Source organism: Fukomys damarensis, unplaced genomic scaffold (assembly GCF_012274545.1).
Source record: "Fukomys damarensis isolate Sample0158 unplaced genomic scaffold, DMR_v1.0_HiC HiC_scaffold_18, whole genome shotgun sequence".
Taxonomy (NCBI): Eukaryota; Metazoa; Chordata; class Mammalia; order Rodentia; family Bathyergidae; genus Fukomys; species Fukomys damarensis.
Window position 1 is genome coordinate 22,802,266 of NW_022900930.1, and position 144,179 is coordinate 22,946,444.

The 144,179-nt window shown below is 37.3% G+C and overlaps 2 protein-coding genes and 2 non-coding genes across 7 annotated transcripts; 1 reads left to right on the forward strand and 3 right to left on the reverse strand.

Moving 5' to 3' along the window:
• Window positions 1–31,284: 31,284 nt before the first annotated feature.
• Trappc11 (trafficking protein particle complex 11) lies at window positions 31,285–76,714 on the reverse strand. The gene is made up of 30 exons (XM_010641061.3): window positions 76,562–76,714; window positions 74,179–74,404; window positions 73,159–73,328; window positions 72,162–72,232; window positions 71,177–71,291; window positions 66,446–66,545; window positions 66,019–66,092; window positions 64,144–64,240; window positions 60,350–60,483; window positions 59,594–59,741; window positions 57,900–57,993; window positions 57,142–57,221; window positions 56,964–57,042; window positions 56,825–56,879; window positions 56,373–56,518; window positions 56,069–56,130; window positions 55,811–55,943; window positions 55,120–55,250; window positions 52,121–52,276; window positions 49,915–50,102; window positions 49,523–49,671; window positions 49,243–49,364; window positions 47,830–47,949; window positions 46,483–46,548; window positions 46,214–46,370; window positions 43,190–43,301; window positions 39,652–39,743; window positions 37,954–38,087; window positions 36,069–36,236; window positions 31,285–32,055 (listed from the first exon to the last, which is right to left on the reverse strand). Exons 2-30 carry the CDS (start codon window positions 74,380–74,382, stop codon window positions 32,011–32,013), a joined length of 3,402 nt encoding a protein of 1,133 aa, XP_010639363.1. The 5' UTR covers window positions 74,383–74,404; window positions 76,562–76,714; the 3' UTR covers window positions 31,285–32,010.
• Window positions 38,635–38,736, reverse strand: LOC117286819. Its single transcript, XR_004517919.1, has one exon. It is a non-coding gene; the product is annotated as a U6 spliceosomal RNA (small nuclear RNA).
• Window positions 76,715–76,870: 156 nt separating the features above from the next.
• Window positions 76,871–98,010, forward strand: Rwdd4 (RWD domain containing 4). 4 transcript variants are annotated; one of them, XR_004517871.1, is made up of 9 exons: window positions 76,871–77,177; window positions 79,907–79,987; window positions 83,670–83,779; window positions 83,869–84,016; window positions 85,383–85,497; window positions 88,993–89,042; window positions 89,178–89,180; window positions 91,949–92,512; window positions 93,752–93,902. XR_004517871.1 is itself a non-coding variant. In XM_010641059.3 (9 exons), exons 1-8 carry the CDS (start codon window positions 77,154–77,156, stop codon window positions 91,979–91,981), a joined length of 564 nt encoding a protein of 187 aa, XP_010639361.1. In that variant the 5' UTR covers window positions 76,871–77,153; the 3' UTR covers window positions 91,982–92,021; window positions 97,777–98,010. The 4 variants fall into 4 exon arrangements, 3 of the variants coding, with proteins under 3 accessions (XP_010639361.1, XP_010639360.1, XP_019065681.1); XM_010641059.3 differs by lacking the exon at window positions 93,752–93,902 and adding an exon at window positions 97,777–98,010 and having other exon boundaries at window positions 91,949–92,021; XM_010641058.3 differs by lacking the exon at window positions 93,752–93,902 and having other exon boundaries at window positions 91,949–92,556.
• Window positions 98,011–110,849: 12,839 nt separating this feature from the next.
• Window positions 110,850–110,953, reverse strand: LOC117286822. The gene has a single exon (XR_004517922.1). It is a non-coding gene; the product is annotated as a U6 spliceosomal RNA (small nuclear RNA).
• Window positions 110,954–144,179: the final 33,226 nt, after the last annotated feature.

A 144,179-nucleotide genomic window follows, 5' to 3' on the forward strand; every position in this document is an offset into this window, starting at 1 on the left:
CAGGTGTTCTTTGTCATGGAAGTGTCTTATTTCCCCATCCATTTTGAAAGAGTTTTGCAGGATACATCAGTCTAGGTTGGAGGTTTTTCTCTTTTAGTACTTAAAATATCTCATTCCAGGCTCTCCTTGCCTTAAGGGTTTGTGTTGAAAAGGCTGCTGTGATTCTGATGGGCTTTCCTTTGCATGTGATTTGTTTCTTTTCTCTTACTGCTTGTAGTATTTTGTTCTTCTGTTGGGTTTCTGGGATCTTGATTATTATATGTCTAGGTGTAGATTTCTTTGTATTGTGGCTAGTTGGGGTCCTATATGCCTCAGTTATCTGAATGTCAAATTCTTCCCCTCTGTTTGGGAAGTTTTCTGTCATTAATTGTTTGAACAGCTTTTTAAAGTCATTTGTATTTTCTCCTGCTACTTCATGTATTCCTATCAGTCTTATGTTATTCTTCTTTGCATCATCTAGGAGTTGTTGGATCGATTTCTCATGGTCCCCTACTGTTTTTAAGAGACCTCTCTTTTCACAGTCACTGACTGCAATCTTATCTTCTATATCTGAGAGTCTATCTTCGCATTCTTTTATTCTGTTGTGCACACTTTCTATGGAGTGTTTAATCTCCTGGATATCTGCTTGAAACTGTTTTATGGATTCCATTTCTTTCCTATGTTGGGGGTTTATTGTTTCCATTTCTTTCTTATGCTGGGACTTCATGGCTTCTATCATGGTCCTGAGGTCATCTATTTTTTTGTCAGTTTCTGCTCTAGAGTCTCGAATCACGACTTCCATTTTGCTCACTATCTCTATGGTTATCTGGGAAATTAGTTCTGTTTTGAATTTTTCTAGAGCCTGATTGATCTGTTTTGTTACTTCCTGTGCTTTGAGTTCAGGGTGTCCTGGTGGTTCACTATCAGCCTTTTCATCCTCATTTGCCCTACTGTTTGCCATTGGTGAACTGGAAGTCTGTCCTTGTGTCTTGCTTAAGTGTTTTCTCATTTTTATTTTTGTTGTTGGACTGTCCTTGGTTTAATCTCTGGGTTATCACCCAAATCTTCCTGATATAGTTGTGCCCTAGCTTCTGTGTCTCTAACGACCCACAGACATTCTCATCTTCATAACATCAGAGAAAACAGCTCATCAAATCAATGGCAATGCTTTATCCCAACTGATATAATCAGCAACACATTAAGATCAAGCACAACTTGGACACTGACCACCTGTGGTAGTCACTAGTCTATCACCCTTAAATCATTTGAATTAAATTGAAATCAAGAAGCAGTCCAGAACATGTCTGCTGTGAACAAAATTTCAATATAGTATATTTGCCATTTAATGGCTCAGACAGAGCGAGGACGCAAGACCCCTGGTCTCAGTTAGCTGATGGCTGAACCCCATGATGCAGACTGACCTCAGGCTGCAAGGCCCAGATTGAGTTCCCCAACCTTCTGAATGGTTGAACTCCACACTGTTCTACTACACGTTTCCCATGCCCTTTCTTTAAAGATGTTCAAAGTTGGAAATTCAGAAAAATACCCTTTATGACCACCTCTACCTCTGCAGAGTGGGTCCAAAGACTGGCACAATCAGGAGGTCTGAGAGTGCACAGTGGGGCTGAGGAAGGTAAGGGGAGTTATAGGGATTCAGGGGCGCCTGTGTGGCTACCTTCCTGGCACTGGAGCGATGGTGGCTGGGGCAGGAGAAGGCGTGGCTCTCTGCTCTGTACATTTTTTAATATTTAAAAATGATTAGCACACAAAAAACAAAAAAAGAAAAACTAAACTAAATGTAAATAATAATGTTATACATAATGAAATGAACATAGGATATATGTCTATTTCTGTTATCATGGAAAGAGGTTCAAATGAAGTTATAATAGGTTTGATCTATTTGGTGTCATGATTTTCCTATAAGTGTGTGTTTGTGTTACAAGGTGAAAAATCTTTTTTAAGTTCCTAAAAATGGAGTTCATCACCAAGTATAGACTTAGGAAAAAAAAGAAAACTTTAAAATAAATGTTGAGAAATAAAGAATTAAAAATTGCATTTAAATTATATTGTATTGTACTGTTTACTCTGAAAAAATTGTTCCACAAAGATACATTTACTAGTGAAGCATCAACATTTAGGTACATTTAAGTGCAATGTTCTTCCAAAAATGATGTTTGTTTAAAATATATGCTTATGTTGAAAATAATGCAGCAGTGTTTCCAATATTAAAATTATGTTTTATCCATAATTTTAAAACCTTGGTTATGATTGACTATAATATTAAATCCATGATTTTATATTGCTAAGCTTTTTTAAAAAAATGAACCTTAGGAATGCATGTCAACAACAAATTTTTTTATTTATGATATGAAAGTATTATGAAATACTCATTCTCTAACCAAAATTAGAAGCAACCTAGATGTCCATTAGTGGTCAAGTGGCCAAATAAAATATATTCACACAATGAAATGGTATATAACAGCAAAAGAAAAAAAATATTAGATGTATGTGTATCATTAGGAATACATCTAAAAACATGAGTAAAAACAGCTAATTCTATAATGGAATAATGTGCCATTTATGAAAAGCAAAGCCCATAAACAATAAAGTTTTTTTCTTGTTTGTGTTTTGACAAACATCTATTTGGTTCTCCTAAAGACGTAGGCACTATTCCAAGCACTTATCAGATATTAATTCCTATAATTTTCAAAGGCATCTGCTAGGGAGGTGCTAAAATTACACAATTCTTACACATGAGGCCCAGGAACACACAGTATGTAGAAGAAACCACTTACATGCTAATGAAGGTAGGCAGACTTCATAGTCTCTGTTCTTAACTGCACTTCCTCCATGATTCTGGAAAAGCTGGAGGTATTCTACAAGGTTTAAAGCAAAGGAGAAATAGTCCATGACATGGTAGTCAGGAAGCGGAGAGAGATATCAGTGGACTAACCCACTGATAAGTATCACACTCCTATGATCCAAAAGCCCCACCTATGAGCACATGATGCTTCTTGGGGGGGGGCATCTAGATATAAACCATAACAGCTGGTATCCTCCAAAACTCATATATGGAAATCCTGGCCCCCAAGTTGATGGTATTAAGAAGTAGGACCTTTGGGAGGTAATTAGGTTGTGATGGATGGGCTCTCACAAATATGATTAGTATCCTTATAAAGAATCCTGGAAGTCATTTGTGAACATAGCTAAATAAATTACAGCCATCTACAAACCAGAAAGTGGCCCTAACCAGACAGCAAAGCTGCAATGCCTTGATTTTGTACTCCCAGCCTCCAGAACTGTGAAAAATAAATTTACATTGTTTATGAACTATCTAGTCTATGATATGATATGATTATAGCAGCCCACACAAAGTAAGACACTGAATCTTGAAGGATATGGACAGAAGTGTGGAAAAGGTAAGGCACTTTGAATGAAGGAAACGCAGTAAGTTGGAACTGAGATTGTAGCTGGATGGATGAGGAGATGAGGTGATAGTGTTGGAGACAAACACTCTGCCCTGTATCTACATCCCATTTGCCAGCTCTTGGCGGTTTACAGCTCTTAGCTAACATTCTGAAATACAACTCAAGCCAGGAATTCCATTGGAGCTACTCGACAGAAGTCCTTGAAAGCCAGTCAGAAAACCTAGATTTGATTTTAAGGAGAATAAATAAATAATCAGCTGAAGATAGATGATGTTCTACAAGTACAAATTGGTGGTAAGGCAGTCCACAACATGTCCACGAGACAGAAAGGACAGGAACATTTCAGGTATCTGTCATTATAAAAGGAATTGCCTCTCCAATGGGTTATATACAAGTGGGAAGGGACAAGGAGTCCATGGTAGACAGTGGTCAAAGCAGCCAAAATGAAAGCTTTTGCACATTCTCTTGTGAATGTTAGAAAATCTTCAGGCCATGTGTCATATTCATGAATGAGCAGAAACAAGTTGCTGTCCATGTTCAGAGAATTACCAGAATATTCACCTCATATGAATATTCCTTTGGTGGAAAGAACATATTGTTTTAAATTTTGAAGATCCTCCTTTATTAGAGAAATACACTACATTTTTGGATCAGTTTGATGAGAAATTATCAATTATTATAAAGTTGTACACTGTATTGGTTTCACATCACTAAAATAAACCACTTGACATAGGCTCCCTATGAAGTAAATAAGGTTTGTTTGAGCTCATGGTCTTTAAGTTTCAAAGATATTGGGGTCTTGTATCTCTAGACCCCTGGCAAGGTGGCACATCTTGACAGAGTGTACATTAGAGTGAGTGCTCACACCTTGAGACAGGGTGCAAAGAGAGGGCCAGAGCCCCACAGTCTCCCCTCAGGGTGCACATCCGCTGATCTAAAACTAGGCACCACCTCCTGAAAGTTCACGAATCTCCCAATACCACTGCTGTGAGGGCAAAGTCTTTACCTATCGACCTTTGGGGGACTCTCATCAAAATGATAGCATACACCAATTCACCTGCCTTTAACATGATCACTATAATAATGTAATTTTATATAAAATATGTACCAGTCTGTTGTCTTTTCATGTTACTACCCAATTTTTCTATCACTCTGTACAGTGAAACTGTGCATGGGGAGCAGTGGTGTGAACCTGTGGCACACATGCCACAGCCAGCTATTTGCTGTCATTGAAAGCTCTGAAAGGTTTTTCAGCACTGACCTGGACAATCTCTTTGAAATGCATTTCCTGCTTGACACATTTGCAAAACCACCAGTATCTCTTCTGAATTAGCCGGAGGTAGTGTAAGACCACTGTGACTCAGGTGACGGCACTCTCACCTCCTCAGGTGCTGGAAGTTCTTACCAGCATCTCTTTGCCCCATGGGAACTGAACACAAAGCCTGTGTGCATCCCCTCCTCATTATGCTCACATTTCCCACGCACCTGTCTAACACAAGGCACCTTGTCAGTCGATGCCCTAATTACAAGTCCCCGAGCACAGTGCTCTTCCAAAATTTAAGAGAACAAATGGCAGAGGCTCAGGTACTATAAATAGTTTTATCTTAGGCAGAACAAGCTCACCTGCTTAAGAGCTCCAAAGCCATAATAGTGCTTTACTGATGCTTTTGCTTTGTCTAATCAGCAATTTATATTTTAATCAAAAGCACAAGAATAAGCCAACCTTTGGACTTCAGAATTCAGCTAAAAGCTTAACTTGAATCCATTATAAGTCTGGCTGTATTTAATTGGATTTGAAGACCAATTTATGCAATGCATTTAGTTTTGCAGACTCTTGACTAGTGCTTAGTTGGAAGCTGGTCTAGTCTGCTCTCTAATAGCCCAGTGAACTTAAACTAAGCTGCTTTTTGGTTCTGGTTTCCAAGCTAGTAAAATTTCACCCACAAGTTCCCTCATTCTCACAAGTATACAAGTATTTTCCTACCTTCTCCAATTTTCATTTTTTTCCCTTTATATTTTGCTGTCAGAGCTCAGATTTTACTTAACGAACATACCTTCTTCCTAATATTCATGAGATTCAAATGTGTTTCCAAAATTAGACCAAAATGTGTAAACTGACCAAATCTAACAGTATTGAGCTCCTCCCAGTCAAGACAGTCCTACTTTATATATCATAGCCATAACCAAAAGCATGAAATGCACACACACATGCATGCTCCACAAACACTAGTGTACAAAATGTGTAATGTGGCTGTGTAGTATATTCACCCCTATTTTAAGAACACATGATATTATTGAGGAAGCAAAGTAAAATTTCCTAAGCATTTGTAGCAGGTTTATATCCCATATATTTTTTTTCTTGCACACTAAGATATATAACAAGTGTCACTATTTATTCATTCATCCACTTATTCATCTTTGACTGACTATTAAACCCTAGGCCTCACACATGGTAGGCAAGAGCTCTACCACTGAGCTATACCCTCAGCCCAGTGATGTTATTTTTTTAAACTCACATTTTATTTCCCAAGCCACTATTATACTATTGTCAATACATCAGTGTCAGAAGCAACTCTACACAACTTTGGGGCAAAATCATTTGATCAGGCCTAATTCTCCTGCCTACAGGCCAGCTATGGCATTTCAAGGCATGGCTCCATTTTGGCCTCAGATCACAGCTAAACTTTCAATGGTCCAGTGATGCTGTGATGCTCCGGGACAAGACTGCACCAGCTGAAGACATCCCGGGAGGAGCAAAACCTTCATCTGCATAGTTCCTCATTGTCCTAGGATTTCTTCTGCCCCCTCCAACCCCAGTCATCTGTTATATTTGCTGAACTCTCTGTCCTGAGTCATCTATTACATTTGTATTCCAGCTTTTGTCTTTGCCGCCCAGAGCAGCATTAATGGAGCCCAAGCTCAGCATCTTCTCAAAGTCTCGTTTTTTTCTACCTTTTTTTTTTTTTTGTATAATAAGTTAATTCGCCTTGTGTTGTCATGGCTCACAGGAGACCAGGACTTACTGCAGAGGTTCTAGTGACCTCCCCCTTCCCTGTTCCCTACACATCAGGGTGGTAGAAAAAAAAATATCATTCAATCTTTAAATGAGGATGTATCTAGGTCTTCTGTTGAGGTAAAGGGGTTAAGTAAAATTTGCAAAAGGGGCAGTATCCACTAGGCCCTTGCTGTCACCTGTCCATACGGGCATCAGTGTTGTGCTGCCCAGTCTTTGTCTTTGGCCTACACAGTCACCACAGAGGGAATTCTCTTCCAATCCATTTGCCCCTTTAAGATTTGAATGTTACTCCTAGGTGCATAGGACATGGATGGTCAGAATTTGTCACATTTTTAAGCCTGGACTTACTCCTTAGGCAAAGGGAGAAATGAATATATCTAGGGGTAGCCCTTGGCTATTAAAAAGACTAAAAAGCCACACTAAAAAGACAAGTTAGAACTTTTAGGAACTTAAGCCTTTTTCTTTCAAGCCTGGAAGAGGCCTGATCAGTCTGCACATACAGTCCTCACTCAGTGGCTGATTCCTAGACAGTGCTGCGGCCAAGCCCATATTTTTTCTTTTGCCCCTGGTGATTCCCTCTACCTGCTTTCTTGTACTATCTGCCCATGCTGGCAATGTCACAGAGCAGAGCTTAATAAACTCTTTGTTTGAAAAAATTCCATACTCTCCGTTCCTAAGACTGGGACATTAGCTGTGCAAATATTCCCTTGGGCTGCTTCCAATCTGCTTAAGCCTCTGCCTTAACTACACTGAAGTCTGTTTCTTCTCCTCAATACTTGTCAGACTCTTTCACTTGCATTTCACCCTTGGAAAACAAAAACCAAAACAAAATAAAAATAAACTCCACTATATTTTATTACATGTGCATTGAAACCCTAACTACATTAAATTAAAGTTCAAATATTTGTAAATTCATGGTTTCTGGTCATTTGTTCCACAAATATTATTACATTAATAAATGGCAAAGATTGAGTTTAGTACTGGGAAAATATCAAAGCTGTGAAGGTATGGTTTCAGGCATGAGAAGTCTGTGGTCCACTGGGGAAACCACCAAGCAAGTAGGAAATTGCAACCCAGAGTGAAAAGTACAATTACAGGAGTGAGAACTGAGTGGGGTGGGGATGCAGAGGCCCAGGGGTGGAGTTGGGGCATCCAACTCTGTTGGAAAGATGGGGAAAATAATTTTCCAGAGCAGAGGGAGGAGGCTGAAGCAGGCCAGCATCAAGGTTCTAGCCTAGGGGTGAGAGAGTAGGAAATGTGGCTGCTAAAAGCAGTGTTGCACTTGTGTCCTTGAAGTGCTTGGCTCTTCATAAGAGAAGCAACTCCTTATGTTGTCAACTGCAGCTCCTTGGAAACTCTCTGCCTTCAGGTCACACCATGTCCTGTGTTCTCTCTACTTCTCTATTATTCATCCTCTTTTCTGAACAGTAGGTAGAATGACATTGAAATAATACGCATTATGTGAAAGCCACCTGCACATTCAGAAATGCAATAGAAATGTTGAATATATCTTATCAAAATTAACAAAAATATTTGTTCTACAATGGAAGCAGTGAAGCATAGACTGAGATCTCAGGAACATTAGGTCTAGTCCCCTTTTCTGATTTTGCAACTTGGAGTAAATTCTAAATTTCTTTGTATTATATCTTGTCACTTTTCCCTATACAGTACTTGTATCCTTTATAGAAATGCTTGACTCACTATGAAACAGGCATACATGTATGTGGATACACACACACACACACACACACACGTATCTAGATTAGACCATGCAAATATAGGGATATCTTTAAAATTTTTGAATATAAATGGTAGGTATCAGGATAACCAGTACACCATTTTTATCTAATGTTTTAAACTAACATAATAGTTGTACTAATTTATGGGGTATGATATGGTATTTCAATGCATGTATGCAATAGAACTGTTCTTTTAATTTCTGTGTATGTCTGAAACATTTCATAATAACAAGTTAAAAGACAAAATTCCCATAAGGGTGCCTTTCTGGGTCATGTGCAATTTCACACCACCTCTTCCTCCAGTGTGAAAAATGGCTCAGATATGACACCTTAGTTACTTTTCTTGTTGTGGAGACAAAATGCCCAAGAACCAAAGTAAAAGGAGGAAAGTTTTATTTCAGCTCCAAGACTGTAGATGTTCTAAAGCAGGGCGGCATAGTAGAGGGACATCACAGAAGAGAAACAATCTATAGCATGGCAAGCAGAAGGCAGTGAGCAGTAAGCAGCAGCAGCAAGCCTGCTTTCTTTCTGTCCCTCTATATTCATCCATGATATAAGCCTATTGATTGGTGTCACCCACACCAAAGTCAGAGCTTTCATTATCCACACCCAGAACTATGCTAAGTCAATACACTCTTAATTCCAGTATCACACACCCTAGATCCAGCTGACTCAGAAAAACCCCACCTATAAGTGCATGCTGCTTTGGAAGAACACCTAAATACAAGCCACAACATATGCTACCCATTATCACATCTCCTGGGCTTTGGGTAGGTTTATGTCACCTCTTACTTTCTTGAAAAGAAGTTTATCTATAAATGTGGTATAAAGGCTTTGTGTCTTTGTAAATATATTTCAAGATGAACAAATAAGGGAAAAATAGCAGGATTACGGATGTCTTTCCAGAGCCCCATAAAGCATATCATAGATATGATGTCTCTGTTGACATCTAATTTGGACAGCAGAGTGTCCCTCTTTAAGCCATGTATCTCAAATGAGTTTCACTTTAAATTGGCTACTGTTCAGAATCCTGTTCCTGTACAGACCACCAACTGTGCATTGATGAAATAAAGCCACTGTACCAGCCGTTACTGACCAGCTCACCTGGGCTGCATATTAGCATATGGGTGCCTGCAGCCCTCCTCCTAGTTCACCTGATCCAGAAGACAATAGACACGGAACTGGGTGATCTTAGGGCTGCTTTGAGCTACGATGCTCCATAACTTCATGACCAAACCGCACAGGGTGTGTCTCAGGCCCTGTTATTTCAAAGAAAGTAGCTCTCCTGGATTCTGTCAACTCCTGAGTTTAAAGTAAGAGAAATCAAAAGAAAGTGGAGTTGAAGCAGATACTCTTGAATCCAGAAGTTTTTTAAAAGCCCTTTTTGAAAATGAAACCAAATTGTGCATTTCTTTCTCATTACATTAAAATATACATTATAAGGTAAATTACCTTAACTATTGCTTAGGATGTATTTTCTGTTATTCAGAATGCTCTTTTGTAAATGTATTTTCTGAGAAAAGCTTTGTAAAAGCATATATCTGTCTAAAAATATAAATACCTTCCTTTAGGAAGTCACCACTCCCTTCCCTTCACATGTTTGAGGAAATACTGCAGACCTAGCTGTAATGATGTTTAAAAAAAAAAGGAAAGCTCAGTCACCCAACCATGAAGCAAATATCCTCCCAATGTTTTCACAGGAACCAATAACAGCAAATGCCAAGATGGTGTAAGGTGGGTGGGGTCCTCTTTCCTCAATGTCATATACAACCTTCTGTTTTCTGTGGGTTGAATGTTACTAAATCTAAACGAAAGTCAACAAACTCCTTTTCATTCTGAGAGCTTACAAAAATGCAGAATTTAGGCCTAAAGTTTCAGTCTCTTCTACCTTCCATTGGCTGAATGAACTCCAGGAATTCACTTAATAATCCTTTGGAATGGTCCTTCTTTGAAGCAAATCTAAACATGGACACCACTTGGCCAGCTTTGGAGGTGACCCCCCTATCCTCCCTGGCTGGCCTCTTGCCCTGACTTGTCTGGATTATGTGATTAGCATGGACCAGCACTCAGGTGAATTCTTGAAGGAGCTTTGACTACTTTTCAAAGACTTGGCAGAAGAATTTGTAAAAAGATCTTTCAGACTTGGTGCTGCTTGGCCAGAAGGACACACACCTGTGAGTACACTCACCTAGCTCTGGCTGTCACAGGCATTGTTAAGTCAACACCAAAAGAATGTACAAGGTGCTGGCTGAATGGACAACACTCTTAGCAGCTGAAGTGAATACATAAAATGATGATATTGCCTATTACAATTTTATATCCAGTTTGGTAGCCTCATTATCAATAAGTACAACACAATTGAAGGATAAAAATGTACAAATGAAACAAACTACTAAAATCTGTGTTATCACCTGAAAGATGTATTCAGATTGAGTGTTTGGGGAAGGCTTCACATTGAATAAACAAAATAAAAGATTAGTCGATGCCATGGGCTTTGATTGCAAACTGCCTTGGTTCAGAGTTGGGCTCCAGCACTTCTTAGCTGCATTACTTAGGACAAAATACTTAATTTCTGCCTTAGTTTCCTCTTCTATAAAATGGGAGTGATGCAAATATTTATCTCAGAAGGTTGTTTTAAGGAACACACACATACAGATGCTTTTTTATGTTATATCATGTGAGCTCTATTTTTTCTTCAGTTTTTATTTCTTATTAGTACATGTTTGTAGTACATAATTCTTTATGGGGAGTTGGTATTGTTTGTTTTCTTATGAGAAGTACATTCCAGACTTCAGCATAGAGCAACAGAGGAGCCCAGCTGCCCAGGTGGCAACACAGAGGTGTCTGTACCCCTTCCCCCTGCAAACAAGAGAAAGAGGGCCTCTCCGAGGCTCCTTGATGAAAACTGAAGCCCGCTGGCAAAGTAAAGAAAATCTCTGCAATAAAGGCACACCACACCACCATAGTTGGTAAGTTGGAGGGACCAGTACCTCACATCAGAACCTGGTCTAACTTCAGGGGAAGGACGGCTGGAATCTACAGTAGAACCTTGCAAAGTTCAATCCAGCAGGAGGTCAGAGATCTCAACTTGGGCCTTTCAGCCAGAAATCAGCCTGAACCTCAAGGGCAACTGCTGGCTTGCTGAGACTACTTAATTTAGATCTGCACACCCCTACCCATGCTGTCTATTGTGTCAACAGAGGCATACACTGAAGGAGGCCCTCTATTTGTATTTTTTATTTTCAAAGTAATATTTTTTCTTATCTTTAATCATTTTAAAATTTTATCTTTTTCTTTTCTCAAAATTTTTCCTTTTTTATCTTCCTTTTCTTATCTTCTTTCTCCCCTCTCTCTTCCTCTCCTGCCTTGTTCTTCATTTCTCTCCCTTTTTGTGCCTGTTCTTGTCCTAATAAAAATTTCTTATTTTCTTTTCTTCTTTTATTCCTTCTCTTGATGGCTATCAGTTTTAAAAGAAAGTTATTACTCCCTATTGCTGTTAGTTTGTTCTTTTCTTGTGTATATTTTGTTCTGTCTTCTCTTCTCTTCAACAGCTTCCTAGAGTTTGTGTGATCTTCCTGTGTCCTCTGGCCTCACTTCTAAACTTTCTCTTATCCCTCCCTCCCCAACTCCTTCTAAATCCCCATCCTGAAGGGTAAAGTTGCTATACTGAAGAGTTTACTTGCTATAAACATATTTTGGGATGGTCCTTGATTTTGATTTAATTCACACAGTTAAAGGTGATAGATTAATAACTACCACAAATTGTCATTTTCTAAGCTGTGCTTGATGCTGTTGTGTTACTAATTGTATCACTTGGGCTAAGTTGTTGTGATTGATCTAATCAGTTGTCCTTCCTGATATAATGAAAATGAGATTGCCTCAGAGTCATTAGAGACTCAAAACCTAAAGACCAGCTATATCTGGAAGATCAAAGTATTAACCCAGGAATTAAACCAAGGACAGTACCAACAACAAAAATAAAAATGAGAAGACATTTAAACAAGGCACAAACACAGACTTCCAGCTCACCAAAGGTAAACTCTGGGGAAAATGAAGTGGAAAACTTGGACAGTCAACCATCTGGATATCCCAAACTGATAGCACAGGAAGTAACAAAATAAATAAATGAAGCCCTAGAAAAATTGAAAACACAAATAATTTCCCACATAACCACAGAGATGGTGAAAAGAATGAAAGATGTGATTAGAGAATCTAGAACAGAAATAGATTTTTTAAAAAAATAGATGAGCTCAGGACCATGATGGAAACCATGAATGCTCAACATAGGAAAGAAATGGAATCCATGAAAAAGATTCACAGATATCCAGGAGATTAAAAACTCTATTGATAATAAGGGAAAGAAAAAAATAGGAGAAAATGAAAAATTGGAAATAAAATGTTTGTAAATTAGGAGAGGAGGAGGGGGTGAAGGAAGAGCAGGGAAAAGGGGAAAAAATGAGAACCAAGAGATCTGTCATGTAAAGGAACAAGATCCCAATAATGAATGTAACTGTACTGTATACCAAAAATACACCAATAAACTCAATGAGGAAAAAAAAAACTCTATTGAAAACATTCGCAGCAGAATGAGTGAATGTGAAAGTAGAATTTCAGATATAGAAGATAGGATTATGGTCAGTTACCATAAAAAGAGACATCTCTTACAAACATTAAGGGATCATGAGAAATTGATCCAACAACTCCTGGACGATGGAAAGAAGAATAATATAAGACTGATAGGAATCCAAGAAGTAGCAAGAAAAAGTACAAATGACATTTAAAAAACTGCTCACAAAATTAATGACAGAAAACTTCCCAAACAGAGGGGAAGAATTTGACATATAAATAAGTGAGGCATATAGGACTCCAAATAGCTATGTTAAAAAAAATCTACACCTAGACATATAATAATCAAGATCCCAGAAACCCATCCGAAGAACAAAATACTACAAGCAGTTAAAGAAAAGAAACAAATCACATCCAAAGGAAAATCCATCAGAATCACAGCAGACTTTTCAACACAACCCCTCAAGTGTCAAGGACAGCCTGGAGTGAGGTATTTCAAATCTTACAAGAAAACAAACTCCAAACCATCTTTGAAAAATGATGGGGAAATAAGATACTTCCAAGACAAAGATCACCTGAGAAATTTCATGAACACCAAACCAACACTCCAAACACTTCTAAACAATATCCTGGAAAAAGAAAGTGAAGGGCACAAATCCATAAGGACCAACAGAATAAATATACCAGGCAAGGCAAGAAATTAAAGGGAGAGAGGGGAAAAATTTTTTAAAAATACAAGAACCAACAACAGGAAAATAACATGACAATGAAAAGTGAATACATAGCATCAATGTTAATAGCTTCAATTCACCAATCAAAAGAAATAGCCTGGCAGAATGAATTAAGAAGCAAAATCTAACAACATGCTGCGTACAAAAAAACCCACTTAATCTACAAATAAATTCATAGATTGAGAGTAAAAGGATGGAAAAACAGTTCTGCATGTGACAGAAGCCCAGAAAAAAGTGGGGGTAGCTATCTTATTTGAAGACAGAGTAGATTTCAAACCAAAAATAACATACCTGTAGATAATTTGTAATCAAATGTTTATAGAAAGCAAGGCTTTGGGTGGCAAAATAGTTTCTGCTACAGAATATATATGTAAAATACAAAATATATAATATATATTATTTGTGTGTATATAGGCTATACACACACACACACATATTACACACATACACATATGGGGGCTCTTTGGGTTGGTCCTAGGAATTCTAGGGTACTTGGGGCAAAGCAAACAATGAGCTCAGGGCTTTAAACAAGGTCTGGCAAAAGGACTAGAGTCTTCTATGACTGCCCCCTTCAAGCTACCTCTCCCCATTTTTGTAGTTACAGAGCCAAAATATCTGAAATTCAAACCCAAAGTTTTACTCTCTTGGTTTAGATAGGGCAAGTTATGTGACTAGTCCTGAAAAGGTGTTGCCTACTAAGGGAATTGAGAGGTTAGTTCACCATCCCTCTGCCTTGTGTGACAGGATGCTTTGTGCATGCCTGACAGAATCCAGGACACTATCCCTCACCCTGCCCTCAACTTTTAAAATACATATTTTGAACTAGACATAGCTTTCAGCTCAAGCTTTCATCATAGCTGTGACAGGCATCAAGAGCTGCCCCAGAGGGCCTCTCCTTAGTACTTCTCTCTCTCACAGAGAAGAGGACTCTGCTCTCACCCCATAGTACTGGATCAAATGGCAGAGTGGATTCTTGTTTCTTCTTTCTCCTTCTCCTTCTCCTTCTTCTTCCTCTTCCTCTCTGCTGCCTCCTCTTCCTCTTCTTCTTTATCTTCTTCTCTTATTTATTTATTTGTTTGTTTGTTTATTTATTTATTTATTTTTGTACTGGGGATTGAACTCCGGTCCTTGTGCTTTGGAGGCAGTTGATGGAACCACTGAGCTAAATCCCCAGTCCCAGAGTGGATTGTTAACATATGAAAAGAAGGGCGGGGTGGGGGGAGGAGAGAGGGAGAAACAACTACTAACCATTGTTTTTCACAAACCCTTCCAGAAAGGTCACTTTAAATGAAGCATTTATCAAATGCCTTTCCAAGGAGCCAGAGCTGGCTAACTTGTTCTCTAACCTTAGTTTCTTAAGGTATTTATTTTTAGAGTCCAATCCAGTTCAAACACCAAATGAGTATGGTTCCCATACGTCACAGCATGGCAGCCTTGGGGCAACCACCTTGCCTGCAGAATTCTAGTGGGAGAGGAAATAGTGATAAATAATGTCCTCTGTGTGAAGTGGTGCCGTGGGAACAATATCCATAAGCCATACTCTTGGCATCAGGAAAGCCTCAGGGTCCTTCAGAAAAACACCATCAACCCAATATGTTGCTCCAGTCCCTAAGCTCCTCTGCTTTTTACTCAGATTCCCAAGTTAAATAAGAAAGATGCTAGCATCTTACTGGATTTCATCATGTTCACTAATTACCAACTGAAAAATATTCTAGGTCTAATGCTTACTGTGTGTGTAAAAACTTCTTAAAAATCTTAAAAGTGAGAAATGAAACACAAAGATATTGAATGATCCAGATTTGTTCTATTCCCAAATATGTATGTGTATATACATGTATATATCCGTACATATACCAGTTATAATTTCTGAATATATTATACTTAGCTCATATATGTAATGATACCAGTAATTTCTGAGTGGATTTTCCTCACAAGGCTCTTGCAAAGCACAATTACTACTTATTTTGCCAATCTACCCATTAATCACTATATGTGGAACACACCTACAGGATGTAGAGCACTATTAAACTGTTATCAAAATTAAAAGTATGGAACACATCTGTTTGGAAGAGCATAGGCTTCTAAAGTATCTCAAAATAAAAACTGTTAGCTAAATAATATTAAAATTTCAAGATTTTATAGAGATTTGTGGCCTCATAAATAAACAGTGAATGCTCATGGTAAAAATTCCTGAAAAAGATAACGGCTCACTAATCCCTCCTACTTTGTACAATGCTGTGTCTTGGGCTCAGCTCAGTGCACCAAAGAGATAAGACACTTTCAGCTGTGTATCATTTCCTGGGCAGGTCTTGGGAGGGAGTAGAGCTCTGATACAGAGTGATGGGGGACAACTTCCCCCAAAATACCTCTGCTCCATGGTATACAGATACTGAGTGTGCACATGAACATATATGTGTGTTTGTATCTATACACATATATACCCACACACGTATCTGTATACGTATATCCGTATTCCACCTGTCACTAAAATTACCCAGCTACTTTCTCTGTAGAGTCCTCTCAGCTTGGTAATTCCCATATTCTGTGTTGAGCTAGTCAGTGTCCAGCTTGATTGTGAAGGAACATAACGCAGAAAGGCAACCAAAAATACATTCAACCACAACAGTATCTTTTGAACCTCTTAGAAAAAAAAATGATGGCTAGTTACAGTGTTTGAGCATTCGTCTGAATGCCTAGAAGAATCTGCATTTACACAATTGATTTTCTTCCTCACTGAGAGTTAAACTTTTGACTTCTCCTTTGTTGAGTTCTGGTAGAAAAGGGGCCAGAGGTTAACGGACTTGGGAATTCAAGGCTCAGTAATATAAGAACTGTACATTCCATTATCATTTGAGGTTCTATGTGTTATCAGACTAAGTAAATAAGGTAACATCCCACTCATTTACAGCTCAACTACACAGCAAATGCATACTTGGGAGTCAAGAGAACAGAAAAAGGGCCTCGTGATGGTACAGAAATTACAGGTACTAGAAAAAGTTATTGCTTGGGTTAGAGAGAAGAACAGAGAAACAATCAGACAGAGCTGCAGAATTAAGTAGCCTTTCCTATCAACCCACAAAGCAAGCAGTCCACATATTGTTGAGTATATTGAAGGGAAGCAAAACCTTCCTAAAGATTCAATTAATGAAGCCTATGTACTTTCATACTTCGTTTTTAACCAGAGCATTGAGCTGTCTGTAGAGAGCATAGCCTTGAAGGAAAACAAAGGACTCAGTGTTACAAAAAAAGAACCAGTCTCATGGGGAAAATACAAGAAGGAAGGCACTCAGGACCCCAGCATAGGTGCTGTGCCCTTAGCTGCAGGGCTGCAACATTACAGCTGATCCCTAATCGCAGATTAGGAAGGCAGTACCAATCAATATACAGAACTGTTTGCACTACATCCTTAAGAAGCTATATACTGTCTCACTGAGATCAAGCTTTTCCCACAAACTCCAAGTTAGTAAACCTTTACAATTCTGCCTTATTTCTCTGTGGGCTACATGCAACATTTGCTTTAAGTATATGAAGTGATCAAAAGATACAGTGAAATTTTAAATTTAAAAAACTTATTACAGTAAAAGACACATTGCTAAGAAGGATGATATAAGTATGTCTGAAGCAAGTGGGAGTATTTTAAGGGAGAAGGTTAGTGTCAATGTCTTTTACTATAATAAAATTTTAATATTACCATATTTTATGATCACCTCTAAGTAATCAAACATTTACAGCAATTTCTTTCAAAAGATAATATTTCATTGCATCCTTACCCACCTTATTCACTGGCTTGGCGCCATGTGACTTCTGGCTCTTCCCCACAGTCAAAATAACCACGTAAGGTAAACATTTTGAATGGATCTGAGACATCGAGGTGGCCACAACAGTGTAACTAAAAACCTTCTCAAAAACGACTTCTAGAACTGCTTCAGAAAGTGGTAAGAACAATGGGATAAGTGTGTTCCAAGCAAGGAAAAATATTTTGAGAAGAATTAAGGGCAATATTTTTTTACTGTAATACATTTTTTTAAATGGTAAGCATTCACCTCATATTTTGATCATATATTGTACTTTACTCTGTTCATGGGAATCCTTTTTGATCTGTTATAAAGACCAATATTAACTTCTTTCCTCATACCAAATTTGGATATCTGGCTTCTAACTCACAGAAATTAAAAGGGAAAGAGGATCTACCAAACACAAAAGCTCACATGAGCAAAAAGGGAAAGGTAATAACAAGAAGAGAAAAGAAAACAGTCTGATGTATGAGAGCTCAGAGCACTCAGTCCTCATCAAATCTACTAAGAGTAAAGTGACAGGTCTTGGATGGCCTAGGCCCACAAAGCCAGGGCAACTGGAATCGGTATACTCAAGTTTTGAAAAGTTGAAAAGTGAACCAAAACAAGTTGCATAAACTGGAGTTAAAATTTTGGATTAAATAAAAATAATCTGTGTCTTCTAGATAACTTCCTATCTAGAGCAAGTTGTCAAAGGACGTGGAATTGAAGTGTCTCCCCTCCACGCCCAAATTCATGTCCATTCGCCATTTCATTATGGTCTCATTTGAAATAGGGTTATGAAGATATAGTGGAGACTATACTGCATTAATGGGTTCTGATCCAGTGATTTGTGTCATTATAATAAAAGGAAATTTGGAAGGAAGAGGCTCATGTGAAAATGATCACAGTCATACTGCCAAAAGCCGCGGAACACCAAGCACTGCCAGAAACGACTAGGAGCTGGAGGAAAGAAAGGATCCTCCCTGAGAAGCTTACAAGAGAGAAAAGCCCTGCAGACACCTTGATTTTAGGCTTCCAGCTTCCAGAACTGTTACAGAATGATTTTCTTTGTTTCATTCCACCCAGTTCATGCCACTTAGTTTTGACCGTACATGCTTGGAAACTGACCCAAGTTCCTATTCTGCTCAGTCATTCAATTAATTCAGACAGTAGCTTCTGAAATAGATTTTGTTTGTTGAATGATTAACATTTTCCAGGCACCATTCTAAGCACTTTTCATGGGTCAACTCACTTCGTCCTTATACTACCCTCTGAATTGGTATTATAATCAGATGAGAAAATTTCATGCATTTTGATGCTGTTATTTCAGAAAACAAAAGGAGGCAGAAAAAAATTCAGGACTTTGCTCAACTTCACTTAGCTGGAGAGTGTTGGGATTAGAAATCATATCAGGCAGACTGACTCCAGAATCATGTTCTACTGTCCAGATGACACACTCTGCAGCCTAAGTCACCCGATTCAATTGTTTTCATAGATAATTCACTTAGCTTTCTTTCAGGTCAACGGTTAGCATAACAAAATGTAGTGAATTTAATGGCTCGTTAGTGATTCTCTGCCACTTATCTCTTACTCTGGCAATATGGTCCTTGTCATTCATTCACTGGCCATGATATACCTCTCACTTACTGGTTCTTTGAAATAGTTATCTCACATCCTACAGTGTTCTTCCTGGCCTTGACATTTTAAAACTTGCATCTTTTCTTACAAGTCGCAACCTACACAAAACGATGTAGTTAAAAGCATATGCATCTAACTGCAAAGCTTCAAAATCTAGGAAACAAAAACTGATAGAACGTCAAAGATATCTGACTAAATTCACAATTTAGTTGGAGATTTTAACACTTATCCCTCAGTACAGAAAACAAGTAATAGACAAAACATCGACAAGAATTTAGAAGATTTGAACAATATGATCAATCAATAAGACTGAACTGATAATTATAGCACACTACAGCCAACAATAAAATACACATTCTTTTCAACTCCACAGGCAACATTTATCAAAACAGACCATACCCTAGTTCACTAAATAAACCCTTATACTTTAAAAAATTGAAACCATACAAAATATGTTCTTGGGACATAATGGAATTAAGTTAGAAATCAGTACAGGAGTCCTTATCTAAAATGCTTGGGACCCAAAGTGTTCATATTTCTGATTTTTTTTCAGATTTTTGGAATATATGCATTACATAATGAGAATAACCTTGGAATGTGGTCCACATAAATACAAAATTTGTTAATGTATCATGATACTTTATTTTCTAGGGTGTTTTAAACAATTTATTTAATTGAAATTCCATTTCTTTCGATACATCTTTTCCCCGTGGCTATTTAGAGGATCTTCAAGCCAATATAAATATTTCATAAACATTGGGCCATTTGGGAATATACCTACACAATATCTCACAATATAAAAAGAATGCTTTTTCCTCTTTTTGCTTCAATTTGAATGAGTTCTTTCCATTTGAATTAGCTGGTCATCTGGCAGTTAAACCTACCAAAACCTGCTAAAATTTTAGATGTGTATTGTTCAATCCTAGGAGATACATTTGATTCTTTTCAAAAATCTACTGGCAGGCACTAGAGTACAACCTCCACGAGAACATTTTTTCCATTGTTATCTCCTTTCCCTAAAGTTGGTAGCAAATTTGTTCATGGACAAACATATGATCCCTGATTATGGGTGAGGAAAAGACCAGTATATGTTTGGGAATAAATGAGGCATGTTCACTCCACTGTCTAATGATCTCAAAGTCTGCTGATCCATGTCCTGACAAGCATTGTCTAGAATGTTCCTGATTTCCTTAGTTTGGATTTCAGTGAAGCAGACCCTGAGAATCCTGAGACTGAGATTCAAGCGTAGGTAGTTTATTTTGGAAAATATCCCAAGAAATATCTATAGATAAGTAGGGGACTAACACAGGGAAAAGAAAGCTTTCAATTAAAAGTCGGTTATCAAGAGCATCAGGAAGTGGACAACCAGAGTCTAATCCAAATGGAGCATTCTGGGAGTCTATGTGTTGTTGTCCCACAGAATGGGCAAAGGAGCTGTGGCTTTTACACATTATTCCCATCAGTCAATCAATGGCTGAGGGATGCTGACATTGGAATGGAGGAGTAAATTATCCCCTGCTTTTAGTCTGCAAATTAGTATTCTTAGAGGAAAGAAGGTTTGGGGGGGGTGTCAAAGAAAAACCTCAGTCATAAAGAATGAGAAACTAGAGACATTTATAGCTAACTGGATGCACACTGAGGCCATACTCTTAAGTGAAATAAATGCGACACACATGTATAAATACCGAATAGTTTCTCTGGTGCAAGAAACTGAAAGTGTAAATAAGGATCAAAATATATAATGGATAATATTCTAGATACTTATTCTTAAAGTAAATCAGTGTGGCACTTGATGAAGGTGCCTCACTCCCATGTCCTTCTGTTTTCCCACTGCAGTGTACCCCTTTCCATATACTCATAGCAATAGGACAGCAACAGAAAATGGCTTGAAGATGATATTCTCAATAAAATTAGATGACAACTTTCCCCAGGAACCCCAGAGTAACTGAGTAGGACCAAATTACCAGTATCAACAAAACTAGCTCAAAGCTTTGCAGGTTAGCAGCTAGTTGAAAACCTAAGGGAAGGGGAATGAAAATCCTAACAAAGTTAAGAACCAGTGATACTCTGATAAATCAGCTCTTCAAAACAAAAGCAACCTTTACTCCTGGTGTTTGCTGGGTTTTTATGGCATAAATACTCCCGACATTGGTAATGCTACTACTGCAGACTTATACTTTGGCAAATTTTGCAAGCCAAAGTCAACTGAGCACTTTAAAATCAGACTTAAAGCCATTGTTGGAACCTGAAGAACACAGGCCTTACCAAAAAAAATTCACCCCCACAAAAATCCCTTTGAGCTCATTTTATATTAGTATACATCTTGTATTTGCATTGTGTCCATGATTTTTTTGTACTGGGGATCGAACTCAGAACTTTGCGCTTGCAAGGAAGGTGGCAGCACCACTGAACTAAATCCCTGGCTTGCTTACTTATTGATTGATGCAATATTTAATTCATTTCCCTTAAGGACCATCTTCCTTGATACCTTCTCTCTTTTACCCTATTGCCAGAGTTCTTATTTGTTTTGTTCTATTTTTGTTTTTTCTTTTAGGATAGGCCATTTTCCTCCTATAAGACAGTTTAGGATGAGTATGTCTTCCGAGGTCCTTGAGGTCCCACATCCCCTTAGTTTTTCTTGGAGTAGAGCCTTTTTGTGGTTCAGCCACTCTGGAAAATAATTTGGCAGCTTACTACAGAACCAGAAATGCAATTACCTTATGATCCAGTAATTGCACTCTTGGGAATTTCTTTTAGAGAATGAAAACTATGTTCACATAAAAAAATCTGTACAGAATCTTGTATTTGTAATATCCATAAACTGGAAGCAACCTAGATCCAGGAATGGCTAAACAAGATGTGGTATTCACCACAGGGAGTGAATGGCTAAAAAATGGTGGGACAGCTCCCGTGCAATAGTACTCAGTAACAAAAAGGAGCAGACTATTGATACACACAGCAGTTTGCATAGATCACCGGGGAGTTACACTGAACGAAAAATGCTAACCTTTAAGAGTCGCATTTACAAAACATCCTTGAAATAACAAAATTATAGGATTGGAGAACAGATTCCTTGTCGCCAGAGGTTAAGGAATCCTGTGAGGGCTGGGAGGTAGATGTGGTTATGAAAGAGCCACGTGAGGAATCCTTGTGGTGATGGATCTGTTCTGTAGAGTTGGATCATTGTGGTGGTGGATACATGAGCCTACACAGTTGATGTAACTATGAAAAACTAAAAGCACGCATGCACGCGCTGCCGGGAAATCAGAATAAGATTGGTGGATTATGTCTATCAATGTCCCCTTGCAGTCTTGTATTCTAGCTTTGTAAGACGTCACCACTGAGGAAAAGTGGGTAAAAGGTACAGAAGATCTCTCTGAAATAGTTCTTACAAATGCATGTGAATTTATAATTATCTCAAAAGAAAAATGTAATTTAAAAAATGCACTGTTCTGGGCTAATCAGTGTTTTTAAATCAATATTCAACATAGGAGAAATTTCACAGATGCTGATAAAGACGATAGCGTGGTGATGGTTTAATGCGCCACCTACGGAGCTTTCACTATGGGCTCTATGAGAATGGAGACTGTGTTATTCGCTACCGTATTCCACTGGCTACCGCCTATTAAACATATACTTGTTGGATAGTTGATATCGAGCAAATACCTATTGAAATAATAACTGAACAGTTCTGCAAAATGCCTATAATTATTTTCATATTTCAGACTAAACAGGTAATTCATGAAGTCTAAGTAACAAAGATCAAACCAACTTAGAAAAGCCGGGATTGGCTAATGACCAAATCTTTGATACATCGCAGTCTCTCAAAATGCTAGCATCCCTCCCAATAAACCAACTTGAATATTCTTTATTTTAGCAATAATCACTTTAGCTGCCTAGCATCTCTCAGCTGAACCTCATGACAGTTCTTACTTTTGTTCTTATTTTGGTAATGTATCATCAGCTCTCCTCCCAGGCCTTACTGTTCTCAGAACATCATTGTGAGAGATTATTATTAGAGCCACTGTGTATGAAGGGAAATGGAGGAATAGCAGCTGCACATGTGTTCAGAAAAACTACCAATGCCTCAAGCATTATTGAAGCTTGTGAGGCACATTGGGAATTTCCATTAATTTTAGAGAATACCCTATGGATTGGATTATTCCAGTGTAAACTGGCCACACAAAAATCCACAAATAAGTCTACTGTTCGGCATGAGAAACAGTTTGAAAATAATAAATCCAGTTCTTTTGGGGAAAGATTAGAAAAATGCTTGTGAGCTAGAGATAAAGCTCAGTGATAAGAGTATTTTCCCAGCACACAAAAGGCCAAGTGTTTGATCTCTAGCATCACTAAAAAAAAAAAAAAAAGTGGTGTGTGTGTGTGTGTTTGTGTGTGTGTGTGCAAAGAGAATAAGAGCTGGAAAGAAATTTTCTACCTTAAGGACAGCCAGTGCTTGCCCTCTTTGAAAAACACAGTTTACAAGGAATTTTCAATTTTAAGGATAAAATCAACAAGAGGACTTCTGCAAACACAAATTTCATCCACCACACACCGAAAGTATTAGCTTGTGGCTGTTGTCAATGATTACCTTGTGAAATCAGTGCAAACCTTGACACGGAAGGACTAATAAATATATTTGTGTTAATTCTTTTGAAAAGGAGTAGTCCCTGTACAACAGAGCTTCCACCACACACCAGCGCTAACAATACACACAACTATTTCTTGCAATACTGTATTTTAGAAGGATCAGTCTTCCTGTTCTGCTGAGTACCAGTGTTTGCTGTTGTTATAGTCAACCTTGCCTGAGCCTGCTAACTGGGTGAGCTGGACCTTTCTGACTGTTGCCTCCCTTTCACTCATAGAAAATTAAACTAACTTGACCTCTTTGGAGAGGTTTGCTGCATACTGCTCAAGCTCTTTTGCACACACAAAAAATGAACACTCAGTCTCACTAGCTGGGATGACAGGGATGACTGATTCCAAGTTAGTGGGGCATATTGAAATTTCTGAAGTGGTTCAACAGGCTGGGTGACTTCAGAACAATAAGCTTTTATGATATAAAATAGGAACCTCGCTGTGACTAAGGAAGAGGTTTTCTTGTACTTGGCAAAAAAAAAGAAAGCAAACTAGTGTGTGTTGGGTGAGGGGGTGCCCTGCTGTGGCTGCCCAGGGTTTATTTTCTCTCAGCCCCACATTATGGGTCTGTAGGACCCTGGAGCCATTGCCCCTGGGCTTTAATGTCAGGCCAGTGGGGCTGCCAGGGTGTAGCTGGGGTGATATCTTCCCCTTCCCCAAGCACCTTTGCCCTGGGGATAGTGCTGGTGCTCACTTGCACCTTCAAGTTGGTGCAGCAACTTCCTGGGAGCAGGCGCAGCTACAGGAGCAGAGAGCCCTGACCCCTGGCCTTTAGAAATTTAATGCAAGAATGTCTTGAAGGGTTTTTGGAAAGCTGCTGTAGGAGTTGCTGTAGTTTGGATCTGGAAGTCCCTCACAGGGCTTTGTGCATGGCTCGGTTCCCAACTGTGTTGCTACTGGGAGATGGTAGAGCCTTAAGGAAGTAGCACTTAGCAGGAGGAAGTTAGGTCATGGACGCTTGACCCTGGGGGAGAAATTAAGACCACAGTTCCCTCCTGTGTTTCTCAGTGCACCTTGGTTGCCTGAGGTGATGTTGAGCAGCTTCCCTGCCATGCACTCCCACCATGATGTACTGTGCCACAGACAACAAGACCAAGCCACTGGGCACTGAATCTGCAAACCCAAGGAAGCCTTTAAGAAAAGGCTGATTATCTCAGGTACATTTGTTAGAGTGATGGAAAGCTAACATGGGTGAGGAGTGCGCTACATTTTCTTTCCAGGAGAAAGGACATATTCAGCCCTCCCTACCATTCAATGGTGCCTGGGGATGCTCTGGCCCCTCCACCTACTTTCCCTCAACACCACCCAACCCTCCCCCATTCCTCAAATTTACATGCCCAGTCAAAGAAGAGAAACTGCTTTCCAGAGTTGCCTATTGGATGACAACTAAAACCACAAGCCTTGGCCACAGTAATACCTGGAAGTTTCTAAGTCCCATGAGAGCAAAGTCTTGAAGCACAAATGACTCCTAGTGCACCCTTTATCCTTATTACCAGTTCCTTACTTGGGATGTGCTTTAAGATACCAAATGATTTCTGTCCAAAAGTGAGCATGAAAAATTATTCAGGCATCTCAGGTAGATAGACCTGTGTTATTGTGTAATTCAGACTCCAAGGGGTGACTAATCCCATTTCCCTTTGCAACAATCCTTTTATCTTTTACAGAACTGTTTTTACCTCCTGCAGGCCAATAAAAACTCCTGCTGAAATCTCTTCTCCAGGCAGTAGAAAATAGTGACTTGGAGGGCTCTTCCGGTGAGATGAGGATGGTACAGGCAATATTTTGCTCTCTGGGAACTTTTCCCAAAATTTTGATAGCATTTTCATTGATCAGAAAAATGGGAATTGAGTCACTTAAGGCCTAAAGCTCCTGAACTGTTGTAGTACAGGCTGAACAGATACAAAGGAGGACTTGAGGTTTTTAACTCTCAGTGCACTGGTAAGTGCTGGATGTAGAAAACGGGATACACAAACACCTGGGGGAAGCCATTGGCCAAATCCAGAACATGGGATATTTTATAACAGATCCCAATTCTTCAATACAGACTGCTCTGTATTAAATAGAGGACACAACTATAAAGGACACAGACTGTTCTATATTAAGTGAAACTTAGGGCTTTGGATATAGCTAAATATAATGACTCAAGCAAATCAGCTGTAGACTACTTAGTTACTCAGGGAGAACTGTATATATGTATATAATGGTTCTTTTGTCTGTGAATGAAATGTGTAGGAGAGGGATGAACAGTACTCAGCAAAGTATTAATGGCTGCAGGTGAGTAAAAGCATGGAAGTTTGTTACAGTGTCCATTTCTGTGTATATTTGGAATTTTTAACAATAAAATAGTAAAATGAAGGATGGCAATCAGAAATGGGGAAAATACCCACTGAAGGGGGCTGAGGCAGGAGGATTCAAAAATCAAGTCCCTTGTAGGAAACTTAGCAAGACCATGTCTCAAATAATTAAAAAAAAAAAAAAAAAAAAAGATCTAGGTAGCACATTCTGGATTTAATCCCCAGTATGGGGTTGGGGACGGGATACTGTACCTCACTGGTGATCTCAGACACCTCAGATAACGCGCACTCGGTCATCTAATTGAAAAAGACTTATCAGGGAACTTCTGCCATCCTGTCTCAAACAGATATCCATCTTGAACAGAGAGCTGCTCGTTTGCTCCTGCTAGAACCGGCATGAGGACTCAGCCCTTTGTTGAGATAATAGTGGTTGAATTATCACCAGCAATCAGACATTTTTCAAATTATAATTCTTTGATCTATGAATTATCAAAACGAAGATAAACTTCACCCCAGAATCCTAGAATTCCGCGAGAAAAACCCTGCTCTCCAGAAGGAGTGAGTGTTGACAGCAGCAAGCACTCTGGGGTTTGAGTCTCCTCCATTCCCTCCCTGCCCCATGGCATTCTCAGACCAGGGAGTGTGCACCTGTAAGGACACCACACCAGCTTTACTCAAACTGTGTCGGCAGTAGCTGGCAGGCCACATGTGCACGGGGGTGGTTGCTAGCATGCCCTTCATCACCTGACAATTCTTTGCTTTGTTTTACAAACTTACATGTTCTTCAACATTTGGCTCGCATAATAATACTATCTGTTCATGGATGATGCAAATGCCTTTCTGTACAACAAAAGACAGAGTAATTTTACTCTGAACATGAAAACAAAGACAACTCTCAGTCCTTGCCTAAGCCCTCACTTCCTGAAGCTTCTTTCCTCAAATTCTGTAAAGGGAATCACTTTCCCTGGGCCCCCTTGCTACCTTGGATCTTTTGTTATTTTTGAGGGGGAATTTTCAGACATATCCAGAAGAAAAAAATATAGTGTAATGTTCTTCACCTATCTTATTATCACACTTTTCCAAATCAATTTCATCCATTTTTCCTTCACCTAGTTCATCCATCCCCCCTCCCCACCCCCCCACGCTTCTATTGTTGTTGAGACCAGATTGCCTAGTTGGCTAAGTTGACCAGGCTCAGACTTGCATTCTCCTGCCTCAGCCTCCTACACTGCTGAAATTACGGCATGTGCTGCCACATCAAACTTCTGGAGTATTTTAAGCAAATCCTAGACACCTCATCCATTCAGCAGTCTTGTGTAAACATCTATGCATTTATCACATATTAGAATTTTGTTACATGGCAGTTTATCCTACTGGATGGTGGTCTTTTGGAACAGGGGATTCCTTTATGGCTTTAACAAAGAGCAGAGAAACTGGCCCAGAGTAGGGCCATAAATATACAAAGCAAAGGATTTGTCTCCCAGTAGACTTAAGCACAGATCTTAACCCATACAATGCAGTGTTTCAGGGATCAAATACATATTCAGCCAGACTCTTTTATTTAGGACTGACTGTGGGATGCATCAGAATGGTTGCTGGGTAGGGTAGTTGTTAAGCCCAAGGTAGTGCGCTACATTAGAAGCCCTGCTCTGGCAGCACTTATCTCTAGGTGTGGTAGATTGTATTTTCCAAAGATGGTGCAATAATATCCATCACCTGTCCCATACCTCCTCAGATGAGGAAGTTTATAGCTGTTGTTCCCTCCCCTTGCATCTGAATGGACTTGTGACTGTAGAAGAAGGGACCAATGGTAGTAGAAGCAAGGTCAAAAACAGGCAATGAAGTTTCCTACTGGCTGGCTTATTCTCACTGCACTGCCATGCTGTGAGGAAGCCCAATAGACATGTGGAAAAGGCCTAAGACTAAGAAGGAAGAAATGCCTGGCTGTCCCAAGGCCTGTCAGCTCCCTGTGATGCTCAGTCCCCACCTGACTAACCTAGCTGACTACAACGGCATGAATGACCCCAGCCAAGCATGAACCGCCCAGCCAAGCCCAGTGCACTGAAATGGCCTGTTTGACAATAAGATAACTGGAACACTAGGCAAGTTTTTAAAACTTTTTGTGCCACAATTTCCACAAGGTTAAAATTGGCATAAGAGTACCTATACCACATTGGCTTTTTAAAAAGTATTAAATAAGAACCTACATGTCTGGCTCATTGTAGGCTCAGTAAACATTAACAGCTATCACTTGAGAAAGTAAGCCATGGTTTAGAAATCCTGACCAACCCAACAAAGACAGTATTTGCAAGTCCCAATTTGTTATGCATACTGATGCATTTTGTGATAGGATATGTTCTATAACTAAAATATCAACCCCAAGTTCTTTAAGAGTTTTACATTCTTTCAGTGATGGGGAAAAAACAGTTTTAAAAATTGCTCAGGGTATAATTTGCATGGTGCACATACCCTGAAATGCAGGCCAGCTTGGCAGCTCTGACTTTGCTCTTCCCCCTCTGGCAAAACATGCTTCGGGAAGCAGAAACAATAATGTCTTGTGATCTTTTGCTTTTGTTCTCAGGCTTAAGTAAATTGAGTGGAAGGGAAAGTTTCTCATAAATTTGGCCTCTGAGGAGAACTGAATATAACTAAACATATTTTTATTTTTCATAAAAACATGGGATTGTGTACTCAGTGAACTTTATGGAGTTTTTTAGTAGCCGTCTTTAGAATGGGAGTTTGCTAAAAGGGTAAGGTGGTAATAGGGCTTACTAAAGGGTGTCACTCTAGAAATGGTTCGAGTGGCTAAGCGTTGACTTAATCTGTAGTTAAAAGTTAGTTAGGAACATTAGAACAATAAAAGAAAGCATGATTTCTTTCCCTTATCTATCTTACTGCCCAGGGTTAGTGGTTTTTACTTGGCAGCCATTCATAATGCATCAGCTGATGATTTAGCCCTGCAGGGGAAACCACACCGCATGAATACGTGGAAAGAAGATAAAGCACACGGCCTGGGGTGCAGCTCATTGGTAGAGACCTTGCTTAGCATGTGAAAGGCCCTGGGTTTGATCCCCAGCATCACAAGGGGGACAAAAAAGATTATGTATTCATCTCTAATTGGCGTCATACGTTCATCTCTAACAGCACACATGCCTGTTCTTGAAAATTAGTCATTATGATTTACCATTAAAAAATACAACTTACTGCTAAGTCATCTTTAAACTAGGAGTTGGGAAACTTTGGGTGTCTTTTCCGGATTGTGAGGCTCAGGGGAATTTCAAAAAGGCGTTCTCCTGGACCACAAGATGACCACCTTTTACAAAGGAGTTTAACTTTACCACTTACTATGTTTTTGCCTTAAAAGCTCTCCCATTGCAATGCCTGCATGGAAATGACAGTTGTTTTTTTTTTGGTACCGGGAATCAAAGTCAGGACCCTGTGCTTGTGAAGCAGGCAGTGGCACCAGAGCTAAATCCCTGGCCCCTACAGCTCAGATTCTTAATAGCTATTCTTAAGACTATTAATTGAAGACTTTATATTCTGGGTAGAGATAACACGGGCCAGAAAAGAAATGAATTAAAAGAAAAATAATCTTTCCTTCAGGTAATTAAACGCTCTTAATCTTTTGAGGCCTTCAAAGATAACAAATCTAAGACTTTTATTAGAAAAGCCAGGTTGAGGGGATTATGTTTGCAAGTTGGTTTAGGATGATAAAAACTACAAAATTTATTAAGGGTTTTTTGCCCCTCCCAAAGATATTATTTTCATTCTCCTCTTGGTAACTAACACTTGGATTATCCACTAGTACTTATCTTATGTACAGGAATCAAATTTTTATACTAACACCCCAATTTATACTACCTTATTTAAAAATTTGTATCCCTGAACAGTGTGTGGTGGTAGAGCAATGTTAAAAGCCGAATAGTAACTGAACACAAAGAGAGCCAGTAGACACTTTTCACAAGGGACAAATGAACAGGGTTGATGGTACAGAGGCAGCGGAGAAAGACTGAGGTCCTTCTTGACATTTAACGCGTTAATAAATCTAAAGTTCTAAAGTCCCTGCATTGTCATGATGGTTTTGACTTATGAACCCAAGGTAGATCACAATTTTAAATATTTCTGAATTAAAAATTTCAGTTTCAAAACATAAGCAAAACCGTTTCACGGTAGAATGTACAATATGGGAGAATTCCAGGTTGGGAAAAATTATTCATCACCAACTCTTAAGAAAGATCAAGGAAAAACATGGACTTGTTTATTTGGTATATTTACAGTAGAAGACACAGTTAAACAAATCACACTGAAATCAAATTAATTTTAAAGTAGTATCATTGACTCATTTATAACACATACTTCAAGCTTGACAATGGCAGTGCTAACATTTTACTTTTATTACATTTGCACTGCATCAAAGCCTCTTAGAATTCAAACAGACCTTAAAGATCTTTGTCCAGTATTTTTCAAATTGCTGTTTACATCCTATCAGTAGGTTGCAAAATCAATTTAGCAAGTTATAAGGGAAATATTTTTAATAAAACAGAGGACACAAATGTGGTATACAGATTTCATAAAACTGCTGAGTTTATATAATTACACGTGTAGCACACTTATGTACTGCATTACATATATGTACTGCATTATGGAAAATGTATTAGTAAATTCTGATAACATGGCCTCTCTGGAAGATGCATGAGTATCTCCTTCAGCCTTCCTATCAAAAATAGTAACAAAGGCAACCCTGACTGGACATGAACTTTGGGCCAGGCACTGCTTCACTCTTCTCATGTGTTAATCTACCATCCTCCTCACAAGCCTGTGAAGTAGGCCGTATATCACTTACTTCTTCTATGTGAAAACCCCGAGATAAGAGAGCGTGAGTCATCTGAACAAGGCCCTAGCCAGTGGAGGTGGGATTTGATTCTTGAGTCAATTCCAGAGTTACACTCCCAAAGCTCGTACCTAAAAAGCTGTGGTGTAACAGGAACTCGTGTCCTCCCAAGAGTTTATTCCATCACAGATTAGCAGCAGCAGTCACAGAACAGACACCGTATCTCAATCCTATTCCTTTTCATGTGTGAATGGGGGAGTGCTGGTACTGGGGACTGAACACACTGAGTGATATTCTCAGATCTTTTTATTTTGAGACAGGATCTTGCAAAATCACCAAGTCGCACAGACTTGTGATCCTCCTACCTTAGTCGCCCTTGGGTGCTGGGATTACAGGCATGCACCACTGTGTCTGGCTTCTCGATCCTATCCTCTTCAGTTTATCTCATGTAACTATGTTCTTGGTAATAACTGCTTTGAGAAGCTTAAATGAAACATGCTCAAAATAATTAAAATATATATACAAATATATTTAAAAGGTATTTATTTACATCACTGTTTCTTTTTTACAACACTTTTTACAACACTTTTTAAATAGAAAAATGTCCGATAAATTGGGAAATTTTAAATTAAGACATTTTAACAAAAATTTCACCCTATGATTTGTATTTATATTAATTTTCAAGAGTTTTAGATAGTTCTTTTGAAACTGCATAATTGAGAGCTCATTTTACAGAACTTTTATTTAGAAAATTATGCTAATAATAAGATTCTCACATTTCTACCCTTTCAAAAATACAAACCTGGTTCATAAATGATCCACATTCACACTTTCTGAGAGCAAACAAAAACATTCAGACACTTTCTAACTAAATCCTTTTCATTACAACTTTCTGGGGGTTTTCAACATCAGGCACACATCTGGGTATGCACACATCTGGGTGTGCCCCAGCATGTGGATTCTGAACACACACGGATAGGTTGTCCCCAGTTGGGCCATCTCTGTAGGAGACTTGGAAGGGATTCAGAACTTCACCTGTGCAGAGACTGGTGCTTTCTCCTCTCTCGGTCCAGAAATATTTGGGATGCTTAATTTCCCTCTGCTACTTACATACAAATCACTATTATTGATTATTCAGAAAATGACTTTCAATAGTAACAATGGTCTGACATACTTTCATGCTGCACTGATAGGTTTCAAATCTTTATTAGAGAAATTACAGGAGAGGATGATTTTCATAATATTTTAGCATAAACTCCTCTGAATAGTTGGCATGACATCCGTTCAAAATAGAAAGCTACACGACACAATGAAACACTTATAAAAGCTCTGCCTTGCTCCTCTGTAAGAATAGTCAAGAGCTGGCCTTGAACATCACGCAGCAGCAATAGAGGTATCATCTGCCAGTCGACCCTGTGGCTTTAAAGTGGAAAAAGCAAAATTGGATTACAAAGTAAATAGTGACAAGAAAATCTCCATCAATTGAAAGGATTCTGAAATTCCTAAAACTATTTTAAAAGAACAGAATAAATGTATACAACATCCAGGTAAAAACTGTTATTCTCTTTTTTACCCCATCTTCTTTCTTAATTTGAACCCAGAGTGGTAACTGCAAAGGCCGGCACTGCCCCAGAGGCAGAGGCAGACATCACCAGCCAACCGTGGGTTCCCACACTGGATTCACTGCAGATGAGGCTTCCTTCCCGCCTGTGTTCCAGCAGCTCCTGCCAATCCTCACTGATGGCAAAAACACACGGAACCTGGTTACCACTCTTGCCTGAGAAAGCTTTATTCTCTCTCTTGCGCAGGGCCCTCCTTCATCTGAAGTTTGAGTAGGGCCAAAACCTAAGCTGACAGACAAGCTTCTTTGGGGGATTCTAGATCTTCTAATATCCTGTTTGAGAAAAAACTGATTTGCAATGACCACTAGAGTGCATACTGTAAGGACAGAAGCAGCAGAAAAAAAATAAAAATTCCCCTTTCTTTGTGGCTGCTGGCTGTACAAAATTCAGATCATCACCTCAGGAAAGTCAATGCTAAAATCTATTGTGACTTTTTTTCAACCAATAGGGACTGATGGAACTGTTTTTGGCTGTAATATTTCTTTCTGATAGGTTAACAAGATCTCAGAGAGTTATCTTGTAACCAAGAGAATTTTTGCAAGTAATTGTATCATACAGATATACAATAGCAGACCTGTACAGGGAAAAGCAGGAGAGATAGTAACCAGGAAATGCAACTGAACACTGTCATAACTTTAACATCACAAGCCAGCCAGTGTGGTGGCACACACCTGTAATTTCAGCACTTGGCCAGCCGAGGTAGGAAGATTGCCATGGGTTCAAGGCCAGCCTGGGATACATACTGAGTTCAAAGCCAGACTGAACTACATAGCAAGACCCTGTCTCAAAAAAAAAGAAAAAGCCATTTGTTTTGCTTGAGACACAGTTCCCAAAGGATGCCCAAAGGCAGTGAGTACATGTACGTACGTATGCATATGTGTATGTACAGATGACATGTACACACAGGTATAGCACTCTAACATTCCAAGTGGGAAGGGAATAAGCAGAAGAACAGGTTCTTAGTCTTTACTTTTATTCTTCACATAATCTTTTTTACTGATAGAAGTTGCTCAGTTTTAGAAACAAAATAATGGCTCCCCCTGGTTAAATCCTTGCCATAGGTTTACAAGCAGGGACAGAAGATAAGCACATCATAGAATTAGAATTATTCAAAGGAAGAAAATATTGATCTATGCTTGCTGTAGGACAATGATGGTGATCCTTTTAGAGCTTTCAATGACACAAACTTCCTGCTGAGGCACACTGCCATAGGTTTGGCACCTTTGCTCTAGGATAACACTAATATGGCAGCCACCGATCACACTGAGTTACTAAGCACATGAACTGTGGCTAACACAACCAAGTGATTTTTCTATTCAATTCAATTTCAACTAATTTTAATTTCAATCTCAATAGTGGCTACGGGCTACTACATTGGAGAGAACAATTCGAAAGTTACACAAAGGTGTTCAAGGATGTAAAATTTTAGTCAGTGATTGTTTAGTAAGAAAGGGTAATCTTCAGTCACTGTAGTATGACAGGTTGATTTCTTTTTTAAGTTGACAAAACATTTCTTTTATACAATGTGTTTTGCAATATGTATATACTACGGAATGATAAGTTTTTTTTTTTTAAGTTTTCGCAAGTTACAAAAATAAGCTCTGAGGACTCCAGTCCATATTTTTGGCAGCAAAATGATGGTGGAGTTGTATTTGAGATCGTGTAAGTTAGAAAATAGTATGTTACTTATGCTAAAACTTATATATGTATTTTCTGGTACCTTTCCTTATAAATTTAAACATTACCCCCAAAGAAGAGTACCCTGAGAGAAAATACAAAAACTGAAATGGCATGCATTAACTGAGATTCGATTTGGGTGGACTAAGTACTTTAGAGAATGAAAGAGATTAAATGATGGAACCAAAATCTATTTCTCAGTATAATTAATTTTAGTGTCTCAAGCTATCCCAGTAAAACTAGAACATGATCACGTCTGGGTGATAATTAACAGTTCCACAATGACTAAACTATTATGTCTGAGTTGAGGAATATCAAACTTCAAAAGTCAAATAGCTGAAAGGAATGAGAGACCAATCTTCCACTGCCTCCCTCCCATTTGGCCACAGGACCTTGCTCCTGCAGAGGGACATGCACGTAAGTGAGGAAGAGATAGAGGTGTCTTTACAACATGATCAGGTCAGTGTTTAAAATGCTACTGCTTAACAGCTGAATCTTGGAAACAGCCCAAATACCCATCAACTGACAAATGGATAAAGAAGATGTGGTTTTTTTACACAATGGAGCACTACTCTGCCATAAAGAAGAATGAGCTTCAAACATTTATAGCTAAATGGGTAGATCTTGAGAATATACTCCTTAGTAAAATAAACTAGACACAGATGCTTAAATACCACATTGTTTTACCTGTATGAGAAACCAAAGGTGGAAATAAGGGCTAAAATGTATAAAAGATATTGGGAAGAAAATGTTCAAATGGGAAGAGAAACAAGAGAGGAGGGAGGGAGAAAGGAAGGAAGGGATAAGAAAAAAAAAGTGAAAATAGAAGAAAAAAATGAAAACAAAGCTTTTGTACATAGGGAGGGGAGGATGGGGCATGGGAAAAAAGGGGCGGGCTACACCACGTACAGTGCAAATTCCCCATGAGTGTTATCATCATGTGTGCCTAAAATGTACCAACAAATGCTTTGCTATATTTAAAAAAATAAAATGCTACTGCTGAAATCTGAGGACATCCAAAATAGAGACTTTTCTTTCACAACTTCAAAGTGTGTGTGACAAGAGCTTGGAAGGATTAATAAAGCAATTTTGTTTGGTAGGTGAAAAAGTACTATATAAGTCTGGAAAGATAAAAGCAAGGAAGAGGGTGGTGAATATATAAACACAGATTAACTTTTAGTTTACCAAATCCTGGATTATATAAATAAGAAAAGTTCCCTAAAACTCAAATAAGACTCAGAAAAGGAAGCAGCAAGTACTGCAATCATTCTAAAAGAGGGTATTAAAAAAAGAAGCCAGGGCTAGGGATTTAGCTCAGTGGTTCTGCCGCATGCCTCACAAGCACAAGGTCCCCAGTTTAATTCCCAGCACACAAAAAAAGAAGCCACATAGAGTCGTATAAATGCGGTCACAGAGGAAAATCAGATGTGATGACAAGCTCAGTTAAACACTTGTCTGCCCAATACTCTCTCTCTCATACTTGACTAGGACCATCCTACATACTCTTTTATTGCAGGAACCTAGAAATTGTAGAATTCTTTAGAAGTCAAAAAACTAAACCAGAGTATAGTTTCTGACCATCATGTCATGAGAGACCCAAATCCAGTATGAAAAAGTTAACCCGTTTAATTAAAAACTAGTTACATTCTACAATTCATTCTTTTGGTGGCTTGGGGGTGTGTGTGTGATACTAGGGACTGAACCCAGGGCCTCTGTGCTGAGCTCCATCTTTAGCCCTCTTTTTATTTTTTTATTTGGACATTGGGTCTCAGGGAGTCGCTTAAGCTGAGTTTGAACTTGCAATCTTCCTGCTTCAGTCTTGCAGAGTTCTAGGGTTATATTCACCACACCTAGCTTAATATTCTACAATTTTAAAACATATTATTACTATACTAAAAAGAAAGCATATTCAAGGATACCCTACGGATAAACCATTAATTATCTTCGAAATAAGAGTCTATAAAATAATAGTAATTTATGGGAATGAACAGCAATATTGCCAAGTTAATATAATAAAAGTCAAACTATCATTACTAGCCTCAAAATACTGCTCAATGAAATTCACATGAAAAAAAGTCTTTCCGTGTGCTTTTAAGACAGTGAATTTAAAAGCAGAAAATTTCTAAATCTTACCTTTACAAAAATACTGGTGGGTATAAAATGCCTCAGCAGCTGGTTTGTGAAGTTAGGAAACCTAAGCAAGTTGATGTTGAGAGAGGGCAGTGGCTGGTATCCGGCCATTAGAGGATAGAAATTATATAACATTTCCTGTTCAGTGCCAGGTAGAATACGTAGTCGAATCTATTCATAAAAAAATACAGAGAAAGAGAATCAAATACACATACTTGCAGTACTCATAAGTTGCTACCCCTCCATCCTTTACAAAAGACAGACCACCAGATCTTCCTCTTCCATCCTCCAAGACAGAATTAGAGCTGAAGAATTAGTCTGAGGATAGGGCAAGACAGACAGGGAGTAGAGAAAGAATATATGCATGATTTCTCAGTTTCAACCAAGATCTGAAAGGCAGCTTATCCCCGGCTGAAGAATGAGAACACCAGTCAGGTTACCATTTTCTGTGGTCTAAGGACCAGGCAGATTTCATGCTCACAGCATGTTAGAGAATAATTTCTTTAGAAGTGTCTATTTGTAGATACCATGCCAACATAATACAAACTAGTTGTTTCTAGTATTTCCTTTTTAGGAATTTTACTATTCTGTTAAGGTAAATAACTTCAAGGGGAAAAGAAAAGCATGTTTGAAATTCTTTAAGAAAGAAAAGGATACAAGCATCTAAGATTTTGGTGTCTTTATATTTGCTATTTTTATGTAAATACTTGGAAAGATCATGACATTCAAGAAAAGCTTATGCATTTGTAAATGAGAAATCAGTACATATATGTACAGGATGTATCAGGAATAATATAGATGTAACAATATTCTATAGCTGGTAAGATTAATACTATGTCATGAATTTAAAATAGTATTCTATAAGCACAATTCATATATAATTCTATTTTGTATATAACACAGAACTCAGAAAAAGCAGAGAAAAGCTGATTAGTCAGGGTGGATACTCTAGATGTTAAGACATGTTTGTTCCTGTAATTATAACTATGCCCTTATTAACAAAAGGCATTAAGAGACAATTGAGGGGTGTGTCATCACTCTGACAGTAGAAGACAGGACTCTCACTAGAGTAGGATTTTGCTTGTTACATTTACTCATCTCAAAACCTGATAAAATTTTCCACTTAATTTGACTGAAGAACACATTAAAAAAAAGAAAACTGGATACTTTATCTTTAAATGTAACAAAACTGTATCTAAATGTACACAGGAAAAAATGGAAACTAAGTCTTTGTAAATAGGGAAGGGTGAAGGGGGTGAAGGGAAGGGAGGGCAGGGGTGTGGAGAAAAAACAAGAATCAAGACATACCACTTAAAGGTGCAAGATCCCAATGATAAATGTAACTGTATTGTTTGCTTTAAATGTACCAATGAACTTAATGGGAAAAATAAATAAATCAACGAATCAAACAAGTCTAAGTAAGATCAAAATTTCCAAATTATATCTAAACACACCAAACAAGTAAGATTAAAATTTCTATGTGATTTCATGGACAGCTCAGAAGAAAAACAAGTTTTTAATGTTGGTTTAGTCCAGCGTCCTAGCCTTAAATCAAAACATACATACAAATTAAGCAGAAATTTAAGTTTTTCAAGAATTCTAACAATATAGTTCAAGGAAATGTGAACTTTTGTTCTACATGGAGAAAGAATTTGCCTCATTCTGATAATGTAAAAAGGGGAACCCGCACCTCTATAAGAAGTTGAACTTAAACCTTTACAAGTGCTTAAAAGTTCACTATTATCAAATATAGATTCACTTTTTTCAAACATTAGGGCCCACTGTCTGGCTTAAACAGTTCATTTATAAAAACGAAATGTGCAGCTCTCCATTTCCTAGGCACACGTTTGTGTCCACACAAGCAACACCAGGAAAGAGGGACCTGTACCTGTTTAAGGCCTGAAAACATGAAGGCATCACTGGGTTCCACAGAAACTTCCACATCCTGAACTAAGTTAGTCTTATTCTGTAGGTGATACTTGACAGGCAGTGATTCTCTCACCCGGCCAAACGATGGCAGATCTATAGTAGAAATATAACACATTGCTCTTCATTAAACAAACGGGGCTTGTTTATATTTATGTGGTTTTTTTAAGTGAGTCTTAAATGAATGCTATCACTGTTTTCTTGCCAGGTAAGAAAAACTTTTGACTGGAGAATAGCTACAGGACAATGATGAAGCAGGCTAAGAAAATAAGTCTTCTAAAAAAAGATTCACTTAGGGTTTGGCTATCCGGAACTGAATTATAATTTACAAATATTTTTTTTTAAATCTACAAATAATTTCCCAAATATTAGTCATGTTTCCTACCACTGCAATAATTAAAAACTGTGTTTTAGTAAAACCATAAACTTTCATTCATCTGTCCATTTACACACAGAGGTTGTTTGTGGGTATGTTTTTTACGGTTCTGCCATTTTACTTTTCCTGGGATACAAAAACATGGAATGTTGGGCTGGGGATTTAGCTCAGTAGTGCCACACCTGCCTCGCAAGTGCAAGGTCCTGAGTTTGATCCCCAGTACCACACACACACACACACACACACACACGCACACACACACAAAATCAAAACATGGAATGCTTCAGGATACGTGTGTTATCCTTGTACAGGGGCCATGCTAATTTTCTCCATGTCTTTCCAATTTAAGCATATCTGCTACTGAAGCAAATACGATATACTGTACACAGTTCTTCTAGGTATCAGGGTAACCAAGCAGTTGATAAAGGAAAGGCCTGACACACAGGTAGTAATAACATGCTTCCCAGTGGGAACTCATTCCATAAACTATGATGTATTCTTGCCAAAACCTTAGACCTGACTCTGACCAGGCCTGCAGATTATTGATTTAATGGGCAGACTATTTATTTAAAAATATATCATGCAAAAATCAAGCTGTGGGAAGCTCTACTGGACAAATGACTTGGCTTCTTCAACAATCAAGGAAGAGAGGGAGAAAGGGAAAAAAGAAAAAAACAAAGAAGTGGTAGAGAAAGTAATACTGGAGAAGGGGGGTAAACAATGGAAGGAAGAGGAGGGTTAAAGGAGAGGCAATCACCTATGATATAGATGGATAGCATGAGAATTAGTCATAAGTTACAATATAAAGACCCTACAATGAAAAACATTTGAGTTAACTAAAAAATTTTCAACAATAAAATCTAATATTAAGAATTTATTGCTAACTTTTAAGATTATAATAATGGCATTATAATTATAATTATATTGATAAAAAGCGATTATTTGGGCCAGGCATTTGGCTCAGTGGTTCTGCCACATGCATCACAAGTGCAAAGGCCCGAGTTCGATCCCTGGTACAAAAAAAAAAAACCACCAAAAACCAAAAAGCCATTATTTATAAAGAAGCAAACTACAATTTTTATGAATAAAATGACCCCTGTTATTTGTTTCAAAATAATAGGGGAAAAACGAACATGTAGAGATAGAGACTAAACAAGACTGGTCATAATCTACTTATAAATGTTGGAAATATTTTGCAGTAGAAATGTTTACTAAAATCTTGGGAGCTATAACATGCATTATTCCTGAATTTTTTAAATCAGGTTAAACTGGAATTCCTGCTACCTGCATTCACGTGGAGAGGGATATTTTCTGCAATCACATGTGGCAGTGTGATGACTGTACTGATGACAGGGAGGATTTCCATGGCTGAAGTCCTAAGGCAGAAAAGGTCATCTCATAAATTGACATTTGATGTACAGTGAATTGATCAAATACAGGGAATATATATGTTTACCATATAGTTTGAAAGGAAATACAAATTATTCATCCATCTTCAAAACTTCCTTAATGAAAGTAGTTTTGTGCAGCAAGAGCTTTTAGAATCCCAATTTTGTTTTGAGTGTTTTTTATGAACAAATGTTACAACTCAGGGCTGTGGTCTGTTGCCAGTGGGGAGAGGCAGGAGTCATGTCAGACTGTTAATCGCAAAGCATGCTCAGGCCTTGCTCTGTCCAGGAAGCAGTGTGGTGATTACACCACTACACAAACTCTTCATCTCACGCAGGAGGCTTCACAGAAGGCCTCATACCCCTTCAGAGGGCACTGCTCTAACGACAAGTACAGAGTGGAAACCGAAGAATTAAAGAGATTTTATTACCAGAAAAAAGACTGGTATTCTCCTATTTACTGAAATAAAGTAACATTATGAAACTGTTCAATATTTATATTCAGGGTGGAAACACAGGGGTGGCTGGCAGCTATCTAATTCCTTAGGAGAACTCTTCATCTAGAGGGTGAAGAGCTGACATTCTGTGCAAACCACTACTGAGCAAAAGTATCTACAGACCAAGTATCTAAGCCCTTATCAATAATAAATAAGCATATCTTCATAATGTTATGGTAGCATGATGGGATAATTAAGCAGTTCCTTTGAAATGATGCTTTAACTCATAAGTATATACATGAAACTAAACAGGAGTATAATAAATTCAGAAATAGGAAAAAGAAAAATTGGATTTTTAAATTTCTTAATAAAATTACATATTTCTCTATTATCAGTTTTTAAAAATTCAGCTTTACATTCTGATATGGTTAACACATACAGCTCCTGAGGGTACTCAATGATTTTTCAAAGCATACAGGTCTGAGGCCACAAAGTTTAGAGCTGCTAATTTATAGCTTTCTTTTTATCTCTGATCTTTGTCAGTCCTTAGCATCAGAGTTTTTCATTAAAAGAGCCAGGAGAGGGGCCGGGGATATGGCCCAGGAGTTTTGCCGCCTGCATTGCAAGTGCAAGGGCCCAAGTTTGATCCCTGGCCAAGAGCCACTAGAGAACTAGCCTTCACGCTCCATGTTTTACATACAGTTCATAAAATGACAATAATAGTGAACAATGTAAGGGAATTACATCTACTAAACATTTTTTGAAGGCTTGAAAGGGGACTTTCTGAACTTACTTTGAAGTTTCTGATATTTTTTTAGGCTTAAAAGTTTATGATTCAGTTTGGATAATTCATAACCTTTCCATGACAGCGACTACTTTCATTACTCTAAACTGTATAAAACTCTCATTACTCTGAATTGTATAAAACATATCCTTATGATGACTCCTACTCCAGTACCTTTTCACTTGAGCAATATTTTATTCAATTGTAAAACTTGTGAAAATAATTGAGCCATACAAAAGAGGAACACATGAAATATCTATCCCTCAGTTTAAAAAAGAAAATATTAAAGTATAGTTGAATCTTCCTGCACAGCATTTTCTGCTAGCATTTTTCTACCCTCACCACTAGAGATAACAACCACTATCCTGAATTTGGAATCTACTATTCCCACTCAAGCCTTCACACTTTTCAAATTATGTATGTAATCTAAAGAAATATATAGTACGTCTTATGTGTTCTTCAGTGTTTTATAAATGCAACTTCTTCCTATTTTCATCTGTAGCTCTCTTTGTTCATTTTTACATTAAGATGTTGGCAGGCATAAAGTAGTTCATTCTTTCTCACTGAAAATTGTATTACAGTGTATGAATGTGCCATGATCTGTCTATTTTCCTGTTGAAAGGTGTGTAATTTTCTTTTCTGCTATTGTAATCATTGTTGCTATAAACATTCATACCCTTTGTATACGTGTTTGAGACTTCTAGGTCAGCAGGACTACAGGCATCCTCAGTTTTATCCAGCACTGCTTCATGTATTTAATCCAAACCATTTGTTCTAATTTATATTTCACATTTTTTACAAACTTGGTATTGTTAAATCTTTTCCTCTTTCCACACTGGCAGGGTGTGAATCTCAAGTGTGATTTTGTCCTTCTCCAATTACTAATAAGCTTGTCACTCTCCACATGTTTACTGGTAACCTGGTTTCCTCTATTTAAGCTGCCTACTTAGGTATTCTGCTCAACTTTCTGATACGTAACTTGTCTTTATGATTTTTAGTTGAAATGACTATTAATCTTTTTCATTTACACATGTTGCAAACATCTTTTCCAAGTTTGCATTTTGATTTTATGGTATGTTTTAGTGAAATAAAAAACTCAATAAACCAAATTAGTCAATTTGAAAGATTTGTATTTTGTGTGCCTTTAGAAATTCTTCCCTACTCCAAAGTCATAAAGCAACTATTTTATATTTCATACTAAAAGTAATAAAGTTTTGCCTTTTACAATTAGATCTTCAAATACACCTGGAATGAATTTTTATATATAATATACAATAGAGATTCAATTTTCTTCACAAATGGATAGCCAATTGACTGTCACTGGTGACAGAACAGTTCATCCTTTTTCTACTGATCAGCAATGCTACTACTGTAAAATATCAGTTTAATGTATGTGTGGATCTACAAATCTATTTCTAGACTCTCTTTTATCATGTTAGCTTGTTTATATATCACTGAGCCAATACTGTAGTGCTGACTACTACAGTTTTACAATAAGTCTTGCACTCTAAAGAACAAGTATGATTTGCCTATTTTTTCTGGAATGTCTTCACAATTTCAGATTTTGTGGCTTTTCATATGAATTGAGTATCAGGTTACACAAAAATGAAAAAGGAATTTCTATTAAAGGAACTTCATCCAACTTATAGAATAATTTAAATCTTACACAAACAAGACCATTGTGCATTTTTCCTATCTATTTAGGTCTCCTTTAATGTTTTAAAGTTTTATAATTTTCTTCATAAAGGCAATGTAAGTCTTCTATTAGGAATATTTCTAGATACCTCAAACTGTAGCTGGTATCTAAATAATACCTACTTTAAAAGTACATTGTCTAGGGGCTTATTTCTGACGTACAGAAATGCAATTGATTTTGGTATACTGATGTGCTATCCACCAAACTTGCCAAAATTCTTGATGCCCTTGGGTTTTCTAGGTAGACAATTCTATTGACTACAAATGAGGAACAGTTTCACTTCATGTTTATCGAGAGTCCTAGCTTCAGATTCAGTTCAGCTAAACTTCATTAGCATATAAGTCATTAGTTGTGACAAATACAAGCTACGTTTTCCTTTTTATCTTTGTGTTTCTATACCTCATCAGTCATATTCATGCGATTTCTGCTCTTCAGAAAGATAAATGACTGTGGCAAGTGATAAGGTATGCATCAGAACAACAAAGGCACTGAAAAAGAGGGTTGATATAACTGTTACCTCTTCCATGAGATAATATAATGTCCAGTTGCTACACCACCTTCAACATTTCCACCAGATGGGCACTGAAGACAAAAGCATTCACTTGCACTCTCTCCAGTCTGTAAGACAACTACAAGAAGAATCTTTATAATCTTATGTAATCATTTCATATTGTGTATTTCATATTGAAGTACTGTGACAAAGAAGGACTACCTACCAATTAAATATTTATAAGGACTTGAAAGTAAGGCTTGGAGATGTTACATGACTTTTCAAAGTCAGAAAGTCCAGTATTGTGGCAATCTCAATATACCATTATAATAAAAACCAGGGAGGCATTTGTGTGTCTGTGACAAAGTCCCACTAAAACTAATGAGTAAGAAGAGCCTGGATATAGAATATTTTATGATGACTCTTTTTCTTTTTCCAAATTATTTCATGTCTCTAAAGAAAACATTTTCGGGTAGAAAAAAGAAAATTTCAGTTACTGTTGTTTGATTTGTTTTGTTTTATGGTACTGGGGATTGAATGAGCTGCCTGCCAGTCTTTTCATATTTTGAGGCAGGGTCTTGCTAAGTAGCTAAGTAGCACAAGCTGGGTTGACCTTACAATCCCCCTACCTCGGCCTCTCTTTAGTTACTCTTCAAGCACTCAAATGTGATTCCATGTTCTGGCTATTTCTGAGTAAATGCATACTACTGACACCACCCAAATGGAAATACCATCATCGTGCATTATTACCAAATATGGCTATTCTCTGCTTTGCAAGAAAGCTTTCCTTTTTATCAAATTTACAGTAAACTCCTAGATGACAAGGTGAGTACTCACTGAACCAGTCATCTCTGTCTTTCAAGCCCTCACAACCCACACTGTCACCCCTTTAAATGTAATGGGGCAATGCTGCCTATCTAAAGCTAATTTTAGCAAATCCGAGTGAAACTGAGATAACAACAACATCCCTAAACATTATGCTGTTATTCTGAGGGTTTTCCAGTGAAACGGATTGGTCAATGGAGGTTTTAATGTGGATAGATAACAATCCACAGGAAAAAGGAAAAAAAAATCAATTTGCAAAGAAAAAAAAAAAAAAAAAAAAGCCACCGGTACACCCACTGCCAGCTGAGGTGGGGCAAGGTGACACTATGCTTTCCTCTTTCAGCTCTTATGTATGAAAATGTTTTTTGCTATTTCAGACCATGTTGTTCACATTTTTATGCTTTGTGCCTGTGATTTTTGTTTCAACTGGTCCCCAAGGGTAACTTTAAGTGCTGCCTGATGTTCCCAAGTATGTTTCTAAAAAATGACACTGTTGCTCAGAAATTTAAAAATGCATCAAACCTTTGGAGACAGCTTTTTTAAAAAACCTGAACCATTCATAAATTCTACCACTGTCCTCTTTATATTCTAAGTTAATCAAAATGATCATAATGTGCAGAAGGCCATAATATTGATTATGCCCAAAGCAGGCTGTAAAGAGTTAATCCCACAATGGGCTTGTTTTGTGAAATAAGTCTGGCTGAAGACTATGTGCCAAGGTCTGAGTAACTCACACCCAAATTCTGTTCCCACAACTAAAACCTCCTGACTAGAAGGACAGTGTTCTAATTACAACCACATATTATGTCTATTCCGCTCTTAATTCAAGAATGCTTTGTTTTGTCCTTTATGAGAGTAGTTTACATTAATTTCCATAGAAACAACGTGTAGCTTGCTTTTAACCCAATTGATTGCTAGTAAAAGTCAGGGCCTGGGACTGGTCAGCCAGTGTGCCTTTATCAGTTGCACCAGCATTGGTTGTCCTGGTACCCTGCTTTCTCTCCTAGTTTCATCTCAATACACTAATGGTTCAAATTAGAGATTATTCCTCAATATAATAAACATCTGTTAGGTGATGCTGACAAAATCAGGATGATTCCAGACAGCTCTGGTTCTAAAGGACCAAAGCCTATTAAAGGAGTCATATTTGTAAGTAAATACAAGTAAATAAAATAGAGCAAGTGTTACACTAGAAGAACATATAAAACACCATGGCCCAATCAAAAAATGGGCAACAGAAAGGAATACTTTTCAGAAGACATGAAAATAGTCTATAAATACATGAAGTGTTCAACATCTCTGGCATTAAAGGAATGCAAATTAAAACAACACTGAGATTCCAACTTATCAGAAAGAATGGCTATCATCAAGAAATCAAATAGTAACAAATGCTGGAGAGGTTGTGGGGGGAAAAAAGACCTTATTACATTTTGTTGATGTGAATGTAAACTGGTAGAATCACTATAATCAGTACAGATTCCTCACAAAACTAAAACTAAAAATTCCATTTGACCAGCTATTTTCCTTCTAAGTACCTTCCATAAAGATGCGAAGACATCATATCATCGTGATACATGCATATCTATGTTTTTCAGCACAATTCATAATAGCTACATTTTAGAAGCCTGTATGTCCATTAACAAATAAATGGATAAAGAAAATCTGGTATTTACACACAACAGAGTAGTACTGTGTCATAAAGAAGGATACACGAGTTATTTGCAGGAAAATGGATGTACCTTCAAACAGTAACTTTAAGTCAGATACACAAGCTTAAATATCACATTATTTCTCTTATATGAGAAATCCAAATTATAAATAAAAGCAAAATAAAGGATAGCTAATAGGAAGTAGGAAGAAAGGTCTTTCTTATGGAAAGGGCATCAAGAGATAAGAGTGGAGGGTGGGAGATGAGAAGAGAATTATAATATGCACATGTACCAACTCCTCACAAGGAATGTCACCAATATGTACTGCAAACATGTACTAAGAAAAAATAAATTTAAATGCATTAAACTTTTTAAAATTAATAAGGTATACTGCAGCAAACAGTAAAGGATAGTTATTCAACTTTAATTTTAAATATATTTGCTTTTATGAATATAACTCCCAACTTCCTTTTAGTAAAAAGTTAACTCTTACACTGTTAGCTCACACACACACACACACACACACACACACACACACTCTTTCCACTATGTACGTGGGGATGACCCAAAGTGTCACCTTTGTCCAACTGTGACTCCAGCTGATCCACCGCCACCATGGACGAAGCGAGCTGCAGCTCACTAGACACGATGGTGAGGGCCCACGGTGAGGCGCTCAGCAGGTCAGTCATCAGCAGAAAGGGGATATCAGCATAGACCCTTTCCAGATGCTCAAACTGTCACCAAGGGAGAGACAAGGTCTGTCAGGAATTGTGTTGATCCACTTCACGTTTCCTGTTGTTTTCTAGAACATACTGGTGATTGCCAGTATGCATCACAGGAACATACCTTTGTAGAAACAAATTTGACTGCAACATCAAATGGAAAGACAGTTTCTATTGTCACCGTTTCATCCTGCCAGAAAACATAAAGGGCACGTCTAATGGATTTTCTAAATCTTTTCTTATATAAATAGTTTTAAAAAGAAGGCATACAAAATACAATCTGTAAGTAACCAGTAAGTTCTATAATTAGAAGCAAAGGTTTTTCTCTTAGGTAATATTTAGAAAGTCTATGGAGACAGGCCTATTATTTCTAATAAATCACCTATGTTTCATAACAATTCAACCTGAAAAGTGCTTTTTTCCACCTTCATTATTGCAGGAACTTATAAAGAGGGCAGGGCAGAAAACATCACCACTTTACAGGAGAGCCACCAAGTGTTAAGCAAAATAAAGTGACTTGCCTAAGGCCACAAGGCTGATGGTGCCAAGCCTGGATCTGGGCTTTCCTCTTGTGCAAGTTCCTTACCTCACCTTGACTCAAGATGACTAAAATAATTGTAAAAAAAATAACAATAAAAAGGTAATGTGACAGACAGGCAGTGTTATAATCACTGTCTGTGTGTTATTTAATGGTCATAATCACTCAAGGAAACAGGTGCTAGTATGACTGTCACTTTAAGGTGAGGAGGTCACATGGCTAAAGTAAGTGAAACAAGCAGAAACTTTATTGAATCTGGAATTCTACCTGTAACCAACATGCTACACCTCCTCTCTCTCTCTCTAAAAGAGCCTACTGAAAAACATGGGGTTATTATAGCTTTCAAAACATAAACACACACTGTTGATGAGAAACCCTGAAGAAGATTACAATGGATAAAAGCTCAGGCTGTGTTGCCAGAAAGCCAGTCTCTGACCCCAGCTGGGACAAGCAGTGTGACCTCCAACACTGCAATAGCACTGTGACTTAGGGGAATCATGCGGACTCTTTAAATCTCAGTTTCAAGACCCTCATAGGGTTGACATGAGCATTAAATGAGATAACACATAAATGTGCTGAGACTGCAGTCTTATCTCCTAATTCATTATCTTGGTCCTGTATTATAACAGGCTACGTAAAATTTTTGATAGTAAAAAAATGTGTCTCTCTCTCAGTTGGAAAATACTGCTTACTGTTTGGCATTTTTTTCTATCTCAATGACTTATAAACAGCCGATGGCCCACAATCTGTACAATAACCACAGAATAAAATCCCAAGTTGCTAGTTGGCCTTTTTCTCTACTGGGCTTTGGACAATTCCTAAGAAAATCCTGAGACAACACTACTGTCACAACCAAGAAGATATTAAATAAAATATAAAACAGAGGAATGTGCCAGACATGATGGTTCATGAAGTAGCTACAAAAAAAACTACCTTGTGGCATCTGCAAATAATTTCTTTTTCTTCAACAGTGGTATTGATCAGATAAGAAACATACACAAGAAACATTCTTGAGCCCACGGTTCCACAGCGAACATATATTTTTTTTTCCAGCTGTAACAAAGTGAAGTGTTATAATTTTACATTCATTCCCCCTGATATGTACTCTAAGACAAGGTCCCCAACTTTTACAGTTTACCACACCAACTTTATAGGCTTTTACAGTGTAACTAATCTAACGCAGGCTCCCACCATGGAGAACCTGAACACACTGCCAAGGCGTAAGAGAGGGGTCACCGCTAATCTGTCTTCCCCCGCACTGGGGGGTGAAGCCAGGCTCCTGCGCACCCTAGCAAAAAGTCATACCGCTGAGCTGTACGTTCCTAGCCCTAATCTATCTTTCTTTAATCATTACCCTCAACTTCCCAAGAATTTTTGTACTCGGTTTGGAAATAGAAATTGGGAGGTTTATGTGCTAAGTTATGGATAATAGCTATTTCATGCAGCAATTAATTCCCATATTAGGTTCATTTGTTCCAAAGTCTCTTGTAGAGAAACCGGCTAGGAGGGCTGGTGATATTGTTCAGTAGTACAGTGCTGAACAATATGTATGAGGCCCTCTGTTAATCCCCAACACTGGGGAAAAATATTTAAATAATGGATTAAAATAAAATGTTCATGAGTTAAATTGCATTTTTTCAGTTTTCTTTTTTTATTCATATATGTCTGTAGTACATAATGAATACGTTTTCTGATTCTTTGTTCATCCCCTTCCTCTATTCTTCGTCCCATCTCTTGGTCCCTTTCCCTCTTGCAAAAGATGTATCTCCTTTTTTCCTATTATCTGTTTTTTATTTTGCTCTTTATGGATGCACCTTGAGACTATAATGGTAAGTGAAATAGATAATTGTTCAGTTACAGTGCTGAACAATATGTATGAGGCCCTCTGTTAATCCCCAACACTGGGGAAAAATATTTAAATAATGGATTAAAATAAAATGTTCATGAGTTAAATTGCATTTTTTCAGTTTTCTTTTTTTATTCATATATGTCTGTAGTACATAATGAATACGTTTTCTGATTCTTTCTTCATCCCCTTCCTCTATTCTTCGTCCCATCTCTTGGTCCCTTTCCCTCTTGCAAAAGATGTATCTCCTTTTTTCCTATTATCTGTTTTTTATTTTGCTCTTTATGGATGCACCTTGAGACTATAATGGTAAGTGAAATAGATCAAGACACACAAGTGTAAATATTGCAGTTTCCCTTATATGAGACAGCAAAATATAAATAAAGCTGTCACTTTTTAAGTCCTACGATGTGCTGATAAAATGCTCTTAAATAAAAATGCCACACATTTGAAACTACAAACAACTGATTTCCTCTCTAATCCCAGTTGGCCAAGTTCACCTGGTCCCCTGGACATAAGTCTCCGACAGGAATATCAGTGAGTAAAGCTGGGTAGGATTCGTCGCATAGTTCTGTCCCGTGAAGGGTCACATGAGTTTTTTGAGTTAAATTGGCATCCTGTCCTGCAAGGGTCAAAATTAACATTTTAAGACATCAGAATCCAAACATCATCATAACAATCAACACCATAAGAAGAACATTATATCGTACTATCTTTTAAAGGAACTCCGTACTGCCAACACCACAGCACACTGATCAAACTTTAAAAACAAATGCTTACCTGGTTTTAAACCAGCTGTGAGCTTCACATCTCTGATATGGGTTTTCTCATGAGATTGAACAGTCACAACCAAACAATACATTTCATTTGTTAGGGCAGGTGGCTCATGGTGCAGATGCACAGAAATATTTGGAACTCTGGAAATGATCCTTGAAAAGAAACCTTAGTTAAGTAACTGATTTTTTTTTCCCCAACCCTTGTTATTTTGAGACAGAGCTTTGCCAAGCTGCCCAGGCTGGCCTTCAACTCACAATCCTCCTGCCTCAGTTTCCCAAGTGGCTAGGACTAGAGGAAAACACCACTGTCCCTGGACAAATAACTGATTAAGGTATTGTTAAAAAAAAAAAAAAAAGGATAAATCTTTCACAATCTGCCCCACAAAATAGACTCACATTGTGCTTGACTGAATTATGATACTGTCCCAGTGAACTTCACTGTCAGGGAGCTTAGGTCGTCTTTTGAAAGACCTCGCAGCCTGCAGGGCTTCCTGGGAGGAAGCAGCATCTCCTCCTCCTCCCTGCCAGCTCAAAACCATACACCGGCCCATCTCACTGCCCAGAACCAGATCCACAGAAGTAATCTGAAAGAGAAAGACTGTCAGAAATGCCATCTCACACATCCTTGTCATCATCCCCACTCGACAAAACCACACCAAGGACTGCTAGCATTGAAAGTTCATCTAGGGGCCAGGGATTTAGCTCAGTGGCACAGCGCCTGCCTTGCAAGTGCAAGGTCCTGAGTTCAATCCCTGATACCCTCCAAAGCAAGCGAACAAACAAACAAAAAACCTTATTGGGTTTTTTTTTTTTTTTTTCAAAAACTCTTATTGAATAAAGTTCATCTAGAGGTCCAGAGTAGAAGTTAGTTTTCTGGCTGGGACACTGATCACTGGGCTTTAACTTCTTCGGTTTTAAAACAGAGATCAGGGGCCGGGGATTTAGCTCAGCGGTTCGGTGGCCTGCCTTGCAAGTGCAAGGACCCGAGTTCAATCCCCGGTACCCCCCAAAAAAAACCCAAAAAACCCAGAGATCACTCTACCTAAGAGACCGTACAGTACAGTAATGATGTTAGCATCTGACACGGTAGTTATAACAGATGCTCAATTAGTGGATGCTGAAGGAAATGCATATTTTGATGACCACTGATATATTTATAACCTGATTTCTAATTCTAAAATTTTTAACTGAAAATATATGAAATGAAATGTTCTATTAATTGAATAAATCTGGCTTTCCACCTAAATAAAAGAACTCAAAATAGGATTACTAAATATGATTTATGTCTAGTAGGTTTCCTCAAGTACCATGTAAAAAATAAAATACAGGGGCCAGGGATTTAGCTCAGTGGTATAACCGCCTGCCTTGCAAGTGCAAGGGACCAAGTTCGATCCCTGGTACCAAAAAAAAAAACCCACATTATTAGATTTGTTCAAATCATGAAAGGCTTTCTTAAAATGAGTAACAGCCAGACATGGTGGTGTGTGTTTGTGGTACAGCATTGTGAGAGGCTAAGGCAGGAAGATCCCAAGATCCCCCAGGCTCAGCAAATTAGTGACTTACCAAGAACCAGTCTCAAAAATGTTTCAAAGGCTGGGGATGTAGCTCAATGCAAAGGCCCTGGGTTCAAACCCCAGTATTGCAGACAAAACAAAACACTTGTTTATAGGCTAATAAAGTTAACTATCACAGAAATTATGGAACTACTAATATTACTTTATGTACCATGCACCTTCATAACAGTCCCAAGTTTAAAATATCTAACCATTTTCAAGTCACTGAAACAGCTCTGAATGCTTACTGTGTGCTAATCACTATAAGCAATTTATACTAACTGATTTAATCCTGATAAAACCCTATGGTGCAAGTACTATTACTATCCCATTTTACAGATGAATACACTCAGACATGAAGTGGTAACTGCTCAGGTCACAAGCTAGTGTATGCTAAAGAATGGGAATTTAAGCTCACATAGTTTGGCTCTAGAGTTTATGCTCAAATAAAATACTACTTTTATCATATGCTTCTCAAAGGCTTTTTAATTATATGTGTTAAATTAGTCTTTTAAAATATTTACCTTCATTTTTCTTCAAACATATGCAATCAGCAATGTTCAAACACTAAAAAGATATTTATACAAAATAAATTTGCTATACTACATAGTATTTATCATTTAAAACTCCTTAAGATGTGTTATGTACATAAATCTATTCCCCAGCATGAATGTTACCATTAGGTACTACAAACATGCACTAAAAAAAAAAACAAAAAAAAAAAAACTCAACTGATTATCTAATTAAAAATGAGTTTGGTCTTATGTACTAACAAGAAATGATGTCTATGTCTAATATATATTATAAAATGCAAAAAAGCCAGCTACGGAGTATTATGTATAATATATTCCAAATTTTTTATTTGAAAACAAAATTTTAAATTAAAAATATGCTTACAGAAAAATGTGGAAGGAAATCTACCAAGTTACTAGGAACAGTTTCTTCCAGGTGGAAGATTTTCATTTTTTACCTAACTCCTATCTTAATTTTTTATGTAAACATGCCATTTTTGTAACTAAAAATATTTTTAAACAAATTTCACCACTAACCTCTATTTTCTTTCCCACATCTTCAGTTTTTGCAACAAATTTAAATAACAATTTTCTTGTTTTGCCAGGAACTAAGCACATGTTTCCTTGAGTCGAGTTTTCTAAAACTTCACTTGCTTTGGATGCTTCTTCTATTACACAGAACTGGTTGTACTCCTAAAAAGAAAGGTGAAGGAAGATCAGTTTACCAACATTGAATGCCAGCTGTTTTTGCCAACATTAACGCTAAGTGACTTGGAGATTACTGATTACAAAGTTCATTAACAAAACAAAAGGTCTGGATGCCAAATTCAGACACATCTCTGTTGCAAAATGAAAAAACAAGAGTTCACTAAGCACAGTCTGACTTCAGAAAACATTTCTTTTGTAGAGCGAGAAATAAGTTTCTTCTTTGTTGCACTGGATATGCCTATCATATCCTTTTCTTTTTTTGTTTTGTTTTTTTGTTTTGAGACAAGGTCTCACTTTGTAATATATGTTAGCCTTAAATTCACTATGTAGCCCACGCTGGCCTTGAATTCACAGCAATCCTCCTGCTTCAGCCTCCCAAGTGCTGGGACATCTTTTCTTAAAGAGTTTTTGTTTTTTTCAACACGGTTTCTGTGACACTATCTCTTAATTCTCGTCTCCTTGGTTAATTCCTGGTTGTCCCTCAAAGGCTTCTTTTCTTCATCTTATCCCTTTAATTCAGGGGTGCCAAACATTTCAATCTTTGATTTTCTGTTTTTTTCTTGTTTCCTCTTTATATTCTCTTCATGGGCAAGTTTATATACTACCATATATTCCGCACCTTTGTACTAAAATCTCTCTCTCTCTCTCTCTCTCTCTCTCTCTCTCTCACACACACACACACACACACACACACACAATTATCCTAGTCTATCCTCTTTGCTTATCTTATCCTTCTCTAGTACAAATCCATTACCATCTCAAATTCAGCAGGCCCTAAACCAAATGTATATCTACCTTCCTAGAGCCACATACTCCTCCTTGCAGATGAATAAATGGAAGTTTCTTTCATGTATGTCCAAGAAATCACTGTTCTCATCTGATTGGTAACTATCAAGAGCCTTCCAAGCACCATTTTCTGTCACAGCAAATGATTTGCCTTCACAGAAAATTCGTGTATAAAATTCAAGTTTTATACAGTCCCTCTAATTTTCACTTTTAGTTCATGCTTATAAAACAGAAGCATTCTTTCTTTCTTATAATTTGTACCTTAAATTTTAATAAGACATATTCAGAATATAATCGAATCTTTAAAACTAACGCTTTTCATTTACTGTAGCTTTTTTTAATTAGTTTTTAACCACAGTAGTAGTTTTTATGGTAATACATGGAAGTAGTTTATGATTCTTCAAAGAAAAGAAAAAAGAAAAGGAAAGAAATTGAACAGCAGCATAGTAAGGGAAAATTAAAGTCCCTGTCTTGACACTCTAATTCTTAGCCTTGCTAGGTCAATCAGTCCTGTGAGTCTGAGAAGACTTCTGTTAGGTTTAGATCTAAACTTGCCATCTAGGGCCGGGGATTTAGCTCAGTGGTTCTGCCACCAGCCTCAAAAATGGTCCCGAGTTTGATCCTTGATACCAAAATAGATAGATAGATGGATAAAACAAACAAACAAACAAATAAATAAAATTGCCCTCTAAAGACTCATGTGTTTCGAAGGTGACCGGATTATGGGAATGTTACAGCTGACTACCTGTGAGGAGGCCTGGTCTGGTCAGAAGAGGCAAGTCACTGTGGGAATGATCTGGAAGGGACTATTTCCCCACACTGGCTCCTCCCTTTACTCACTGCTTCATGGCCACCTGTCCGAAGGAGCTTTCCTCCGGGGCAGGCCCTCCCATCCCATCCCTCACCCTCCTGCCTCAGAGCCAACCACACAAGGACTGAAACTTCTAAACTGTGAGCAAAAATGAACCTCTCCTCTTTTAAATTGTGGGTGTCAGGTATTTTGTCCCAGTGATGAGGAAAGTGACTAAGACAGCTTCCCTGAGGAAACAATGTTTTTAAGTAATAAAAGACTGTAAGGAATTAACTAGTAAAGGAGGCTGGGAAACCAACTTGTGCAGAGAAAACAGCACAAACAAATCTACTGTCCTTCATTCATCTGATCTCCATTCCTTATACCTCCTATTCACTAAACAATCCAGATTTATCTATTTTAGGGGTTTTTTTTGTACCAGAGATCAAACTTGGGACCTTGCTGTGTGAGGCAGGCAGCGGAACCACTGAACTAAATCCTCAGCCCCAGATTTCTCTATTTTTAAAAGACTCTTCTTGTATTCTTAAATCTCCATTCTTACCACTAGCATCTGAATCCAAATTCTATACTTTTGTACCTGAGTTAATACAGTCTCTAATTAGTTCCCATGTTACTGTTTCTCTTTTATACCTACAATATATCTTTTAGATAAAAATTTCATGCTATTGCTTTAATATTTTCAAACTAATTAGAAGGAATCCCAGGGCAAGATTTTGAAGTTACAGATCTTCAGGCAACCAAGGTTCACCTACCCATTTCTATTATAAGGACATTTCTCAGTTCTTATGAATAAAATCCTATTAAACCAAATAGTATCCTTTATCACAATTTAATAAATAGAACACATATTAAAAGACTTCTACTTATTTAGACTATCTCTGTTTAAATTTTTCAAGGTTCTTATAAGCTACCTGGCCAAAAGAAAAAGCAAAGACTTAATCGCTTACCAGTTTAATTATTTAAATAAAGGGTGACCAAAAATCACATATATTTTCATTAACTTTTATAAGACAATAAAACAGGAAATATAAAAACAACAATTTTATCAAATTTATTCAATACAAGAATTGATTGGTTGAAATGACACCTGCCCAAGTGATGCTCGGGAAACTGAGCACATAAATAAATTCGCTGCTCAGGGAAACTTAAGTGGTTATAAGGCTCACTTTATGTTGTTTAACGCAAGCTATGATAATATACCTAGTAAAAACACATGAATATGTACCATTACCTGATTATTAAACCTGACACAGAGCTTGGAAAACCTAATGGGGTGTGGACAATCGGCCTTCAGATAAATATCGAACTGAACAGGAACGTCAACATGAAAACTTGGGGCATGAAACTTGGCTTTACACTGCACTAGAAATCAAACAAAAAGGGCTGAGTTAGTTGTGTACTACCAAATACTCCAGACCTGACCCACCCACGTTATTTTATAAACCACGTGTACTCTTCAGAAAAAATACAACTGCGTTCTTTTCCCTTAAGATAGTCTTATAGACTTCTACACTTGTTAGTTTGACATGATGTATCTCACTTTAAATGAGTAAAAGTTAAATAAATGTAACTTCAAAACCATCTTTAATTTTTTAAAAAAGTCCCTAAAACATAGGTGACAGGATTTTAAAGGAAAAAGAACCATTTTGTGATTATTTCAAAATACTTGCCTAGACATTAAAGACATTGGACATTAAACATGAAAATAACTCTTTTTCAATATATTTCTAACACGTGAACTATTAAATGAACAGAATATGCTTTAAGACATGAGTCAAATATTTCATATCTTTTACAACATCAAGGATAAAAATTATAATTTATCCATAAAACAATCATACTTTGAAAGAGTCCACATGTATTTGTTTTCTAGAAAGCTGAATGGTTCCTCTGAAATAATCTTGCAGATGCTGGCTACCTACCAAATGGAACAAAGTCCTGGACTGCTATAGTGAAAGCACTGCTGCCAGCCAGAGAAACTCGGTCCGCCCACAGCTTCTGAGCAGTCTTTACAGCTAAGGCATCGCAGTCAGGTTCAGGATCGGGACATTCATTCTGTAACAACACAGAGTTAAAAGTTTGGTTTTTTATTAGTTGAAGAAAAATATGCACACCTAGAATATGTAGATCGAGGTACACATAGTGGTGTAACACATTTTATACAAAGAATCCCAACCTACCATTAAAACATTTATGAGGTTCTTCTCTATCCGAGATTTCTGGTCATCTTTCAGAGTTGAAGCTAAAAGGAAGAAGAAACTAAATTAGAACTTATATAAAAAGGCAAGTAAGTCCACTAGCCCCACTTAATGTTTCTAAAATATTTTAGAGTGAATATCTCTTCTAAGATGACTAAGCGTAGTGATGAGCACATAATAGAAATACTACTCAATATTGGATGCTGACTTATTCTTCCAATTTTAAAAAGTAAAGACACTAAAGAACTTTGTGGACTGGAACTTTACTGAAAGAACATCAAATTACCTCTTCCCAGGAGTTCTAGGGAATAAATAATGTAATCCTTTAGCTGGGCCATAAGGTAGGAACACTTCAGAGCAGTAGTGAGGATAGACGTGAGCAGAGTCCACCAGCCTTCACTCCGATAATCACACATCACATAATCCAGCAACCTAAGGACGACAAGGAGCAAGACGTACTGAAACAGCTTCACAAGAAGGGTCTGAAGAGTTTTCTCTTTGTAATATAAATATAAAAGAATCTTACTGATGGTTTGGTAAGTATTTTCACTTTTAGCTACACCTGAGGTTACATAAACCTTCAAAGTTTATGGCAGCAGAAGGCACTTGATAAATATCACAGAAATGGAATGTAAAAGAAATAATCCTGGAACTAATAAACATTTTCAATATAAATTTCTATTCCAATTTCACTGTAATCAGAGTACTTGTAAAAATAAAGCAGTAAATGGGACTCACTTCAAAGCTTTGGTATAATCCTTTGCGTAATAATATTCTTCTCCCATCTGAACCACTATAAAGAAAACAAAAAGATTTACATACATAATTTTAAATTGTTCAAAGTCACATGAAATTGTGCAAGCTTATGGATATATACTTAGATGACTTTTCATTCTTGGACATTTATACTTCTTGAATTGTGCAACAGCATTGCTCAGAAGAGTTATTATTATCTCCTGTTAGAAAAGATAAAGTGTAAAACATTTAAATAAAATAATTTCATATTTTCCTTAAATACCATAAAAATAGTATATACTGGGGGAAAAACAACTTACTGAGTGAATGACACTTCTCTCCTTCAACTGAATGGCAAGTATTCCTACTTTTTCTTTTTCAGGATCAGAAAGATCAATACCTGTGTAAGACACAGCCCAACCCATTTTTAGACAGTTCATTTAACACAAACATTCATGTGAACATTGCATGTGAACACTCCTTGAAGCCTTATAATGTATTTAAGCTTCTTAAAGTATTTTAGAATATCAAAGGCTCTAAGCGACTGTTACATTAACATGGAAACTTTTGTGTGACGTCGGTTCTCAAGAGAACATTACTGAGCTCAGGGTTCCTTTATGTGGTGACATCAACCACTGAAGGCACCATACTTTATCACCCTCCATAGAAAATGGTCTTTGCAGATTAAATACATACTTAATATTTAATGTTCACCTGCCACAGATGTTGCCTGAATTGAATTATGTATAAAAGAAAAAGCCCACAGATAAATTTTTAAGGTGGTACAAGTTAATGTCTAAAAATGTCAAATAAACCACTAAGTATAATTAAAATGTTTAGTAGACAATGATTTATGTCATTTAAGAGATATCTAAAAGTTTTAATATGTATGTAATTATAAAAACTAATGTAAGATGTAGCAATGAACACCATTCTAAAAACTAAGAACTATATATTTAAAAAAAGTTTAAAAATTTATTTTTTTTTCAACATAATTTTCTCCTCAAGAATAAGAGGCTATGATAGCTATCTTTGCCTTCTGAAATTGAGAGAAAAAGGGAAAAGAAAAAGCATTTACTTAATATTCCTTGTCGCCATGACCTTTGTCCATAAAAGTCAAGAACACCTGTTTGTGTTTCTAAGGGATCAGGATTGGGATACATTACAGAAGCCTGTAAATTAAAAAAAACAAATGTATATAAGAGTTTAGGTAACCCATCACAAATCAACTCGTGTCTAATATCTGAATGAAAAAAGAAGCTTTCATTAATAAAGAAGTTTTCATCAAGCCACATTCAAGTATCACAATTGTGAATATTACAACATAAATCAAAATTTAACAATAACTAGAAGTTTCATTTACTACTTAGAAGATCTTATAAAAATTGAATAAATAAGGTTTTAACCAATGATTTCATAGTACCTTCTTTGCATTTTCTTTGCTATAAAAAACCAGTGACAATATATGACAAATTAGGCTTGAAATTTATTCCATATGTATAATTGAAATATTTTCTATGTAAACAAACAAAACAATGTTTAAGAAGTTTTAAAAAGAGGACATTATTTTTCTTTTATCACTTCTGTATTATTCCTAGTATTGGGAGAAGGGGTTATTTGGCAATAGAATCAAAAGATTTAAATTGCTTAATTTTTCTTCTAACCTTTTCCTTCTGAAACCAAAATGTAATACAAGTACCTTATTGAAAATATATAAAATAATCAACAGGAAAAGATTACAAATTTAAATTACTTATAAACTACAACTACTTATTAAGAAGTATATATTATCCCTATAGACTGTTGTGTAAAATTTTATTTGTTGCCAATTAAAATAATTTTCAACCATTTTTAAAAAATTTAAATATTCTGTCCAAGCCAGGTGTGGTAGTAGATAGTACACACAAATAGTCCCAGCACTGTGGGATATTGAGGAAAGAGGATTCCAAGTTCAAGCCCAGGTATGGCAAATGAGCGACTCAGTGTACTGTCTCAAAATTTTAAAAAACACAAAATGGGGCTGGGGATATAAAGGCCCCAGTACTGCATAATTAATTAATTATCTCCATCACACCATATTATTAAATATTCTTCTAAGCATTATTTTTCATGACTGCCTGCTGTTCTATATTTTAACAAATTCCCTACAGTTGTTCATCTTATTCTATTTTACATTATAATTAATAAATATCTTAGGGTCTATTATCTAGCTTACTATTTCTGAAAATAAAATTTTAGGTCAAAAGATGTGCATAGTCTTAAAGTTCAAATTATTTCTTAAAGAAATATTATTTTACATTTCAATGAGTATCTGTTAACACCAATGCCTTGCATCCTTAACAAAACAAAGCCTAAAAGCCCAGCACCCAGGAGGCCGAGGCAGTAGGACTGCTAAGAGTTCAACCAGCCTGGGTTACACAGTAAGTTCAAGGTCAGGATGAACTACACAGCAAGGTCCTGTCTCAAAAAAACAAAAATCATCACAAACAGAAAAACTTGTTCAATTCACAATTAAAAATGGAGTACTTCTATTAAAGTCGTCATCATTTCTAAAACTACACTACATTGAAAGACTTGAAAAACAATTATTGGGCTGGGGATTTAGTTCAGTGGTTCCACCACCTGCCTTGCAAGTGCAGGGATCTGAGTTTGATTCCCAGTACCAAAAAAAAAAAAAAGAAAAACAATTATCCACACTAATCAGTCCTAACTTTCAAGAGAAGATTCATTAAGCTTTCTAAATGCTAGATAATATAGGAGCTGGTAACTTACATCATGATTACAGAGGGCTTTTGCATGCTGTTTCCGCTCCTGGGCATAATATGCTGCCTGCTGATAATAGAAACCAGGATTCTGAGTTTGAATAGCTGTTAACCCTAACTTAATAGCTTCATCAAATAAATCTCCAAACACCTGGAATCTTAAAAAAGAACAAAAAAGAATAAAAAGAAAAAGCAACTTACTTTTACCAATTATTCATCCTAGGAACCATAACTTCAGCATATTGTATCAAAATAATGCTAATGATTAATAATATTTGTCATAGTTTCTTTGCAAATATCAATACACACTACTTGTAAGATTAAAGATACATTCTGTATCTGTGTCATCTCTTCTGTGCTAAAAGGTTTATAAATAAACCTTAATACAGTTCCCACCACTCAAATATATCCAAGTTTCTGGGAAAAATTTCATTTTAAATGTTTAAGTATCAGTTTTAAACAGTAAAGTCTATGACAGTAGGAATTTTGTTTTGCTCACTGCTATATTCTCAGAATGTTGACACCCTGGAAACCCAACACATATATACTGAATGAATAAGACAGTATCATGAATTAACTGGCTTCTATTAAGAAACTGTACCAATCAATATACACCGTTACCAAAAAGATATATAGGCTTTATTATTAAAAATCTAGTTACTGAAACAAACAGTTCAGTGTAGAGTCAAACTGCATGCTAATTTCATTTCTCCAAAACCCACATACTATTTTTCTAAATATTCTACAAGTACAATTTAAAACATACTGTTTAGACATCCATGCAGCATGCTCAAAAGACAACTCGGCACTTCCAATTTTTTTCTTACACAAGTCAATGTGTTTTCTGAACTGAGCAATTGCATCCAATGGAGTATTGTGCTGAAAACACAGCCTACAGATCTGTAAAGTAGAAAATCAAGGCCAAATAAGAAGGAAAAAGTCAAAAGCACAATCATTCAAAAATATGTAAAGTTTCAGAATAATTTTACAAAAGACTATACAGCTTCCTTCTCTAAAGTTCTTTGCAATAAACCTGGTTTTCTTCATGACAATGGTTATGATAAAACCAGAGGCTTTGTCACTTTGAGCAATTTTTCTCTACCTTAGAAAATCTTTTTTAATGAAGGAAGTAAAAGACCTCAGCATTGAAAACTACAGTACTCTGAAAAAGGAGAATGAAGAGGATATCAGAAAATGGAAAAATATCCCGTTACTAGTTAGAAAGAACCAATACAGTGAAAGTGGCCATACTTCCAAAATTGTTACACAAACTTTATGCAATCAAAATAAAAATCCCAACAGCATATCTCACAGAATTAGAGTAAACAATTCTAAAATTCATTTGGAACCAGGGCCAGAGATTTGGCTCAGTGGTGCGTGCTGCTGCCTACTTTGCAAGTGGAAAGTCCTGAGTTTGATCACCAGTACCAAAAAGAAAAAAAATCATTTGGAACCAGAAGAGACCTAGAATAACAAAGCAATTCTGGAAAACAAAGGCAAAGAAGGTGGTATCACAATCCCTGACTTTAAATTATTCTGCAAAGCTACCGTGACTAAAACAAACAAAAGAACAAAACAGCATGATACTGGCAAAAGAACAGACCTGAAGATCAATAGGAAAGACCAGAGGATACTTTTCATGCATTCCTAACAACTTTACTGTAAAAACAGATAGACTCTTTAATAAAAGGTACTGGAAAAACTAGCTTTCTACATGCCGAAGATTGAAACTAGACCCATATCTTTCACCACGCACTAACCTAAAATCGAAATGGATCAAAGATCTAAGTACGAAAACAAAAGCACTTAATCTGTTAGAAGAGAGAATAGGTAGAACTCTTGAGGACATAGGAGTAGGAAAAGACTTCATGAACAAAACCAAACTGGGACTTCATCTTATTAAAAAGCTTTTATATAGCAACAGAAACACCAATAGAGTGAAAAGACAACCCAGAGTGGAAAAAAATTTTTACCAGCTATTTATATAAAGGACTACTATTTAGAATACATAAAGAACTCACAAAAAAATCAGACCCCCCCAATCCAAAGACCCACTGCAAAACTGGGCATGTGAAATAAAGACATTTCAGAGATGAAGAATTAGAAATGGCAAATAAATATATGAAAAAAATGTTCGACATCACTGTCCTTCATGAAATGCAAATTAAAACAATGCTGAGATTCTATCTTACTTCAGAAAGAATGGCTGCTATCAAAAAACCAACCAATAACAAATGGTGGAGGGGCTGTGGGGAGAAAGGAACCCTCCTCCATGTTCGTGGGAGTGTAGACTGGTGCAACCACTGTGGAAATCAGTGTGGAGATTTCTCAAGAAATAAAACTAGAGGCTCCATTTGACCCAGCTATACCTCTTTCTGGCATCTTCCTGAAAGAATTAAAAGCATCATACCACAGTGATATATGCATACCCATGTTTACAGCAGCACTGTTTGTAATAGCTAAAGGGTGGAAACAGCCCAACTGCCCATCAACTGATGAGTGGATAAAGGTGTGCTTTTTTTTTTTCATACAATGGAGAACTACTCTGCCATAAAGAAGGATGAGCTTCAGACATTTATAGCTAAATGGATGGACCTTGACATCATACTCTTAAGTGAAACAAATCAAACACACATATATATTGCACTATTTCTCTGGTGTGAGAAACTGAAAGAGAAAATAAGGACTGAAATGTATAATGGATGTTGGGAAATGGGAGGAACACATTCAAATGGTAAGGGCAACAAGGGAGGGGGAGGGAGAAAGGAAGGAAGGGACAAGAAAAAAGTGCAAACAGAAGGGAAAAATGGAAAGAAAGCTTCTGCACATAGGGGAGGGAGCTTGAGGGGGGACGGGATAAAATAAAATTTATTTTTCAAAGAAACAGAATTAAAGAAAAAAATGGAAATAGAGGGTCCTCAAATGGGTGGTGGAACAAAAATTGGGGGGGGGACAGGGAAGAATGGAAGTGGAAGGGGATGAAAAAATAAGAGGCGTTGTGTACACGTACAAACGTGATAAATGCAATCATCATGTAGCACAAAGGTACTAATAAAAAACTTTAAAAATAAAAAATCTTTTTAAAAATATAGAATTTAAAAAATTATACCAAGAAGAGCACAGACTAAAATATTTCCAACAGATGTTTGAGAAAGGATCAGGTGGACTTCAGTTTTAGAGTCAGAAACCTTATTTTCTGTAGCTCAAAGCCTAGTTATGTCCATGTCAACCTTCCAAATCCTTTTTGCCTAACATGCTATTTCAGAACAATGTAATCTACACATACAGATCCTCCTCTACACTGGCTGTGGATATTCATATCCAGTATATATCCTAGTAAATATGTCCTCCTCTATACTGGAGGTAAAAGGAAAAATAGAAGGAATAAAGCCTAAATTTATTTCCAAATGCTAATTATAATTTTCAATTTTATTTTTTAAGTACAAAGGAATACATGAAAAGTAGCTTCTAGTCCTTCCCTCTCCTTGGACCATCCAAATTCTCTTTCCAGAGGCAATTAGCTTCTGCCATTCTCTAACACAGACAAATATAAGCCCATTATTGTACATAAAGTAGTACACAGGTGCACTGCATTATTCTGCTGAGTTATGCCTTCTTTTTTTCACCTAACAATATCTTGCTGTCATTATACATCAATATAAAGTTGCCTCATTCTTAATTCTGTTTAGTTACAATTTATATAAATAATCATTTATTGCTGATTTATTTCCAGTCTTTTCCTACTAGAAGATACAAGCAGCCATAGATGTGACTTGCAAGCATTAGCGTATATGTCAAATAAATTTTCTGAAACAGAATTGCCAGGTCAAAGGGAACCCCCATATTAAATCTGTACAGTCACCACAATATTCTATACAGGAAATGTACTGATTTATACTACACAATTACTGAAAGTATTTGTCCATACATCACCAACCCAAGGCCAGACACCTTTAGTACATTAGTGTGAGGAAATTAAAAAGCAAATAGGCCTCATTTGTCTGTTTGGGGAAAAAGAGGGAACTATTTCTCCAGCATTCAACTTAAAACCCTGAAAGTTTTCTTGAAGTTGAATAGACATACCTTTTCTACAGTTGTGCTATTAAACCAAAGAAGGTTCTACTAATGCCGCATTGCTAAAAAGTTCAGTAATATAGGCAACTTTCTTCTCCCCATTTCCTGCTCCCATTAAAAAACAAACATCTGGAGCCAGGGATTTGGCTCAGTGGTTCCACTGCCTGCCTCGCAAGCACCAGGACCTGAGTTCGATCCCTGGTACCACACACACACACACACACACACACACACACGCACACACACACACACACACACACACCACCAAAAAACTATCCCAACTCTAATAACGAGGACCTGTAAACTCAAAAATCATCCATTAATATTAGGCTGTTGAGAACCAAAGCCCTTCTTGAGTAAAACCATATTTTAAAGGAGTGTAATTAAATACTAACTTTTCAGAGCAAGAAAACAAATCTGATTTTCAAATTTTAAAGAGATAATATTTAAAAACCAATTCTCTTTATTTGGAAGTGGAACTGTTACCTTGTAGTTTATAAATCCTGCCATCGTCTTAATTTCCAGAATGTTAGTTTCATGGGCTCTCAATTCATGTACAAGATTATAGGCAGTCCTATAGTTCCTAATATAAATATGAGAACGGTTAATTGTAATATAAATTAATTTTAAGACAATTCCTAACAATAAAATTACCATAAACAAACTATATTTGTTCAACATTTCTTAATATTCAACACCTTAGCAGTAGTATATTCATACCAATCTTCAATGTCCTGAAAAATGATCTATCAATTTGTAATGTATGTGAGAGGAAATCAATGATTTTTCACAAAGAACAGAACCATCCCACATGCATTATTCTGTCATTAACATCAGTCAATCACCAACAGAAGATGAAAAATGAAAGTACGTTGGACAGTTATTTAGAATTACATTGAAAAATGAGCATTCTGGTAAAAAAATAAGTTTTGTTCACTTTCCATTATGAACTTCTCAAACAAAAATTCTATTATCATGGAGGTGAGAGAATGAAGAGCCCTGCAGGAACAGAGCCTATCCTAAGACAGAAAAAGTAATGAGAAGATCTCGGAGCAGTCTTTCTCACAGGAAGAAGTATACTCTTGGGCTTTGTGGCTTGGTGGTAGAGCACTTGCCTACTGCCTAGCAAATATGAGGCCCTGGGTTTAATCACCCACATTGCCAAAAAAGAAAAGAAAAAAAAACCCAAAAAACAGTATACTCTTAACTGTTTCAGGTAAACTTTCTTTCTTTCCATAATTATTTTTCAACAAACCTGAAATTGGAGATTTTAAACTAATGCTATCCATAAAAATGAACTACATGAAAAGCAGTTATAATTATACTGTCACTGTATTCAAAAAATATAGTCTGGTGCTTGGCATGTCAACAATATAAGTTAAGACATTTCTGCAATATTCCTGTCACAGAATTATTTTTACTTACTTGTATTTTTTTCCATCTCTTTAATTACAGAATAAAGAGCTCTTTAAAATCCTTTTTCATACTGCTACTATCAATCTACAAAGCTAAGTTAAAGCTACAAAAAGATAGTGTTTTTATTAAATTGTGGCTGGTAGAAGAAAGAAAATGCTTAACTACTAATCTTCAAATCCCTAAGCAGAGCCTACAAAGGGAAAATGGTGCTACTAACATATGTAAGCTTAAAGTTAAGTAAATAAATGTACTATAAATGTACTTTTAAAAACTCATAGCCTTGGGGCCAGGGATTTAGCTCAGTGGTGCCACTGCCCGCCTCACAAGTGCAAGGTCCCAAGTTTGATCCCCAGTACCAAAAATAAATAAAAAACACACATAAAAAAGCAAAAAGCAAAAAAAAAATAAATAAATAAATAAAAACTCAGCCTGACTTAGATAATATTTAATATTTGTTATATTTTAGAAGTCCATCTCTTGGGCTGGGGATTTAGCTCAGGTGTTCCACCGCCTGCCCTGTAAGCACAAGGACCCGAGTTTGATTGATCCCCAGTACAAAAAAAAAAAAAAAGAAAAAAAAGAAATCCATCTCTTATCAGAAGAATTTAACTGAACATACAAATAAATAGGAAGATGGGGAAAATTTTATTTCTTTAATTTAATTTCTTTTAAAATGTTTATTTCTTTAAAGCATGAAATTTAATTAGCCAGATCAGAAAGTTTTAGGACACTCTAAAATTTACTTCCAATAATAAAATGGAAATTTAAAAAAAATCTCAACATATTCACTCCATTCATTTCTAGACAAACTAAATATCATATACCTGAATCTAACCAACATAATCATTGCTTAGTTTGGCTGAGATTCAGCCAACTTAGCTATAAATATGCTATCAGTTACATAAAAATAAGAAAAATTTAGTTTGAAAGGTGTTAGAAACTTACTTCAGAGCATTTTGTGTGTCTTGTTTCAGCTCACTGAAGAATGCTATTTTGAACTGATGTCTAACAAATAAAAGCTGGAAAAAAAGATTTAAAAAGCACTACTAAATACGTAGTTTAAATGTGAAAATTATATTTAATACAAGAAGACATTAAAATATGAAGGAAAATACCCCAAATTAAAATTCAACAATTATTCCAATAAAGATATAGTTATAAAAATTTAACAATTTTAAGGGCAAAAAGTTAAAAAATAATCTAAAAGGGCAGAGAACACAATTTTAAAACAAATTTGTTTTTTAAATCTTTCGAAAAACTTAGAAGTACTGAAGCCATTTAAAATACCACAGTATTAAAGACATGTAGTAATCACCTCAAAAGTAATCAATAATGAGTAATTTGCTCCACAATGCCTGTTAAAAATACGTACCTGGTGTGTTGTTTTATTCAAAAATTCTTTATGAGATTTCACTCTTCTGATTTCAGTGTAGTAATACGTCTGAGCATGTTCATAAAATGCATTTTCTAATCTGTTGAAAAAACCCAACATTCAAATATTACAGTTATTTTAAACCAAACTCTTACCAAGAATTCTAACTGTGAGACTTGAAATTCCTGACAGAGATAATGTCTATTTTACCTCATGATTAAGATTTTTAAAAAAAGTATAAGCTGAATCTCTAAACAAAAAGTCTAAAATTAAGATCTCTCTCAAAGTATTTAAAATTACTTGCAATATAAAATACGACTAATAAAAATAACTTCTTCTAATTTGTAAAAACTAGGTAATCTGTGAGGCTACTTTCACCCCTACTATTTGGTAATGTTATAAAATGTCTGAAAAAAGGTTTCTATAGATTAGACTTCAGTACTTTTTGTGACTTTACTATCTTGGGTTTAAAAGGATAAGAAAACTAGTAACTGGTGAATGAGGTAAAAATAACAGCTGAATGATTTACATCCTGCTTCAAATTGTAACTTTGAGATTATAAGCGAACAACAATAATCTGACCAGAGATCAAATAAACAACTCAAAATTTCTTTTAAGAAAAAGAATGCTTTACTAGGACTGTCCATGGCATGAAATAAGGCTGAATTCACAGATAACAGATGAACTTCGAGGTTTTCTTCCCGTAGAATAAAACGGAATTTTTAAGGTAGACTAAAAAGATTTCAACATATCTAACACGGGGCTGGAGATTTAGCTCAGTGGTGCAGCCATCTGCCTTGCAAGCAGAAGGTCCTTAGTTCAATCCCCGGTATCAGAAAAACAAAACAAAAAAAACCTCAAAAATCTAACACAATTAGGTGAAGGAAAAAAATATATAATAGCTAAGTCAATTTAAAATGAGGTATTAGCCAGAGATTTAGCTCAGCGGTTCGGTGGCCTGCCTTGCAAGAGCAAGGACCCGAGTTCAATCCCCGGTACCAAAAAAATTTTTTAAATAAATAAATAAATAAAATGAGATACTATATTTTAAATGGGATTTTCTAGGTTAAGGTTTTCTATTTTTAGTACTGAGAATTAATAAATGGGATCATATCAAATTAAAAAGCTTCTGGACAGTGAAAGAAGAATGAAGAGACAACCTACAAAATGAGAAAAATACTTTTTCAGCTATTTCTCAGAGGATTATTATCGAGAATATATAAAAAACTTAAAAATATTAGACTCCCTAAAGGCCTAATTAAAAAATGGACAACTGAGATGAACAGAAATGTCATATAAGTACAAATGGCTGATAAATACATAAAGAAATGTTCAACATCACTGGCCATTAGAAAAATGCAAATTAAAACAATGTGATTACATTTTACCTCAGAAAGAATGGGCATAATCAAGAAATCAAATAACCACAAATGCTGGCAAGGCTGTGGGGGAAAAAAAGAACCCTTCTACATTGTTGGTGGGAATATAAGCTAATATAATTACTATGGAAATCAGTACAGAGATGTCTCAAAAAACTGAAACTAGAAATTCCATTTGACCTAGCTATTCCCTTTCTAGATGTACTTCCAAAAGAGTTAAAAACACATTTCAGAGATACATGCATACCCATGTTTATAACAGCACAATTCTTAACAGGTAAACCTTGGAATTGGTCTATACGTCCCACAACAGGTGAATGGATAAAGAAGTGTGTTATTTATATACAATGGAGTACTACTCTGTCACAAAGAGAAATGAGTCATTTGTATGAAAGTGGATGCACCTTGAGACCATAAGGTTAAGTGAAATAAATCAGACACACAAGCTTAAATATCATGAGGTTTCTCTTACATGAGAAACCCAAATTATAAATAATGAAAAAATAAAAAACTGATATTAGGAAGTAGGGAAACGGATCTTTCTCAAATGGGAAGGAGAGCAAGAGATGGAGGGAGTGGGGAAGAAAGGAATGAAAAGAGGAATTAAGATGTTTTATATACCTGTACCAACTCCACACACAGAATGTAAACAGTAAGTACTGCAAATATGCACTAATAAAAAATTTTAAGACCTGGTAACAGAATAATTGTAAGTTTAAAAAAAGGATATTCTATTTTCCAAACTATAGTTTAAAAAGTTAAAATGTGAAAATAATTAAAATTAGATTCTAACCTTGAAACAAATATTAGACACACAGAAATAAACAAACATAAGAAAAAATACAGACATATGTTATAGTATGTCTCAAAACAGATTTATCCTATCAGATAATTTAGATTAAAATTCTGATTATAAGCAGATCCCAACTCTAACCATTTATAGAGGATAAGTAATACCCTTAGTAAAATTCATACAAAGATCACCTGGAGTCCATTTTCTGCTACAACTGCATAAGCATATCAATTAAGCACTAGAGTAAACAAACATTACCTTAACTAATACAGTAAAATATTGAAAAGCTAGCATTCAAAACCTAAGAAAGCTGGGTGTGGTGGTGCAAGCCTGTAACCCGAGCACTCAGGAGGCTGAGGCAGGAGGATCGCTGTGAGTTCAAGACCAGCCTGGGCTACATAGTATCAGGTCAGTCTCAACTACATAGTGAGGCTCTGTCTCGAAAAAAACAAAAAACAACAACAACAAAAAACACCTAGGAGTGCTAGTAGGAAGAGCATGGGCAAAATCCTGGGTTCACCTTCAGCACCACACACAAAAAGTATGTAAGATGAAAAGCTATGATTCACTGCAGGAAACAAGGCCAAGAGTTTTCAGATGAAGAATACTGAAGCTTCCCAACTACAGATGCACATTTAAGTCTAAAAGGAAAGGTGTGTCTCTGAATTTCAGAAACTTTGTCACAGGCAAAATGTTACACACCTTCAAGGACACAAAGGGAGTAACTACTGTATATTTAAAAGGAAGTTAAAAAAGGACAGCAACTTCAAGCCCAACCTGGGCAACTTAAGACTTACTGAGACTCTGTCTCCAAAAAAAAAAAAAGGTAAGGGGTGTAATTCAGCATCAAGGACCTGAGTTCAATCCTGAGTGCCACAAAACAAAAATAGAGCCAGGGGTCGTGGCATGCACCTGTAACCCCAGCACTCAGGAGGCTGAGGCAGGAGGATCACTGCAAGTTTGAGACCAGCCTGGCCCACATAGTGAGTTCCAGGGCAGTCTGAACTACACAATAAGACCCCCCCCCCTCTCTCTCACACACACACACACACACACACACACACACAATATAAATACACACCATACTTTTCCTCTGCATTCTGAGCAACCATCTCAATGTTATACTGCTGATCTGACTTTCTGTGGTGTGGATTTCACTGCTCATTGCTTCCATGTGGATATTCTGTTAACTGCATTTAATCTTTCTTGTAATTCATCTCTTTTTTTTTTTGTACTGGGATCAAACTCCTCTTGGGCTTGTGAGGCAGGCATGGTGCCATTGAGCTAAATCCCCAGCCCTCAATCTTTTTTTATTTGATTCTGTTGCTGTTGCTGTTGCATTCCCTCTCTTCTAAATTTATTCTACACTTTCTTAGAAATTACATATTTATATATCAATGAATATATCAAATTAGGGGCCAGGGATTTAGCTCAGTGGTTCAGTGGCCTGCCTTGCAAGTGCAAGGACCCAAGTTCAATCCCCGGTACCAAAAAAAAAAACAAAAAAAGAAAATATCAAATTATTTTCAGTTTGCTTCTGAGAACAAGAAACTAATACAAGATAGGCAATAATCAAATATATATTTTAAAAAATTAAGTATAAACTAAGCTGTTCTTGAGTTTAAGAGCACTTTTGCAGAATAAAATTTTATAGTCAAAACTCAAAGTATATCTAAATATATTTCAACAAAAATACTATAAATCTCTGCAACATTAAATAATAGAAAAGCAATGGAAAATGATCACAAAATTTTTGAGATAATGTTATGCGTTCAAGTGATTTGTTCTTTTTTTGGTACCGGGGATTGAACTCAGGTCCTTGCGTTTGCAAGGCAGGCCACCGAACCACTGAGCTAAATCTCCGGCTCAAGTGATTTGCTCTTTATAAAGCTTTTATAAAAGGGCCTTTTAAAATTATTTACACATCACAAATACATCAACATATTGAGTGAAGAAATAAGAGACCAGAAATGGAGATGTCATATGACATCACAAGAGGACACATGGTTATTACTTAGAAGTACAAAGAAAAATATAAACCTTACTTTTTTTTTGAGATGACAGTTCCCTTTTGTAGCCCAAGCTGGTTCTGAACTCATGGGCTCACACCCTTCTCCTGCCTCAGCCCCCTGAGTACCTGGCACTATTCACTCCCCACTGTTTCCAACGAAACATTTCTTTACAATTGAGGCTGTCACATATAGAAAAGTGAGGTACATATAGAAAGGTGTAAATGAAGAAATGTTAAGTGGAAGATCACTATGTACTATATTACATTTATTTTTGTGTTTATGTATGTATACACGTATTAAAAAGATATGCATACATTTGTCGCTACACAAAAGACACTTCTGGAAGGAAACATGTTGACAATGGTCATATAGAGAACTGGAGAAAGTTAACAAAAGAGACTTTTATTCCATAGCTTTTCGAACCTTTTAAATTTTTTTCTATTGAACGTGTTTTGGTTTCTTAAAAAATAAGTGGGTCTCAGCTGCCAATTTCTTAATTCCTGAAGAACAATATAAAAAAAACCAACCTTAAAAGTCCCTTATTTACCTTATAATATAACCCACAAGGTGGTCCGTGTGGGGCAGCACAAACAATGACTTCCCTGAGAGTTCACAGGCATTGCATAAAGCGGCAGCCCTTTCTGAAGCAATGACATCCTCTCCTGTTGATAAATTTAGGAAGAAAAAGAATAAAATAAATAAGCAGTCTATTTTCTAAATGAATATTTCCCCCAATCTGGAAGTAAAACTAAAAACTCAAACCACTTTTCACCATGCTGACAAGATTCTAGGCTCTCGGGAGCTTGGGGCTCTCAGAAGTTACATAGTACACATGTGTTAGGAAAACACTGGAATTTTCTATGGAAGAAATAATTCATGAAAGAAATTTCCAAAACTATTTAGGATACTACAGGTTTCAACATTAAAAAAAGAAGCCGATGAAAATCTAGGCAGGCAAATAAGGATCTAAAATGAAAACATTTTTACAGAGGAGAAATTACAAGTCCTATAGTATTTTTCTTTACGTATGAATAAAGTTTTAAATAGATCATAGGTAAGTAATGTTCTTTAAAAAAAAAGTGAGTTAACCATTCTGTCAATTGGTATATACCAACGAGGGGAGTTAAACAGAACTGGAGGAAAAATACATAAGATTTGCCATCATCACCATTTCTGATTCGGAGGAGGGTATGGTACTAGAGAATGAACCCAGGCCTTTGCACTGAGCCACATTCCCAACCCTTTTTTTATTTTTTGAGACAAGGACTTGCTAGGTCACAAAACTGCCTAGGTTGCATTTGAGATTTCGATCCTCTTGCCTCAGCCTTGCAAGATTACAGGCATGTGCCACCAAACCTGGCATACTCCTTATTTTTTTATATCAAATATTGATTCATGTATTGGTACTCTCTTATGGGTAATACACTATCATCCCTGAGACTGAATGTATAAAAGATTTAAACATTTAAAAACTGCTTCTTGGTAGTAAGAATTTGAGATTTAAAGCAAGTAATTAATTAACCTTTTGATACCTGGGGGCAAAGGAGTTTTCTTCTGAATCAAAACCACTGCAACTTTTGTGTTTCTTCCTTGTAAACTTTGTCTGGAATGGAAAAAATAACAATAAAATTAATTAATTAGTTTTAACTAAATGTATTCAAGGTTTTACATAAAATACATTGATAATTCAATTGAAGACAAATTTCAACTAAAAAGATCAAGAGCAGAGTAACTATTTTCCTAAACACAAACAACATATGCCATAATAATTTTAATTTTAAAAGTATAACCTAGCACACTTCTGTAATGAGAGGCCGAGGCTGGAGGCAAGTTTGAGCCCAGCTTGGGCTATTTAGAAATTTAGCAAGATCACATCTCAAAATAAAAAACAAAACAGGGCTGGGGATGTAGCTCAGTGTAAAGGCCCTGGGTTCAATGCCTGGTACCATAAGAAAAACATGAAAGTTTAATATATACGTCCACGTAAAACTTGTAATACAACTTACATTTTTATAGGACACATTAGTCCATACTTTAAAAGTGAAGGTTTAATACATATTTTTACGTAAAATTACAATACAATTTGTGGTTTTTTGTTTTTTTTTTTTGGTACTGGGGATCGAACTTGGGACCTCGTGCTTGCAAGTCAGGTGGTGGCACCACTGAGCTAAATCACCAGCCCTATAATTTGTTTCTTTAGACTCATATGTTAGTCATCTAAAAGAATTCTTAAAATTGAATACCAATAAAGCCAGTGTCTTATGAAGACGAATGGTAAATTTCTCCGTTTCCAAAAAACATTATAAATGCAAGAAAAAAAAATTTGGAAATTCAGACCAATTGGTCTTCTAAATTTCTTCACACGGCAGCATCACACACAGTTAACACCTATACTATCTATCAGGAACTGGAAGTCGGCAATCCTCAAAATGACCACTGTAGCTGAAACAGTACTTAGCTGTCTTCAATGTTAGTAAATAATGGACACCTGCAAACTATCACTGCCAACATGGGAAGCAGAAATCCTACCTGACGATTTCTACTCTGGTTGCGCACTCAGACTGCTTTTCTTTCCACTGAGGCTCATCCCAGTCCAGTTCGTAGAACACAACCACCAGAGCTGGCACCAGATTCAGATGCTTATTCATCCAGCCAGTCTTTAAGATCCCTTTAGGAATGTACCATTCATACGAAGTTCTCTGCAAACAGGGATAAATTAGTTATTTGATAATGATAACAGCAGGAAGTACTTACTGAGGGCCCAGCACGTTATATGCATTTATCTCATTCAGTGTACACACTGCCCATTTTTAAGATGAGAAAATCATGGCAACAGAGATTAAATAACAGCTAGCAAGTGTTTGTTAGAAGTAGAATCTCAAGCCTAAAAACACTGCACTTCCCATTTAAGGAAGAATGGACAAAGCCAAGGAGTTTCCCAGGAGGCTGGGATAACAGGTGTACACCGCCACAGCTGGCCAAAAGTCAGTTCTTGACTTAATGCCTTCCTTCATTCTACAATGAGTATAGTCTTAGTTTATACTACACAAAATTTCCAAGCACATTCAGTATGTCTTATGTGAATTTGTATCATCTGAATAGTTTCAATTATCTAAAACAAAAGTGCTCAAAAAAATGTATGTGGAATGGAACTAATCTATGAAGAAAATGGATTCTACAATATTAGTAATGATGAGTAGGAAATGGGAGGGCTTCCTCTTAAAAGAACTTAAAATTGTGGAGACATAAGAGTTTTTTTCTACAAAATAAAAAAAGGACAATTGGCTTACTGACTAGAAATCTTTTTAAAGTAATTATTCCTCTGGAGTTTAAAATAATAACTTACTAATTAAATATATACATATTAGTATTATCAGTACATATAAACACCTCCAGTTTTCTTTATGCACCACAGTAGCCACTGTTTTGATATACTTAAGGGTTTCCCAGCACACATAGTGGGAACAAAAAAGATATACACACACACACACCCACACACACACATACACACACAAATGGGGGAAAAACACACACTCTTAATGTCATTACCTTGGGTCTACATTTAGGATATTCATGGTCACCTGGGAGCACCTTGAAGGAAATTGGTACCCGATCAGCTCTCCGATTGGCACAGAAAGCATCCCAGACTGCTCGATGCACCGCATTATAAACAACATCTAGGCCCGTAAGTGTAACAAAAGCCATAGGCCGACAACATAATTCCACAGGGAAGTCCCACTGTGTGGGGCTCATGTTTAAGGTGTCACAAAAAAATCTGAAATGCAAATGACAATTCACAGTTTCAAAAACTAATATCTGTATCTAATATATGAATATCTACTATTTAAAAAAATTATTATTTTCAGTAATATCTCAAAATGTATCCCAAACTTGGGGATTAACTGACCAAGATGTAGGAAAGTGATCAAATTAAAGTAGGTCTGCATGACCTATTTCGACCATAAATAATAAAACAAAAATAATTATTGACTTACATATATTGAAAAGTACAATTTCCTCTAATTTTTCTGTAATTGCTAACATCTCATTTAATGCCTAAAATATTATTAAAAGATGCTTATTAACTAAATCATAGCTATCTTTTCTCATTTTCCACAATATAAAATACACTATTTAAAGGAAAACCTGTAAGAGAAAACTAATAATGAATGGAAACCTGAAGGACATGTTTCTACCATGTCCTTTAGCTGAGTGCTGAGTCTATAATAAATTCAAGCATGAACTTACTTTAGAAAAGAAATTTTTATTAAAGTATGCTTATTCTAAACAAAATTATTATTCTAAGAATTATTTGGAATTTCCAAGAAGATATATCATGAGCTTCTTTCAATAGGTAATCTCCACCAATAAGTTATAAAGACCCCAAATATAATCTGTGTGAAAAATGGGGTGCATTTATACGACCACTTGAACCCTAAAATACACAATACTTCTAATTTAGAAAAGCCTGTTAAGAATCTCATATTCATGTGCTGATGGAATAACGGGTACTGAATAAATGATTCGGAAAGCGTACCAGAAATGATAAATGTCTATAACATAGGATTAAGCTATGAGGGTAGAGAAACACAGGTCCTAGTTTCAGGGAATTTGGGATTGAAAATAAAAAAAGAGGTGGTCAAATAGTATAGGTACCTTTGCTTAATACCAAAGAATCTACCCTACAGTTCTAAAGCTCTCTCTTAATCCCAGAAACTCAAAAGAAATAGCTGTAGTCTTTAAATATGGAGTGGAAACAGTAGGAACTAGTACTGACTACAAAGCTTTAAATTAAGTCCACTCAAGAGAAATATAGTATGTGCCACATTATTTGAAATTTCCTGGTAGTAACATTAAAGAGCAAAAGAAATGTGTGGAAATCACTTTAATAACACTCTATTTAACCCAGAGTTTCTAAAAATGTTAAACATTAATATAAAGTTATTAATGAAATACTTTGCGGTTTGGGGGCTAAGTCTTCAAAATGTGGTGTATATTTTACACTCACAGCACATCTCAATTCAGACTATCCTATCTGAAGCACTCAACTGCCTCTGTGGCCACTGGCTACCACACCGGACAGTGCAGCTTTTCATCACGGTAAATCTGTTCCAGAATTATTGTAAGAAAATCGTGTGAGAAATTCCTGCCACATCCTACTTTCGGGGCTTTGGCACTTGAAATGGTCATGCTTATTCTATGGCAAAGTGATGGGAAAGGAAAGAACACCGGTAAAAGACAGGTGCGATCTCTGCCAGCCAGGGGAGGGAAAATTTCCAGATTTCCTGGAAGATGCCAGGGGAGCAGCTAAACAACGCGTGACACGGAAGGAAGGACGGACGTGCAGAGGTGTAAGTGAGCACTGTGGATGGACGTCATGTAGTGGGAGAAAAGCAATCTGGAAGCTATATGGAAGATTATAAGGAAGGCAACCCAATCAAAGTGGTAAGTAAGAGAATGCGGTTATTATGTTTAATTAAGTGGATTTCGGAGCGCAGGTCATAGGCTAGTAAGAATGAGACTCGGAGATATCAGGCTATAAAAGGATCAAAGCAAGAATGATAGTTTGGGGTCAAAGTGGTGTGGGAGTGGAGGGGAGCTGATGTTGATGTGAACAAAAATCCAACCTAGGAAAAGACACTGTCCCCAGGATCGCAGTATTTATCCTGCCCTGGTAAATAAAAAGCGCAAAGGAAGAGAAACAACCTTGCAACCTTAAAGGCAGACCTTAAAACCTTCCTCCTCTACTAACCCATGCCCACCTCGAAGGCCTTAGAAATAAACGCGTTTTTCTCTAGGGCTGAAAGGGAAGGGCCAGGACTGCACTCATCGACGCCTTAGGAAAACGCAGGGCCCCAATTAGCACTGAGAAGGGCTGGCCCTCTTCTTCGACGGTCTTGCCTGTCCCGCAGAAATCGGGGCTTGGACTCACCCTGAACGCACGCCCTGGGCCCGCTGCAACTGTGGCCGGTCGCTGCCAGCTGGGGAGGACAAAAGGAGGTAGGCAGGAGTGTCACAGAGGCCACAGCCCGGGAGCCAGCTCCAGCAGGAGAGACTTCCTTTGCTCCGCCTCCGCTGGCACAGGAAGCACTTCGTGAGTCTGAGTGACAGAGTGCTTCACCAATCGCAACCCTGAACTTTGCGCAGAGCCTCAAAATGTAAGGAAAACTCTCCATCTCCTAGTTGAGAAAGAGCTAGGGAGGAGAGAAAAGGCGCCAATAGGAGAAGCGACAGGCGGGGGGGGCGGAGCCTCCGCCGTTACCGCCCCGCAACTTCTACCCGGACGCCGGGAAGCGCCCCTTAGGTGCCCTGAGTCTCCTGGCTCCGCGCCCACGGCCCACAGTGCCCGGCTTCAAGCTGACGAGTGTCACGGCTGCGCGTGATCTTGGCTCTACCGCTGCGAAGAGGGTGCTGCCTTACCTCGCAGCCGAGGCACAGAAAGGGGACGCCCTGGCCTCGGGGCCACTGTGCTCGCTTTCAGTGCGCAGTCGCGAGCGCTGTCGGCCTGGAAGGCGGCCGGCGCGATGAGCGCCAACGAGGACCAGGAGGTGAGCACCCTCCCCTCCCCCGGCTGGACGCCCCTTTCCCGCCGAGCCCCGGGCGCCGCGCGTGTCCCTGCCTTGGAGCCTGGCCCGGGTACCCCACGCGCGCCGGGACCCTGCGAGGAGAGCCCAAGCTGTCGTGACGGGGTAGGAGGCTGCCTCGGTCTCCTTCCCTCGTTTTTGCAAATCTGGGAGCTTCCCTCTTAAGAAGGAATCCCCGTGTGTTGCTGCTTTTGAATCCAATCACCTTATAATTTTAAAAGCCGTTTATTGGTAGAAAGAGGGTTAGTTATGACAGTTAAATTTTTGGTGGAGGAAAATAATAGTGGTGTCTCCGGCTTCTCTCTGTATTGTTGAGTGAAATCATTTTGCCATCTGTTACTTGTCCCGTGAGTACAAAATCTGTTCTGAGTATATGTGTATCTCTTGAATTGTATGGTTTACGCGTTGTGGTTTCTTTGGAAAATGTCAGTTTGATATTGAATCTTACAGAGTTGGAGAAGCTAGAACACTACAGGTCAACTGAGGGGAATCTTTTAACTTTGTAATGTGTATGAATGAAGAAAAAAATAAGTGTCTCCAGTGGTAAAAAAAAAAAAATCAATGCTCCAGGGCTGCACAGAGGGTATATGATAGAATTAGGACTAGAATTTAAGTCTTTTGGGTAGAATAGGTAACTACTGCTAATAAGGAGCTACTGCTTGAAAGTGTTTTTACACGAAAGATGTAATACAATCTCTGGATTGGCAGTTATCTTTAAAGGAGCCGAAATCAACGAACTAATAGATATATGAGTACTCTTTTAAAATATTCCTGGCAGGCGAGTCTCAATATCAAGGCATTAATATTTTGATTCTTGAGAAGGAGAACAGAAGAGATTAGTCAGTGGATACCGAGTTACAATTACAAAGAACAAACTTTTGCACAGTAGAGTGACCACAGTAAACAATAAGGTAATGTATAGTTCAAAATAGAAGAGGAAATTTCAGATGGTCTCACCTACAAAGAAATGTTGAATGTTTGAGATGAAGGATATGCTATTTACCCTGATCTAATTATTATGTTGTCTATACATGTATCAAAGTACCATATTGTACCCCATAAATATGTACAGTTATTATGTGTCTGTTAAAAGTAATTGTCTTCCTGCAGAACAGAAACATATAGTATAATGTTTCTGAAACTTTGACCTATGGACCACTGTAAGTTGTTAAAAAACAGGTGCCTGCACATCACCTCAGACCAACCAAATCAAAATTTCTATGATGGAACCTAGCAATCTTCTAAGAAGAAAATTTTGTTCCTCCTGGATATGTGGATCATTGAAGACAATTTTCTGCCCCATTTTTAAGAGGTCCTCTTCTCAAATAAAATGGTTCCTTTTAACTTTTCCTCATAAATCTGTTCTTTTTCATTCCTTTACTATCTCAGAATTGAATATTTATAGACAAATTCTCTTTATGTCCTGTTTTAAAACTGTGGCATCACACTATTTTTCTGATTTATCATCACCTGACACCCTTTGACTGCTTTATACAAAGCAAATTGTCTTTCATCCTTTACTTGTATATTTAGATATCTAACCAAAAGTTCTAATTACCGTGTTAAATTTCATCATTGGTTTGTTTTTCAAGAACTTTTTGGAGTCTTCCTGTAAAATCAGCATGATTCGCTGTCTCATCAAATTATCATCCACAGATTTTTACAAATTTAACCTATTTTTGTTCCTGTCCAGGCCATTAATTAAAATATGAGAAACTATTAAGAATAGCACTGTAAATGTTGTTTCTGTAGAGGGAGAAAGAGCAATTTGTGGGGCCTTGCTGATATCTAGATAGAATGAGTTTAGTGCTTTTTTCTCATCTACCAATGGAGCTACCCTAACAAGGGTTAGATACATTTTGTTTTGCATATGCTTTCTAAGTCTTATGAATTGCTCCTTGCTCTCCTGGGTCATCATAAGCTCTTTTTTTTATGATCTACTCTAAAATTCTGTCCATGTAGATCAGGGTCACCATTTTTAATTTATAGAATTCATAACATGAATCTTTTGAAAACTAGAGCATGTACCCAAGAGCATTCTGTCTTTGCTTCTTTTCTGTGGGATTCATCAGTTATCTCTAACAGTGGTTGAGATTTCTCATTTATAAGACTACAGTGTTCTAAGAAATATTTTCAGGCAAGGATTGCTAGTTACAGTTTCTCTTGCAATCCTAACCCTCATCTTGAGTAGGCCCTATCAACTTTTTCTTAAAGTTCTTTTTTTTTGCTCCTGTTTATGCGTTGAATCAGTCTATGCAAAAGATTGCAGATATGAACAACATGTGTAAAAAATGGGAAAATATTGTGCTTTATATTTCTCATCTCAAGGCTAATCCTTTTTCTACCCCAAGCTACTTTTCAATAGAGTAAGAAATAGCATATTCTCTAGAGTTGCTTTTTTAAAAATCTTATTTTTCCAAGGTAGGAAGGAAGAAATAAGATAATGGTATCTTCTTCACAGGAGTGATGTGAAAATTTAGTGAGATGATGCAATATAAAATGTTTAGCAGTACTTGACTCATAGTTTTAAAGTATTATTAGTATAGTTGTGAAATATTAAAATGTACATATATATCTTAAATATCCAAAGCCATATAAATTTGCCACAATTTACATCATTGAATCCGGTACTAAAACCTCTGTTTCTAATCTGTTTATACCATGAAACAAAACTCATGATTCTTTTCTTTCAGATGGAACTAGAAGCATTACGTTCTATTTATGAAGGAGATGAAAGTTTCCGGGAATTAAGTCCAGTTTCATTTCAATATAGGGTAAGATATGACATGAATAAGTACCTGCTTTAGTAAGAAAAGAAAAGAAAACAAAGCAAAGCAAAAAATTCCCCCAAAATGCTGATTTTGTACTTTGAAATTAGTACTTTAAATTTATATCTTTCTACTTTCTGAAGCCTTTAAATGAAAATTTAGCACCACGACATTAATCATTCTTAACATTTGAAATGTAATTCAGAAATTATTTTAAAACACAAAGATAACTTGGTTTTACTGTAACAGAGTCATAAAACGGAAGAACTTTAGAATGGTTTGACTCTCTTAGAAATGACTTCCCTCCCTCATAGCTTCCTGAAGCCCTACAGTTGATATTGATACATAGTAGGATTAAGGTTCAGGTCTGTGTTCCAAGTCTAGTATTCTTTTACTACTCTAATATATAGAAAATAAAAATTGATATTTTAAAATTATGTATTCTAAATTTGTATGAGTTTTTTTTTAACCTATATGAAAAGAAACATAGACCTTTCTTTAAAACAGGCGTTGTTTAAAATGCTGTCTTCAACATAAAACAGCACTATTTTTCTTAGTATTTTATTTTTAAAATAATATAAACCATTTATCTAAATAATTATGTAGTGGTATGATGAAAAGGGTTTTGTGGAAGTTTTCTGGAACTTTTGTAAAAGTTATTATGAACATTATCCCCATTTAAAGTAAATTGTAAGAGAAATGATCCTTATACCAATTGTAGGCTGTCACAGGAAATAAATTCTTATAATTATTTCTTTTGTATATTCTTCTTTCTTTTTATTTTTTTGAGACAGGGTCTCACTATGTAGATGAAACTGACCTGGAACTCACTATGTACCTCAGGCTGGTCTCGAACTCACAGCTATCCTCAGCCTCCCGAGTGCTGGGATTATAGGCGCGCGCCACCACGCCTGGCTATTCTTTCTTTTCAGCAATTCCCAATTCCCTCTTAAACTCAACAGTCTCTACAGAGTTTCCATGTATCTAACAACTTTTTCATGCATACAGTTAATGATGGAGTTAAGTCCTAGACCTTTGTATTTAACTCTAACTGCCTTCCCAGATTTTCCCAACCACCACCACCCTCCTCTTAGCAAATAGGAGCTTGAAAATTTCCCTATACCTTCCTGATGTCTCCATCGACAATACTATTTATTAAGCACAGTATGCAGAATACTCTAGTAAATAGGTGTGCATTCTAGGTTGGATTTAAGAGGAATAAAACATAAGATTGGAGATAGTGCATTGACAGTCAAAAGAAATGAACTAGAATCCTGCATAGTCCTAGTGAAGCCCCTCCATTCTTGTACAGAATAGTTTAGTAGGCTCCTAAATGACTTCTCTGCTTTCAGTTGTTTGGCTTCCTCTTTATTCTCCACCATTAGATGGCCAACAGACTACTAGTTATCTAAAATTTAAGTAGTGAGCCCATTCCCTTGTTCAAAAGTTTCCTCCATGGATTCCTCTTGCCTATAGAGTGAGCACTGAATTCTTTAGGTTATTGCTCAGAGTTTTTCTGCATGTTTCAAAGTGCCTCTCCACATTTTCCCAGCCACTGATATCCATTAAAATAATGGATTGTAGTTGGGGATTTAGTTCAGTGGTTCCACCACCTGCCTCACAAGTGCAAGGTCCTGAGTTCAATCCCTGGTACCAAAAAAAAAAAAGAGAGAGAGAGAGAGCATGGACAGAATAATGGATTATTAAATGTTATCTGAAGCATTTTTGTAGTATTTTGTTTTTGGACACATTGTTCACTGTTTTCTTCACCTCTCAGCTGTTACCTATCTGATTTTTCTAGCTGAAGCCTCCTCTATGAAATATTTGGGCATATCTCCTTGACCTTGAAGCAGAATTAAACTTTCCCCATTTCTTCATGCCTTGCTCTGTCTCTTTAATACTATTATTCATACTGCAAATGTCTTATCTCTTTGAAGACAGGGATGATCTGTTCACCTAGCACAGCTTGAGACGTGGCAATTTGTTCCTAAATGTACCTTGAGTAAGGACTTAAATGATTGCATAGAGCAAGTGACTTACAATTTTTAATTATTATATAGCCAAAGCAAGCATAAACTCATGATTTCCATTATGTACATAATTAATTTATATAGGTATATCGCCAACAGATGCCTAAATTTGTTGGTGTGATTTCTATACCTGACCTTATATATGATTGAAGGTAAGGGGGTCAAAATGAAAAACTGGACAGAAAATAAAAATGAATCAAGTAATAATTTGAATTGAAAAATACTGCTGTTATTTAAAATCGTTTTAAAACAAATAGCATATGTATAAAAATATCAAAGGAGATTAGCATAACCCTGAGTCAGGATGATTGTTGATTAATGAACTGTTCCACAGTTTTATTAGAGAACTACCATTTTGTAACTAGTATAATAATTGATTCAGGCAGGGCCATTAATAGATTCTAAAATATTTGGAATTCACAGTTTGTAGGTTACTTCTCAGCTACAAAAGAAAAGGAATCTTTACATTGAAGACATCTGCAGAATGTCACTTTACCCAGGTGATCAGACTCAGCATCACCACTGATGTTTCCAGAAGATCTTACATGCCTTCTTGCATGGTGCTGTGAGAGTGTACCACATGGCCTATGTAGTGCCCGTACCAAATGTTTCATTTCATTCCGAATAGAGGACTAGGAATGTGATACAAGAAAATCAGCCTGGATTCGTATTATCACAAAGACATTTTAAAAGCAGGGGAAAGGGTGGGGACTGTTCTAAATTAAAGTAGAATAGAGAGACGTGACAACCAAATGCAATCTATGATCCTTCAGCGGATTATAGATTTGTGGGTTAAAAGTAATAATTTATTAAAGGATACTTTAGATATGATTGGAGAATTTTAAATATGAATTATATATTAGATAACATTTTTGTATCAATGTTGAATTTCTTGGGTGTTATAATGGTCTTGTGGTTATAAAGAGAATGCCGTTAGAATAATTTATTCATAAATGTTTGAGGACATTTCATTACTTTGAAATGTTTCAACAAAAACTAAAGGAAAAAAATCTCACATATCAGGGGAATGGGAATTCATTCAGTGGAAAGGGAGAATAAAGTAAGTGCAGGAAAAAGTTTTAAATAAATACCAGTGAGCATTCACTGTACTATTTCAGTTTTTAGAAGTAAAGAATTTTAAAATAAAAAGCTGAGAGTAGAGGAAAAAAGACCCTCCTGAATTATTCAGGAAATTGTCCAGCCTAAGGCCTTCTGTTTTCCTTATCCTTTGCTTTTCCCTATCAATATTATACTTTGTTTTCTGGTCTCTTGAGATTGTGCTAATGTATATTGATTTACTTTTTATACCTTTTGTGATTCAGCAGTTGAAAGAGAAAGATAAGGTGTTTTTCTGAGTTTATGGATTATTATTTGTCTCCACTCTGTTCTTGTTCCTCTCACTTGATGTCTTCATCCTCAGAAAACTTGGTGAAACCTAAAAAACTATATAAGGTGCTAAGTAGTAGCGATACTAGAAAAGCTGGTGGGTTCATTGAAAGCCAGGGCATGGGCATAGACTTACCTTGTATCCCTGAGCTTTTCAAAGTACCACATTTCTATGCTGAGCATGAGTTGGGAAAGAATTATTGTAAAGTCATACAGTTTGGTATTGTGTCTCTTTGTCACTTTTCACAAGCCTAAGATTCTCCTTTCTTCAGATAGGTGAAAGTGGTGATCCCAAAGCCTTCTTAATAGAGATTTCATGGACAGAAACATACCCCCAGACACCTCCAATTATATCTATGAATGCTTTTTTTAACAACACCATGTGAGTAGTTTTCTGTCATTATGTGGTTTTTTTTTTTCATTTTACTTGCTATTTTTCTTTCCTCCTAATAACATGTTTGGCATTTGTAGATCATCGGCTGTAAAGCAAAGTATATTAGCCAAGTTACAGGAAGCAGTGGAAGTTAACCTTGGAACTGCTATGACTTATACATTGTTTGAGTATGCCAAAGACAATAAAGAGCAATTCATGGAAAATCACCATCCTGTTAATTCCACAGTGAGTATGTGATTATTGTTTTACCATAGTCTTTTGTCGTTTTGTTTTTGGTCTGCTAATAATTACTTTTTGCTAGTTAATACATTTTGAAAATTGAAGACATTATATTATGTTTAAAATGAATTGTAGCCGGGGTTTAACTCGGTGGCACAGCCGCCTGTCTCGCAAGCACAAGTTCCTGAGTTCAATACCCAGTACCAAAGGAAAAAGAAAATCAAATGAGTTATATCTGCATCAAGTAAGAACAGTGAATTTTAGATTTCTTCACATTAACACAGAAAATGAAATTATATCCTCTAGAATTTTACCCTTTATCAAAAAGCTGGAATGCTTCTTATGCTTATCAAAACTGCAGGACTGTATAACTTAATATCTTTTAAAATTTATGTCTTCATAAAGCATATGTAGCTAAAGGATTTCTTGTGTAGTGCTAAAATATATATGAAATTGTTTTCTCCACCAGGCTTGTCTTATTGTAAATATTCTTGCCTTTATTCAACATAAAGGTGTTAAAGCTTAAGGAGACTTAATGAATAGAAAAAGTAATGACTTAATTTTAGAATAATCATCTTTTATGACCTTAAGTATCTTGTGCACCAAGTTCTGCACTAAAAAAACTTTGAGTAGGGCCAGGGATTTAGTTAGCTCAGTGGCACCATGCCTTTCTCTCAAGCACAAAGTCCTGAGTTCAATCTCCAGTACTGGAAAAAAAAAACTCAGTAGTCAATATTAATAGAATTTTGTCTTGTATACCAAACTGATCGTGGTAGCAAAGGCAGTTGTCTACTTCAGTGTGCCTGGCTTCCACGCTCTCAGTAGAACTTTCTAATAGGGTGAAAAACAGAGATGGGAGTAGTAACAGGTGCTAACCAAGCCTGTCTGGGTTCAAGTCTTCACTGCACCGCTTGTTAGAACCCTGTGACTCTGGGCAGTTTCTCAATCTCTCTTTGCTCAATTCCTCATCAGTAAAATGGGATTTATAATAGCATCTACCTTATACAGTTGCAGCGAGGATCAGGAGACCAGAATGTTCACATAGGGTACATGTGACTTTCCTAAAGATAAGCTTAAATTTCTAAATAATAAGTTAACTGAATTTTAAGCCATCTTGGAACCTCTGATCTTCAAACTAATGCAGATCTTCTTTCTTACAGTTCTGTTATTAACTGTTTCACTAATACTGTATCCCTTGATTAAAACTTTTAAAGTGAGAAACCAATAATACAGTAAAGGCAACTGATTCAATAAATGAATAGTGAGATTCTTTTATTTTATAAATCCAGAGATTATCAACCCATTTCAGGAGGTGTACTGTAATTCAATAAGTTTTAAGACATGAGTCTAAGAACCATTTCTTTCTTTTTAGACATCCATAAGCAATATCATCTCAGTTGAAACTCCTAGTATAGCCCCATCAAGTAAGAAAAAAGAAAAGAAAGAACTTTCAAAAGCTCAGAAACGCAAGCTGGCAGATAAAACAGGTTTGTGTTATTTTTTTTTATCTTTTATAATGCAGATAAATGGTTTGCTTTTTAGTGTGATGTGAATGCTTAAAATATTTAAATTTAGAAGATTAATTATCTGCTTTTTATTCTTGGAACATTGGGATCAGGAGACCTCTTGAATCATAGTACAGAAATCTTGTAAATACTTCCTGTTGCTTTAGCACAGGGCATAATCATTGAAAAACAAGGTGACTGAGTGGCAGAGTAACTATAAATGAGTCTTGAGAATGAGGAACATTAGAATAGCGCACAAAAACTTGGTTCCTACGTGTACATTCTAACATATCTGGGATTTTCTTTGTTTACCTTTATGGCAAGTATGTGTATTATTAAATATTGTGTGAAATATGGCTTTCATTTGAAGTGAAGTCTAGTATACTATTAGATCTTAGCATAGTAAATAATTATTTTCTGTAGTTATTTTTAAACAAGATATAGAAACAGAATTCTCGTGTATCCTAAATGAGAGGCCTTTAGAAAATGATTATAAACTCCAAGTCATTATCAACAGTATTTGATCCCTTTTCTTTAATTTGGAAATTTATGTCAGTATGTAAATTTTTCATTGTTAGGGAAAAATGAGAACATATCATGTATACACATATACATTTATATGTTAGTATGTGTGTATGTGCTCCTAATATAAGATTACAAACTTCCTTTTGAGAAGGTGGGTTTAAAAATGACCTTCTTGGGCCAGGGATTTAGCTCAGTGGTTCCACCGCCTGCCTTGCAAGTGCAAGGACCTGAGTTCAATCCCCAGTACCAAAAAAAGAAAAAGAAAAATGACCCGGGCATGGTGGTGTACACATGTAATCCCAGCACTCAGGAGGCAGAGGCAGGAGGATTGCTGCAAGTTCAAGACCAGCCTAGGCTACATAGTGAGTTCCAGGTCAGTCTCACCTACATAGTGAGACCCTCTCTCAAAAAACCAAAAACAAAATAAAAATAAAAATGACCTTCTTCTGAGCCTGTCAAGGCAACTGGTAGTTCCCATTTCCCCAACCTTGAATGACAATCACTTGGGGTAGTTTTTAAAATTTGGAATTGCATGTTGAAATGATTACAGGCTGAAATGATGCTGTTGTGGATATACTGGGTTAAGTAAAATACATTATTAGCAACCTAAAAAAATAAAATATCCTTTCTTTTATAATGGGATAGTAGGACTGGTGGTGTGTGTGTGTGTGATGTCTATTGTGGCAGAATAAAAAGAGAATCCTGTAGCAGTCTCTAAAAATATATTTTATGAAATAAAAATCTAGGACTCTATTATACTGCAACAAATCAGCGCTAGTCAAGTATTAGCTATTACAATCTGTTTTCTAGAATTTTGGTTATTCTCTTTTTGGAATGTCATTTACCTATTGCTTGTATGCATAATGACCGACCTGTGATCATTTTCTTTCATCAATATCTGCCTATCTTCATCTCTGTGAATTATCTTCCTATAATGACAGTGTAGCAATTTGTGATTTGGAACTCTAATTCTAATAAGACTTTGGTGCTTGCTTTGGCAGTACATATACTAAATAAGACTTTATTGGACAATCACAGCATTGTGGGTAAGTTTTAATTATCCAGACGTAGTTATCTGCCTTTGTGCCCTTCATAACCAATAACCAGTGGAGTTCTAATTGTCATGAAAGACAAAAGAATCATTACCATCTAAAATTATGCTCTAGGCAAAGTGGCACACACCTATAATTCCAGCTATTTGGCAGCTGAGGCAAGAATATCCAAGTTCAGGGTTAGCCTGAGAAACTGACATGGGCTGATGATATTACTCAATGGAAAGGCCTTGTATTCAATCCCTGGTACCAAATAAATACATCTCCAGTGATATTACATTTCTCTTATAAGAACCATGAGGTCACTTTGTTTTCCTTTGCTGAAAAATCAACATAGGTTGAATATCCCTTAATGAAAATGTGTAGGACCAATAACAGTGTTCAGATTTCAGAGTTTTCAGGTTTTGGTTTATTTGCATAATTACCAGTTGAATATCCATAATCTGAAAATCCAAAATCTGTAACAGTCCATTATCCAAAACTATTAAAAAAAAAATTGAGATTATAGATAAATTTCAGGTTCTCAGGTTAGGGATGGTTGATTTGTATAATGTGCTGGTTTTGAATGTGGATTTTGATGGCTTCGTAAGTGAAATGTAACTAATATACATGAGGCATAAGGAGTCAAATCATTTTAAAATAGTATTTGGTAAACTATTCTTTAAATTTAAATGTGCTGTATTAAAAGAACGAAAGCATTTCCCCCTGTAGCTTGTCTGGGCTGCACTGAGTGAAAAGAAATTATTTTCAGATGCATATTAATAAAACATGATATAGTTAGTATATATAAATAACAAAACCTCCTTTTTAAAATATTTTCATTATAGTGTTAAAAGAGGGCAGGTGCCCTGCAGGTTAAACAAATTTTTACAAAGCCCATTTGCCTATCAGTTGGAAACTGGATAAAGAAGATGTGGTTTTTCTATAAAATGGAACACTACTCAGCCATAAAGAATGAGAATTAGAGTCATTCATAGGAAAATGGATACATATTGAGGATATACTCCTAAGTGAAATAAATAAGTCACACGTGTAAATACCGAATAGTTTCTCTGGTGTGAAAAACTGTAATGGTATGTAAGATCCTAATGAGATAACTGACAGTGTGAAATAGGAAGAAAAGGACTAAAGGTGTAGGGAAAGTGGGAAGGGTAGGGGAAAGGTAATAAGGGAAAAGAAAAATATGTGAGAAAATGAAAAAAATGGAAATAAAATGTTTGTAAATGGGGAGGATAAGAGGGGGTGAAGGGAGGGCAGGGACAAGGGGAAAAAATGAGAACCAAGACCTGTCCTGTAAAGGTACAAGATCTCAATAATGAATGTAACTGTACTGTATACCTAAAATGTACTAATAAACTCAATAAAATTTGGAAAAAAAAAGTTACCAACTTATTTTCAGTCACTCTCAATAAAGCCCTTTTTTGAAGAATATTACATTAAAAAGTGAATATCTTATAACACAGCTAATTAATACATAAATTAACAAGGCTTCCTCTTAGTCTTGAAGCCATACATTTGTTTATGAGGCCTGTGTCAAGCCTGACTTTTTGATGTGAAATACTAACTTATGAAACAGTAAACTAACACAACTTCTTCCTTAAAAGAGCAGTGACCTTCGGTAATCCCAACCCTGTCCATATTTTTCCCTAGATAACAGGTTTTGTCCTGATGAGAAATAGGGCCAATGTAAAAGGAGAAGTACAGTACCTCAAATACTTCACAGGTATTTTCAAGAGAATGGTGCTTTCAATTCACAAAGATATGAAGCTGTTTTTCCAATGGTAATATGTGATTTAAACTTTTAATCTATAATATACAAAATCTTATTTGTTAGGATATTAATCCATTTAAAATTAGCTGATCAGTCTTATAAATAAAATTACTATGTTTCATCTTCCAGATCACAAAGGAGAACTTCCTCGAGGCTGGAACTGGGTTGATGTTGTAAAGGTAATTAATGTTTATATTCTGGTCTTCGAAACTGTTACATTTATTGCCATCAAATAATGACATTTATATTTTCCATTTTCCCTCCTGCAACCATTGGAATTTCCTGGGATGTCTGTGTACTTTTTTTACATTTAGCATGTAAGTATTTTTTTTGAAATAGCCTTCACATTCTTTGCTTCCTCATACCCTCAGTTTTAGATTTTCTTTGCTTAAATAATTGGAAATCTAGATAAGTAAGTTATAACTATAATAAAGCATGACTGTTTCTATAAGTACATCTCAAGAATGAGCATGCTTACCTGTCTTGTAAAGGTACAAGATCCCAATGATGAATGTAACTGTGCTTATACCTAAAAAATACCAGTAAACTCAATGAGAAAAAAAAAAAGAATGAGCATGCTTAAAGGACTAACATATATAGAAACTGAAGAAAACCAGTCATGGAAAGGACTTTTTTTTTTTTTTAGAAATCGTTCTAAGTTTTAAATTCTTCATTAAGGCCTTATCTTAACTGTAGTTGACCTTCATGAAAGATTTTTCTGGTTTTGTTATTTAAAATAGTTTACTTTCTATTTTTTTTTTCTTTTTTGGCTAACCTTTCTTAAATTTTTCTTATACTATGTGTAGTAGTTTTAAAAATACTAAACTGATACAGAACCCAATAAATTAGTTCTTTTTGTAGAATTTGATGAAATAAATTTTATATGCCAGCTAGTACCAGAACTGCCACAGAAGAATTTGTTATGACCCAAGAGTAAAAATTAGGGTTTTAGTAAGGACCCATACATACAAACAATTTACGAACAATGTATGCTTAAAATTTATTTTATAATTGACTATTTGGCCCATGATACGCATTTTCTACATAAAATGTTTGTACTTCTAGAATGTTGTACAAAAATAATACCTAAGGGTAGGATCAGAATGAAGACTGCCCCCCACCCCTTTTGGGCAAGAGTCTAACACCATAGAAAGGACTATGGAGAGGAAACTCCTCTGGGATTCTGTCATTTACCTTCTCCTCTGATGGTTGGTGGATAATTCATTTTGTCTTAGGTGTGCCAGTATGTAGCTCACCAGCTGAATCCTTTCTTTTCTCAAAAGACTCTGTGCCCCAGAATTAATGGTTTTATCAATCAGAATGTTTCTTCCCTGATATAGCAGATCTCAGCTGAAAGTGAGAAGAAAATAATCTGATTGATCTAAAGGGGGAAATATGCTCTTCCTTCTCTACCACAGAAGTTTGTTTTTAAGAGACTTCTTGATAATATAGAGAATTCCAAGTTTAAAAAAATAATAAGTAAATTAAAATAGCTCAGTAATCTTGGGAAATAGGGGAAATTTTTTCCTTGTGGTGCTGGAGATAAAGCCAGGACCTCACTCATGCTAGGCTAGTTCTTTGCTACTGAGCTACACTCCAAGCCCTGAAGAGATATTTTTAAGGTAGTTACCTAGACGTAGTTTGATCTCAGATACTGCCAGTGGTTTCCAAATGTGGTATTTGGCCCCTGGGAAATCCCTAAGACCCTACCAGGAAGATATGCAAGGTCAAAACTCTTTGCATCATAGTACTAAGATGTTACGTGCCTTTTTTTTTGCTCATTTTCTCGTGAAAATAAAGTGACATTTTGGAGAAGATGCATGGCTGGCTGCATGATCGGTTGCATGACATGTGGTGATGCCATTCTAATGCTATACTAAAGTGCTAATAGAGCGTGTGTGTGTATATATTCCTCGGCTCTCTGTAATTTTTTAAGTTAGTAGGTTTGAGATATAAAAGTTTGCTTTATTAACTCAGGTTATTCTTAGTACTTTTGTTATGTTGCCTTCTTCCACTGTACCTGTTTTATTATAAACACAGATTTGTAAGATTCCTGTTGAGCTAGATAATGAAGGGAAAAACGAAAAACTAGTGCCACTTTTACATTGTTTTGTTTAGAAAATGTAGTTATTTCCCTTTAAAAAATGTTATTGGTTTATCATATAATGGGTTTATTGTTACTTTTTATAAATGGACTATTTCAGTTTTTTAATCTCAAATCAGTAGTGTTGGCCCACATTAAAAATATAATAAGGCTCTTTAGGGTTCTCAATGTGTAAAGTATAATGAAGTCTAAAACGTTTGCGAACACTGCACATAGTATACTGTTTCTGCTTTTACAGCTTCACAAATTCTCAGGAGTTAGTGGGTATTGTGTGATGTTTTCTTGGTGATTAGATGACTATTTTAATCAGAATTATCTTTGTATTGTTTGAGAATTTTATCTGTATTACCCCAAATTTGCTAACCCCGGCCAAAGATTTCTATCCAAAAAATAATAATAATACAATTTAAGGTTTTTTAATCACATTGTCAAAATTATACGTCAAGAATTTGTTATTAATTTTTTAAAAATTATTGTCTGGTTAAGATACCAAATCTTGTGTTAAGTGTTTTTTACCATAGTTAAATTAGAATTTGTTTTGAAGAATCAGCTGTCCCTTGTGCTGGGGGATGTAGCTCAGTGGTAGAGCACTTGCCCATCATGCGTGAAGCCCTGGGTACAATCCCCAGCACTACCCAGAAAAAAAAAAAAATTATTGTCTATATTAGAAAACAAAACCAGGAGAATATACTTCACTTTATAAAAGTTAATTTCTTTTTGTATATTCTTGGTCCTAATTTATTTCTTAGAGTGTTTTGAAGAATATTTGTACTTAAGTTGAGATTATATTTTTAATATAATCTATTATATTTTTAATATCTGAAGTAGCTAAATCTAAAATTGAGAGTAGTTATATGCTGTGTATGATATAGATAATTAAAATTCAGTTGACTTGACTCTTACTGCTTTAGTTTTGATAATAATGAAAATAATGACTCAAATACTACCTTAAACTTGTTAAATATTTCTTTTTTTTTATAGTTGAGCAAAACTGGTTCTAAAGATGATGACTAGCACTTGGAATTTGACATAAGGAAAGAGCATCCTTTAAAAAGTAAACTGGGTTCAACATCTTTCATTACTATTTTCTGGTATTGAGGTGGCTTTTTATAAAATACAGTTTTTGTATGTTTCTCACATAATAAATGTAAGCGGAAAATTCATGAAGAGATCTGGTTGTACTAAATTATTTTCACAAATTTGCCTTAACAAAAGGTGAAAATGTTAGTTTAGTAGACTTTATAAAACCCGGAGAGCTTACTAAATGAACAAACATAGGGGACAACAGTAAATTTATATGAACTTATTCTGGTGGATGTGATCATTTTTAAAGAAATATGAAACCCTCTTCAAACTGTCAAAGTGGAATATTGAGTGTATAATTATTTTATATCATGATTCATATTAATAGGCTCCTTATCCTAAATAAAGTCTTCATCTCTTCTTTTGCTTAATTACTGGTATAGAATTTACTTCAGAGAAATTTAAATACCAGTATTTGAACTTTATATCACACTCTTTATAGTTACTTTTTATTTTTCAACGGTAAACTCTTGATTTGGGTCAAGATGTTTGATCGTGACAGCTTTCAATAATAAATATAATACAGTACAAAAACCGATCTGCCAATTATATTAGAAAACATTTTCATAAAGCAAACAATGATGGTGCAAGCCTATAATCCCAGCACCCTGGAAACTGAGGCAGGCGGATCATAAGTTTGAGGCCAGTCTGGGAAACATAGGGAGAAGCCTGTCTAAAAAAGAGAGAAAAAAAAAACATAAAGTAATATTTAAAGCATCTCTCTTTGCTGCATATACCAGTATGGGAATAAATGATGATGCCTTAATAATTTTTGTATTGTTAAAGACAATGATTTTAATAAATTTTTATTTATCTGCTGTTGTGTTTTTAATTGTTGAATAACTGAGGTCTTTAAATGGGTTCACATAAAACTACATTTCAAATATTGTTTTTATAGTGTCTTTTGAAGTCCAATATACCCATCAATCTCTGCATCTTTTTAATACACATGGAAGCCTTTCAAATACTGAACTGTTACACATGCTTTTTAAAGTCATTAATAAAGAAAAAACTATTGGTATAGTTTTACTAGGAAGAGTTAGCAATGTTTACATGTGATTTACAGTGACTTTATGCAGCCCTTCCATTTTAGGAACACTTAGAATTCTTGCTGTATATCTGGAAAGGTAGATTGTTAGTATGTCATTATACCTGTGCAGTTTGTGCCTGAGGTTTTTAAGGAATAATTAACTTTAAAGAAGTTACCTTAGCATAAGAGCAATTTGAAATGTATCTGTGGTTTTTACAAACTGAAGTTTGGCTTCGGTTAAATTGTTTGAAATTGTAAGTATAATTAATTACATTGAAGAAGTTCAGCCTCTTTTAAAAGCTGAATCACGTTTTATTTCTTGAATTAGTATTAATATGCCAACTAGAACATGCCAGCTTGTTTTCAGGGTTGTATATGTGTGGTTTTTATTATGTTGATTTGTTTGTTCCTTTTTTGAAGCAGCTCTGGCAGTGAAGGGAAAAAATTTTTGTTTTGCTCTTAAGATTGTGAAATTATTCAGGCTTATCATGGTTGCTAGATTACAAAGAATATTGCTAATTGAATTCCAGTGAACTATTTTTACTGTTTTTGTATGAAATGTACAAATTTCTGGGGGTGATGGTGGCCATGGTGCATCTTCCTACCTTGTGTAAAAAAATACTGGAACACTTTCATCATTATCACCGTCATCTGTTCAACACTCCCAGTAGGTAAACTCTTGATTTGGGTCAAGATGTTTGATCGTGACAGCTTTCAATAATAAATATAATACAGTACAAAAACCGATCTGCCAATTATATTAGAAAACATTTTCATAAAGCAAACAATGATGGTGCAAGCCTATAATCCCAGCACCCTGGAAACTGAGGCAGGCGGATCATAAGTTTGAGGCCAGTCTGGGAAACATAGGGAGAAGCCTGTCTAAAAAAGAGAGAAAAAAAAAACATAAAGTAATATTTAAAGCATCTCTCTTTGCTGCATATACCAGTATGGGAATAAATGATGATGCCTTAATAATTTTTGTATTGTTAAAGACAATGATTTTAATAAATTTTTATTTATCTGCTGTTGTGTTTTTAATTGTTGAATAACTGAGGTCTTTAAATGGGTTCACATAAAACTACATTTCAAATATTGTTTTTATAGTGTCTTTTGAAGTCCAATATACCCATCAATCTCTGCATCTTTTTAATACACATGGAAGCCTTTCAAATACTGAACTGTTACACATGCTTTTTAAAGTCATTAATAAAGAAAAAACTATTGGTATAGTTTTACTAGGAAGAGTTAGCAATGTTTACATGTGATTTACAGTGACTTTATGCAGCCCTTCCATTTTAGGAACACTTAGAATTCTTGCTGTATATCTGGAAAGGTAGATTGTTAGTATGTCATTATACCTGTGCAGTTTGTGCCTGAGGTTTTTAAGGAATAATTAACTTTAAAGAAGTTACCTTAGCATAAGAGCAATTTGAAATGTATCTGTGGTTTTTACAAACTGAAGTTTGGCTTCGGTTAAATTGTTTGAAATTGTAAGTATAATTAATTACATTGAAGAAGTTCAGCCTCTTTTAAAAGCTGAATCACGTTTTATTTCTTGAATTAGTATTAATATGCCAACTAGAACATGCCAGCTTGTTTTCAGGGTTGTATATGTGTGGTTTTTATTATGTTGATTTGTTTGTTCCTTTTTTGAAGCAGCTCTGGCAGTGAAGGGAAAAAATTTTTGTTTTGCTCTTAAGATTGTGAAATTATTCAGGCTTATCATGGTTGCTAGATTACAAAGAATATTGCTAATTGAATTCCAGTGAACTATTTTTACTGTTTTTGTATGAAATGTACAAATTTCTGGGGGTGATGGTGGCCATGGTGCATCTTCCTACCTTGTGTAAAAAAATACTGGAACACTTTCATCATTATCACCGTCATCTGTTCAACACTCCCAGTATATTTTCTCAGTCTCTTTACCTAAAGTCGTGTGAAATGGCATAAGTAATAAGCAATAAAGTCTGAATTACAGTAATTTCTCTACAGGTTTGATTTCATATCATGTTAGAGAGAATTGTTGATTTTGTAAAACTGCATCGCTTTATGGTGTGAGTTATACCTACCTCATAAAAACTGTTCAAAGTGTTTTAAGATTAAAGAATGTTTTTCAGATGACCTCAGAAGAAAGTCAAGAAGAAAAATGAAATGGGAGTTGCAGCCTGGAGTTCTAAGGATAGCTTTAGTTTTCACAGCTTTGGGATCCCAAGAGATACGACATGAAGTCCAGGATCAGCCCAGGACAGGGAATTACGCCCACCCAGACTTGCATCTGTGAGCGTGTGCGGCACACACACACAGAACATACTTACTGCTGAGTCCCATATCCCAGGGAGGATCCTGAGAACAGTTCCTGAGTTTAACTTTGACTCTGGATGGAGAGGTGAAATATGAGTGTATACACACACTTATATTTATATTTCGACCCCAAAAGTGCTTCACACTTGGATTTCAGCCCACATTCTTCCTCATATATATGCTCTTAAAAAACAAACAAACAAAAACAGCTTGATGGTACATGCCTACAACCCCAGCATTCAGGGACGCTAAGGCAGGAGTACAGCAGGTTTGAGTCCAGTCATGGCATTTGGTGACTTAGGGAGACCCTAAAAGGAAAGAGAAAATTGTACCAATAAATTTAATTTTAAAATGGGAGGGGGGGAGAAAGGAAGGAAAAAGAAAGAAGCAAGGAAAGAAAAGAAAAAACAGAAACAAAGTCTATGAAAAGGGGAGGTTGAAGGGGGTGAAGGGAGGGCAGGAGTATGGGGAAAAAATGAGAACCAAGACCTGTCATGTAAAGGTACAAGATCCCAATGATGAATGTAACCATACTATGTACTTAAAAAGCACCAATAAACTCAATGAAAAAAAAAAGGAAGGAGAAGGAAAAAAAAAATAGGATGTGTAGGCTCCGGTAGAGATGAATACAAAGTACTCTCTAGAACAGCCCACCTTAAGCCAGTTCTCTGAAGAGGTCCAACATACAGTTCATGCAATGTTCACTCACACAAAATTCACACAGTACGTAAGAGGCAGAGCGAAAGCCTGCCAAGGGAAGGGGGGTGGCTTCAGAGGAACAAGCCATAAAGATACAGTGATATTATCAGACTCTGAAGTGTTATTGAATAAGGAACAACAATCTAAAAAATCAGACCAATTAGGAGAAGAACCAAATAGAACTTCTTAAATAAAAAATATAATTGCTAAAATTGATATTACAGGTAAATACAAGTATTGCTTTGTGATATACTTTGCCAAGTCTGAAGTATATAAAAATATTAAATTTTAAAGTCATGCCATATAATGACAGTAGACATTTTGTTTTACCATTGCGTACTCCTTGGAGTAGAAACAACAAGAATGATTATCTGGTCATGTGTGGTTCAGAATTTCACGTTCTTCTGAGTGTTTTTCTGAAGTTTGTGATCCTTTAGTGAGGAAAATAACTCAGGGGCTTTACTAGCAGTTTTTTAATGGAATGAAGAGAATTGAACAGAAAATACCAGCATTGCACTACCTGTTCTAGGGAATGTCTTGTGAAAATTGTTTGGATTGGGATGTATATGTATGGATACTGGGTCATTATGTAAAATTTATGAGTAGTGTGAAAAAAGTTTGAAAGCTACTGATCAGAGCAAAAGAGCAACCAACATTTATGTGAATCTTAATTTTTTTAAAAAATGAATGCGAAGCTGGGTGTGGTGGTGCATGCCTGTAATCCCAGCACTCTGGAGGCTGAGGCAGCAGGATCGCTGTGAGTTCGAGACCAGCCTGAGCCACGCAGTGAGTTCCGGAGCAGTCTGAACTACATAGTGAGACCCTGCTTCAAAAAACCAAAAAATGGATGTGACTTTCAAAGTGTTAAGGACTTTTATCATTGGTATACTATTAAGTAAAGCTCATCTCACTGTATGAAAAGCAATTATTTTACTTAAAAGAACAATGAAAATTCTTACATGATGACTTCTATAAATGGCTGAAGAGAACATTTTAAGAGGCAATGCTTGAATAAACAATTGTAATAGCTTTAGTTTTTTGCTGAAAATCAAAAATAAGAACATGTGTTTAATTTTCTCACCATTTCTAGAGGAATCATTTGATTGCTGAGTTTCCTGTATAAATCTAGCTTCCAAAGTAAATTGTTCTCATAGGCTGCTGGTAGTGATAACAGACAGGAAATGTTCCCACCCTTGCCCATTTTCCTTTTGTTGCTGCTGGCACCTGGGAAGTTGGACATGTTTTTCTGTAGCCTTCTGGAGATGTTTTTGGTAGCTTTCACAGGATTTGGCCTGTTAGGAAAGTTTTCTTGGTATTTTAAACTCCAAACCATCTCTATGATCAGTTCTTTCTCCTTTCACTAGTAACAAAATGCAGCTTAGGAAAGGAGCAAAGTGCCGTGGGAGAAGGGAGATGCAGATTTAAAACATTTTGATTCATAATTAGTTGATAAGAGATTAACCTGTGGCTGTAGCTCAGAGGCCCTGTATTCAGTCACCAGCGCGCGTGTGCACACACACACACACACACACACACACACCCCGAAAGTGTTAATACGGCAATCTCTAGGTATAGAGAGAGCCAAGGAAAGGTTTTCATTGAAAGTGGATGTGGAATTACAAGAGGCTGAGTCTGTGCAGCCTGCAGATTTTTGTTTTAAGCACTGCAGCATTTCCTTCTGTTCCTACTGCAGGGTGAAGCCAAGCGACTTGCTGTATTTGTTCTTACAGCCGACGAAGGGTTTTCCACATCACTGATGATGTCACTTGTGAAGAAACATAGTTAAGTTTCAACCCCTGTGGCCTGGGGACATTTTCATCTCTCTGAGGCATCGGTGGAAGCAAGCAATTCCCGCATTCTTTTATTGTCAGTTTGGGATTCTTAAAAATCATACTTTTTTCTATTACCTACCCACTACTATGATTTTTTTTAAGCATAAAGGTGAAATTAAAAACTTGAAACTTTTTTTTTCTGAATATCCCTAAATCTAGAGTTTGTCATTTTATTCTTTATTTGATAAATATTACATATTCCTTACTTTCCGGGGGCAACTCAAATATTAAATTTTAAATTGATGCATCATAGTTATTTTGTTTGAAATCTCCATGATAACTGAGAAGCCATGAAATTTGGGTTATAAATATCCGTCTACTTGAAGAAAAGCCTAATTCCTACTACATGTTGACAAGTGCTGCCTGTGCAGTTTATGAGTTTTTACATTTTTTCTTTCATATGTAAATGTTGGACTCCTTGCTGATTGAAGTGACCCATGTAGATGGTTTTAGAAATCAAGTTGTTCTATAAGGCTTTTAAGATAAAAAGATCACCTCAGCCACATCTCATCCCATTTCCCGCCCCGTGAAGCTAACTACTTTTTGCTGAAACTGGCCAAGAAGGCTGTGGTCTGTAGTCTACTGTTGTGCCTGTGACCTCCTCTCCTATTGCTCTCTGACTGTTTGCCTTGTGACTCCTGTTCTGGATATTTCCTTTGCTTGAGACACTCCCTGTTAATTACAGGGACAACTCACCTCCAGATCTCTGCTCCAGATCTTGTTTTTAACTGTGTGGAAGGTTGAAAGCCTGCAGAGGGTTTTGAGCAGAACTGTGAGGTGAGCTGACTTAGGTTTGAGCAGTTTATTCTACCTTCTGTGTTGAGAATTGACCGAAGGAAGGAAAGAGACTAGCAGTTCAGAAAGTGGGTGAAAATGATGCCTTGAGTAGGGTGAGAGGTGAAAGTGGGAGAGAGGTGGTCGGCTTCTGGGTCTACTGCTCCCATGGGTTGCTAAGGGACAAATTGTGGGTGGGAAAAAGAGGCAACAAAGACTATTCCAATGCTTTTGGTCTAAGTGGTTGAAAACAAAAATGATAAAGACATTCTCCTGTAAAAATTACTTTGCAAATTTAAAGTTAATCCCAGTATAATGGCCACCAGATTTTTAAAAGATAGAATAGCTGATTCCAAATTTCAAGAAAGTCAAGTATACCAAAGTAGCCAGGAATAGTACCAAAAGGAATAGCTATGAAGTGAGGCTATTTCTGCCACTTAGTAAAGCATATTTCAAGCAATGAGAATTAAAATGATAATGGTGCTGGCACCTGCTGAGATCAGTGGAATAGACTAGAACCCAGAAATAGGCCTACATATACCTGCGAATCCAATAGATATCTATAAAAAGTGCTTTTGTTGTTGTTTTGTTTTGTTAATTGAGTTTATTTTAGGTGTACAGTACAATTACATTCATTATTGGGATCCTGTACCTTTACATGACAGGTCTTGGTTCTCATTTTTTCCCCTTGTCCGTGCCCTCCCTTCACCCCCTCCTCCCCTCCCCATTTACAAACACTTTATTTCCATTGTTTCATTTTCTCATATTTTTTTCTTTCCCTTAGTACCTTTCCCCTACCCTTCCCATTTTCCCTGCACCTTTAACCCTTTTCTTCCTATTTCACATGGTCAATTATATCATTAGGATCTTATGTACTATTAAGAGTTTTTCACACCAGAGAAAAAAATTCAACACCCATTCATGATAAAAACCCTGCAAAGAAAATTGGAATAGATGGTCTGTATCTCAACTGAATAAAGGCTATCTATGAAGAACCGACAGCCAACATCATGTTGTTTTGTTTTTTGAGCCAGGGTGTCAGGCTAGCCTTGAATTCACTACGTAGCCCAGGCTAGCCTCAGACTTGCAGTGATCTGCTTCAGCTTCCCAGATGCTAGGATTACAGATATGTGCCACCACACCCCACTTAGAAAGTTTCTCAAATAAATGGTAGAAGACAACTGAATAGCCACCAAGGATGGAAAAATGAAAGGTCCTCTGCCTCATCCCCGATGTCGTACCAAGTGTCAGAGAGATTAAAAGAAAATGCTGGGATCTAGGCATGGTGGCGTGCACCTGTAATCCCAACTACTCTGGAGGCTGAGGCCAGAGGATTGAAAACTGCAGGCTAGCCTGGGCAACTTGATGAGAGCTTGTCTCAAAATTAATAGGACCGGGGTTGTAGCTCAGAACTAGAGCACTTGACTAGCATGTACAAGACCTTGATTTCAATTCCCAGTACTACCAAATAAGGGAAGATATATGATATAATCTATCTATCTATATATCTATATCTATATCTATATATATATATATATATATATATATAGAGAGAGAGAGAGAGAGAGAGAGAGAATAAATAAGGATGATAAAAAAACATCTGCCAAGTCTGATAACCAAAAAAAAAAAGAAAAAAGATATATACATGGGAAAATCAAACAAGTACTTTACATATACATATTTTTAAAAACTTAGAAATTAAGAAAAAGGACAACTTTGACAAAAAAGGTGATGGTTTCATAAAAGAAAATACAAATTAAATAAAAAGATGCATCTCATCATAAAAGAAAACCACATTGAGATTCCATTTTTCTGCTATGAGATTGGGAAACTGAAGTCTGGTCATGGTGGTGTTGAAGGTATGAGGTCCTCCCTTATAAACTTGGTCTACATTGATGCAACCTTTAAGGAGAGAAATTCAGCAGTGTTTACCAAAAACCACAAAGGCCTCTGGTTCAGAAAATGATGTGTTGGGAAATATTCTCACTTCCGTGCTTTCTTGGGTGTGCAGTGACCGAGGTTAGTGTCTTGTATCTTGACTTGCCCTCAATTATCAGTAGCTTTAGTAGATTCTGGGTAGAAGGCACCGGGTGAGCTATGAGATCAAAGAAAGGCTGCATAGTCAAGAGAAAAGAGCATTTTCATGAGAACAGAGCAGATGTATTAGGAAGTATGACTTGCTACATTACTTGTGTGAATTTTAAAGTGGTATCTCTCAGCCTATGATGCCTCAACTGTAAACTGAGAAATTGCTGGGAGAGGGAGTCAGCTGTGGGCCCCAAGGGCTACACCTGTCCTTGCTAAGTATGGTAAACTTTGAGACCCACTCAGAGATATGTGTGCAGCTATTCATTAGGCAGCCATAACATTACTACTGTGGTCACCCTCGGGGATGGAGACTGGCCTGTTTCTGCTTGATATAAAATGTTCTGAGCCCTTAGCTCAGCTACACAAAACCCATTACATGAAGAGCTATTAATCTGGCTCCAAAGCTGTTAACTAGCTCTGTCAGGGGAGCTGTTCTGATAGTAATAAACTGTCATGCTCCAACCTACTGAGTCTCAGCAACTATGGGATTATAGCAAGTCAATCTGCTTGCTCCATTTGAAACTTTTTTTTAATTGCTGGGGAATAAACATAATACCTTCACACTGAGCTACATCCTGAGCCCTTTTATTTTTATTTACTTTTTTTTTATTTTAAACAGTCTTGCTAAGTCATTGTTACCCAGGCTAGATTCAAACTTGTGATATTCCTGCCTCATCCACACAGAACGCCGACACTGAAGATAATGTGCCACCATACCCAACTTCTTGTTACCAATTACCAAACCCTCTGTGAGGCTGGAGTTCTTCCATTGGAGGAATAATAGCTCTCTTAAGTCACCACTTGTTACAAAGCTTAGAGAAAATGTTTATGTAGTGGTCAGCTTTCCAGATGCTAGGACAAAATGCCCAGTACCCACAATTTAAAGGACAAGAGGTTCGATTTGACTCATGGTTTCATGGGATTCGGTCCCTGGTCACTCGGCTCCAAGGCAAAAATGGTGTGGTGGAGGAACGCTGCTCACCTCACAGCAGGCAGAAAACACAGAAGGGAGGATCTGGGAAGGGAGATAAACCCTCCCAGTACCACACCTCTTTCAGCCACTCCCACATCCTAACAGTGACTTTTGCTAGGAGCTCATCAGTAGATCAGTCCATTGCTGTGTATTGCACTCCCATGGTCTTGAGTGCTTTCCAAAAGCCCCAGCTCTGAACTCATGAGACTACATGGATATTCTACAAATAAACTATAATATGTTGTAAAAAGCGTAATACTATAATGACAACAGAGTTGACGACTACTATTTTTGAAATAAACACCCTTATTCTCAACTCAGGTGACCTTGAATATCAATATCAAATGTTTCCCAGTTTATTAAATCTTGGCTAGCATTTCACTGCACAGATATCTAAGAAGGAAAAACATATTTCTTAAAACTTTATTCTTTCAAATTGGTTCATAAACCATTGGGGATATAAATTCAATTTTGTAGATTTTCAGCAGCATCTTTTTACATAAACTGAATAAAATAGAATTAATTTGCTTTCAATACATGTTCTGAGAGTAAATAATATTTTGTGAAATGCTTTCAATTTGTTCTAGAATGAGTGTATGTTTCCTTAAGCATTGGGTTATGACATAAAAATCTGGGCTCTGTTAAAGAACAAATTGAAAACCACTTTTCTAAATCCTGAATTGCTGCTTGACTTAAATGTATGTATTTCCATAGAATCAGGTCAAATGATCTTGAATTCAGCCAGAGCAGTGCTTTGGTACTAGACCAAAGGTGGCAGAGCCAATATGAGTGAATTCTAACAAATCAGCCAGCCAATGTGCAGAGAGTGATCTCTGTACCCATCCATCTCTCGGGGTGAGAATCCCAGAACTCAGTCTGAAAGTGAAACAAACAAAAAAGCTATCATTTTTCGTTGTCAGTAAAGGGATTCTTCAACTATTTTTTCAATATGGGGCAAAATCAGGCATTTTACTGAAGGCTTGAGTCTTCCAAAAGCTGCTGAATTTGTTCTAGGCTGTTTCCCACTCGAGCTGTGATTTCAGTCATCCTGACCACGTCAGGCTTTATGGCCAGACACCTATGTTGCTCCTGTGTTAAGTCAGTGATTGTAAACAAAAATGCACTCAATTTCTGCACCCATGTTGTGATTCTTTAAGCAAAAGAAACAATATCATTTGGAAGCAGTTGTACTCATATTAAAATTTCATTTTTTTTTTTTTTTTAGACAGGGTCTCACTATGAACTCAAAATGGCCTTGAACTCATTCTGTAGCTCCAGGTTGGCTGTGAACTTGCAGCAATTCTCCTGCATCAGCCTCCCAAATGCTGGGATTATAGGCAAGCATCACCGTGCTCTAAATGTCCTCTTCTTTTAAATTACATCTTCAAATCATTTTCCTTCTCCACATTTAGTAGTTTCTTATTGAAAGAATGTTATGATATAAATATCTGTGGTGCTGTTAAAAAAACCCAATTGAAAAACATTTTTCTAGAATCTAAATTGCGGTTTGACTTAAATGTATAACAGGCATCTTCACTTAGACAGTGGACCCAGATCTGTCTGCAAAGGAAACACTTGAACCTACATCTAAATCTGATCCCACAGACTCTTGTTACTCATCCTGAGGCCAGCGGGCCAAGGCAACTTCCCTAGCAATTTTCTTAACTGCTCTCCTTGCTAGAAACTATACATTTTTCATCTTCACTGATTGACTCAACAAAATTGGGCTTCTTCAAGGATTTACAGTTTAGATCAGGAATTTGAAATCTATGGATACTTAAGATTCTAGTGAAGAGTAATTAACTGGATACTTGGAACACAATCTTGGGCTGCCAAAATAAAACTGTTTCCCACCTGTCTTCTGGTATCCCCCCACTCTGTTCCACAGACACTCAGAGACCAGATGCTATTATAAAACTTGAAAGTTCCCACTCCATGTCCCCATCCTCTTACTGTTCCTCTTAGCCATATGCTATGTTTCATACACCCTTTCCTCGTGAAGAGTCATATTAATGCCTCTGATTAAGTGCCTCTCTATATTTAAAGGAAAACTATTTGCTTAAAGTAACTCATTTTTGCACCAGCACAGAATTCAATGCCCAAATCCCAGCCATTTCCTGGTGCATAGTGTAAAATGCTCACTCACTCCTTGACTTAGGTTCTAAATTCCATCGCCTCTCACATATGTTGTCAAAGACCTCTATGGAATGCAAATGCTTGCTCCCTTTCCCCATCAATTTCTATCTACTGGATCATTCTGTTAAGCAAGCAAGCATGCCCTAGTGTGTCCTCTCAGATAACAAAAGTGAAAGCTCTTCTTTGGTCTTTCACCCATCTCCAGTTTATGTCCCTTCTTTCTCCTTTTCTGTACCCTAAAGCGCCTTCTTAGTCATTCATGTGGATTATCAAATGTCCACATGACTTAAAAGCTGGACCAACTTTACAGTGGATCCATTCATTCTTATTGCCTCCTACTTGTCCTTGCTGGTGTGTCTTTCCAGCGTTACAAACTAATGGCATTTGGGGGCCATTTCACTCCATTGGGTACTCACTGTATAGTGCTGACAAGTGTCTTCCCTGAGTCCAAAGAGACCAATTAGCTTATACACCGGGATCTGGCTTCAGAGAAGACTGTACTATCTTGGGAATGCTAGAATACTATACTATCCTCCTTTCTTCTGTAAATCCACTGGTAGCCAGTGCCTCTCAAAACCCCTTTTAAAAGATCCAAATCAAATCTAGCTCCTTTACAGTAAGTTTATATCTCCTTGCACCAATTTAAAAATTATAGCACAGCTGGGCGTGGTGGCACACGCCTATAATCCCAGCACTCGGGAGGCTGAGACCTGAGGATCACTGTGAGTTCAGAGACCAGCCTGAGCTACATAGTGAGTTCCAGGTCAGTCTCAACTGCATAGTGAGACCCTCTCTCAAGCAAACAAACAAACAAACAAACAAAAAATTATAGCACAGTGTCAGGCTGCATAGAAATGAGAAGAAAGGGCTAGGAAAGTTTTAAGAAATATCAACCATAGTTTGTTCACCTTCCTGATCTGGGCACAGTTTAGCCTTTCCATCTGTAGAACTGGATGTACTAAACTATGGGCGCATTCAAAGGGAACTTTTTAAAGACAAAAATGAGTAAGATTACATCAGGTATTGGGAAACAATAATCTTTGACCAACGTGACTAATGACCAAAGTGGCAGCAGTTACTAGGCAGATGTCCTTATAGAAGTACTTTTTGTGTAAGATTGCAGTGGTCTTTGTGGTTTGTGCTTCTGGTAGTCTTTTTTGTGGTGGTTATCAAGTGATTAGCAACTCCAGTTTTATTTTGACAACTTTCATGTTCATTTTTACAATACAGATATAACACGTGTGTGTGTGTGTGTGTGTGTGTGTGTGTGTGTTTCTTAACAATAAGATGGGGGAAAGGTAAACTGCCCTACTGCTTTATCCTCCAGTCTCCTGTATGTGTGACTCCCTAACCATTTTTCCCTGACCTGGCTCTTCTCTGATATCATACATGAGAACATCATCAAAGACTGTAATCAGTTCAAACTCTTTATTATAAATATTTCAAGAAAAACACTATTTTGCTACAATTCTCCCTTTTTTATTTTATATCTCCATATTCCAATTTAAAAATGATAACAGTATGTGGACTTGTACTGTATTTTACTTTGAAGGTTGAACTCTTACCTGAGAATTCTTAACCCTTTACTGAGAAGATCTGTGCAAAATGAAATGAACTCCTGCTTGCTCTTATTCTCCCCTTTCTTGGGGAAACAGTGTTGAACTTGGTTGTAACTTTAGCTGTGGAAACAGATTGCCTAGGTTCAACTCTTAGCTCTCCCACTTATTGTACTGGTGAATTTATGTGCTCTGAATAGCTCTGTGCCTCAATTTCCCTATCCGTCAAATGGAAGCAGGGTAGGGAGTAGTCTAGGTTGCATTTTGTACCCATTAGACCAGCTAGAAGGTGAAAGGTACAGAGAACAGGGCCACACTGGACTATAGAGATGCTGAATACATAGTATATATATATATATAGTTCCCTAGGTCCACAGAAGACTTGGCGGGTGAAGTACAGACAAAAAGTCACCAAAACTAGGGAGATATGGAACAAATAAGACCAGTGGTGTTCTTGGAACCAGGACAATTTTCTGTAAGGTTCTATATAGTTATGACCACCAGTTCAGTGCAAATCAAAGTAAAAAAGGAAGCAGTTAGATACCTTTAACAGGCAAAATGTGAAACTGTATTGTTTTTTGGGAAAAAAAATTAAAGATTTCATAGGTTTAACCTCTGTAAAGATTTCCTCCCGTTAAGTTTGTAGTAGGAGCACAGAGAAGTTTAAGTCACCCACAACAAACAGTAATGATTTTCCTAAGTTAATTCTAGGCTTTTGTTTTCATTTCTGCTTTTGTGTTTGCAGTGCTGGGGCACTCAGGGGAATAGCCCCAGCCCCTCTGTTATTTTCATTTTGAAATAATTTCAGACCTACAGAAAAATTACAAAAATAGTACAAATGGTTGCACATGTTCTTCACTTAGATTCCCCAAATGTCATGTATTTGTTTTACTATATATTTATTTTATCATCTTCCCTCTCTCTATTGTTGTTTTTCTCTATACATATAAATTGATATACACACATACTCAATACATACATATATAATTTTGAATTAGCCCTTTCAGTGTATATTTCTTAAAAACAAGGACATTCTCTTATATGAAATCACAATATGATGATCAGAATCAGGAAATTAACATTGATAAAGTACTATTTCCTAATCTACAGATATTTTTAGACTTTATCATTTTTCTCATGTGCCCTTTATGATAAAAGAGAAAAGTTTTTGTTCTGTTCATGAATCTTATCTAAGATCAGTCTTGCACATTGTTGTCATTGTCTTTTTTTGACCTTTAATCTGGAACATTTCTTTGGTCTTGGTTTTGTACAACCTTGAAATTTTTTAATAGTATAGGCAAATATTGTGTACAGTGACTCTCGGTTTTGGTTTGTCCACGTTTTCCCTTGATTAAATTCAGTTTGTGTATTTTTGTCAGGAATCCATCAGGAGGTCCATGATATGTACTCTTTCTATTACTGGTGATGTTAACTTTGAATACTTGCTTATCTGCCATGTTTCTCCATTATAAAGTTACTATTTCTCTGCCTTTATAATTAAAAATATTTTGTGATTTTTGTAAATATATTGTTTCTATTATATTTTCACCCACTAGTTTCTATTGCTGATTCTTTCTTGAAACAATTGTGACTCTTGTGGTGACAGAACTTCTGTAAATAGTCTGAACCCTACACAATGTTAAAAAATATGGAACAACTGCTGCCATTTGCTTCTGTGATTTGCCTCCCTTTGCTTGTTGAACAAAACACCCGAAATTTCACCAGTGATGCTTAAAGGCACATAGCCCCAGTTTAAAACTAACAGATGCTGGAGGTGCTAAGCCGCATCCCAGGATAAGACCAGATGTTCAAACTAAGATAACAGTCCCTGAGCATAAAAATTTCCGTAAATCATGAGACTATACAGGTGTTAAAAGATGAGAGGAATGTTGCCAGTCCTGCTTTCCTAACCCTGACCTCCACTCTTGTGAGCTAGAATAGCTAAAGGATAAATATCCTTTTAAAAAAGTGCTACATTTGGGTTAACATTGTACTGCCTTGTGACTGTGATTCGTGATGGGAACTGTGGGGACTAGAATGTCTTATCATGTAAAATGAGGTCATAACTGTAGAGCTCTTATAAAAGGCAGATTGTCTCCCAGTCCAGGGTTGGTAGGGTGGCACAGCTCTTGGTGCAGGCCGACCCTTTGCTAGTAAAGTAGACATATTTTACCCACTCCTGTATCTCTCTGTGTGTCAGTAACCAGTTCCTTCTGCAACAGGGGTAGCCAAATGGTGATGTTCTAATTCCATCATCTCTTCTGCATTCATTTATTGACATTCTGTGGTTAGGAAGAACTTCTCATTTTCCTCCACGTATTTATTCACAACATTATTGGCACTATTCCATTCTGCATTAATTCTACAATCAATTTTATCATCATTTATTTTGCTGCTCAATTTCTCCCCAAACGTGGCCAAGGAATATCCAATTACATTGGCAGCTGTATCTTTTTTGACAGGTCCTCACCATATGTGAATAATTCTTTACTTTCTGGAACAGCAGTATTCATGAGATTATTTCTTAATAAGTTCTTAGACAAAATCCTAAAATGTGGCTCAGTGAAAGGATTTCTGAAGACTGCAATCCAGAAATGCTGATAAATGGTCTTGCTTGACTCAAGGCTAAAACTCAAGGAATAGGCATACTTCCTCCAATCTTCTATAAATATTGCTTGTCTTAAATAGGCTTTGACGAGACTTGGATATCAGACAATTCAAGACTTTGTTTCCTGCCAAAGATCAATAGCACTATTCAATAAAGCCTTCTGCCTTCAACTAGTTAATTTTAGGGGTTGGGGATCTACTTCAGTGGAAGAGTGCTTACCTAGCCTACACAAGGGCCTAGTTTCAATCCCCAACACTACAAAAAGACTAATTTTAACCTTAATTTAGGTAAGTATGTATGGCAACTTATTGGACAGATGGGTACAAAAAGAAAGGCTTCTATGGCATTGACAGGGCAGGGGATTTAGCATTTAGTTCAGTGGTTCTGCCGCCTGCCTTGCAAGTGCAAGGACCGGAGTTTGATCCCCGGTACCAAACCAAATCAAACCAAACAAAAACAAAAACACAGCCAAACTCTATGACATTGACAGATGACAGATTAAAATATACTAGAGGTGAAAAAATGTAACCCTAAATGCTTAAACAATTAGAGAGTTTTGAGTTAGCCAAGCATAGTAGCACACATTTGTAATCCCATCATGTGGGATGCTGAGGCAGAGAGATCTCAAGTTCAAAGCCAGCCTGGGTTGCATAGCAAGTTTAGGTGTAGCCTAGACTATATATTGAGACTGACTCTGTCAAAAGAGAGAAAGAGCAGGGGCTGGGAGGAAGAGAAGAAGGAAGGGCTGGGGATGCAGCTTAATTCCAAGGCCTTAGATTCAATTCCAAGTACCACAAAAATGTTTCATAGAATTATCAAACATAAGCCACTTACTTTGTATTCATTGCATTATTTTAAAGAGTACGTAGATTGTAACATAGCCATGTTCTATTGAGGCTACTTCTACCTTTTTGTTTGTTTGTTTTGTTTTTGTACCAGGGATCGAACTCAGGACCTCATTCTTGCTAGGCAGGCGCTGTGCCACTGAGCTAAATCCCTGGCCCTGAGGCTACTTCTAATTTGTGGCAGTTCCTTCACAGCATCTGCTTATGGGATATTGATTCCTGTGTTCCTTCTTGGGGGGACTAAGTATGAAGATCAGCTCAAATTTGTTTCAAATCAGTAATTTTCAGGTGATGAAGGGAAAGAGGGTAGCCAAAAAAGTCTTATTTTATGTTCCCTCAATAACCTGTATTTTACTTAGGATGGGCTTTACTTATACGTGGTCCACATGCTTTGTGGGACCATGAACAGAAGTGTCTGACCTTGAAGACTCAGACTTCCTGGCCACTGAATCTGAATGAGCCCAGCGCTGTCCCCAGATGCAACTGGCCACAAGGTCTGCAGTTACTGGTGACAGGCGCTCCGGACAGCTAACTCTCAGAGCAGCTGTCACTGCCTTCTGCCTGCTGAAATACGCAAAGGCATATTTTGTCTTGGCCAGCAAGGCCTCTGTCATGCTTCCTCTATAAAAAGGGAAAACAACCAAAAGGAGTTGGCAAACAGGAGTCCTTCTCTTGAAGTCCTGACCTGCATTAGTCCAACTTGATCGGCTAAGTGTCCCCCGCAACAGCATGCTGAGAGACAGTCGGCATCGGCTGCTCCTCTGCCCGGGAGTTCAGTCTGTGCCACAAGACCTTAACTGTAGTTTACCCAACCCATTCTGATGACACATGTTTGATGGAAATATCTACATTTTCTCCAAATAGCTGAATCAAGGAAAGCCATCAGTGAAAATCTAATGTATGATCACAAGAGAATACAAAAACATTTAAATCAATCCAAAGCAGTGTAGTAAATGTTTCCTAACATATGAAAATCAATTTTTCTAATTCTATTTGTAAGCAAACACTTTAAAATGAGGTAAGGGTTAGTTAGTCAGTAGTTATTCAGGGCAAAGAAAAAATTAAGTCAAATACTTAAAATGACTGCCAAAGAAAATCAGGGGTCTCCTGAAAGCAGACAACTAATGTGACAGCTCACTTCGTGTGTCAGCCTGGCCAAGACATCACACTGACGTGCTAAATTATTGGTCCAGCCCGAGTCTGGCTAGTGCCAGCAAGGTATTTCATAGATGGGATTGACATTTATAGCCAACTGGCTTTAGGAAAGCAGATTTAACCTCCATCATATGGGTGGCCTCATCCAATCAATGGCAGTATCAGCAGGAGAGGCTGAGGTCTCAAGAAGGAATCCTGCTCCAAGACTGAAACATAAGAACTCTGTGTGGTCAGCCTGTCTGGGCTACCCTGAAAAGTTTAGACTCAAGACTGCAACACCAACTCTTCCCTGAGTATCCAGGGTGCAGGCCTGCCCTGCAGACTTCAGACTTGGGGACTCCACGCTCACATGGACAACTTTAAGTCCCCCCCACATCATACAAAGACGCCAACTATTGGGGATGGGGATGTAGCTCAGTGTCAGCATACTTGTCTAGCATGTGTGAAGCCCTGGTTTGCTGTTTTTTGATTAATTAAATTTTTTGGTACATTTTAGATATACATAAGGATCACATTCTTTGTATAGAATTTGTACCTGTACTGATGTATCTTGATTCTTCCTTTTTCCCCATTTCCCTTCCCCCTTCAACCCATCTTCCCCTCCCTATGTACAAAAGCTTTGTTTCCATTTTTTCCTTCTTTTCTTATTTTTTCTTTTCCTTCTTTCCTTTCTCCCTCCCTCCTCCCTAGTTCCCCGTCCCATTTGAACATTTTCTACCTATTTCACAATATCTATTCTACATTTTTGTCCTTATATACACTTTCAGTGTCTCACACCAGAGAAACAGTGAGACATTTTAAAAATACTTAAGGCTTTATGAATTTGCCTGTCTTCCTTGGACAGGGACCACGCTTAGTTTCTCTGTATTGTCCAAGTAGCGTATGTGCTGCCAAAGCAAGCACAGAGCTCTGATTTGGGTCCCCAGTATTGCAGAAACAAAAAGACCCACATATACATGAATACAAGGGGTGACCTAAAAATATAATGAATGTTCAAATACAAAATTTATTACACTTAAAGATTCATTGCCATTAATCCCCTTCAAAATTTTCCCCCTTGGAATCACTTCTCAGCCTTTCGGCTAAGATCAAGTGTAGCAAAATATTCCCCTTTGGGCCAGGGATTTAGCTCAGTGGTTCCACTCCTGCCTCGCAAGCTCAAGGACCCAAGTTCGATCCCTGGTACCAAAAAACAAACAAACAACAATAACAAAACCAATAAAATGTCTTCCATATATATGTGTGTATGTGTGTGTGTGTGTGTATTGAATATATAAAGATATTAATTTTCTTTTTAGAAACCAGTGCTTGATGATGCCTCTCAAGGAAATGAGAAACAGTGGTTTCCCTTGGGAATGGAAACAGTGAGCCTGAAGGAGCTGGGATGCTAGGACCCTGAGTCAGTCCTCCAAGCACCAAGGGGAAAAGGAGCTACACGTTGGATTTGTTTTGTTTGTATTTCAAGAGAAGAAACTATCAAAACTCCCTCAGTGAGAGAGAGCAAAGGGGAGAGCCAAGACCTGTGAGCTCAAACCTCTGAGCTCTCTTCTCAATATGATGTGCTTCCGAGAAGAAAAAATACGTTTGTGAAATCAAAAGTCGGAGCAAGAGTCTCACAGAAAGAGACTAATTCTTTGTTGTGGAGAAGCAGGCTGAGAAGGTAGTGTTTTCCAGAGAATAATCCACCCTTGTCCTGAGTGTTTTCTGTGTATGGATTCATTCAACCATGGATCAATTATTTATTAGCCTGTGATGGTTGCATCAGCACTGAACATGTACAAACTGTTTATTTGTGTCATTATTCCTTCACAATTAAGTTCAACAACCATTTGCCCTGTAGTTACACTATCTTAGATATTGTAGTAATCTAGAAATTATTTAAAATATAAAAAAGGGTGTGTGTAGGTTATATATGCAAATACTATGCCATTTTATATAAGGGTGGGGGGTTCCTGGGACCAGTCCCGCTGTAGATACCAAGAAATGCCTCTGCTCTCTTTGCTGGGATCAAGAGTCAGGTGGGTCTGAATTCCAGTGCCAGTTCTGCCACTAACTGATCATGTGAATCAGGTAAGTTACTTATGTGCACTGCTACTCAGCTTCCCAAATCTTTAAAATGTAAATAATAGCACGTGATACTTTCAAGAGTTATTTGTCAATTTTGAGAATAGATATAGATGTGTAACATACTATGTACATGTGAATAACTCATTTCTTTAAACAGAGAGTTATTTTATGGATAAAATAATTGTGAGAGGCAGAGATAGGTTTAGGTCCTTTACTTTAATAATTTTTATCTTTTATAAGTAAGTAGTAGGAACCCCATAACCAAAGCTTGGGAAGTTCCTACAAAAACAGAGGTTTTTTTGTTTTTGTTTTTGTTTTTGGTACCGCGGATCGAACTCGGGTCCTTGTGCTTGTGAGGCAGGCCACCGAACCGCTGAGCTAAATCCCTGGCCTGAAAACAGAGTATTTGGGGAATAATTTGCCATAAATTTTATAAACTATATAAATGTTGATTGAAATTTTTTATTTTTCCTTCAAATCTGTTGATGTTGAGGCGCTGGACTTTACGTAGCAGATTCAGGATCCATCCAACATTCTTTCCCTTAGGGAAATTTTTTCCTCTGTCCTAGGTGACTCTGCTCAGGTTGGCAATCACATCAATCTCCTTCGCTGACACAACTGAGTATGTAGCTTGGGCTGACCACTCAGGATGCTCATTTGCACTAAAACAGTGACCAGTCCAGGGGAGGTCATGTAACATAAGCGACCTCCTGAGCTCCTTATGGAATTAAGGTGTGTGTGAGGAAGAAGAGGTCCCCTCTCTTCTTTGGGATTCTGAGTGTGCTGTGTTGTCTTTGGCTCCTTACTTAAGCACATGTGTAGTAGGTTGAATAATGTCCCTCCAGAATTTCATTTTAATCCAAAACCTCAGAATATGACCTTATTTAGAAGCAAAGTCTTTGCAGATATAATTAGTTACGAATATTGAGATGAAACCAGTGCAAAAAAAAAAATAGAGGTCACAGCAATGTAGAAAAGAAAGCAATGTAAAGGTAGAGGCAGGGATTAGAATAATACATTTATAAGCCAAAGAATGTCAAGGATTGCTGGCAACCAGAAGCTCAAAGAGATGCTTGAGCGGTTTCTCTCTCAGATCCTCCAAGAGGAACCAGCCCTGCCAACAGTCCTGATTTCAGACTTTTGGCCTCCTGAACCATAATACAATTAATGTCTACTGTTTTAAAGCATGTCTTTGCTGGTGGTTTATTACAGAAGCTCTAAGAATTTAAGACAGAATGTTTTCAGAATTCAAGGAAAATCTAAGTGCAATGGGCCTCAAGAAAGCAAAGTCCAGGGCTGGGGATTTAGCTCAGTGGTTCTGCCACCTGACTTGTAAGTGCAAGGACCTGAGTTCAATCTCCAATACCAAGAAAAGAAAAGAAAAGAAAAATCAAAATCCTGGGAAGCTCCAGCAACCTAGTAGAGGACTTTGTAGGTCCTTGATCTAATGCTCTCCTGGGGGCATACAATTCCCAATTCCCAACTCTCATTCTCAGTTGCTCTCAATTCAAGTAAAATGAGAGGGGAAAAAAATGAGTCCTGGTTTATGCCAGATGCCTTTTCTTCATCAAATCACAATGGCCTAAGAGAAAGTGGTACTAAAAGGACACTTGTCAGGGCTCGCCCTTATGAATAGGGAAAGAGTTCTCAGAACAGCCAGTCTCAGAAGCTATTTATTTCTAATGTTGATCCACAGTACTTCTAAATCTTAAATCATTAAGATAGATCAGTGGCTTCTAATTCTGTTAATCATAACCACCAAGAAAACTTGGACAATTACTCATTTCTGGGCTTACCCAAGATTTATATAATGGGAATTTCCAGAAGAAGTCTTGCCTGGGGATTTTGTTCCCCCAAAAAACTCATAGACAATTACGATAATTATCCTGTAGGAACAGTGGGGTAGGAATGTTTTAGCTCAGATTGTTACAGCAAAGTACCATCTACTAGATAGCTTACAAATAATAGAAATTTATTTCTACCATTATGGAGGCTGAAAAACTGAGATCAAGTTGCCTGCATTGCTAGATTTGGGTGGGGGCTCGTAGGTTGAAGACTGCTGACTTCTCATTGTGTCTTCACTTCACATGACAGAAAAAGCACACAGGTGCTCCTGGGATCTCTCCATTCATGACAGTTCTGCCCTCATGTTATAGTTGAGGTCTAAAATGTCACCCCAAAGTCTTATGTGCCTAGAGGTGGGGCTTTTGGAAGGTGATTGGGTCATGGGGGTGCTCCGGACAATGGATTAATTCATGTGAGTCAGGTGACAGGAGGTGGGTCACTGGAAGCACGACCTAGAAGGGTGTATTCTTGTCTCCAGCTCCTTCTTGCTTTTGCTGCCTCCTGAGTGCCATAGGTTGAGCACTTTTCCTCCACCAGTCCCTTCTGCCACCCCATTTCTGCCTTGGAGTCAGCTGACTGTATACTGAATCCTCTGAAACCACAAGCCAAATACAAACTTTTTCTTCTTTAAATTATGTGTGTCAGGTATTTTTCCCAGTGTTGGGGAAGCTGGCTGACATATTAATGAACTATTTCCCAGTGGCCCCAGTTCCTAATATCATCACAAAGAGGGTTAGTATTTCAGCATATGAATTTGGGGGTCACACACTATCCAGTCCAAAATAAAGGCTAAATAAAGCTACTGGACAAGATTCATGATGGCTGTGACTTGAACTGGGCCTGGGAGGAAGCATAGGACTTTGCTGGCATCAAAAGAGCAAATTCCTGCAAATCCTTAGAAAGATTCTATGAATCATCACAAATGAAACTGCAGTATTCACCCAAAAATAGAATAAAGGAAAGACAAGTCAGTGTGTGAGAATGATTAATTTTTGCAACCTGATTTTCCTGTATGGGTTTCTTTGTTTTTGAATTTACTGCTTACCATTATATCATGATCAGATTAATGAATCAACTGATTTTATCCCTTTTCAAAGAGAATTGTGGAATAACCTGGGAAGAATTAGGACACAGGCACTCTTGAATTCAAGGACTTTAATGGAACATACTGAACTTTGCTCTATAGGATCTGGATTTGAATCAACATTTCATAATGGAAATATTGATATTCTGCTAGCAACAAAGAACATTATTTCAATATCTTAGTCAGAAATCACCTATCAGTGATTTGGAAAAACTTTTTTTCACTCTTATTGAAAGCAGGGGTTTGGAACTGCTATGGTTTGAATGTGAGCCACAGAAGTCATATGTTGAAAACTTGATCCTCAACGGTGTTTAGGTCACAAGGGCAGAGATCCCACGAATGGATTAATACAGTGATTGCTGGAGTGGGCTCCTTACCATGGAAGTGGGCATTTTATAGGATTGAGTTTGGCTGTCTCTTGCCCTCACTTGCTATCCTTCACCCTCACTCACCCATGTGATACCTCCTGCCATGTTATGACACTGTAGAAAGGCCCTCACTAGATGCGGACCGTCCGTGTTGAGTTTCCTAGCCAAACACATCTTTGTTCTTTGCAAATTACTCTGTCTTCAGTATTTTGTTATAGCAGCATAAATTGACTAAGACAGGAACTTACCTTATATATTAACTATGCTGATAGTCATACTAAAAGCCTAGATGTATTCTTTCTAAATATTTGTATTCCAAAGAGTGGAGTTCTGTAAACCTCATTCATGAACCCTTAGAAACATATTGAATTAGTTACTTTTCTTGTTGGTAACACAAAATACCTGATACTCAAAGTTAAAGGAGGAGGTGAGGATTTAGCTTAGTGGCACTGCACCTGCCTGGTAAGTGCAAGGTTGTGAGTTTGATTTCCGGTACCACAACATAAAAAATAAAAAATTAAAAGTGAAAACTGTGTGAAACCACTGGCTCACAATTTGTAGAGTAAAACCAGTGAAAATCACTGACTCACTATGAATTAATCCATCTACAAAGTGCTCACAGTTTGTAGAGGTTTCAGTCCATAGTCAACAAGCTCCAAGGCAGGGTAGCATGGCAGAGGAGAAATGTTCACAGCAGACAGAAGGAAGCAAGGTAGCAAGCAACAAGCTATAAGCAACAAATGAGATGCAGCAACCTTCTTTCTGTCCCTTATATCTTATCCAGGCCACTGGCCCTTAGGGCAGGCAGGTAGGACTCACACTCAGGGTAGAGCACCCTTAATCCTAGCATCAAACTGTGAATCAATCCCCAAAATTCCATCCTTGATTCCAGCAGCATACACCCTAGATCCATCGACCTCCAAAAAGTCCCACCTATAAGCACATGAGGCTTTGGGGGACATCTAGATACAAGCTATAATACACACACCCCTGAGTTATTATTAACAAATAAGAAGTATAGGTGGCAGGGACTTTTCTCTGATATCAGAAGTAGAAGTTTTCTATGACAGGACTCTCAAATCTGTAGAATCTGACAATTGTCAGTGTCAGAATTGAATTGCTGGACACTCAGTTGGTGACCAGATACCCCGATAATCAGTTGTTGGAGTTGGGAAACACCCCTGAGGAGCCCATGCTCTTGGCTTCTACAATACTCAACTTCTCCCAGAGATGTTGGTAGAGCTTGTGAAAATGTGTGATGTCTCCCAAGGAAGTAAATACAGAAGTAATAGTAGAAGATGCTGAATTCAGAATTTTGGAGAAGACTTCTTTGTGGGACAGAAGAAAGACAAACAAAATAGAAAAAAAGTCAAAGAAATAAGAACGTTCTGCCACCACCATGTCAGAGAAACCCCAAGAACAATACAAATCAGGGGTCAAATGCTCTTAAGATTGAGAAGGAGAAGGTCCACAGATACATCTTACTGGACTTTGGGGATATTTAGTGACTTTCATGGTACAGATCCCGAACGGGACCATAGTCATGGTGCACAGTGCAGAGGGTTTAAGTGTGAACCGGTTGTGAAGAGGCAGTAATGTAAATACGGAAAGATACATCTTTCAGAAATATTTCTGCTAAAAGGAATGAGAAAGGGAGATGGAAATAATTAGCTAACCATAAAATCTTGGTATGTTTGCTTATAAGGACAGGAAAGACATAGTCAGTGCTTAATACATTCACAAATGAATGAAAATAACAACTTTTATTTTGTAGTATTGGTTAAATACTAGTCTAAGCATTTTACATGTATTAACTCATACATTTTCAACAATCACCAATGTATATGTACAAAGATACTGAGGCACAGAAAGTTTGAGGCATTTGCCTGCTTTTTTTTTCTCATTGAGATTATTGGTACATTTTAGTTATACAGTACAGTTACATTCATCATTGGGATCTTGTACCTTTACATGACAGGTCTTGGTCTCATTTTTTCCCCTTGTCCCTGCCCTCCCTTCACCCCCCTCCTCCCGTCCCCATTTACAAACACTTTATTTCCATTTTTTCATGTCCTCATATTTTTTTCTTTTCCCTTATTACCTTTCCCCTACCCTTCCCACTTTCCCTACACCTTAGCCCATTTCTTCTTATTTGACATTGTCAATTATATCATTAGGATCTTATGTACTATTACAATTTTTCAAGCCAGAGAAACTTTTCTGTATTTATGCATGTGTGACTTTTTATTTCATTTAAGAGTATATCCTCAATATGTATCCATTTTCCTATGAATGAATCTAATTTCTCATTCTTTCTGGCTGAGTAGTATTCCATTTTATAGAAAAACCACATCTTCTTTATTCAGTTTCCAACTGATGGGCAAATGGGCTGATTCCAAGTTTTAGCTATTAAAAACTGTGCCGCTATAAACAAAGGTGCACATATATCACTGTGATATGATTCTTTTAATTCTTTTGGAAAGATACCCAGCAGAGGAATGGCTGGGTCAAATGGAACCTCTAGTCCCAGCTCTTTGAGGTATCTCCATATTGATTTCCATAGTGGTTGCACCAGTCTGCACTCCCACCAACAATGGAGAAGGGTTCCTTTCTCCCCACAACCCCGCTAACAGTTGTTATTGGTTGATTTCTTGATAGCAGCCATTTTTTGTGGGGTGAGGTGGAATCTCAGTGTTGTTCTCATCTGCATCTCTCGAATGACCAGTGATGTGGAATATTTTTTTCATATATTTACTTGCTGCTTTTACTTCTTTGAGAAATGTCTGTTCATTTCAGATGCCCATTTTTGAATCGGGTCTTTATATTTGGGGGGGCTGATTGTTTTGAGTTCTTCATATATTCTAGATATCTGAGGAGCAGCTGGTAAAAATTTTTTCCCACATTCCAGGTTGTCTTTTAGTTCTGTTGATCATTTCTTTTGCAGTGCAGAAGCTTTTTAATAAGTTGAGATCCCAGTTGTAGATTCTTTCAGCTACTTCCCATGCTACTGACATTTTGTTCAAAAAGTCTTTTCCCATGCCAATGTCATCAAGAGTTCTGCCTAATTTATCTTCCAGCAAGTTTAGTTTTTCTTTTTTAGTATTTAGATCTTAATCTACTTGGATTTTAGTTTAGTAAATGGTGAAAGATAAGGGTCTACTTTTAATCTTTGGCAGGTTGAGATCCAGTTTTTCCAACACCATTTATTAAAGAAACTATCTTGCCTCTAGTGAGGATAGTCAGCTCCTTTGTCAAAGATGAGGTAGCTGAGTACATCTGGAGTTGTTTTTGTATATTCCAGTCTGTTCCACTGATCCTCAGGTCTGTTTCTTTGCTAGTGCCATGCTGTTTTTATCACAGTGACTTTGTAGTATAATTTCAAATTGGGATTTATTATACCCACTGCCATGTCTCTGTTGCCTAGGCTGGCTTTTGCTATTCTAGGTCTCTTACAGTTCCAAATGAATTTTTGGATTCTTTTCCCTAGTTCTGTGAAACATAGTGTTGGAATTTCAATTGGTATTGCATTGAATCTGTATAGCATTTTTGGTAGTATGGTCATTTTCACTATGTTGATTCTTCCTACCCAGGAGCAGGGGATATCTTTGCATTTTTTTATATCCTCTTCGATGTCTTTTTTTCAAAGTGCTGCAGTTTTCAGTGTAAAGGTCTTTTGCTTCTTTCGTTAGATTGATTCTTAGATACTTCATTTTTTGGGATGCTATTGTGAAAGGAATTGTTTCCCTAATTTCTCTCTCAGTGAGTCTGTTATTTGTGTACAAGAAGGCTATTGATTTTAGAGTGTTGACCTTGTATCCAGCTACTCTGCTAAAAGTGTCAATTAAGTCTAGAAGTCTTTTGGTGGAATTTTTTGGGTCTTCGATGTAGAGTACAATATCGTCAGCAAATAATGACAGTTCAACTTCTTCCTTTCCTATCTTTATTGTTTTTTTTCTCTTTCTCTTGTCTAATTGCTGTTTGCCTAACTGCTTTTGAGCTCCTACTTCTGGTTTAAAGATGAGAAACTGAACATTTAAAGAGTTGTGTTTTTTTTTAATAAATGCATAGAAAATGGCATTAATCTTCACTGGTGATTTCATCTATTATCTAGGGAATAGGAATGACCATGAAATATGTTAGGAAGAAAACCATGAAAATCTGTAAGATAAAAGAACATGACTAAAACAACTCCCCCATGGGCCTCCCAGAAATGTTGAAGACTAAATGAGTAACTCAAAGCCATAAATAGTTATGATGTAACTGATGACACTTTACAATACTATTATAAAACTGAGGAAAAAGAAATTTCAGTGAAAGAAAAATTTGCTATTTTAGAAAGGTATATTCTGCATCATCTTTTTTTTATATGAAAAGTGCTTCTTTTAAAAAACTGAATCTAAATTATATCACTTACCAGTCCCAAATCAGATTTTTAGCAATATTTTCTTTTCTTTTGTTAGTTTTTTTTTTTAATGACCTATGTTACTGAAACAGCAGAGGGAGCTGAACTTAATGAACTGAGTTTGTTGCTTTCATCATCAATTCTTCCAAAGCACAAATATTTGACAACGAGGCACAAATATTGGAACATCAGTTTTCCACTCCACCAGAAACAATATGTGAACAGAGAGGGGAGGGCCTGAGAAGGTAAAGAGTCGGAACAGTTACAAGACGACAGAGCATAAATGCTGCTCTCATGTGTTGAAAAGTTCTAACTCACCCCAGAATACACAGCGAGCAGACACAAGGAAGAGCAATTCTAACTTGTAGACCCATGTGACTGCGTGACTTTGCTTTGGCAGATGAAACGCGAGTGTTAAAAACCTGCCTCACTTCTGAGCTGAAGCCATTAGGTTAGTCTGCATTTTGCTGTGTTTCCTTTTCTCTGTCAAACCAAAAGCACCATTCCAAAAGCTGGAGGCAAGCTGCGTATGGTGATGCACACTTGTAATCCAGACACCCTGGGAAGTTGAGGCAGGAAGGTTACAAATTCAAGCCCAGCCCAACAACTTCAATTTAGTATGACCCTGTCTCAAAACGTACAAAGGACTGGGGATGTGGCTCAGTTACACACACAGGTGGAGGTGCCATCCTGTGTCCCTGAAAGGACAATGTGAAAAACACTGCCCTCCAGCAAGCACAGTCAGACACGTGACACGAGTGGAAAGTAAAACTTAATTCTCCTAAAGTCGCTGTGTATTTGGGGTTCTTTGTTATGCCACCTTACTCTTATGGCCTATCGTGATTAATAAATGCACAGTTTTACCTTTTGGGTTTTGTTTTGTTTTGTTTTGTTTTTTCGTGTAACAAGGTCTCTCCATGTAGCCTGGGCTGGGCTGGGCTGGCCTGGACTCAAGTAAGTCCTCCTGCCTCAGCCTGCTGCACGCTAGGATTACAGGTGTATGCCACTGCATTTGGCTACATTTTAAAAGCATCTCTTAAAACTATTACAATTTTCAGAAGTTAGTATATGTTTGCAATATGTAATAGTTACATTTGTTTGGGGGAGTTGGTACATACACATAATTTCTTGATAATTTTTGGTCCCTTTATCCCTTTCCTTATTCATACTTCTCCCCCTTCCCCTTCTCCAAAAAGTCTGTCTCCCTGTTTCCTACCATCTCTCCTTTATTTTACTCCTTACATAGTCTATATTTTGACTTTCTCATATAAGAGAAATCATGTGATATTTAACTTTCCCTGTTTGCCGTATTTCACCTACCATCATGGTCTCAAAATCCATCCATTTTCCTGCAAATGCTATGACTCCTCTCTTTTTCTTGGCTACATTTTCTGTTTTCTTTGCGTGTTGTTCTGTTTGACATCTCAGCCCATCCATCTGCCTGAATTTTACTTCTACTTAAAATACATACTTTCAAATTTCTTTTAGTGTGGATCTGCTGATGGTGAACTCTCCATTTTTCTCTGAAGATTATTTGCCCTCATTATTTAAAACTGTCTTAGCAGGTATAAAATTCGATGTTGGTGGGTATTTTCCTCAAGCAATAAGAAGATATTGCACCTTCTTCTGGCTTTGTTCCTGTTGAGAAGCCAGCAGTAATTAAACCCCTCCTTCTAAGAAAATCTGTCTTAATTTTCTCTGAATTCTTCACATAAGTCTTTGGTTTTCTTCATTTTAGTATAATTTGCCTGGGATGGATCTCTTGTTCTCTTACTCCAGATATATTAGGCTTCATAAGACCATGAGTTGAAGTCTTTATTCAACACATTCCAAGCACTGGTTCTCAAATGCAGATGGCCACACCGAGAAGCTTGTACCCTTTGACCCTCAATGTTATCACACAGGGAAATCACCTCCTCGGGCTTCCTCCCAATAGGCTTAGGTAGAAAGATGAGGTTGAGAGCCAGTGCAGTGGTACATGCCTGAAATTCTAGCCATTCAGGAGGCTGAGGCAGGAGGATGGCAAAATTTAAGCCTAGCCTAGGCAACTTAGCAAAATTGTCCTAGGTTCATCCCTAGTACTGCAAAAAAAAAAAAAAAAAAAAAAAAAAAAAAAAAGAAAGATGAGGCTATGTCATCTATCCACATTAAGAAATTCACTGTGTGGTAAATTTCAGAGGGATTTCCCTCAAAATTGGAAAAATATTTCAGAACTTAAAATAACAAACAAAAAAAATCAAAATTAGGGGCCAGGGATTTAGCTCAGTGTTCTGCCACCTGCCTTGCAAGCACAAGGACCTGAGTTCAATCCCTGGTAGCCCCCCCCAAAAAATTAAAATAAGCTCTGACACGTGGAAAGTTTTGTGCGTGTGTTCTCCTGATGCTGAATAAATAAGATGTTACTATCTGCTTATTGGTGTCTTGTCTATTTATTAGTACGTTCCCTCTTTCATCCCAATAGGAACACAGCCGTATCTAGAGAGTGAGTAGGAGAGACTCAGTTTGAGATTCCAGACCCCGAACCAACTGAAGAGCATGCATGAACCTTTCTTCCTGCTTTAGCAGGGCAAGTTCTCATCAACATTCTCTATCAGTGCCATAGCTGTTAATACAGAAAATGACAGTGCATTCATTCTTGCTAATATGCTGAAAATATTTGCTTAACGACATCTGTCATTTTGCATAACTATGAGCAAAAGTGTCGGCACCATCTGGGATGTCAGGGCAAAGGGGAGTATGACTGCTTGAAATTTAATTCCAACTTAATTTCACAGTTTTTAAAAGCCTGTTTCTCTTCTGTGATAATCATAGGGAAAATAATTAACAATTATCTTCTGAGTGATAAAATTACTACAAATTAAGAAACGGTTATGAGTATAATTTATAAATAACTGTGACAGGAGCATGAGCACTACAGAATTAATGAAACAAAATTAATGAAAGCATCTGAGAGATAATTTGACATTTATTTGTTTTAGTCCTTTAAGGACAGACTGTGTCAAGATGCTTTATAATGCCTAGAATTATAATTTGGAAGAATATCTGGAAAGTGTGCACACAAACGTGTTCAGTATATCTGTTGCTTTGCACTGTCTGTGGCACATGGCTATGAGATTCATCAGGACCTTCAGAAAACAAACTATTTTACTACAAAATGTGGGACGTATTGACCTCAACATCAAGTACATGGGTGAACAGGATGGATAGTGCAGGCCACTATTTCCTTACTGTGAGTCGATGTCAGCAAAAATAGCCAGCACCTCTGGAAATTCTTTTTCCCTAAAATCAATGAGAAAATGGCAGACATTTGTCAGACTTAACTGTTTTTCAAAACTCAGGAAATTAACTGAAGAGTCACAGCAATCCAGGGAATACTTATTCAAGAAGCATGGCTGAATCTTGACAGGAAAAACTAGCTTCTAACTTGTCCTACTCCCAGCCCTCCAGCTCTGGGTTTGCCTTGAAAATCAAATGGCTTCTAATCCGGTGAAAACCATCAGGCCAGTGTCCACCAGAGGGGGCAAAACGAGGTAGAGTTGTTCAAAGCATCATTCCCAGAGAAATGTCATTATTTCACTTTGTAGGTGGTTCCGGGGGATCCCATTTTATTTGCTCTGAGTCTGAGCTCACTTTGTGCCAAAGTTTTTCCCTGGAAACATTTGTCAAAAGTGTTCAAAAGCAGCTGTTTAACTTCACGACTACCAAGAACAGTAGATAACTGCTGGGGATAACCAAATACCTGGAAAGGAAAAGGGGGAAAATGAGATACGCATAGGCTGTGAAAAGCGCTATCTTGAGAACCTAGAAGCCTACACACATGTAGGGCTGTATGTACACTCTTGGTTGTGTACATATTCCAGAAAAACATGTGAAGGCCCTCACTTCCTACCTCTGGCTAACCTCACAGCTCTGCCCATGAAGGAAACATAGGCTACGGCAGAGTTCACAACTGCCTGGCTAACTATTGACATGTACAGATTGCCCAGTGGCAATGAAGGATTCTGGCTCCAAGAATTTAAGGAAATCTCTCTCTCTAATTAGCTGACCACTAAACTAACAGAGCAGAAATTTCAGTGGCCACACACGAGACAATACAGACTTCACAGAATTAGTTCAGAAAAGCCACTAAACACACAACAATAAGTATAAACACAATAGCAGTAATAATACACTTCAGGTATTGGAGAGAATCTTGATTTCCAGAGTTGCCATATTTTTTTTTTCTTTTTCAATATTGAGAGTCAAACTCTCAGGCAGGCACAGTGCCGCTGAGCTACATCCCTGACCCCCACAAATGCCATGATGCATAGTTTTCAACAAAAAAAAAGTATGAGACATGGCAAGAGACAAGAAAATATGGCCAATGTGCAGAAAACAAACAATGAATAGACACTTTCCCTTAGGAAGCCCAGGTGTAAACTTACTAAGGAAACATTTCTAAAAACTGAATCAAATGTTTAAAAAAAGTCCAAAAAAATTAGAGGAAAACATAGCTAAAGAACCAAAAAGATAGGGCTAGGGATTTAGCTCAGTGGTTCCAGTGCCTACCTTGCAAGCACAGGGCCCGATTTCAATCCCCAGTACCAAAAAAGTTAAAAAAAAAAAAAAAAAAAAAAAAAAAAAAAAAAAAAAAAAAAAAAGAAGAACCAAAAACAAAGTACGAAAGTGATATCTCACCAAATGGAGAACATTAATAAAAACGATAATTATTTTTTAGAAAACAATGGTAATTTTTTCTTTCTTTCTCTTTTTTGGGGTTTTTCTTTTTTCTTTTTGGTTTTTTTGAGACAGGGTCTCACTATGTAGTTGAGACCGACCTGGAACTCACTATGTAGCCCAGGCTGGTCTCGAACTCTCAGCAATCCTCCTGCCTCAGCTTCTTGAGTGCTGAGATTACAGACATGTGCCACCACACCCGGCTAACAATGATAATTTTGAAGTTGAAAATTACAATAACTAAATTTTAAAAGTCATTAGACATAGTCTACTTAAATTTAGCTTAATTAGTGATAAGGCAACTATATCTATATACAACTCTGGAGGATCTTGCTATAAACATTTTACATTTTAGAGGCTATAAAAGCATACAGAAATCCATGTTTCTTTGGAAAATAATTGTTTTTTTGAGTACAGCGATTCAAATTTACCTACTTTGAAACACTTGAGAGTTTTAATATACTCTTAGAGGAATGAAATTCCAAACTCTTAAAAAGAATTTAAAGCATCAGATCTTTTTAAAAAAAACACAAAAAGCCAAACCTAAAACTCTTCTTAGAACAGTTTTTGTTTCATGATGCTTTGTACTCTTCACATCTTCCTGCTGTTAAATATGTAATGTTTGCTGTTACGATTGCTATTTTCTTTTTAAAGATTTGTTTGCTCTTAGCCAGAAGCAGTGGTCCATGCCTGTGATCTCAGCCACTCAGGAAGCTGAGGCAGGAAGATCAGAAGTTCAAGGCCAGCCTAGGCAAATTAACAAAATCCTGTCACAAAAATTAAAAGGCCTCTTTGTAAACAAAGTCTTTGTAAATAGGGAAGGGTGAAAGGGGTGAAGGGAGGGCAGGGGTATGGGGGAAAAACAAGAACTAATATATATCATATAAAAGTACAAGATCCCAATGATAAATGTAACTGTATTGTTTGCTTTAAATGTACCAATAAACCTAGTGGAAAAAAATCAAAAGGCCTGAAAATGTAGCTCAGTGATAGATTATCTCTGGGTTTGATCCCTATAACCACAAAAGCAAAAACACAACCTCATTTGTGATCGTTTTGTTTTGGGAATTATTGATTTGTTCATAAAATACGATTTATTGGAGTTTACTTTAGAACTTTGTGAAAACATGAATACTATACAGCTACACAACACCACTATAATCAACACACAGGACATTTTCATTGTCAATCCCCCCCCCCGCCGCCCTCTGCCAGATTTCCTTGTACCGCTTTGTAGTCAGCCCTCTACTGCCACCCCCAGTCTCCGGAGACCCCCATTCTAATGATGTCCCTGCAGTTGGGCCTTTCCCAGAACAGGTATATAAATGCATCCGTACAATATGTAAGGCTTTGCGTTCGCCTTCTTGCCCTGGGTACCCCATCTCTGAGATCCGTTCTTCTAGCTGTGTGTATAGGTGATTTGTTTCTGGAGCCTGTTGAATCATATCCCATTGTACAGTGTGTTTATCCAGACCCTGTTGCATTTTCTCCAGTTTTTAGGTATTACACATAAAGCGGTCATAAACATTTCCATATGTCTTTGTGTGAGTATGTGTATTCATTTCTCCTGGGTAAATTGTTAGATTTATCTCTAAGCATTTCAGGGATTTTAATGCTATTAGGCATTGTATTTTTTTATATTTGAATTTTCAATTGTTCATTGCTAATCCACTGAAATATGATTGATTCTATATTGACTTTATAGTCAACAGCTTTGCTAAATTCACATATTAATCCTAATATATTTTCTGTAGGTTTTAAGGGATTTTATATTAGTCAATTATGTAATCTAAAATAAAGACAGTCTTATTTTTTTTCCTTCCCAGTCAGTATATTTTTTTATTGCTTCTCCTTGCCTTGTTGGGCTGGCTAAGATTTCCAAAACAATACTGAGTAAGAGTGATGGAAATACATCTTTGCCCACTAAGAACATTTATAGGCTGTGACAGGATTGGAATAAATTTCTGATAAATTGTTTTGAAATTAAATTTTACCACAGCTACAAATGGTGATTCTCACAGAGTAATTTTTCTAAAAAGAGATTTACCCCACACAGACAAATCATTTTTCTGTAAAATCAAATTTGATTTTAAATGTAAATTTCCATACAGGCATTTAAAGTTTTTCTGTGACATTTCCTTTAACTTGTAGGGGTCGTGTGAAATTGGTTTCATCGTTTTCACATAATTTTAAATACTTATTTATGCAGTCAATCATTGTGTCTTCAGTTACAAGGAAGATTTAATTTTAGATGTGTCTTTTTATTAATAGTTTCTTGGACACTTTTTATAAAAAGTTTCCTATTGCACGGAGTGTAATGACCTTTAAATTTAATGTCTATGCCTGTGGATATTTGTTTTACAGTATTCCAGTAGTTTAGGGCAAAACAAAAACAGAAAACAAACCTCGGGATCCTGGAATAGTCTAGTCATTTCCTGATGTGCTTCATTGCAATTCATATGTATATTTTTGGTTTTTTTGGTTTTTCTTTTGGAGTGATTTCCTGACATTTACTCCTCTGCTGCTTCTGTCTCTGCACTCAAGCCAGGGAGTTAACATTTGTGTAGACTGGGATGGGCTCTGGAGACTCCACCTCATCCTGGTACTGCCTCCATGCACGGCCTCATCCTTTTACCATGGCTGCCGCTGCTGCCACTGTCACTGCTGTCCCCAGCCACCGGGGCCCAGCTCCTGGCCTGGCCACCATGGGATTCAGCAATATACCCGGTTGCCCTGACCATTGCTTAGCGCTGGAGCCCATATATGTATCTGTTGCTCACCTGCATGCATCATCATTCCATCAGGTTTCACCTCCAATACACAAATCCAAAGATAAAATAATTAAGGAAAAAGACAATCACAGAAGACCACATATGATATGCTTCTGTTTATATTAGACCAAGTCACATATCCAAGAAAGCAGCCTTGGCTTTCACTTGCCCCTTTGCCAAACATGGTGCCATCTCCCGTCAGGGGCACCCTAGGAGCACTGAGGATGAGAGCAGCCATCCTTCATATAGTGCATCCACCACTGTTATCAGCCAAAGCAGCCACCCACCTCCTCCACAGGCTCTTCTATGTGTCAGAAAGTCCTCCAAAGGCGGTTATTAGTGTTTCCCCCATGGGTTTTTAAGACCATTGCTCCACAACGCCCACGGGCCCTTCCGCTCCAGCAGACCCTTCAGTTAACGTCCTGTCTTGCTTCCTATCAATGTGCTGCATTTCTGCCAGTTAAAGCATTGACACCCTTGTACAAAAGGGACCGCTCTCCCCTCTCCATCCATGATGCTCACCAAATCCTTTCCGCTAGTGGCAATGTCTAGAAGCTAGACAGGCAGACAGTATCAGTGAGATCATATTCTAGCCACTCAGGGACTATAGTTTAGATAGTGCAGAGAAGGCACATTTGGCTGATGCACTGTTTTGCTTAAGCTGTAACGTTCTAAACAGAAAAGTTAAGCTACCAAGAAAAATCATTGTTCATATTTCCCTGCATATTCTGGATAACATTTGTGTTGTGGCTATGGTTTGGATGTGGTTTGTCCCTCAAAGGTTCATGTGCTGGAGTGGAAGGTGATTAGGTTGCTGGGGACATCACCCTAAGAACAGATGAATGCTGGTTGAATGGAGTGAGTTCTCATGAGAACACATTGTTATACAAAATGGTTTGACCCCAGAATCAGTCCGACTTCTGGTCTCATCAAGTGAGACCACGTTTGCCATTGTGATACCATCTGCCTTGAGGCCTCCACTAGAACTGAGCACGCACTGGCACCATGCTCTTGGACCACCCGAACTGTGAGTGAAATGGACCTTTTTCTTTATATGTTACCCAGCCTCAGATATTTTGTACAGCAACAGAAGTCAAGCTAAGAATCATCATCAATGAAGCACAGTTATAAGTTTGGAGAGTATGATCGGAAGCCAATATTCCTAGGCAACCTAGATAAGGAATGATGTCATTAGCATTAAATTGTGGTAGCACACACTTGCAGAGACAAAAAAAAAAAAAATCTATAACCTCTCCATTCATTCACGTTCTGAAGGGCCACAGTGTTTGAGTAATAACAGTGCTTTTTCCTTTTTCCCATGATGAGAGATGTGAAAATAGATAAATAATTTAATCTTTCCTCTCTAGCCAGTGCTCTCAATCTTTGTTCATAAATCACTATACCTCGCTTAGGTCCATGAATTTTATAATACATTTTTTAAACTTAGTTTTTCATAGTCGACAGACTTGCAAAAATATTTCTTCCAGACCTCACAGATGGCACCTGGTAGGGGTGACTCTGGGTCTCTTGAAGATGGAACTGTGTCTCATTTGCAGACTATATCCCCAATACCATATTGAATTGAATTGAGCTGATTATAGATTAGCTCCTAAAGAAACCCATGTGTGGCTCTAAATGTGTTATGCAGAAGCTATTCAAAAACTGCTGAAATAATTGAGACTTGAAAATTATTGTGATTTCTATATTGGCACTGGACATAAGCCAGATTGGAATCATTTAGCTCTTCTCTGATAGGATTAATAGTTGACAGAATGCCTGCCATGTTTTAGGCACTTTTACATGCATTATGCCCCTTCGACATCTGACAATTGTTACACCATCTGCCTTCGCAGTGGAGTAAACAGACATGGTAGCTTGGTGATCTGGTAGCTGAGCAAGCAGGAAAACACTGCACTTGCAATTCTAGGCCATTCATGGCCAAGTCTGTGAGCACTGCATTCCCTCTGCCCTTTAACTCTGTTTGCCTATATATCCTGAGCTACAGTGTTTTAGTCATAAATCTTTTACTTTGGTCTAACTGGTCTATAATTGCTTTAAGGGTGCCATTTCTTTCATAAAATAATTGATATTGTTTGTCTACAGATCATAATGGTGGCTACTCAGTTGCTCTGGGGTTGCTACAGCCAAGATTGTAAGTACTAATCCTCAGGCAATAAAGTTGCATCATATATGAAAATAGTTACTGATAGGTAAGCTACAGTCTCTTCAAAAGTTGGTTGAGGTTATGTTTACAAAAGAAACCCAGAATCTTTTTGTGGATAATGAATCGTCAGTCTGGATAAGCTCCACTTAGGCCATCCACCTCTCTGCAAAGATCTCCTCACCTTAGTTGGACCTATTTGAAAGTCTTGAATTTAAAAAGTGGGGATAGCATTGGTGGATGTGGAATTCCTGCCTGTTTTAGACATCTGGGCATCACAAATAGGCTCTTTCCCAAATGTTGATCCCACTGCAGAAGTAGGACCCAAAGATTGACAGATATATGATGTGCATAAATGTCAGAGAAAAGTCTGCTAATCCAAAGAGGACTAAATAAAACACTAGACACTCTATAATTCATGTTCTAGATAATAATTCATCCTGACTTCAACTGGGATTTAGAAGTTATTGCACAGCATATGTAACTGACAGCCAAGATAAATTCCATGAGCTATCTTTTTTCTTACAGAAAAATTTTATATTGGATGTCTTTCAGCTGATGAATAAATAAATTACAATATGTGCATGTATTTGGATATTCTTGTCAGTAATGAATGTATTGATGCATGCTGTAACATAGCCTTGAAAACATTATGGTAAATAAATAATCTGGTCATAACAGACCATGTGTCATATGACGCTTTTATATGAAATGTCCACAACAGTCAAATCTAAACAGGCAGAAAGTGGCTGTTGCTTGTACAGCCTGGTGAACATATGAGAAAACACTGAATTACACACTTTAAATGGGTGGATTATGTGATAGATGAGTTATATCTAGATAAATCTATGGAAATTTTGTGTTGTGGTTTTTAAAGTGTGAATGGCTTACACCAAATTATAATTTGACTCTAAACATTAGGAGAATCTCTGTTCAGAACTAGGTCATTTTGGTCAATAACTTTAGGTTGATGCCATGTATACTATAATTTAAAAAGGCAAAGTTATAAATCGTCTGGATTTCATACTCCTCCTGCTTTGTAACATGACTATGTTTTTCCCTGACATCTTGTCAGGTTCTAAAGTGAGATTCTGAAGAAAGCTGTTACAACACTGGGAGAGGTGACAGTGCTCCTAGAAACTGAAGCTTGCAAATCAAGCTGAAGTTTGGTGAATCTGCAAGATCTATAGCTCGTGTGAAAACATGCTAACACAACTGTAAATTGATACATATCAAATTGAGTTCCATCTTCGTACCCAGCACTGTTTACACTATCGGACATAGTCTTTGGGAAGAATTCATTGAAATGTGTGAGATTTAGATGGAGACTCCTCTGACTTGTCAGAGCCCTTTATGAAATAGTGCAAAATGATCTGTGACCAGCTTGCATAAGAGATAGAAGGGATTCTCTAACTTATCAGCCAGAACAGTGGAAGAAATTCAAAAATTAGTTATTCATTATTAAAATTAATTATTAGTAGGAATCCATAATAAAACTGTGGGAATTTTTGCCCTGAAATTTAACTTTTCTTAACCCTTTAGAACAAGTACAAAGAAACTGTGAAATTACTTATGATACCACGATCTGGTTTTAAATTCTTTTGCAAAGAATCTTAAAAGATCACAAATTGAGAATATTCCCTCACGAATGTCTTTCTTTATCACATCTTTGTTTCTTGTCTGTGTTTACTAGAGGTTGTGGTTCAAATTGCTTCTTGAAATACCTGGGGGTCCTTCTATGTTTCCAGAATCTCCATTTTCTGGACAGATTTTTCCCTCTAATTATAAGTCAGTTGGCTGGGCTTGAATTTGCAATCTTCTTGCCTCAGCATTCCATAGTGCTGGGGTAACAGGCATGTACCACTACACCTGACCTCACGGGTTAACAAGGCATGAGCTTTCTAAGACATGAGCTATTCGAGATTGGTCAAGTGCCAACATCTTCTGTTCTTTTTTCCCCTTTCTGGATCACCTTGGTGGGGGCTGCATCTTTTATTGTCTCTATAGAGTGCCTTTGTATCTTACCATGCTGCTCAGGCTCCCTGAATGTTGTCTTAGCATGTTTTCTGTTGCTATAGCAAACCACCTGAGATTGGATACTTTATAAAGACAAGAGATTCATTTAACTCACAGTTGTGGAAGTCCAAGGGCATAACACTGGTGTCTAGTGATAAAGCCCCTTTGTTTCTTCACAATGTAGTGGATGACATCACAAGGCAGGAGAATATGTGTATGTGTGTGTGTGTGTGTGTGTGTGTATGTGTGTGAGAGAGAGAGAGAGAGAGAGAGAGAGAGAGGGTCACCTGGTGAGGAAGGAAGCCAAATTGACATTTTAACAACTTGTCCTTTTAGTAAACAATCCAGTCCTATGAAGAACTCACTCCAAGAAAAAAACCTCATCCCTCTTAATCCAATCATCACTTAATAGCACCATCTCCCAACACTGTCTCATCGGGGACCAAGCTTCTAGCACTTGAACGTGTAGAGTGCACATATCAAGGCCATAGCAACAGTCAAGAGCCACGTGCACACCACAATCACAAAGTATGACACAAAAGCTTTGGCCGATTTACTTTTCCCTCTGAACCTTCATTTATTTTTAATAATGACCTAGGGTCTACTTTTGTTCCCTGTGCCTTTCAAATTCATGACATAGTATTTGACATTCTGCATTTCAAGTTCTACTTTCCCATTGTTTAAAATGTTTATAGTAGGGCTGGGGATTTAGCTCAGTGGTTCCACTCCCTGCTTTGCAAGGGAAAGGTCCCCAGTTCGTTCCCTGGTACCAAAAATTTAAAAAATAAAATGTTTATAATATTATGCCATTCATCACTAGATTGTTAGTAAGCAAGCCCATTTTCTTATATCCTATCTCTCACTAGAAATTGCAGAGAGCTATTTTTCATAGGTTCATGTTCCTTCCACTCCAACTGATTAGATACTGAGGGATGTTTTCAGGTCCGATTTACCCCGGAAGCTCCAAGATTCAAGAAAGCCTAGTTATCCCTGTCATCTCGTCTCCATGCCCACAGCTCTCTTTCTTCTGCTTCTTTATTTGTTTTTGTGGTTTTGTTTGTTTGTTTGTTTGAGACAGGGTCTCACTATGTAGTTGAAACTGCCCTGGAACTCACTATGTAGCCCAGGCTGGTCTCAAACTCATAGTGATGCTCCTGCCTCAGCCTCCCAAGTGTCTTCTGCTTCTTTAAAAAAAAAACTGATCACAGTCAAGCATGGGGGCACACACCTATAATCCAAGGCAATGTGTATTCAAAAGGCTTGTTATTATTTATTTCTTACACTAGCTTTATATGTTTATATATTTCTTACAATATTTTATATTTTATATATTTCTTACAATAGCTTTATATATTTCAGAGTTGGGGCCCCAGCTGGAAATGAGATAGTAGAATTAGTGGACAAGGACATTTAGATAGGGATTATAATTATATTCCATGTATTCAAGAAGAAAAATCATGGACATGTTAAAAAAGAGTGTTTGAAATACAAAAGAAGATCCAATTTGATAGGCATGGTGGCACATGCCTATACTCCTAGTTACTTGGAAGGCTGAGGCAAGAGAATTACTTGAACCCAGGAGTTAGAAAGCAGCCTATGTAACATATAGCAAGACCCTATCTAAAAAGAAAGAAGACCCAATTGAAATGTCTAGAGATGAAAAATTAAAATCCAAATAAAAATAAACTATGTATGAAAAGAACAACAGATTCGAAAGTACAAGAGAAAGATTAGTAAATGTGAATCCATAGCAATACAAATTATCCAAACTAAAACAGAGGAAGGAGGGTGGCTTGTGAACACATGAGAGTCTGGGAGAGGAGAGAGCAGAAGCTCATAAAAATGTCTGAAGAAATAACAACCGAAGTTTTTCCAAATTTCTTTATTTACTTGTTTATTTATTTATGTTGGTATCAGGTATTTAACTCAGGACCTTGTGCTTGTGAGGCAGGCAGCTTGTGAGCTAAATCCCGGCCCTCCAGATTTAATGCAAACCATAAACTGATAAGTTTTAAAAAATTCAACAGAGCCCAATCACAAGGAAGAAAACTGCAACAAAGCAAATACAAATCAAATTGTGGTTAAATTCAATAATAAAGACAAAAGAAGCAACTAGAGAAAAAACATACGTGTATGGAAGAACAAAACAAGAATGATAATAAACTTTGGAAACATGGAAAAATCAGAGGATAGTGGAGACATACCCTTAATGTACTGAAAGGCAAATCCTCACAAAACTAATCTGTCAACTAGAATGCTATATCTAGTGGAAATATCTTCAAAAGCTAAATCAAAATTAAGACTTCTGCAGACATACAAAAACTAAATTGATCACCCATAGATCTGTACTACAGGAAATGTAAAAGAAACTCCCTCATACAGAAGTATAACGTGAAAATCTAGATTTATGCTAATGAATAAAGAATACCAAAAATGGAATCATGTAGGAAGTAAATATAAATTTTTTATATTTAAAAAAAACTTTTAAAGATGTAATTTGGTACAGGAAAAATAACAGCAAAGCATTGTGGAATTTAAAAATTGAAGTACAATCTTTGACAGTACCACAAAGGTCAAGCCAGGATACTGAAAGTTTACTGCTCTGAGTATATGTGAAGCAATCTAACAACTTTAGAGCTGATTTTGATAGGATAAAATGCTTATCAGAGCTGGGCATGGTGGCACACACTTGTAATCCCAACACTCAGAAGCTGAGGCAGGAAGATCCCCTTGAGTTCAAAGCCATCCTGGGCTACAAAGTGAGACCTTGCCTCAATTTAAATAAATAGATATAATCAGGTGTTGGCAAACTTTTCTGATAAAGAGTAAGGTAGTATTTTAGACTGCAGGCCATATAGTCTTGGTCACAACTACTTAACTTTGCTGTTTTAGTACAAAATCAGCCAGATATAATAAATATGTTAGTGTGAATGGCTTTATTCCAAATAACTTTATTTATAAAGATACAGGGGGTCAAAATGATGGCGACTAAGTGGAAGGATTTCTTGGCTGCCAAGTCCAACTCAGGTCCAAACAGAGAAGTTTCCAGGAAATGGAGGAGCCCATGTGGCTGTAGGTAGGGACAGAAACAGGAAGTCGTGGCAGGGCCCCGTGGGAGGAAAGCTGGCATGGCCATTTGGCCAACAGACTCAAGGTCAAAGGAAATTCAAACTTTGGCTGTTGTTCAATGGCAACTGTGTGCAGAGGAACAGGATGAGATCTTTTCACAAATGCAGAGTTTGGCCTTGAATTATATCATTTTCTAAGAGGTGCACTGCTAACCATTACAGAGGCTGTTGTCATGGTTACTCATGGGTGACACTGATTGTGAAGAGCTTCCCACTGCTAGGAGGTTTCTTTCTCCTAGGGTCCTGGAGAGAGAAGCAACAAGGGATCCCTTTCAAGCTGTTTCTGTTCCAAACATTATAGCAGTTCTTCACCACTAAAGAGTAGGCAAGACCTGAGATGTGCTGCCCCTTATCATGGTCAGTGCTTGCTCTTTCCTTTCTGTCCTCTGGTGGGAGTTGGCCTCTTTATATATGCATGATGCCCGTCTCTTTCTGCACATTCAGGAAAAGTCTAGCCAGGTGCAGTGGCATTCAGCGTGTAATCCCAGGACTATGGAAACCTGAGGTAGGAGGTATCCAAGTATGAGCCCTTCCTGTGCAAATCAGTGAGGCCTTGTCTCAAAATAAAAAATAGGCCGGGAATATTGCTCAGCATGAAGGCTCTGGGCTCAATCCCCAGAACTAAAAAAGTAAAATGAATGAAAAGAAAAGAAAACCCTAAATAAGAGACCAGCATCCAGGTCAGGAGGTTGCCTGGAAGTCACTCGTCTGCCACCTCCCTCACCACCACTCACTTGTACTTCATCCACTCTCTGAGCCCTTCCAGGTCTCCCTATGAAATGTCTTTCCAGTCCGCACAGTTCTGTCTCAACACCTGTTTCTCTTTATGCCATCGTCATTTCTCACACAAACTACAGAGGCCTTTGCATTGGCCTCCATCCCACTAATGTCCATTCCCACCTCTCTTCTTTAATTCAGTCGCTGCATAGGCAGAGATTATTCAATAAAAATATAAATCTGATAATGACAGTTCGCATTAAGCCCTGTAGTGGCTCCCTGCTGTTTTCAGTATAAATCCCAAACTTGAGTCATTAAGCCCTTTATCTGCCCTGACCTGCCCAGCAGTATTTATTATTTTTTCCCCCAGTTCCAGGAATTGAACTCAGGACCCTGAACTTGCCAGGCAGGAGCAGCAGCGCCCCTGAGCTACATCCCCGCCCCCTGCAGCCTTTTAAAAGCCAAACTCTCTGAATTCCTTTCAGTTGCCCTCCTCTCACTGCTTCCCCCTCCTCCCCGCCTTTTCTTTTCCTAGCCCATTCGCGGGGCAAACTCCTAATTCTAGTCTCTGCGTAGATAGCCAAACTTTTACTGTAGAAAACATTTCCAAAGTGAATGCTGTATTTTACACTCAAAATTTTTCTTTCTTCAAATATTGATGTCTTGTCATATTTTATTGTACCTATTTGCTTGAAAGCTCAATACTGCGTTCCTAAGCACAGTCGTTGGGCTGTAAGAAACTTCCAAGATACTAAACTGAATGGAGAAACTGTCAAATGAATTCCCAGTACAGCCCAAAGCTGTTTTGGAACTTAACAAAATAGATGTAGTCAATGTTCCAGATCTGATCGAACTTGGTAGAATATTAACACTTCATGGACCAAGATTCCAATTTATTCATTTCAATAAAAAATATAACTGACATGTGTGCCCAGAGTTCACATAGGTCTTATTTTCTCTGCAGATTTGGGTGGCTTATAGATGGATACAGATTCAGAGAAAAGGATATTCTAATTAAAGAGCATATGGTTTTATTATTTATTTATTTAGGTACCAGGGATTGAACTGAGGACCTTGTGCTTGCTAGGCAGGTGTGGCACCACTGAGCTAAATCCCTGGCACAGCATATGGCTTTAACTGTCTGATTCCTTCATTTTCTTTTTATAGATTTTTTTATTGGTACCTTTTAGGTATACAATATAGTTACATTCATCATTGGGATCTTGTATCTTTACACGAAGTATTTTGGTTCTTATTTTTTTCCCCATTCCCCTGGCCTTCCTTCCCTCCTCCACCCTTCCCTATTTACAAAGATTTTGTTTCCATTTTTTTCCTTTTCTCTTATTTTTTCTCTTCCCTTTTACCTTTCCCCTACACCTCCCATGTCCCAAATACCTATAGACCTTTTCTTCCTATTACACAGTATCAATTATACATTTTGACCCTTATTTACACTTTCAATTTATCACACCAGAGAAACTATGTGGTATTTACACGTGTGTGTCCTGTTAATTTCACTTAAGAGTATGGCCTCAGTGTACATCTACTTACCTATAAATGCTATAGTTTCTCATTCTTTATGGCTGTGTAGTACTTCATTTTAAAAATCCCACATATCCTTTATCCATGTTTTAGCTACTGCAAACTGTGCCACTATAAACATTGGTGCACATATATCACTGTGGTACAATTCTTTTAATTCCTTTGGGAAGATACCCAGCAGGGGAATAGCTGGGTCACATGGAACCTCTAATCCTAGTGTTTTGAGGTATCTCCATATTGATTTCCACAGTGGTTGCACCAGCCTGCACTCCCACCAACAACAGAGAAGGGTTCCTTTCTCCCCACACCCCCACCAGCATTTGCTATTGGTTGATTTTTTGATAGCAGCCCTTCTTTCTGTGGGGAGGTGGTGATTCCTTCACTTTCATACCTAGTGGGTACACCAGCTAGGGGAAGCCCCTATATCCTGTCCAAAGAAGCTATCACCAACAGCAGCCTTTCAGACTGCTGGCTTTTAGTCCCTTTTACAAAGAAACCCCCCTGTTACACTGACACATTACACAGATAAGCGAACCACTTCTATTGTACCATCAGGGTCTTTATCCAGCCTGGGAGTCATTAAGGAGACTGCCATGAATCTATTCTGATCCCGCAGAAGTTTTGATTTTATGGTAGAACTCTGAATATTTCCCTCATTTCCAAGTCTCTGGGGTCTCCTCACTCAAGTAGCATCTTTCACTTGAACATTCTGAAATGAAACCAGAGATGGGTGGAACTACAGGCTGCATTAAGTATCGGGCCATTGACTTGTTTGAAATTGAGGGCTTCTTGACAATGATAATAAACTTTTGAATCTAGAATATCAGTCAAACCTCAGGACAGCTTTGGAGGGCTGAAATGCAAGGGAGCTGAGACTGTTTAGTATTAAAGAGGAGCTAGAAGCAAAGCACCAACTCTGGGAAGCTAAAGCACAGTTATTTTAAAATTAAAAAAAAAAAACTGTGACACACACCTGTAATTCCAGCTATTCAGGAGGCTGAGGTAGGAGGATCACAAGTTCAAGGCCAGCCTGGGCAATTTTCCAAAGACCTGCCTCAAAATAAAATCATAGAAAGGGCTGGGGCAGTAGTTCAGTGCTCCCTAAATTCAATCCCCAGCACCCTACCACCATCGAAAGAAAGAAATCTTGTGCCTTCTAAAACATCGTGGGTAAATACCTTGTTATTTGTGATGCTCTACATTCATTTTCTTCTTACTATCCCTTAATGTATGCAAAGTCTTCTTTTAAACTCTTCTTTTACTGGTACTTAACCAAAAATAGTAGCTATCCTTTCTCTGTATGTGTTTCTTGTGTCTCCTCCCACTAAATGACAGCTCCTTGAGGCAAAGAATCTTGTCTGCCTCTTTCATCCTTGCATTCAGGTCCTACAGGAGGATCCAGTACTGCAGAGACACTGGGTCGCCTCTCTTTAAATGAGTGAATGCAACGAATGCTCAGGGCAATCAAAGGAAGACTGCTGAGCTGTGCTTTGCTTAGAGTTCAGAAGTGGAACAGCAACTCCCTTTTGCCCAACATGAGGTGACAGTCAGTGCAACTGAGTGGGAAAGAAGCCCAGGAAAGAATATGAAGATGAGTACAGAACAATTGGATCCAGAGCCGCCTCATCCTCCTGTACTCCGCTAGCTAAAATCTGGGGATCCTGAGTCCTGTGTTCATGTGAACCGAGTCCCCTGGCAGGAACCACAGCAGCCAGACTGCAGCACGGGAAGAGGCAGCTAACTCACTCCCCATAGCAAATACCACAGGAGCCTTCAGTATTTGAACAGTATTAACTTATTTATGGTGACAAAATGTTACCATAAATAATTTAGTTTTCAAGTCACTGCTAAATCAAAATAGAACAAAAGAAAAGAAGGTTGGAAAAAATTGTGAATATTGGCTTTGCTAAGGATTTCCTGAAACTCAGTTTTGGACCCACCCTTTCATCCTGATTTCAACTTTACAAAATAAAAGTAGTTCACTTCAGTCCTGTTCATAACCTCCTCTTAGCATTTCTGTATCACTGGGTTGTGTAAATTAAATCACTTAAGTTACCTGTAAAAATAGTTCATAGAATTATTTTGGAGCAGTGTGCCCTTGACGAGAAAAGCCATATGTTCTTGACATTTCCATTGAAATCATAGCTGTTTAGTATCCCAAGATCAGTGTCTCTAACTGTTTGATACTGGAAAGGTCGTCTCCCAAAGAACTGAGGATCTTCTAAATGTCAAATAACAAGACATACATACATAATGATCCTTTGGCTGCCATGAAGCCAGAGCTAAGTGCTGAGCTCAACTACAGACCCTAGCACAGGAATCCCTGAGTTAAGAAGTATTTAGACCACACACCACACATACTTGTATGTTTGCCTCTTCCATGACGTAAACTCACAGAAGTGTGGGCAGTGAAGATTTTATTTGTGCTGTTTGGTTTTGTCCCACCATGAGCTCCAGGGAGATTCCAGTGCACAGAGCTTTTGTTTTCCTCATTTCATACAGATGCTTATTAGCAACTGTCTCATCTACTTATCTAAGTGCATAGAAGAAAGTATGCTATGTGAGTATGCTACGTACATTACAGTTCTATTGAAAATAAACCACATAATGTATATGTACTTGGAATTATACCTACTTTATTAAGATATGAAGATATCATGGTGGTAGTTACTGAAAAATGTCTTGGTTGCATGTCATTCTCTCATCTTGTGTCTGATGTATATTCATACACACACTTATAAAAAATTCCAAAAGACAGATACATTTGCACTCAACAAGGTAAGCTATTGGCTAATCTGGAGCCTGAACTGTACAATTACCTCCTTTCTTCATTGCATCATTCTTATTAAACAATTCACAATTTTGTTTCTCGTTTTAGACAGGGTCTCAATATGGAGTCTAGGCTGTCCTGGAACTCACTATATAGCCAAGACTGGGCTTGAAATTAGCCTTCCTGCCTCAACCTCACAAGTGCTGGGATTACAGGTGTGCACCACCATACCAGACCGCATTTTAATTTTCATCATTTTTTATGTAGTTTCAATTAGAAATTCCTGTACTTTTCTTGAGTAGGCTGCATTTTTTAAAACCTGCAGGCATTTTAAAACACGATTAACTCAACAGGGGGTATATATAAAATAGGCAAGTTTTTTTTTTCTTTTAGACTGAGTTGAAATCTTTTGGTATCCAGGAAGTTTTTATAGTAGCCAGCTTCAAGGCCTACTCATCTTATAACAATAATTTATTTCAGTACTTACTAAGTACCCACTGTTTCTGCTAAGCAGGGTTAGGGTTAGAGGTAGAAAGAAACATTAAAGTAACAGAATACAATTTTCTCATCTTTAAAAAACTATAATCTGTAGAGACTAAGGAAATGTGACCTATTTACCTGGAGACAGAATATTTTTAAAGCAAAGCAAATATTAATTGCATAGTTTTGAGGTTTGGTTAGTCTTGGAAGGTTTTGTAAACTTCAAATTTGACCTTGAAAGAAGTATAGGATTTAGATAAAGGGAAATAAGAAAAGAATTCTTGTTGCAAGAGCGGCAATGCGGCAAAGCGTAGAAAAAGATTACATCTAGGGAACCAGCAGTGAGCTGTGGGTGTGGGTGTGGATGTATTCATGGCCAGAGCTGGGCTGAGGGAAGACTTTTAGCTGGACAGTTAGAAAGAACTGGACTGTCCCAGGGAAACATGGATTGGAGGGCTGACCACGGGACTGGGGAGTTATGAGTTAATCTTTCCATCTGATATAAGCTGAAGAACCATTATAACCTTTAATCATAGCAGTGGCATAATGGAAAGGGTATTTCAGAAAGAATCTAGTGGTGCAGGTAAGAGGCTTAGTAATTACGGGATAGGGGTAGGATGCGAAGGTTTCTATTAGTGCCCCGGGCTATCTGAGCTGCAGAAAATCTCTAGCTTCAATACAAAACTAAGTTTTATATAGAGCAGCAGAGAAAAGGGAAGGAGAATGAAATGATGTTGAGTTCAACAGACGATAGTAATAACAGACAAGTTTCTAGCACAGTAGTTGTGTCACTGTAGAACTAAGCGTTATGGAGGCTGCTATTGTTATCATTGTAAGATCATTTGCTATTAGGTTTAGTAGAAATAGAAAAGGAATCCCACACTTTTGTGTGTACCAGTGAGGTTAGAATCATATTTCTTTTTCTCTTTACAATAGTCCTGGGAAGGAGATATGAATATGACTATTATTGGTAGTTCAGAATGTAAGGCTCAGAATGGCTTAGAATCAAGTGGTGAAGCCTAGATTTGGACCAGATCTGCCTGGCTACAAATCCTTTTCTCTCTCTATTTCTGTAAATTGAGAATCAAGATATCTGCCAGGTATTAGAAGAGCAAATATATAATTGAAAACTGATTAATGCTATAAACACACCTAACAGAGTCAGTGATGAGGAAGAATGTTCAACAGTGGAGTAAGACCAGGAGAAAAAGGGTGTCTGAGAGGCAGGACTGAGAGTAGATTTAACTCTTTGCAGCAGAAAGATCGATGGCTCTGACTGACACACATAATCAAGTGTTTCTGATAAGTGTACTTAGCGCCCCAGCTTTACATACTAGAATGCTATTTCCTTATCTTTTCACATTTACCCAGAGAATTTATCATTAGCTTCCTGTGTAACTGAGAGCGGAAAAAGACATCCTACAGGAGAGGAACCGGAAAGGAAATTTTCAGTATTGGAAAGCCGATTTTATCTCATAAATTAAAACACATTCTCTTATTTATACCGTGGTCTCTTGTGCATAATATTAGCTTGAGCCATTTCCCCCGTACACAAATCAATCTGCCACACTGAGATGAAGTTTCTGGATGTGCAAAGCCAAGACAAGAATATCATAAAGGAAGTACTTCTATGAGGCCCCTGGATGGCCAGCCAGAAGACCTCTCCCTGGTGGCACCGCTCCTTAGGAGGGCTGGGGATTTAGCTCAGTGGCAGCCTCGCAAGTGCAAGGTCCTTGGTTCTATCCCCGGTACCCCCGCCCCCCAAAAAAAGTTCAGCAAAGGGAAGTCCTCCCTCATCTCCTGGGTCTCAGGCCAAGTCATCACTGCAGCCATCAGGTCTGTATGGGACCCCACCAACTTCACATGGGCACAAATCTGGTAGATAAATTTTCCCACCTTTCCTCCCAGAAAGGTGTCTCAAGGAGTAATTGTTCAGCATCTCACAAGTTAGATAATCAAACACCATAGCCAGTTACTAACTCACCTTCATGGTGGCTGTCCGTCCTGCCCCGAATCACTCTTGAATTTCTCTCCTGTGACCTGGGATTGTGCTCCTGATACAGTAGCACATAAACTAAAATGGGTATCTAGTACCTGTACTAATACACAATGGGCATTCAGTAAGTAGTTCTGTCATTGTTATTTCTTCTGTTCACTTCAGCCTTGGCCTTCAGGATTTTGGAATAGGCTTTAGGATTTTAGAACACATCCAACTCTGAAAAATCCAAGACTTGTAGTTTTCATCTCTCTTTCCCTATCCACTGTTTCTTTGTCCTTCCATCTGTTTGACTCCTTGTTGACTTATATTTTAGGGGAAATGTGTATATTTGAACTTTTTTAATGAGTCTTTTCTTATTGGCAGAACTCTTAAACCATATGGGTCAATCAGAGACTCAGTAAGAGAAAAGAGAACACACTCAAGTTAGGAGAAGTCAATCGGAGTTAAACGAAGGGAACACTATGAAAGTATGGCTAGGATATAAGGAAACCACAGAGGTACTGCCCCATAACTCTGGAGCTTACTGGGGAAAGAAAGCATTGCTAGCAGAGAAAAGGAGGAGGGGTCAGAGAGAGCCACCCTGAAGGGGTCTGACCTGCGTTAATACATGAAGAGACCATGGTAAGTATGGTACACAGGTACATTTTTCCCAGCCCATCCATCATCAAATCACTAACATCATACTGCTTCCCTTAAATATATAGGAACTGGCACCCTTCATAACTTTCAGAAATTGTCACTATATAGCCTTATTTGTGAAAATAATATAGGAGGAAAATTCAATCTTTATGATATACCCCATCAGGGCATCATGCATTTAGTGGAATTTGCCCACCAGAAAAGAGACACTTTAGCTCTCAGTCCTCTAATTAAGAAGGTAAGCCGGGCGTGGTGGTGCACGCCTGTAATCCCAGCACTCTGGAGGCTGAGGCAGGAGATTGCTGTGAGTTTGAGACCAGCCTGGGCTACATAGTGAGTCCCAGGTCAGTCTCAACTACATAGTGAGACCCTGTCTCAAAAATAAATAAATAAATAAATAAATAAAGGGTCGGCAAAGATGAGAAAAGAGAACCCTTATACATGGCTGGCAGAAACATAAATTAATATAAAAGTTCCTCAAAAAAACTAAGAATAAAGTTTGAAAATACTTGTCACAACACTCGTCATTCTGAGTCTGGCTTTTTTCAATTAACAAGATCTTCTCTAGTTCCATCATTTTTCAGCAAATGTTAAGTCCACATTTTGAATTACAGCTTCCTGGAGGAGAAACTTCTTCCTTCTAAGATGGCTGCCCCTTGGACCAAAGTCCTGACCTCCTGGAAAAAAACTCTCTTCCCTCCCCATAAGGGGGAGATTCCTCTGTAGCCTGACAAGGGAAAGCAAATCCCAAGTCAACACACACAGAGAGTGAAAAGATTGTTTCATCAAAACCCAAAATGTAAACTTGTTTCCCCATCATACCAATCCTGCTGCTTTTTCTGGGTCCTTCACTTGCTTGAGACAAACTAAAACACATTCTGAATTATTGTTTCCTCACTTTCCACCTCCCCACATCCAGTTTGTTACTTAGTTCCCAGTGACTATACTTTCTGAATAGCTCTCAAATTATTCCATTTCTCTCCCTCCTAATTCTTGCCCTTATAATCTCTCATCCAAAGTGCCACCGTCACTTTTAAGGAGGTCCTTCTGTCTCTGGTTACTCCTATTTCAGTTTCCCCACCATACTATCCACAGTGATTTCTTCCAGGTCCAAATCTACTCATACCAATTCTCTGCCCAAAAATGCTCATTGGAACATATCACCTACAAAATCAATCCCAAGACTCATACACCAACCCCCATTTACTTGCCTTATTTTATTTTATCCTTTAACCTTCAGAACAACTGCTGGTTTCCCAGAAAAGACAGACGCTCACAACTCTCAGAACTTGTTCCAACTTTTTCTCTGCCCAGGATGTGTGTATATTTTCCCCCTGGCAGATTCTTAGTCTGCCTTCAGAACCCATCAAATGTTCTTGTGTATGTTTTTAAATGTGAAGTCTCCTTGACTCTCCTGGACAGTT

Excerpts from the sequence above, each read along its gene's own strand:
- Trappc11 (XM_010641061.3), bottom strand. The coding sequence starts at position 74,382 with ATGAGCCCCACACAGTGGGACTTCCCTGTGGAATTATGTTGTCGGCCT. Across the intron at positions 59,742-60,349 it reads GCTGCATGGATGTCTAAACA|ATTCCAGGTGTTTGGAGATT; the intron begins GTATGTTTTAAA and ends TTCTTTTTTAAG. Across the intron at positions 39,744-43,189 it reads TATATTATCTCATGGAAGAG|GACTTCAGCCATGGAAATCC; the intron begins GTAACAGTTATA and ends TTTCTGCCTTAG.
- Rwdd4 (XM_010641059.3), top strand. The coding sequence starts at position 77,154 with ATGAGCGCCAACGAGGACCAGGAG. Across the intron at positions 79,988-83,669 it reads CAGTTTCATTTCAATATAGG|ATAGGTGAAAGTGGTGATCC; the intron begins GTAAGATATGAC and ends TCCTTTCTTCAG. Across the intron at positions 85,498-88,992 it reads CAAGCTGGCAGATAAAACAG|ATCACAAAGGAGAACTTCCT; the intron begins GTTTGTGTTATT and ends TTCATCTTCCAG.